Genomic DNA, 144,179 nt, shown 5'->3' on the forward strand with positions numbered 1-144,179 from the left:
GGAACACTTCCAGCCCTTTGTGATGAAACACCCCATATATATAACCCTGTAGACTAGAAGCAAGAGTCAACCTCCTGAGGAAATATGACTTCAGGGCTGGGACCATTCCCTGGTATAGCAGGCATGCACTTGCCCAACATACATGATGAGGCCTTGCTCCATTTCCCAGGACTATAACATAAGAAAAAAAGGGGAAAGGGCTTGGTGGTCCTGAAGAAATGGCTCAGTGGGTAAAGCCTCTGCTGTGCAAACATGAACTCCTGAGTTCAGTATGCCAGCATCCATGTTAAGAGAGGCTGACTACGGGGTTGGGAATTTAGCACAGTGGTAGAGCGTTTGCCTAGCAGGCACAAGGCCCTGGGTTTGGTCCCCAGCTCCAAAAAAAAAAAAAAAAAAAAAAAAGAGAGGCTAACTATGTCTGCACCTCTCTGTGTCTTGACTGAACGGAAGACAGTGAAAGATCCCTGTGGCTTTGCAGGCTAGTCCAGTCCAAACAAGGAGAGCCAGTCTCAGTGGGAGACCTTGTTTCAAAAACTGAGGAGGGATTGCTGCCCCCGAGGAGAGCTCATAAGCAACACCCCACGAGCAAACTTGAGCCTCGGGACCACAGGTAAGACCAAGTTTTCTGCTGCAAGCGACCTGACTGGTGGCCTTGGGACACACAGAGGCAAAATTCCTCTAGGACCGGACACTTTCTGTTTTTAGCGGGAGTCCCAATCTCATGCTCCCTGCCTCCAGCTCACTGCTCCAAACCCCGTGGGAGAGAGAGCTCACCACCCAGACAGGTGGGCACTCCTGAGACTACAGAGCGGAAGAGACCACCAACACTGCCCACCCCTGCTCACATCCCTGGCCCAAGAGGAAACTGTATATGGCCTCTGGGTTCCCTTGGATAAGGGCACAGGAGCAGCAAGTCCGCTGCGTCTGTGACACCGCCGGAACCTGAAGGGACTTACCGGATAAACAGTTCTCTGCACCCAAATCCTGTGGGAGGGAGAGCTAAACCTTCAGAGAGGCAGACACAACTGGGAAACCAGAAGAGTCTACACTCTGCCCACATCTCTGACTCCAGAGGAAAACACCAAACGCCATCTGGAACCCTGGTGAATGGAAGCTCCCGGAAAGGGCAGCGCAGATCGTCCTGGTTGCTGCCCCCTCGGAGGGCTCATAAACAACACCCCACGAGCAAACTTGAGCCTTGGGACCACAGGTAAGACAAACCTTCCTGCTCCAAGCAACCTGCCCGGTGAACTCAAGACACAGGCCCACAGGAACAGCTGAAGACCTGTAGAGAGGAAAAACTACACGCCCGAAAGCAGAACACTCTGTTCCCATAACTGGCTGAAAGAAAACAGGAAAACAGGTCCACAGCACTCCTGACACACAGGCTTATAGGACAGTCTAGCCACTGTCAGAAATAGCAGAACAAAGTAACACTAGAGATAATCTGATGGCGAGAGGCAAGCGCAGAAACCAAGCAACAGAAACCAAGACTACATGGCATCATCAGAGCCCAATTCTCCCACCAAAGCAAACACGGAATATCCAAACACACCAGAAAAGCAAGATCTAGTTTCAAAATCATATTTGATCATGACGCTGGAGGACTTCAAGAAAGACGTGAAGAACTCCCTTAGAGAAACACAGGAAAACATAAATAAACAAGTAGAAGCCTACAGAGAGGAATCACAAAAATCCCTGAAAGAATTCCAGAAAAACATAAATAAACAAGTAGAAGCCTATAGAGAGGATTCACTAAAATCCCTGAAAGAATTCCAGGAAAACACGGTGAAACAATTGAAGGAATTAAAAATGGAAATAGAAGCAATCAAGAAAGAACACATGGAAACAACCCTGGATATAGAAAAACAAAGGAAGAGACAAGGAGCCGTAGATACAAGCTTCACCAACAGAATACAAGAGATAGAAGAGAGAATCTCAGGAGCAGAAGATTCCATAGAAATCATTGACTCAACTGTCAAAGATAATGTAAAGCAGAAAAAGCTACTGGTCCAAAACATACAGGAAATCCAGGACTCAATGAGAAGATCAAACCTAAGGATAATAGGTATAGAAGAGAGTGAAGACTCCCAGCTCAAAGGACCAGTAAATATCTTCAACAAAATCATAGAAGAAAACTTCCCTAACCTAAAAAAAGAGATACCCATAGGCATACAAGAAGCCTACAGAACTCCAAATAGATTGGACCAGAAAAGAAACACCTCCCGTCACATAATAGTCAAAACACCAAACGCACAAAATAAAGAAAGAATATTAAAAGCAGTAAGGGAAAAAGGTCAAGTAACATATAAAGGCAGACCTATCAGAATCACACCAGACTTTTCGCCAGAAACAATGAAAGCCAGAAGATCCTGGACAGATGTCATACAGACCCTAAGAGAACATAAATGCCAGCCCAGGTTACTGTATCCTGCAAAACTCTCAATTAACATAGATGGAGAAACCAAGATATTCCATGACAAAACCAAATTTACACAATATCTTTCTATAAATCCAGCACTACAAAGGATAATACATGGTAAAGCCCAACATAAGGAGGCAAGCTACACCCTAGAAAAAGCAAGAACCTAATCGTCTTGGCAACAAAACAAAGAGAAGAAAAGCACACAAACATAACCTCTCATCCAAATATGAATATAACGGGAAGCAATAATCACTATTCCTTAATATCTCTCAACGTCAATTGTCTCAACTCCCCAATAAAAAGACATAGATTAACAAACTCGATATGCAACGAGGACCCTGCATTCTGCTGCCTACAGGAAACACACCTCAGAGACAAAGACAGACACTACCTCAGAGTGAAAGGCTGGAAAACAACTTTCCAAGCAAATGGTCGGAAGAAGCAAGCTGGAGTAGCCATTCTAATATCAAATAAAATCAGTTTTCAACTAAAAGTCATCAAAAAAGATAAGGAAGGACACTTCATATTCATCAAAGGAAAAATCCACCAAGATGAACTCTCAATCCTAAATATCTATGCCCCAAATACAAGGGCACCTACATACATAAAAGAAACCTTACTAAAGCTCAAAACACACATTGCACCTCACACAATAATAGTAGGAGATTTCAACACCCCACTCTCATCAATGGACAGATCATGGAAACAGAAATTAAACAGAGACGTAGACAGACTAAGAGAAGTCATGAACCAAATGGACTTAACAGATATTTATAGAACATTCTACCCTAAAGCAAAAGGATATACATTCTTCTCAGCTCCTCATGGTACTTTCTCCAAAATCGACCATATAATTGGTCTAAAAACGGGACTCAACAGGTACAGAAAGATAGAAATAATCCCATGCGTGCTATCAGACCACCACGGCCTAAAGCTGGTCTTCAATAACAATAAGGGAAGGACGCCCACATATACGTGGAAGTTGGACAATGCTCTACTCAACGATAACCTGGTCAAGGAAGAAATAAAGAAAGAAATTAAAGACTTCTTAGAATTTAATGAAAATGAAGGTACAACATACCCAAACTTATGGGACACAACGAAAGCTGTGCTAAGAGGAAAACTCATAGCGCTGAGTGCCTGCAGAAAGAAACAGGAAAGAGCATATGCCAGCAGCTTGACAGCACACCTAAAAGCTCTAGAACAAAAAGAAGCAAATACACCCAGGAGGAGTAGAAGGCAGGAAATAATCAAACTCAGAGCTGAAATCAGCCAAGTAGAAACAAAAAGGACCATGGAAAGAATCAACAGAACCAAAAGTATATTCTTTGAGAAAATCAACAAGATAGATAAACCCTTAGCCAGACTAACGAGAGGACACAGAGAGTGCGTCCAAATTAACAAAATCAGAAATGAAAAGGGAGAGATAACTACAGATTCAGAGGAAATTCAAAAATCATCAGATCTTACTATAAAAGCCTATATTCAACAAAACTTGAAAATCTGCAGGAAATGGACAATTTCCTAGACAGATACCAGGTACCGAAGTTAAATCAGGAACAGATAAACCAGTTAAACAACCCCATAACTCCTAAGGAAATAGAAGCAGTCATTAAAGGTCTCCCAACCAAAAAGAGCCCAGGTCCAGACGGGTTTGGTGCAGAATTCTATCAGACCTTCATAGAAGACCTCATACCAATATTATCCAAACTATTCCACAAAATTGAAACAGATGGAGCCCTACCGAATTCCTTCTATGAAGCCACAATTACTCTTATACCTAAACCACACAAAGACACAACAAAGAAAGAGAACTTCAGACCAATTTCCCTGATGAATATCGACGCAAAAATACTCAACAAAATTCTGGCAAACCGAATCCAAGAGCACATCAAAACAATCATCCACCATGACCAAGTAGGCTTCATCCCAGGCATGCAGGGATGGTTTAATATACGGAAAACCATCAACGTGATCCATTATATAAACAAACTGAAAGAACAGAACCACATGATCATTTCATTAGACGCTGAGAAAGCATTTGACAAAATTCAACACCCCTTCATGATAAAAGTCCTGGAAAGAATAGGAATTAAAGGCCCATACCTAAACATAGTAAAAGCCATATACAGCAAACCAGTTGCTAACATTAAACTAAATGGAGAGAAACTTGAAGCAATCCCACTAAAATCAGGGACTAGACAAGGCTGCCCACTCTCTCCCTACTTATTCAATATAGTTCTTGAAGTTCTAGCCAGAGCAATCAGACAACAAAAGGAGATCAAGGGGATACAGATCAGAAAAGAAGAGGTCAAAATATCACTATTTGCAGATGATATGATAGTTTATTTAAGTGATCCCAAAAGTTCCACCAGAGAACTACTAAAGCTGATAAACAACTTCAGCAGAGTGGCTGGGTATAAAATTAACTGGATGACTGAGCACCCTTAACATCTCACTTCATGCTCAGGAGGGAGGAGCACACAGTCATGGTTAGACCCAAGACCTGCTTTGAAGGGATCCTCCTCAGTGTTTTCCAGGACCTCAAAACCCATCACTCGGGCATCACAAAGCTACTTTGAGTGTCTTGGATAATAAGGGCAACAAGGTCTCAGAAAAATCACAGGAAAGGGAGAAAGAGGGCCTTCAAGAAACCAGTAGCCATGTCCAGGATTGCCCACTAGGGGGCAGTGCGAGCTCACCTGGAAACCTCTATTCTCAGCTTCCGGCTCTCAGCACTATCCCTGTGGCCGACAAACAGAATGTTCTCAAAAACATTCAAGTGCATTGTAGAATGCCACCCAGAAGGCACCTGCAAACCTACGCAACACCCATATTGAGGGAGTGGGTAGTAATTCTCTGAGGCCAGAGTGTGGGAGGCGTTTTCTCTGAAAGGGCAGAGTTTTCTGAGCACCATGGGAAGCCCACACAAAGCTGAGGTGTTCAGCTAGGACCTACCTCTGCGCTTCTTTCTTCTACAGCCTAGAGTCCCCTGAAGTTGGTAAGATTGCTCTAACATTTATATGAAAACATAAAGGATCCAAATTTGACAGGACAGTTTGACGGTGAATCAGAGCTATAGAACTTCTGGTACAGTTTGAAATATTTACTGTATAATCCAATGTGCTGGTGGATGTCTTTACTCTCAGCCGTTCCAAGTCTGAGGCAGAGGTATTTGCGTGCTATCAGGCTAACTTATGCTGCACAGTGAAATCATTTTTTTTTAAATTAGTTCATGGGGGCTGGAGCAATGGCTCAGTGGTTAAGTGCATTGATCTATCGGAGGACCCAAGTTCTGTTCCCCATACTCACAACTGCCTGTAACTCCAGCACCTGGAGATACTTTGCCTCTAGCCTATCCCAGAATCCAGAACACACACACACACACACACACACACACACACACACACACACACACACACACACACACTTTAAAATAATAAAATTGACTTTATAACAGTTTATCATAAATCAACTCTAATCAGGACACGTTTTTGTTGATACCTGGTTGGCAAAGACTTATATATGGATTATGGATTCAGGCTCAGAAGGAGAATTTATCAACAAAATATCTAAGGGCCAAACTATATTGCCCCCCCAATTTTATTCCTGCACCCCAAGTCCTATTAAGACACAGAGGACAACGGGACTCATGTAAAAGGGCCTTGCATTAGGCAGTTTTCTCTGGAGAACAGAACTGACTTCCCACTAGAGTTGTATTTCCAGTCTCAGGCATTTTGCTGCTGCTGCTGCTGCTGCTGTTGCTGCTGCTGCCATTTTGACACAGGGTCTCATGACTGGTCTTGAACTCACTATAAAATTGAGGATGACCTTGAACTTAGGATCCTCCTGCTTCCACTTCCCAAGTACTGTGATAACAGATGTGCATCGCCATGTCCAGCTTAGATTTTTTACTTATGCTTTTATAAATATAGTACTAACAACTATTTCTACTGAGTTTGTATTACATTAGGCAATATAAGTAATCTTGAGGCGATTTAAGGTCTTCAGGAAAATGTGTGATTTTATATATGAATGCAACATCATGTCATACAGCAGAGATACATTACCTGCTTTTTCTCATCTTAACTCATACATAACTATTTAAAATTATGAATATGAATGGAATTCCAGTAGAAGTTTTTATACCTGTATACTGTGCGATGTTTAAATCAAAGTTATATTTATATCAGACTGGCACATATTCTCCTCAATGTAATTTTTTCATGGAGAAAACACTGAAAATTTATTCTATGATTTTACAATAACCTACCAGGATTTCCTACTCCTGTCCATAACTGATCAATATTTGATCAATATTTCCCCATCTTTCTCTTCCCTGTCATTAGTGATCTTGCTTTTACTCTCAACTTCTTGGAGATGAACTCTTCAGTTGTATATTTGTGTGTGCTGCATGGACATACTCATGTAAGTGTGTGCATATATGTCGGCACGTGCACAGGCCAGTGAGTACGTGTACACGTGGAAACCAGCAGTCAATGTCAGATGTCTTCAGTGACGTTTTTGAGACAATGCCTCTCGTTGAACTTGGGGCTCATCAATTTGGCCAGAATGGCTGCTCAGTGAGGTCCAGCATGCCTGTCTGTGGGGTACAGGCAGGCATCACTGTGCCAAACATTTACATGAGTGCTAAGGATCCAAACTAAGGCCTGTGTGCTTATTGAGCCGCTTCTCCAGTCCCCACAATGAACTTAACAAAATCCCATGTAATGAACCAGACAACGTAATATTTGTCTTTTCTGTGTATAATTCATCCATCTAACATAATGGTACAATGAATTCCTGCTCCATCCATGTTGTGTGGTATACCATTTCGTACATACATACATACATACATACATACACATACATGTGTGTGTTCCAACTGTTCTTATCTATTATTCAGTTGATAGACATACAGAAACTGCTATTATTTCCATTTCTCAACTACTATAAATACTGCTACAATGAACATTAATGTGAATATTTCTCTTCAAAATACTATTCTTTTGGATACATACCTCCAAGTGTGATTGCTGGATCATAGATAATTTGTTACTGAAGAACTTCCATACTGATGCACGTAATGAACACAGTAATTTACACTCCTACAAACAGTGTTTAAGGATTTCCTGCTTTGAGGTCAGTGAGATGGCTCACTGGGTGAAGTCCCTTGCTGTCATCTTCGATGACCTGGGTTTGATCCTTGTAACTCATGTGGTAGAAGATGAGAACAAATTAATTTCCTCTGACCTACACATACACCGGGGCACATGTACACACACACATACACACACACACACACACACACACACTCACTCACACACACAGACTCACACACAGAAAGGCAGACACACAAATAAATGAATCAATAAATATAAAGGTTTTTAAAGAATTGTCTTCCTTCCATGTGTTTAACATTTACTATCTTTTGTCTTTACTGTTTTTAAATCTCATTATTACCTGAATTGGATTTTAAACACTTTGTATACCCTCATAGATCTTTTGTATGCTCTTATTTGAAAATATGCCTATTTCAATCGAGTGCCCATTTTTTTTTCGTTTTTTTTTTTTTCGGGGCTGGGGACCGAACCCAGGACCTTGCGCTTCCTAGGTAAGCGCTCTACCACTGAGCCAAATCCCCAACCCCTCGAGTGCCCATTTTAATCAGGTAACTGATTTTCCTTTTTTTGAGGCTTCTGATTTCTTGGTATATCATGGATGAATTCTTTGTCGAAGCATGGTTTAGCAGGGTTTGCTCACAGCCCGTGTCCTTTCCTTACTCTTGTGTCTTTGGCTGTTGAAAAGCATTTTAATTTGAAGTTATCCCATTTGTCTACATATACTTTCATTTCCTGGACTTCTACAGTTATATTTAAAAAGAGGAAGAGGGGGGCTGGGGATTTAGCTCAGTGGTAGAGCGCTTACCTAGGAAGCGCAAGGCCCTGGGTTCGGTCCCCAGCTCCGGGGGGGGGGGGGGGGAGGAAGAGGAAGGGGGAAGGGGAAGGAGAAGGGGAAAGGAAAGAAGGAGGGGGAGGTGGAGGAGGAGGAGGAGAGGAGGAAGAGGAGGGGGAGGAGAAGGAGGGGAAGCAGAAGAGGGGGAGGAGGAGAAGGCTGGAGAGATGGCTCAGCAGTTAAGAGCACTGACTGCTCTTCCAGAGGTCCTGAGTTCAATTCCCAGCAGCCACGTGGTGGCTCACAATCATCTGTAATGGGATCTGATGCTCTCTTCTGGTGTGTCTGAAGACAGGTCAGTGTACTAATAAAATAAATAAGTAAGTAGATTTTTTTAAAAAAATTGCCCATTCCCACGTCCTGAAGTATTTCTCATATATTTTCTAAAGGTTTTATATCTTACACTTAAATCTCTGATCCATATGTTATCTTTGTAAGTTATAGACATTGTTATTAATCTCAGATATTATTATCAGATATCAGTTGTTAATAATATCAGAATATCAGCTGCACCCGTGGGGAAAAAGCACACCAAACCAACACCAACGTGGTTCCACATGATGAGATTTTAATGGGGAAACGAGACAAAGGGAAGGGGCTAGAGAAAGAAAAGGGAAAGAAGACGAAGGGAATCTGCCTTTTATTTGGAATGTGATGTAAAGGTTCCCAGGTGGAGGTGCGAATTGAGCCAAAAGGTCTTCTGGGAATGTATGGCTGTTGCCATGGCAACAGTGGCCAAACGATGTCACTCTAAAGCAATTCCTGACACCAACAATAGAGAGACGAGTCTAGCTACAGTCTTCTTGTGGACATCCTGTTTGATAAGAATAGCACCATTTGAAGAAAAAGTACTTGTTTTCCACTGTGTTATTAGCATCTTTGCTGGCTGTGGTTGCCTGGGATTATTTCTGGATACTCTATGTGCTTTTATGTGACTACTATGCTGTTTTGAATCCTATGGTTTAGTGCTGTACATGGAAATCGGGCAGTATACTGCTTCCTACTGTTTTCTTCCCTTCTTTTTGCTGAGGACTGTTTCATCCACTGACTTTTACATCCTTGGAAGTTCTTGGAATCGAGACCCATAAATATTAAGGGACAAGTAAAGTGGTTCAATAACTATGCCCACAACTTCACTAATAACACCTCCCTTGAAGAGATGTGGCTTATTTTTGTTGGGGACAAAAAAGTATTAGCAATTTATTTCCATTGACTAGAATATAGAAGGACTGATGATGTATTACTTCCAAGATTAAATCTTAAAGTATATCAGAGCTTCCCTAGAATAATGTCTCTTGGCTTGCTCTCCCTCTAAGAGAACCCACCATAGCAGGAAGGCACCCAAGTAACTCCATGGATTGTTCCATAACACAGGGAACTAGTTTTCTTTAGTTGTGTAGATATGCTCGAGAACCACATTAAATCAAATCTTCTATTCTTAGGTCATCACTTGTGAGGTCATGTCAATAACTGCACAAAAGACCATGAGTCAGAACCACTTGCACTGCTGAGCTCCTCCTGGATTACCAGTCTCTAGAAGCTGTGAGACAATAAAGGACTCATGAAAAATATTCCACTAGAATTATTTTGGGCAACAAATAGAAAAGCAGTTCATATTTATTTATTTTATGTATATATGTTTTCTCTGCATGTATATCACATGCATGTAGTACCTATAGGAGCCAGAAGAGGGCGAGCAATCCCATGCAAATCAGGATTAGATACTTGTAAACCACCATGTGGGGGTTGGGGATTTAGCTCAGTGGTAGAGCGCTTGACTAGAAAGCGCAAGGCCCTGGGTTCGGTCCCCAGCTCCGAAAAAAAGAAAAGAAAAAGAAAACCCACCACGTGGATGCTGAGAACTAAGTTGGTCCTCTGCAAGAGCAGATGGTGCTTTTAGACATTCAGCCATCTCTCCAGTCCTAAGATTAATTTTTAAATTATTTTATTTTATATTATGTGTATGAATGTTTTACTTGCAGGTATGTCTGTGTATCACATGTATTCTTGATCTCTAGGCGGGCAAGAAGAGGGTGTTGAATCCCCTGGAATTGTATTTATAGTTGGTTATGAGCCACCATGTGGGTGCTGGGAATCGAATCTGGGTCCTCTAGAAGAGAAGCTAGTGCTCTTAACCACTGAGCCATCTCTCCAGCTCTCCAAAATTAAACTTTTAAAGATGGAAATCAACACATAGAAGGATAAATAATAAATGTATGGGAATTTGAAGGGTGAAATGGCTAAAGAAAAGAAGGAAGAAAAGTGAAAGGAAGCTTCAGCTCAGCATGCTAAAGAATGGGTCACACTGAGAGCTAACTAACAGGAGACTATCCAAATGCCTAGTAACAGAAAGCTGGGTAAACAAATTGCGGCAGACACATACAATAGAGTGCTCTTCAGTAATAGAAAGGCACACGTTCCTGATGATACACAGCGTTGGACAGATCTCAGCAACGTTATAAGGAATGAAAAAGCTAGACATGAAGAATCCAAACAGCATGATCCTGCTATCAATGGGGATAGAGTTTAGTAGTAGACTTTTTGACATTAACACACAAGGCCCTGGGTTTGAGCCACAGGACTGGCACTTCATATGCATGTGTGTGTGTGTGTGTGTGTGTGTGTGTGTTTGTGTGTGTGTGAGTGTGTGTGTCTGTGTGTGTATGTGTGAGTGTGTGTGTGGTGTGGTGTGTGTCTGTGTGAGTGTGGTATGGTGTAGTGTCTGTGTGTGTGAGTGTGTGTGCCTGTGTGTGTGTATGTGTGTGAGGTGTGTGTGTGAGTGTGTGTGTATGTGTGAGTGTGTGTGGTGTGTGTGTGAATGTGTGTGGTATGGTGTGGTGTAGTGTCTGTATGTGTGAGTGTGTGTGTCTGTGTGTGTGTATGTGTGTGAGGTGTGTGTGTGTGAGTGTGTGTGTGTCTGTGTGTGTATGTGTGTATGTGTGTGGTGTGTGTGTGGTGTGTTGTGTGTTGAGTGTGTGTGTCTGTGTGTGTTTTGTAAGTTTAATAGCAGACCAAAAATAACTGAGTGATGGAATTAGAAATGCAGAAGAGATGTGAAGGAATGGGACCTCCTGGAGTTATTTGGTTAATGATATCATGGGTCTGTACATTTTTTTGAAGGTTATAAAGCTGTCCATTTAGGATCTGTGCCTTGGGCTTTGGGTGTGGTTCAGTGGCAGCAAAGTGCTATCCTAATATGTGTGGAGCCCTGTGTTCCATCCCTTAGAGCGGAGATTTTTTACACTTGATCTTAGCCAAAAGGCCAAGAAGCGATAGAGCGGGGGTTTTTTAAAAAAGAGTCTAGTTGTCATCATTTTAACCCCACATACTTAATTTCTACCCAAAAATGTCCACAATGAGACTATCACCATTTTGAAGTGAAAACAGACATCTTTCTTCAGCAAGTCATCCAGAACTCATCCACTTTTCCCACCTCCAGTGATCCATCAGGATGTTCCCACAGAGAATCCCTGCCTCCAATCCTGCCTGCCACAGTCCTTTCTCTGCAAATCAGCTATGTCAGTCAGGTCAGAGCATTCTCCTGCTTAAGCCTCTCAATGCTTTCCTAGCACATTTAGAAAGAAATGCATGTTCTTTCTTTTGTACTACAAAGCTCTCCATGAACAGGTCCTGCCCTCCTCACTATCCACTTTGTCCCCTTATCCTGTGATCTAGCCACTCTGGCCCTCTTTCAGCTCAAAACCACCAAGCACTTCCTGACTCTGGGCATTGATTGTCCAGAAAGCTCTTCCTTGTTCTTTTGACTGATTAACTTTTTCTTTTGGCTTTTGACACAGCATTTCTCTATGTAGTCCCGGTTGTCCTGGAACTTGCTCTATAGATCAGAGTGGCTTCGAACTCAAATTGCCTGTCTCTGCCTCCCAGATGCTGGGATTAAAGGCGTGTGCCACCACTGCCTGCTGTTACATTCTTTTTTAAATTAAATTTCTCACCTTTTGAGAACTTCATGTATAAGTACTGTATTCACATCACTTCACTCCTCCATCTCCCGTCATCTTGCAACTCCCTCTCAAATTTATGATCTCTTGTTTTTTAATCATTGTTACACACACACACACACACACACACACACACACACACACACACACACACACTCTCCTGAGTCCAGTATCAGTCCTATGTCATGTGTTTAGGGCTTTGGAGAAAACTGATTCTCCCTCAGCAGCTTCTTCATCTAGGGGTAAGACATGTTGGCATGTCAACTAGTGTTGTTTTAGACAACTGTGATGGCTAATCTTGATTGTCAATCTGACTACATCCGGAATTAAGTGGAATCCTCGTTGCCCAGCATTCCTTGGAAGGGATTTTCTTAAGTAAAGTATTTGAAGGAGGAAGATCTACCCTAAATCTGGGCCATACCTCCTGATGTAAGCCCAGGATACGGACATGGAAGGCCAAAGCTTGGTTTTTGGCCTGCCTACCTAACTCTTCACTGGCAAGGTTTGTTCTGCTGCTTCACCTAGTACTTAATCAAGCTTCTTCAGGATTCTGATGTAGACGGAAGAGAAGCAACTCTCCAGGAATGGTCTAGCACTCTAGCACCAGAGTGAGATTGCAGACAGACACTCTGGACTGATCTATTGGATAGTAGGCTTTTCTATCATGATATAGCCATTGTTGAACTACCCAGACCACATCCTATAAGTCAACCTAAAAAACCCATATACATATACACATATACATACACATATATACATATACACATGTGTGTAGAAATGTATATATAATGAATATTTGTAAATATACACATATATTTATTTATTTGTTCTATAGGTTCTATCCCTTTAGAGAACCCTGACTAATGTCACATTGTTGAGAACTCATGGGTGCAGTTTCCTTGACGTGTCTAGAAGATGTAGGATGATGTCATTATGCCTCAAGGATAATGAGTCCAGGATAAGGTGAAGCCTATCATTGGATAAGAAGGAAGGGTAGGGGAAAAAAGTCTAGGAAGGAGAGAGGAGGAGTGAGAGAGATCAAGATGGAGTTTACAGAGGAGGATGGAGATTTAGGTAAACTAGATCAAATTTTTCTTGTCTAGGTTTATATCTTTATCAATTGGCAGTGAATTTATTGTGTGGATGAATTCAGAATTGAGAATTTAACATATAAATCTAATTGCTAAATTACAAGTTTCTGGAACTTTGATTCTACCGGGCTAAAGAGGACACTGTGTGAAAGAAATGGCTGAGAGGCAGTTGGAGTGTGCGGATCTGGTTCTGTTGTCCCCTCAAAGTGAGAACGAGCAGGGCCATGTGCTTCTCGTGTGTGTGTGTGTGTGTGTGTGTGTGTGTGTGTGTGTGTGTGTGTGTGTGGCGTGGTAACTACGGCCTAGGGGACATGGAGAGGCGGCTAAAAGGGGAACAGCTGGGAGAGGGAGGTTTGGAAATCGTATGGCAGAGTAGCAGCTGGTGCGAGCAGATCTGGCTCTCGGGCACTGATAGCAAATGATCCTTTTTAATTTTTACTGGAACAAGAAGACAAGATCTAGCAGCTGCTCTCTTGGTTCTCTGGCTTAACAATCTTTGTTTTAGAAACCTGCTCTTCCTTTTTAGCCCTGATTGACTTAGAACTCACTATGTAGATCAGGTTGGCCTTAAATACACAGAGATGCGCCTGCTTCTACCTTCTAAGGGCTGGAATTAAAGGCCTACACCACCACACCCAACTTTTTAAAATCTGTATATGCACTTTATTGAAATGCCTTTTGCCCATGTGTTTTACTGAATATTTTTTTGCTTTAAGTTTTAGAATTTTGAAAGATACTCTGTATACTACTGGTCTTTTGTTAATATAGGACTTCCAAATATTTTGTTCTAGTTTATACTTGGTCTCTGTATGCATGTGTGCATGTGTGTGTGTACATGTGTTTGTGTGTCCTTGCATGTGTGTGTGTGTGAGTATGCATGCATGTATACATATGTGGAGGAGAGAGATCTATTACTCCCCACTGCATCTTTTTTACTTCAAAATCGTGGAGGTTATTGTTCCATAGTTTGGTTTTTACGTCATCTTTGTCTGGTTTTGGTGTTGTGGTACAATTGAAATGATAAAAAGAATTCTAAAAGCATCCCTTTCTTCTTATTGTCTAAATATATATCAGACAATTAGTATGAGTTGTTTGTTAAAACACTTGGCAACATTCTGCACTGGGATTATCTGAGCCAGAAAATGTCTTTTTAGAGAATTTTAAAATTACAAGTGCAATTTCCTTCATAGGTGCAGTGCTGGTTAAGCTAGCTGAATTTTACTAACTGATGCTCTTTCCAGGAGTCGATTGATTTTACTGTGTTCCCATGTGTGTGTATAGAGTTGTTTGTAGTGTCTCTGTATAGTCTTTAATGGCTACTGGCTCTTGTGGTACACCCATTTCATCCTTGATATTAGCAATTTGTTCTGTAGTGTCTAGCTGACCTTGAGTTCAAATTCCAACAGCACCACTTTAAAAAAAAATTCATCTTTATTTTGAAGAATGTGTGTATGTGTGTGTATGTATATGCATGTGTGTATGTGTATGTGTGTATGTGTATTTGTGAGTATGTGTATGTGTGTGTATGTGTATATGTGTTTTGTGAGTATGTGTATGTGTGTATATGTGTATCTGTGAGTATGTATATGTGTGTATGTGTATGCATGTGTATGTGTGTGTATATGTGTATTTGTGAGTATGTGTATATGTGTGTATGTGTATATGTGTTTTTGTCAGTATGTGTATGTGTGTGTATATGTGTATTTGTGAGTATCTGTATGTGTATGTGTGTATGTGTGTATATGTGTATTTGCATGTGTATTGTGTGTATACGTGTATTTGTGAGTATGTGTATGTGTGTATGTGTGTATGTGTATATATGTATTTGTGATTATGTGTGTATATGTATTTGTGAGTATGTGTATGTGTGTGTATGTGTATATGTGTTTTTGTGAGTATGTGTATGTGTACGTGTATGCGTGTGTGTGTATGTGTATTTGTGAGTATGTGTATGTGTGTGTATGTGTATGCGTGTGTATGTGTATGTGTATTTATGTGTATTTGTGAGTATGTGTATGTGTATGTGTGTATGTGTATTTGTGAGTGTGTGTATGTGTGTGTATGTGTATATGTGTTTTTGTCAGTATGTGTATGTGTGTATGTGTATGTGTGTGTATATATGTATTTGTGATTATGTGTGTGTATATGTGTATTTGTGAGTATGTGTATGTGTGTGTATGTGTATATGTGTTTTTGTCAGTATGTGTATGTGTGTGTATGTGTGTGTATATGTGTATTTGTGAGTATGTGTATGCGTATGTGTGTATGTGTATTTGTGAGTATGTATGTGTGTATTTGTGAGTATGTGTATGTGTATGTATGTGTGTGCGTATGTGTATGTGTGTATTTGTGTGTGTGTGTGTGTGTGTGTGTGTGTGTGTGTGTGTGTGTGTGTAGGCGCAAGTGCCTCGGTGCACACATAGAGGTCAGAAGACAAGTTGAGGTTGCCAATTCTCTCCTTCCTGCAGGTGGGTCTGGAGGATCAAACTCGGCTCACCAGGCGGCTGAAACATCTCACTGGCTCTCAATTTGTTCCCTTACTCTTGCATCTCCTTGTCTCATTTTGTGAACTTCACATACCTTTTCAAAAAACAAAGTTTTGTTTCACTGAGTTTTGATTTTTGTTTGCTTATGCACTTTTAATTTGGGTTGTTTCTTTTACTGAAACAAGTCCTCAAACTGTAGCCAAGGTTAGCTTGGAACTCATGATCATCCTTCTGCCTCAATCCCCCGACTCCAACACCAAGATTATAGATATGAGCCTCTAGTTATATTCCGGAACTCTACTTTTTTGATGTGTTTTCAAACATATGACTTATTGATTTCAATCTTTTATATTTCTCTCCTTGCTTTAGAGTTTTTTAGAACATTTAAGATTATGACTCAGATTGTTGATTTGATTTTTTTTCTAACATAAATATTTAGTAAATACATTTTCTCTTTAATTTAGAAAACTGCATTCTACAGGCCCTGAGAGGTTAGGAACTAACTGTACAAGAAGACCAACAGAGTCAACTACCCTGAACCCTTGGGATTCTTAGAAACTGAACCACCAACCAAAGAACATACAGAGGTTGGACATAGCCCCGCCACCATACATATGTAACAGATGTACAGCTTGTTTTCATGTGGGTCCCCCAGCAACTGGAGCAGGGGCTGTCCCTAAAGCTGTTGCCTATATGTGAGATATGTCGTTTTTCTACCTGGGCTGCCTTGCCTGGCCTTAGTGGGAGAGGAAGTGCCTAGTCTCAGAGACTTGAAGTGCCAGGGTGGAGGGATACCCATGCCCAGAGAAGGGGAGAGGGGATGGGGGAAGGATTGTGGAAAGGGGTGAGCAGGAGGGGGTGACTGGGAGGGGGCAGTGAGTGGGATGTAAATTGAATACATGAATTAATGAAAAAAGTGGGTCCTACAAAGAGTGATTTGCTCGACTTCATTAGAAATTACTTCAGGATAAAAAAATGTTTTCTTAAGGATTTTTTTTGATGTGTGTGTTATTTAGAAGAATGTTTTGTGTTTTTCAAATTCTTAGAAATTTTCTCGTTCAGTTTAATTCATAAACTAGATCTTGGCCTTTGGTTACAATCAAGTGGAGATTTCATTATGGTTGACAGTAAAACACCATCTCTTTCAATTCTTCTACAAATTTGAGATCTGCTTTATGATACAGAGTAGGATCTATCTTAGTATCATGTACCAAGGTTATGTGAAAGGAATATGCACCCTGATGTTGTTGCATAGAATGTTCTAGAAATGCTAAGATCCTTGGGTTGATGGTGCTGTTGATTGAGTTCGTCTCCATCTGCTGATTTTCTGTTTGGTTGCTCTGTCCATTGTTAAGGGAGACATGTTGAAGCTTTAGCCACCGTTATGGGCTTGTCTTTCTTCTTCCCACTATGCTAGTTTTTGCTTCGTAGACAATTCTGCTCTGCAGTTTTGCATGCATTCATGTAGGATGTAGTAGAATAGCTTTTTTCTCATTCTCATTTACTTTTTATTCTCTTTTATCTTTTGTCATTGTAGCCTCTGTCTCTGATATTTGCTTTTCCTGGTCATAACTTCCTACTGGTAATTTGCACATTGTGAGAATCCGCTCTTGGATGTCTGCAGTATTTGCTGTTTATTTCTCTGCAGCTCTGCTCTGTGCTTGCTCTAGGCATCATAGCATCCATATAACTTATTGCTGCTGTCATCACGGCAACAATTCAGGTGAAGTGTTGAGACTCTCCCTTCCAGTACACTCTCTGGTTTAGAATTCAATTATCTTTGTGTGTGCAGTTAATTCTAAACCGAGAGTCTCATGCTTGCTAGGCAAGTGCTTTGCCAAAAGCTAAAAACGTTAGCCCCTATAGTTGACTTAAATAGTTCCATCCACATTTATTGATGAGCAGCTCAAAGTAATGCTAGAATTATTGCTTCAAACATAATGTGATTTAGAAAATTGAAGAGAGGACAAAAAATACTTATCCTATTTTTGTGCGTTCTATTCTTTCTTTCTGACAATGATACTTATTTCCGTGTTTCCTGTCTATTTATAGAAGTTCCTGTGAACATTCTTTCCTGCTGGCCTCACAGCCCTTTAGTTTATCTTCAGCTGAGAATGTCTTGATTTCACCTTCATTCCTGGAGGGAAATTTTGAGTTGGCGGATATTTGTTTCAGCCCTTAAAGCACCACTTCCTGGTGAGCATAATGACATGTAGTTGTAATCTCGAGGCACTTGGGAAGCTGGAGCAGGAGGATCAAGTGTTCGAGCTCAAGACCATCCTCTACTGCGTAGCAAGACCCTGTCTCAACCCATCCAAGAGAAAAAGAAGGCACTTCCTTTTTTTTTCTTTCAGGTTTCTGATGAAAAAATAGCCTTTATGCAAATAATTTCTCCATCCACAGGGATGTCAGTTCTCCATAAATTTATCATTTTTCTTTTCATATTTATCTCTCAGATATTTTAAAAGCAATTTACTGTTTATTATCATTATCATTATTATTTGGGGGAGGGGGACATTGAGACAGGGTTTCTCTGTGTAGTCTTGGCTTTCCTGGAACTCTGTAGACCAGTTTAAGGCTGGCCTTAAATTCAAACATCCACCTAACTCTGCTTCCAGAGTGCTGGGATTAAAGGTGTGTATCACAACCAGCAGCTGGCTCTTTAGTTATTTTTAAGTTTATGTATTTATGCAGGGCATGCTCACCATAGCACACACGTCAGAGGACAACTTTCCATTCTCTCCTTACATTGTGTGGAATCAACATAGAAATCTACCAGCTGATGAATGGACATTAAAAGTGGGGTAAATATGCACAATGGAAAATTAGTCAGCTATAAAGGAAATGAAGTCATGAAATTTGAAAGTAAAAATGGATGGAACTGAGAAAAAAAATGATACTGAATGCAATCACCCAGGCTCTAAAGCACAAACAACAGATGTTCCCTGTTATATGAGGATCCCAGCTTCCAATCTTTTGTGGATTTAGCATGGAGTACATGTGCTCTAGGAAACTAGAATCGGGCCGTTGATGTTAAGGTGGAGGCGTGCCTTCAGGGATAAGAGATTAGAATAAAAGTAACCCAAGTAAAAAGTGCAGTAAGAGGGGATAGCAGAATATATGTAATATGAGAGAACAACAGAAGAATGCTGGGAGCTGAAGGAGTAAGCAGCAGTGAGAACAATGGGTAAGGGACACAGAGACGGGCATGGATGAACCAAACTGCGAAGACATAAAGAAGCCTGATTAAACTTCATTAGTTTGTAAGGTGCTATAACTATCTTTTTCTAAAGAAGTTTAGCAGTTTTAAAATACCAACATTAGTGAACAATGTTGCTTCCAGAAGACATGGGTTCTTTTCATGAAAATCTCAGTTCCTTCCTACAAGTTATTGATCAGTGAAGCCATTGTTCTTGTTTGCCCACATTAACTAGATGGTAAGCTCCTATTGCTGGAGATACCATGTACTTTTGTTGCAGGATACAGAAAAATCAATCTTGAACTAACAAGGCAACTCTTCTTGCTGGCTAATGCTGGAAGGTACTTCGAGGTATCTTAGCAAGAGTAAAAGAAAGTATAGTTTTAGTTTATTCTAAGATGGCTAGTTTTTATAGTGCTAGAAGGTGCTATTCAGTTTGTTGCAGAAGAAAACACATCAAAGGGATCATCCAGAACTGGACTTCGTATGCTACCAATAGTAACCGTCTGGTCAACACTGATGTTATAGTGACCAGGCTGTTTATGGATACAACCAACTACTCTCTTAATTGGATTTAAAGCCTGCTCCATAGGAGGGAATGCATGTCTGGTATTGTAAATATGCTCAAAAAACATGGCCAGGGAACTCCTAGGCCCTAAGGGGAAAGTGTTAATATTGTTTTGTTAATTGGTCACATGGTCAAACTACCTTCTAAGTATTTATATTTATAGCCATAGATGTGCCCTGCTCCCAGTCTTGATTGGAGGAGTTTATTGCAGTGGACAATGGTTAGCATAGAGACACGTTGCTGGTCAAAACACGAAGAATAAGTCACTCTGAGTGTTCAGCCATAGATGAAACATCCCTATCAACATACCCTGTCCAACCTCACCTGTGGCCACCAAGGCTTGGGAACACCATAGAAGAGGAAGCAGACAGAGTATAAAAAAGCCAAAGGAGGAGGAAAAGTGCTGTGAAATGTCATCCTCTGCATAGGACACACTGCTGTATACATGAACTGACAACAGGAAGGGTTACCTCCAGAAGACCTATGCAAGGTCAAGCCAATGAACTATTCCAGCATGGATTTGGGGCGGGCTCTTGAAGTCTCACTTTTTGCTGAGGAGCTATTGACCACTGGTGGCATCTCAGGGAGAAAGAGTGACTTTTCCTTAGGTGTGTGACCACTGGAAAGATCCATACTCCTTGGAGGCTCTCCCACTCATGCACATATGGGAATACTAATTGTGCTCAGTGGGTTGAAAGAATAACAAACAGCAACATGGATTTGGGGGCTGTGATGAGGGGGTTATGGAAAAGCTGGAGAAGGAGACAGAGAGGGCCTATCATTGTATACATGGACGACAGTTTCAAAGAATAAATTAAAATGAAATGACAGCCTGCAAGATGGCTCAGCTAGTACAAGTGGCCGAGTGCAAGCCTGCTCATCTGATTTGGTCAGGGGATTCCAAAAAATGACAGGAGAGACCTGACTCCCTTTGACCCCCCACATGTGCGATTGCCTTCTGACTTTGACACCTGGAATCTTGTGTGTGTGTGTGTGTGTGTGTGTGTGTGTGTGTGTGTGCGTGTGTGTGTGTGTGTCACACACACACACACGCACACACACATCAAAGTAAACAGAAGTGTTGTGATATATTAGTTCTCAAACATAAATTGGCTGGAGGACTAACATGACTTTCTGGGTTCATCTTTAAGATGTTTTAATTGGTTGGACATAGGAAGAGTTTGGGAAATTCTCCATTTCTAACTGTATCTTGGCCAAAGCTTCTGGTTCTTCGGTCTTACAGTTTTCTTGAACTGCTTTGAAATAGTTCTCCAATTGTTCTGAACTTACTGCTCATTAGAATTACCAGCTGAGTTCAAGTGACTAAGAGAATGAGTACCCATGTGCTACCCAGCCCCTACTACCAAGCTGTTTTAGTAGGGAAAGGGACTAGGATATTCAGCACTTTCAAAAGTTTCCCTGGGGTCGGGGATTTAGCTCAGTGGTAGAGCGCTTGCCTAGGAAGCGCAAGGCCCTGGGTTCGGTCCCCAGCTCCGAAAAAAAGAACTAAAAAAAAAGTTTCCCTGGAGGTTATTTCAAAAATATTCTGTTGGACTGTAGACAGAAGACCTAAAACTGAAGGTTTCTCCAGGATGCTATAGATACTCAATAGTCACCTATTTTCCTGTTGGAGGGGGTAGGTGGAGAGACCCAAGAGGTCCCTAGAGACCTGACATCTTTTCCTGTTCCCTGAAGGTACCAGACACACATGTGGTATACCGAAGTATGTGTAGGCCAAACACTCAGGTACGAGAAATAAAAATTAATTCAAAAATATTTAATTGTTGATTGCAGAGGGTAGTGGTAAATGTATGTTTCAAAGTCTAAAATAGTTTCCTAGACAAAAATATTCACAGTAGCATCATTCAAAATATCCCTAAAATGCAAACTTAAATATACATACAAATTTGTGAATGGATGCAGTTTGTTATATGCATGTATAAAAAGGAGTTGAATGTTCATAGATTGTACAGAATGTTGGGCCTTAAAAATAGTTGATAAAGTGAATAGAACCAATCACAGAAGGCTACATATTATGTGACCCTAATCAGAAGTAGTGGTTTAGGGCTGTTGACGTTTGGAGGAAATGGGGAGAAAATAGCTATAGATCTTCTTTTTCTTTGTGGGGGAGATGAAATGTTCTGACTGTGAGGATTATATAATACCTTATAAATAGACTATATACAACAGGATTGGGTCCTTTAAAATGGATGAATTTCAGGGCTGGGTTTTAAATTAGTGGTGTTGTTTGCCTTGTGTGCCCTGGATATAATCCACAGAACTGCAAAGCAATTTAAAAAAATTAAAAGGATGAATTTTATGGTCTGTGTATTCTATGTCAATAAAACCCCTCACCAAGTCATAGCCAATCCAGTCAAGTAACTGGCACTTTAATTGTGTCTGCTGGGTATTGTTTTGCATTACCTGAAGTAACTATGATATTCACGAAATTTAGTAAACAGCCTTGGGTGACAGGGAACAACTAAAGGGTTTCTCGTATTAAAACTAGGTTTTTTCTCCACCATGGAGGTTCCTCAACAAATTAAAAATGCAACTGTTATATGATTCAGCTCTATCACTCCTGGGCATATACTCCAAGGATTCTGTTCTGCCACAGAAATCCTTACATATCCATGTTTATTCCTGCCTTAGTCACAATAGCAAGGGAATAGAAATGGCCGAGTTGCCCATCAACAGAAGAAAGGCTAATGAAAATGTGGTATATGTACACAATGAGATTTTATTCAGCCATAAAGAAAAATAATATTATGAAATTTGCAGGGAAATGGATGGATCTGGAAAGTATTATATTGAGATGAACCAGGTTCAGAAGGACAAAAATCCCATATTCTTTCTCACAGGCAGATTTTAATTTAATTTTATTTCTTCGCTGTGGCACTCTTACGTACAGTGTATTGTGAATGCATTCACCATGTTCCCTCTTGTGTGCCCCTTCCTTTCCCTTCTTCTCACCTAGTCCCTCTTGGTGGCTGCATTAAAGGAAGTGCCGTCCTCTCCTCCAGTAGCCATTAACAATCATTATCTCTCTTTACCACAGGGTGGAGCTTCTTAGGAACCTTTTGTACCTTGGTGAAAAACCGGCAGACCTGACCTTTCAGTGCTTCTATCTATGTAATAAGAGCATTGTGAGAGGGTATATAGACTTTGCAGCTAGATGGAGGCCATGGAAAGGGAACAAGAAGGATGAGGGGAGCAAAGACACATGTGACACAGAAAAGTCCTGGGAAGGAGAGCACAAGGAGAGCCGAGAGTTGGGAGGAAAACAAAAACAAAACAACTAAAATAAGTTTCATTTGAAAAGTGCCATAACGAAACCTAATTGTTTGTATGCTAATAAAATAAATGCTATTTCCTGAAACGTTTTGGTAGCTTATTAGAATACATTTAATTTAATCATTCTCTTGATTTAGCATGTTTGTCCAGCAGCAATTAACTGTGCACATATTTGATCTGCTTTACTCGATAGAAAATGGTCTGTCTACTTGGCTTTTATGTTTTGTTTTGTGAAGGTTTTATTTGTCTGTCATGAGACAGGGTCTCACACTATAGGCCTGGCTGGCCTTCGACTTACAATACACACCAGGATGATGGCCTGAAACTTTGTGCTGGTCCTCTGGCTTCTGACTCCTCAGTGCTAGAATTAAACATCTGCACAGCTGCATTCAGTTGATAGCTGCAAACTGCATTTGATGTTACATCTACACACGTCTCCATGGTTGGTTCCTTGAGGTTAGCAGAAGGGAATTTATATGAACTGCACACGTCTAAATCCTGTCTCATTGTTTGTTCCATTTCATTCTTTATTCCTGATATTGAAATCATTTACTCCAGCATACCCAATATTAATACCCAGTGACACTATGGTTTATACATTTTCACACATTTTATTATATAAATTGAACCAAATTACCTTTTCTGTCTTTTTTCACATACTATTGTGAATGCTTTTTAATGTACATAATGACTGAATGATAGTTTCTTGTAATGTATGAAGTATAATTTATATCATGTCTTGTTTTGAAAGACTTAAGTTGCAATCCATTTTCTGTCCATGGTTTTTGCCTTTGGAAGAGAGATATGAACATTAAAAAACAAAACTATGAATGTACTGAGAGAAAACATTTAATTCGTTTATGACACCAGATTAGGGAGAGCTTTTAACTCCTGACAAGAAATTCAGAAGCCATAATGAATATGAAAGTTAAATTTAATGGTAGAAAAGTTACAGTGTTTTGCTGGCATTATAAACAAAGTTAAAATATGTATTAATAAATTGGATTAAATAGTTACAACACACAATAGGGACAATAGTGTTAGTGTTTAATAAGCTCATGGAAAATATTTTTAAAATTCAAACTTCAATGGGAAAGTGGATAAAGGATATGAATTAATTGATAGGAAATTAAATACAACTGGCCCATAAACTTATGTAAGCTGTTTGGCTACACTAATTAAATAAATACAAACTAAAACAAGGATGTAACAACTTTGCCTATTAGCTTTGCAAAACTTAAAAAAAATTAAAGGAAACTTGTTTGAACTTAAATATGGGAAGAGAAATGCAAATACTGGGGCCATGATGAACGTTGATACAAAAACATCAAAAGGAGAGTTTTGGGTAAGGTGTAAATCTTGTAAGTTTCAGAAACCCCCCTGAGATTTATGTATTTAATTTCTGAGCCTTTATGAGCCTCCTTCTGGAAGGGTTTCTTTCAATTTTCAGGAAGTTCTGTACAACACTGCCAAGGATTTAACCGAAATGGGTGTCTTACTCAGGGTTCTCTAGAGTCACAGAACTTGATATTCTACATAGTAAGGGAGTTTGTTACGATGACTTACTAGTCTGTAGTCCAACTCCCCAACAATGGGCAGCTGTAAATGTAAGTCCAAGGATCCAGTAGTTGTTCAGTCCCACAAGACTGGTAGATTCCAACAGATGTGTTGGCAAGTAAATGTACGCAGACAAAGAAGAGCAAATCTTCCTTCTTCCAATGTCCTTATGTAGGTCTCCAGCAGAAGACGTGGCCCAGATTTAAGGTGTGTACCACTAGGCCTGGGTCTGAGACTTGTTTTGTCCCAGTCTGACCTTGAACTTAGAGATCTCCTTGCCTTAGTCTCCAAGGAGTCATAGCCACTGTGCCTCAAGATCTCCATGCCAAGATCCAGGTCAGAAACATTTATCTCCCAGCCTCAAGGTCTGGATCACAGGTGAGCCTTCCAATTCTGGATTGTAGTTCATTCCAGGTACAGTCAAGTTGACAACCAGGAATGGCCACCACAGTGGGTGAGTCAGTTGAAGTAGTAGAGGCTCCAGAGTCAAGGATGGCTAGTTTCGCATTAACTTCTCTCAGAGAAAATGTACACAAACGCCTATCTACTCACCTCTTGGAGAGGCCAAATTAACGCTTCCTTCAAGACTTATTTTGATAAAGCACCATGTTTTCTGAATTTACTTATAGAGCATTGATGACCTCCTGAACAGCCACACTGAGTCTCATCCAATCACAGGTGGCAATTTTTCCATAGCCATGTAGATGGTGCTTTCCTTTCAGTTAAATGTTTGCACTCCACCTCCTGACTAGGAACAGCCTGTGCAGAGTTAGGTATGGCTTGGAGGGAAGGGTAGGAACATGAGGCTGGAGTCTCAGCCAAGGGTCTAATGACTCTTCCCATCCTGTTCTTCTATAAGGGGATGTCAGCAGGTCTGATCGAGAGGATCATTTGTGAGCAACCACAGCTGCTCTGATTAAGAGGGTAATGACTCTTATAGTCCTAGGATAATGACACAGAACAGGAGGCTACATCAGGAAGAATGTGGGGTGTGGTTTCAAAATGGATGCTCTAGCCTTTAAAATGGATGCTGTAGACTTTTGAGGAGCCAGATTGTTTTTAAATAGGAAACTTTTCTTCCTTCCTTCCTTCCTTCCTTCCTTTCTTTCTTTCTTTCTTTCTTTCTTTAGTTAGTTTCAAGACAGGATCTCTTTTATGTAGCCCTGGCTGTTCTGGAACTCACTATGTAGACCAGGCTGGCCCCGAACTCACAGACTTTCATCTGCCTCTGCCTCTGCCTCTGCCTCTGGAGTATTGGGATTAAAGGCGTGCACCACCACCACCTAGCTAGGCTTATCTTCATGTGTGGGGTGAGTTGAGACAGGGTCTCTCACATAACTCAGGCCGGCCTCAAACTCACTATGTGGCCAAGACAGATCTTTCTGTCTCCATGTCCTGAAAGCTGGGGTTACAGGCATACGTATTCATGCACAGATGGGATGTTGTGGATCAGACCAACAATTTAGTGCACAGAAAGCATGACCAACAGAGCCAGGGTTCTTCCTTTTGTCCTCCATTTCATCATTTCTCTCTCTCTCTTGCTCTCCCCCCCCCTCTCTCACACACAATATATATATTAAGAATATATATATAGAGAGAAAATATATATATTGAGAATATATATATATTGAGAATATATATAGAGAATATATATATTGAGTATATATATTGAGAATATATATATCAACAATATATATTGAGAATATATATCGAGAATATATATCGAGAATATATATATCGAGAATATATATATTGAGAATATATATATATAATAGATTTTTCTCTCATACAAAACATCTCCACCACCGTTTCTCCTACCTCTACTCCTCCCAGTTCCCTCCCTCCTACCTCCTCTCTACCCCAGATCCACTCCCCTTCTGTTTCCCTTCAAAAAAAAAAAAAAGCAGGCCTTCAAGAGACTACAAGCAAACATGACAAAACAAAAGACAAGGCAAAGCTCTCCTAGGTTGGACAAGGTGACCCAATAGGAAGAAAAGAGTCCCCAAGTGCAGTCAGAAGAGTCAGAGACACACGTCCTACTCCCACTGTTAGGAGTACCACAAAACCACCAAGCTAACAACTGTAACATTACACAGAGGACCTGATGCAGACCCATGCAAGCACAGGGCTTGCTGCTTTAGTCTATGTGAACCCTGCTTAATTGATTAAGGGAGCCCTCCTGGAGTCCTTCATTCCTTTGAGTCTTACAATTTTTTCTTCTCTTCCACAGGGCTCTCCCAGCTCTGAGGGGAGAGACCTAATAGAGACTTCTGATTTCTGATTTAGTCTCTCTCTCTCTCTCTCTCTCTCTCTCTCTCTCTCTCTCTCTCTCTCTGAATAATCTGGTTGTGTGTCTCAGCACTCACCTCCATCTGCTGACAGGGGAGGCCTCTTTGATGATGACTAGACAAGGCACCAATCTGTGAATGAAGCCGAATATCGTTAGGAATAATTTCCATTTTTCCCCAGTTGCATTTGCTTATACCCACCCTAGGTCTCTGGGCTATCCTGACTCCAATTGCAGGCCATCCAGGCAATGTACAGCATGGGTGCTCTCTCATCGCAGGAGTCTCAAGTTAAACCAAACACTGTTGGCCACTCTCACAAGTTCTCCCACCACCATTGATTGCCCCAGTCCAATGAGCTGTGTGAGTGTTATCCTGGGCAATGGGGCCCCACTGTCAAGTTTTAGAGAATGACCCCCTGCCATAGAATCAGACTGGGTAGTTTAAAGATCTCCACGCAACCCCTTTGGCCAATAACTCAACTGAAAGCAACCTAGTCCCTCCCCTGAAAGCCTTGTGTGCTTACCCAGTTCTGACTTGGTATCCTCCATTACTAGGAGGCTTCACTAAGGTCACCTTCATAGGTTCTAGGAAGTTTCCACTGTACTAGGTTTCTACAGCACCCCCTCCAAATGCCCTCCATTTACAGCCATTTCTCCCTGAATTATCTCCCCTCACCTCTTCTACCAGATCCGTCCCACCCCCATTCCCATCCACCCCTAGTCCACCCAAAATCTATTCAATTTCCCCTTCTAGGAAGCTCCTTGCACACACCCCTAGTGCATGCCTCTTTACCCAAGCTCTCTGGGTCCATGGACTGTAGCTTGATTATCATTTACCTAATGGCTACTATCTTCTTCTTCTTCTTTTTTTTTTTTTGGTTCTTTTTTTTTTTTCCGGAGCTGGGGACCGAACCCAGGGCCTTGCGCTTCCTAGGCAAGCGCTCTACCACTGAGCTAAATCCCCAACCCCGGCTACTATCTTCTTATAAGTGAGTACACACCATTTGTCTTTGTGGGTCTGGGTTACCTCACTCAGGATGATTTATTTTTTCTAGTTGCATCCATTTACCTCAAATTTCATGTGGTCATTTTTTAAACATCTTAATAATACTCCATTGTGTAAAAGTTTATCCACATGGTTTATCCATTGATTAAGGAACATCTAGGGCCAGGGTTTCTTTCTTTCTCTTTTCCTTTTCTTTTCTTTCTTGGTTTTTGTTTGTTTGTTTCTTTTGCTTTGTTTTTCTAGACAGAGTTTCTCTGTGTAGCCCTGGCTGTCCTGGAACTCACTCTGTAGACGTGGCTGGCCTCAGACTCAGAGATCTACCTGCCTCTGCCTTCCTGAGTGCTAGGATTAAAGTCATGCAGTACCAGTGTTTCTATAGTCTGACTTTCCCCCATTCCTGGATTTAATCTTCTATCTAGTCTTTGACTCACCTTCATTTCGTCGTATGTTAAGTGTGCAGAAATTTATTAAACATGCTCTCCAAGTCAGCTACTCTACAAGAAGTATCCAAGTTAGGGATCGGGGTTTTATGATTTTACTACAGAAAAGCCTTCTGGAAGAAGGAAGTAAAGGGAGCAGAGCAGGGCAGGACCAGAGCTGAGTAAGAACGTGGGTTTCAGCCTGCATCTCCAAGTGAGGCAGAGTAACACCAGGAAGCGAGGGACTGTGGTAAGCTGCTGATGTAGCAATGCTGAGTGATCTCCAACCAAGCTGTTCTTCAGAGAAGAGGACTCCGGTCACATTTGTAGTAGCTGTGGGGTGATGCTAAGAAAGGAAGGGCCACAGTTTTGAGGCCTCAGGCCCTGACTCTTACTCCTGTTTCCATGTCCTGGAAGATGTTCATCTATTTTTGTCCATTTTTTTTATTTACTTACTTCATTTTATTTTTTTTCCTTAAGAACTTGGTACATACACATAATGTGTTTGAGCAAATCCATCCCCATCCCCTCCCTTCAAATCCCTCCCCTTTCCTCCCTGCGAATTCCATCTGCATTTTTTTAATTTAGAGAATACTTTATTAGTTTTTGTAATCAAACCCACGTATATAAGACCTTACATATTTAATACAGTGTGTTACCCCTGTACAAATGGAAAAAACTTAAGTTCAACATTTCTAGACCAATATGGCTGTTAATTTCTGTACAGTGCCAACTCAACACAGTAAACTTTTTTCGAAAGTTGACAGCACAGGTAAAGTTTCAAAAAATTCAAACTATATATCTGTATATATATATATATATTTATATTTATATAAAAAGACCAATAATAGCAGTGTGTTATGCATCAACAGCAGCAACAGCTTTTCCAGGTTCTGCAGTCATCTGAACAAAACTGTAGAGACATCCAGCACACTCCATTAAAAAAAAAAAGTAAAAAAACAAAACCCGAGAAAACAGCACAGTTCTGTTACTCTTGTGGTACCTGGCACCATTTTTTTTAAATTAGCTTCTCAATCATCATCTGGAAAGAAAACATTCTGAGCAACATCATTAAAAACAGCTCTGATAAAGCACGGTCACTACTACGTATCATAAAGCAGGTACAAGCTATTTTACATCCACAGAGGTATGATACAGTACTGTCCTACATCTATAATACTAGAGGATACAATTTAAAAGACATTATTTGAGACTTGATTCTACTTTTCCAGCAGAGGGCCCAAAGGATGGTGTGACACAGCTTTGTAAAGAAACATACTCTAGACAGGATTTCCTTTCACTAGTGGCACACTTCTAAGGATTCATTCTCTCCATGAATGTCAGCTAAAACCGTTATTAAAAAAATGAAATATCCCTAGAACAAAACCGTATAACCACCGGATTCACATGAAGATGACCTAGTGGAGACAAGCTGGACCTCACCTTACCAACAAGCTATCAAATCTGTTATGTTTAAACAGTGAGACCTCCAAGGAAGGAGATGCCAAGTAGTGCTTCAAAGCTTCGGACCACAATCAAACACAGCATCCTTTTCAACAGAAGCAGAAGCTCATCTGAATATGCTCATGGATGCTGACATCAACATTTAATCATCTCCTCACTCATCCAGGAAGAGGGGGAGATCAGTTACTACTGTACTTTATTGTGTTCAACCAAATCACCATGTTACAAAAATAGCAAGCTGCCATAATAAAAAATAAGGCTCCTCTATCCAGCACCAGATAGCATCATTTTACTTTCAAGCCTAGAAATTGCACACTTGTATATAAACCAATCAAAGATGAGGATTGAGAGTTCATCTTGGTGGATTTTTCCTTTGATGAATATGAAGTGTCCTTCCTTATCTTTTTTGATGACTTTTAATTGAAAATTGATTTTATTTGATATTAGAATGGCTACTCCAGCTTGCTTCTTCTGACCATTTGCTTGGAAAGTTGTTTTCCAGCCTTTCACTCTGAGGTAGTGTCTCTGTAGGTGTGTTTCCTGTAGGCAGCAGAATGCAGGGTCCTCATTGCGTATCCAGTTTGTTAATCTATGTCTTTTTATTGGGGAGTTGAGGCCATTGATGTTGAGAGATATTAAGGAATAGTGATTATTGCTTCCTGTTATATTCATATTTGGATGTGAGGTTATGTTTGTGTGCTTTCATTCTCTTTGTTTTGTAGCCAAGACGATTAGTTTCTTGCTTCTTCTAGGGTATAGCTTGCCTCCTTATGTTGGGCTTTACCCTTTATTATCTTTTGTAGTGCTGGATTTGTAGAAAGATATTGTGTAAATTTGGTTTTGTCATGGAATATCTTGGTTTCTCCATCTATGTTAATTGAGAGTTTTGCAGGATACAGTAACCTGGGCTGGCATTTGTGTTCTCTTAGGGTCTGTATGACATCTGTCCAGGATCTTCTGGCCTTCATAGTTTCTGGCGAAAAGTCTGGTGTGATTCTGATAGGTCTGCCTTTATATGTTACTTGACCTTTTTCCCTTACTGCTTTTAATATTCTTTCTTTATTTTGTGCGTTTGGTGTTTTGACAATTATGTGACGGGAGGTGTTTCTTTTCTGGTCCAATCTATTTGGAGTTCTGTAGGCTTCTTGTATGCCTATGGGTATCTCTTTTTTTAGGTTAGGGAAGTTTTCTTCTATGATTTTGTTGAAGATATTTACTGGTCCTTTGAGCTGGGAGTCTTCACTCTCTTCTATACCTATTATCCTTAGGTTTGATCTTCTCATTGAGTCCTGGATTTCCTGCATGTTTTGGACCAGTAGCCCTTTCCGCTTTACATTATCTTTGACAGTTGAGTCAATGATTTCTATGGAATCTTCTGCTCCCGAGATTCTCTCTTCCATCTCCTGTATTCTGTTGGTGAAGCTTGTATCTACAGCTCCTTATCTTTTCTTTTGATTTTCTATGTCCAGGGTTGTTTCCATGTGTTCTTTCTTGATTGCTTCTATTTCCATTTTTAATTCCTTCAACTGTTTGATTGTGTTTTCCTGGAATTCTTTCAGGGATTTTTGCGATTCCTCTCTGTAGGCTTCTACTTGTTCTCTAAGGGAGTTCTTTATGTCTTTCTTGAAGTCCTCCAGCATCATGATCAAATATGATTTTGAAACTAGATCTTGCTTTTCTGGTGTGTTTGGATATTCCGTGTTTGCTTTGGTGGGAGAATTGGGCTCCGATGATGCCATGTAGTCTTGGTTTCTGTTGCTTGGGTTCCTGCGCTTGCCTCTCGCCATCAGATTATCTCTAGTGTTACTTTGTTCTTCTATTTCTGACAGTGGCTAGACTGTCCTATAAGCCTGTGTGTCAGGAGTGCTATAGACCTGTTTTCCTGTTTTCTTTCAGCCAGTTATGGGGACAGAGTGTTCTGCTTTCGGGCGTGTAGTTTTTCCTCTCTACAGGTCTTCAGCTGTTCCTGTGGGCCTGTGTCTTGAGTTCACCAGGCAGGTTTCTTGCAGGGGAAAAGTTGGTCCTACCTGTGGTTCCAAGGCTCAAGTTTGCTCGTGGGGTACTGCCTAAGTCCTCTCCGCGGCGGCAGCAACTGGGAAGATCTGCGCTGCTCTTTCCGGGAGCCTCCGTGCACCAGGGTTCCAGATGACGTTTGGTGTTTTCCTCTGGCGTCTGGATGTGCACAGAGTGCAGTCTCTTCTGGTTTCCCAGGCGTGTCCGCCTCTCTGAAGGTTTAGCTCTCCCTCCCACGGGATTTGGGTGCAGAGAACTGTTTATCCGGTCTGTTTCCTTCAGGTTCCGGCGGTGTCTCAGGCGCAGGGATCCTGCCGCTCCTGGGCCCTCCCCTACGGGAACCCAGAGGCCTTATACAGTTGCCTCTTGGGCCAGGGATGTGGGCAGGGGTGGGCAGTGTTGGTGGTCTCCTCCGCTCTGCAGCCTCAGGAGTGCCCACCTGATCAGGCGGTGAGGTCTCTCTCCCACGGGGTTTGGGAGCAGAGAGCTGCTGCGGGCCGGGATCCGCGGGTGTCTATTTTTGTCCATTTTTAACTCTTCTTTGACTCAGGCCAAGTTCCCATGCTGCTTCTTTCAGAGGCTTTAACTGAAACTAGTCAGGCAAGTCCTGCCTTTATATGCACCCCCCCACCAGTATGTGTGTCAGCATCCCTCCCAACATCCCTCCCATCCTCCCTGAGCATATGGGAAGTAATCTGCTGAGCCTTCTGCAGTGCAGTAGTAGCTCAGCAAGACAGGAAACATGTCCTGTCTGTCTTTTTACCCCAAGCATGTAGCAAACGCCAAAAAGAGCAGGCCTAAACAAATAGCTGACAAACCAAACACCAAGAAAGTGACTTCCTGTGTCCCTGTGTGGCCATATTAAGACCCAAACCCTGCTGCCAAGAGCACTTCCATCTCCAAGTGACAAGGGAGAAAATTGAAAGAATTCATTTAATACATTTAAAGTTCTTGTTATGACATGGGCTAATAGCAGTGTTTGGAAGTGAGGTCTTTAGAAGTTGGTCACATCATGAATGAATTAATTCATATATGAATTCATAGCTTATCTAGCCTTAGGGGAAGGATTTAGTTATAAGAATTCTTTCCTTGGGGTTGGGGATTTAGCTCAGTGGTAGAGCACTTGCCTAGCAAGTGCAAGGCCCTGGGTTCGGTCCTCAGATCAAAAAAAAAAAAAGAATTCTTTCCTCTCCCCCACCCCCGCCCCTTCCTTCCCAACAGGAGTTGAGCCTCTCCTTTGCCATGCCCTCCACCATCATGTACTGCCTCCACAGGCTTCAAACCAAGTGGACTAAGTCACTGTACATTGACATTTCTGTAACCATTAAGCAAATTAATGTTTCCTCTTGCAATTGAATTTTTTCTCTATCTTCTCCCAACAATGCAAAGCTATTGTGTACGTCTTTTTCGGGGAGAAGTGGACACATGTGCATTCACCCCTGACAGGGGACCAAAGGAAACACTCCACCTACATCTGGCATAGTGAACCAATAAATTCATTAGGGCTCCTTCCAGGAGTATGGTGACACAAAGGCAGCTGCATCACCAAAAAAGCCCACCCCAGTGTGAGCGATATTCTTAGCCTTCCCTGCATGACTTGCAGGCAGTTCAGCTGGCACGGATCAGCTGCTCAGAAAGCAGAGGATTGCAAAGGTTCCTCTCCCAGCAATCCTTGCTACTTGTAAAACTTGCTGTGGTGGTGGTGGTGGTGGTGGGGGTTGTGGATCTGAAAAATTTGTGGTTTCTGAGCTTCACCAGTCTCTTTTCTGTCTCTCTGCTCTCCCTAGAAGGGAGTGTTTTATGCCAGAGGATGTTGCTAGCCAACACTGGACACTGTAGGGATGCAGCTTTCGTGGGTGGTTACCCATGCTGGAGTGACTTTTTCGGTGTCTCAGGGTCCTTTAAGTAACTCTTCACTCATACATCTGTAAGTGCCCAGATAAACACACCGGTTCTCTGAGACTTGGGTGGGATCATGTCTCTGGTCTGTTGTCAGAATCTTATCTGGGGCGAGAAGTCTTTTTCTTCATATCTCCCCAGGAAATGTCCTACAACAGAAGCTGACTAAAGCACAAGAGCTGGAGAACAGAAAGGGGATGGATTTGAAAAAGATCTAAAAGGCAAACATCTGGCAGGATTTGATAGCCTTGTGCACGTGGGGAAAGAAAGAGCAGAAAGGAAGTTCTGGGTTTCTGGAAGCAGAAAAAGATGTCTGTTACAGGCCTCCCCACTGTGGTGCATAGACTGTGTGTCAGGTGCACTCCAGTGGCACCACCACAGAGTGTGGATTCTTTTGCCTCCCACAGAAGACATGTTAGCTCCTCAGGGCAGTAGCTAGAAGGAGATTATCATAGAAAGAAGGAAGAGGAAAGATGGAGATTTCAAGGATTTTGCCCAGAGGCTCACACCCTACTTGTGACAGGAAGTAACCCAAATGACAGAACCCGCTGGGAAGCCTGTGTCGGGTCTGCACTGGGCCAAGTTTCATCACCAGCGATTTTATTTTTAGCCTATGCCACATCTCAGAGCAATCAGGTCTATAAATGTCCATACAGCTTACCATGCCTGGGCCCCAGGCAGAAGGGAACAGCTAAAAAAGGATTGTGCTAGGCCTTGTCGTGGGCTATCTTAAATGCCCTTGATCAGCAGATGCTTGGATTTTACTCTAAATTTCTGGGTTCCCCATCCTCATCCCCAACCCTCTTGTTTCAGAAGAGGGTCCTAAGAGCACAATTAGATCTATAGGTAAATTACAAAAACCCTGGCCCCCACACTGTCCTATTGTACGGTGCCACCTGGAGCCAGGTAGCATGTGCCCTCCTCTTTCGAATCCCAATCCTGCTACAGCTTTGGCTGTCCTGGGCTTCCCTGTTGAGCTTTGTGTGAACTTCTCTCAGCTATTTGTCCTATTGCTGTTATTAAGAAGCAGGGAAGCTTGGGTTCTGAGGGAGGCAGCTAATCAGCTTAGGGGCCTCAAGTCTCCTCACCTTTACCTCAGAGGAAGAACAGGCCTTATCTCACAGGACTATGACACTGAGATAAAAATGCACAGAGCAAGTGCTTTGTTTTTCTTATGCTCAGGGAATGAAGCACTTGCCATCAATTTGATCTCTCTGGGCAGCTTAGTCGTTGTCTGAAGCTAGTTTTAGACTTGTTCCCAGATTATTTCTACTTAAACGGCCAACACATGATTCAAATTCACCTTGTCCCCTCACAGACTGGCCCTCTCTACCTTACTCATTTTTTTCTATACTTTTGTTGCCATCCAATATACTAGATATTTTCTTGTTTTAGACCCAAAGACAGGGATTTTGACCCGTCTTATCTGCTGACGGGTATCTCCCTTGTAAAACAATGCAGAGGAGGGAACCCTGGAGAGATGACTCAGTGGTTGAGACTGTTCCCTGCTCTTTCAGAAGACCTGGTGACGGTTCTCAGCATCCATATGACCCAATGCCCTCTCCTTGTCACCTTGGCACCAGGCACTCACACTCACACGGTGCAGACAGAAGACGTGCATGCAAAATACTCATTCACATAAAACAAGTGGATAAATAAATAATAAATAAATAAATAAATAAATAAATACCCCAATGCTGGGCACAAAGATGCTGCTAAATAAATATTTGTTCAGTGAATCTTCCTCTTATGCCTCTTATGCAATTATTGCCTTATCCCCCCATGTTAGATCCTTTTCTTTTTCCTATTATCTGGCTATCCTCCATTACAAGTTTTTGCTCACATCCATATTCTGTCCAAAATTAAAACGTCATAATCTCCTGTTCCAGTGTGCCTAGCACCCCCACATTTCTTCTCAATCCTTAGTCACAAATTCATTGTGCCAACATTACAGAAGTAGCTTGTCCAAATCTATATTCCACTTGTGCTCTCACAGAGATCATTCCTCAAACTGCAAATCGAAGGATATTATCAAAGTACGACCCACAGATCATTCTTCAGTAGTTCTTTCTCTCATGCCTCCAGGACAGCAGTCAGCTCCTAACAGGGCCAGCGAGGCCTCACTTTACCTGGGTCCTCCTCCTTTCTTCCAAGTTCATTTCGAGCTCATCTCTGCCCTTCCTGCTCCCTTACACTGAGGTGGTACAGAATGGTCGTGTTTTCAGAGGGCTCTACTGCAATCTCTCTCCCCATCCTTTTCCTCTTTCTGTATTCTCCCTGGAATATTACCCTTTCCTCCTCTGCCCTGCTCCCTGCTCCTCTGTCTCCAACTGTCTTTGTTCACATTCTGCGTTCATGCCATTGAAAGCTTCAAAGTCAGATCCTTCAGGAAATCCCTGTTCCCCACTTCCACTATCACAGCATAGGCTCCTCCTCAGTGCTTCCAGAACATTCTGTACTTCTTCTCTCACGGTACTTATGATAACACTGCTTCTCCTCTTTAACTCATTTCTCCACTGGAATATAAGCTTTGTAAGTTCACGGTTACAAACCTGTTATTACAAGTCCTGTTATTATTGAATCTGTACATAGCACAATCTTTTTATTATTTTCCAGTACTGATGACTGATCCCAGTGCCTTGTGCATGATAGTTCTTGATCACTGAACTATATTCCCGGCCCATTTTGTGTTTACTTACTTTTGGAAAAACCTCCCATTAAGTTACCCAGGAAGGCTTTAAACTCTTTTTATAGACCTAAAAGGTCTTGTACTTGTGGTCATCTGCTTCAGACTCCCAAGTATCTGGGATTACAGACCTGAGCCATTATACCCATCTATAAAACCTTTATAAATATTAATTCATATAATCTTAATCATATGAGGTGCTATGGTTATTAGCATTATGCAGATGATGAATTTGGAACAGAGAGAAGTCAGATAACATGCCCAAAGTCACATGTTGGCTTCTTGAAAGGTTGGAATAATAACTCAAATAAACATGCTCTTATAGTTATAATTCCTCCATTGCCTTTTATACAAAAGGCCCATCAGTGAATCAAAAGTAGATAATGGATGGCAATATGAGCACAGAGGAGACGATTCTCAAGAGCTCACAAGTTCAAAGACCAGAAGACAGGAAAGACTGGACGGGCAATTCAGGTCATAGAGACACAGTGAAAAAGATCCCCTTACTTGCCAGAAGTCCAGCAATGAAAACGAAATTAAGATTGAGGGATAGTAGGAAAGATTTGAGTGATGGAGACAAGCAGTGTGCTACAGACCCTTCAAAGTAACAACTTTGTAAGCAACATAAAGCAGACTGCCAAGGTGACTTTTCAAGGGTTTGGTCTGGAGAGGCCTACTGGGGCCCAGATCCAAAAGGTCTTGGATCTACAAGGACAGGGAGCAGGACCTACTAACCTTAGTGGGGAGGGGACAATGATACAGGGCTGGATAGCCCTAGGAAAAGATAGGTGACATAATACCCAAGCACTTGAGAAGACAAGGAAAGAATGAAAACCACGATGAATTTGGTAATTTCTTTCAACAAACATTTATTGAGCAAGTACTCTGAACCAGGCATCGGTCATAGGCTTTGAGTGCTTTCACAAAGTTGTTTACACTCCAGTAGGAAGGATGTCAATCTAAGGCACTTAAACTGCAGCACAGGGATGATGGTCTGTAGCAGAGAAACATGCAGAAAGACCTTTGCGGTTTAGTGTTGATATATAACAGTTTACCATAATAGAGCTCATATGGAGGAGGACAGTTGGGGTTTTGGCTTAATCTGAGTAAGTATAGAAGTCTACTAAGTTGCTACTTTTTTATATTGTCACTTTTGCATTTTATAATGAGATGTGGACATTTTTCAGATTTTAAGTTTATATCACCACGGTTACACTCGAGCTTATGCCAAAAAGAATAAATAACATGGCTTGTTTGAAGGAAAACGAATTCGTTATAAGGCGTTTGCCTGCCGGGGGGAGGGGGGGGAGTCTTACCCGGTGGGACCTGCATGTCCTCAACTGTTAGAGAATTGTGCAACTGAAGCCGTTTGTGCTTTGTTAATGCTGGCAAGTCACTCTTGAAAACTCCCAGCAGCATTCACCTTTGGGGGCTTTTTGTAAGACTCAGCATGTATTGTTTGAAAGAGAGATTCTTTCCTGATTATAAAAGTAAGGCATAAGCAAAGTTGGAAGAAAAGTATCAGAGCTCTTTTAAGACTCCCCCTCCCGGCCCCCGGATTGTGTGTGTGTGTGCATTTCTGCCTGTGGGTGCATGAGTGCGGGCATCAGATCCCCTGGAGCTGGACTTCCAGGTGGTTAGAAGCCTGAACTCAGGTCCTCTGTAAGAGCAGTGGAAGCTCTTAGCACCAAGTCATCTCTCCAGCCTCCAAAGAAGATTTTTAAAAGTCATCTTAAAATGCCTAGCGAACATTACGGCTGAACAGCCTTATATACAAACAAATAAAGAACGTGTTAATAAAACAAAATCCTCCTGAGCAGTACTGTTCAAACAAAAGATAATAAATCAGCCCAATGCAGTTATTTGGCTAGATAACATCATCATCATCATCATCATCATCATCATCATCATCATCATCATCATCATCATCATCATCATCGTAGACTTTAATGAAAATTATAAATTAGGCAAAACTGGTTTCTTCCCTCCCAAAAGTTGTACAGACTTCTCATTTGGGCTCCAGGATCTGTACCTGTGCTGTATAATCTCTTTCCTTTAAGTATGGCTGGGACCTGTGACTTGCTTCTAGTCAACAGAATATTACAAAGGTAATGGGTGTCACTGTCATGATTATGTTACATTATATAAGGCTCTGTGTCAGCAGATTGGAGAGAGAGCTTTCTCTGCCGGCCCTAAAGAAACAGCTGCATCGCGAACAGGTGATGGAGGGGCCTGTGTGGCAGGGAACATTAGCAGCAAGCAGATCTGTGGGTGGCCCTCAGCCCTTACACACACTAGTCATAATGAGATGAATTTTGCCAGCAGCCTTCCTGAGCTTTACAGAGCTGATTCATTTTCAGTTGAGCTCCCAGATGAAAAATGTGGCCGGGCCAATACCCTGACCACAGCTTTGTGAGACAGAGCAGGGAATCCAGTTAATCAGACCATGAGATAACATTTAAGTATGTGCTAAGCTGCTGAATTTGTGATAATTTACCTCAAAGCAATACAAAAAAAATACCACACAGGCATCCACTGGTCATAAACTTTTATTTAGCCCCTTAGCCCATGTAGATATGACCTTTCTTCAGTAATATTTAATGATTTATTTTTATTTTTATTTATATGCATGCTTTTGTGCATAGTGCCCACAGAAGCCAGAGGAAGGTGTTGAATCTCCTGGACCTGGACTTCCAGGAAGTTCTGCTCCTTCTAAGTGAGTTCTAGAAACCAAACTCAATGTGTTCTGCAAGAGAGTAAGTACTCTTGTCCAATGAGCAACGTCTCCAGCCCCTTTGTCACAACTATTTAAAACAGATGGAAACAGGGGCTTTAGGAGTCTTTCCATTCTTAACTCCCGAGTCATTCTCTGTATTTCCATATGCTGGCCTGCAGCACGCATAGAGAGGTCTTCGGTTCACTCTTGTTCACACCATTCCCCCTAACCCAGAGTCCCTCTTTTTACACCTTGTTCCTTGCCCATGAAACCTGAATTTCTAGACCACGAGTAAGTGCTGCCATGCTGTTTTGACTAGCATCACCTTTTTTGTTTGTGGTTCATTAACTGTCATGGATTCACTTCTGAAATCTTATTTCTCAGAAAACATTATATATATTACATATATATAATATTATATATCACATATATATAATATTATATATCACATAGAACATATACATAGAATATCTCAAACAATATAAAAACATTTGCAGATATGTATGCGATCTTCATGTTGTATTAAAATTGTAGTCATCAAAGCTCAAGATTCCAACTTGTGTACAGCGCATTGCTAGAAATACTGTCTCATCATCATCGTCGTCATCATCATCAGGATTGCTGGAGAATCAAATTCAGCGCCTCACATGAACTGAGCAAACATTGTACTCCTATGCTGCAACCTTACCTCATAGTCTATATTAAAACTAATGTCACAGCAATTGGAGTAGCACATGCTTGTAGGATATGTTGAAGAGTTCAGGACCAGCCTGAGGTACAAATTTTAAAATCGAGTCATAAGAAGTGGAAAGCCAAGTGTGGTTGACCAGTTACTGAGTACTTCTTACATGGAGCCAGAGTTGACAACTTCCCTCTACTGAAAATTGTTTCAGTACCATCGACACTACATGTCTCAGATTAAACGAGTCTACTAGGGTGCCTGGCACTTTTGTGGATGTTCAATAAACTTGAGTTGAAGCAGAATAAATACCACCCATGGATAAATGCTGCACAGACCCAACAGTGGTGGTTCAAGTATCACAGGCTGGCCAGTGTTTCAAAGCCCAAAAAAGCCTGTCCTTACAAAAGGACAGCTTAGGTTAACTGTTTCCGCGATAGCTTCCTTTTTAAGTAGCTATACGCTGAATACAACACATAAACGACACGTAAACAGTGATCAGGAAGAGGGACTAATCTAAAGGAATTTGAGCAACTCTGGCCAGGAAAGAAGTTTGCTGCTACTGAAATGTTTTGGTCTTAGCCACTGGCAGGATTGATTGATTGTAGTTCGCACAGCGTTTTGTGTGTAGCCTGCCTAAACATCTGTTTTTCTATAACTGTTGCTCAATTCTCTTTTCCTTTCGAATGACCATCTTTGAAGCACGAAAGAAAATCCATCCAAACGACCAAACAAATTATCCTAACGGCTTCTAAATCCTTTAAAGGAGAATCTGAGCTTAAAGAGGGTCTTTTACTCCCCCGCCCCTTACCTCCAGCATGGGTTCAAACTACAATTCCTAGGCTTTGTCCAAGTCCCTCCCTTTACCCAGTCATCTAATGAATATGTAAATTAAACATAATTGGCAGCCAATGGCGTGGGTTCTGGTCACATGGTGCTGATGGTAGGTGAGCAGACAGAAGTTGTGTCAGTGAACAGAGAGGGCTCTCAGTCTGGGGCAAGCGCTCTAGTGAGCGTGGACGGATGCTTAGGCAGTAGTCCTGGCAGCGGCAGCAGCGGCGGGCAGTAGTGGTGGCAGAAGAGGGGAAGAGAGACGGCCCGGAGACCTACACACACTCACACTTTCAAGTTCCCTTGGAGGGAGAGGAGTTGGGGCTGCAGAAAGAGGCCGGGAGCGGTCCCATCTATCCCATCCCGTTTCCCCCCTTTTCCTCTTGCTCCCTGGCTCTGTGAGAGTTCAGGATTTGGGTAGCCATACGTGGCATTGAGGGCAAAGGGGCCGGGAAAGTGGGGACCAGAACCAGAGGTGTAGTGGAAGATGCCCATCCTGCTGTTCCTCATAGATACGTCCGCCTCCATGAACCAGCGCACTGACCTGGGCACCTCCTATTTGGACATTGCCAAAGGCGCTGTGGAGTTATTCTTGAAGGTAAAAGGAGGGGAAAGGAGATGAGGGGGTCGCTCCTGCGGGATGGGGTGGTGGTGGACTGAGGTGCTTCTGTAACGTTTGTATCGCTTCCTCTCCTTTCCTACGCTTTCCTACGCGACCCCTCCGTCATCCCTCGCCCCGCAGCTGCGCGCCCGGGACCCGGCCAGCCGCGGAGACAGGTACATGCTGGTCACCTACGACGAGCCTCCCTACTGCATCAAGGTAAACAGGCCAGCGGGGGAGCGGTGGGCGGGAAGAGCGTGCGCGTCCACTAGCCTGGGGCTGCTGATCCCTTTTGCCTCCACCCGTGGCGATCCTGCGTCGCCCTGCAGGACGGGCTGGAGTGCGGGACGCCGAAGGGCGGGAGGAGCGGGGCGGGTGGCGGCGGCCGGGGGTCGCAGAGAGAGGCCCGGAGATGAGCAGTCCGTGCAGAGAAGGCACGGGAGGGCCGAGCTCCTAGCACGGCGGCAGCAATCGACTCCGAAGATGGCGGACATTTTGCTTTTGTATGAGGCAGCCAGAGGCAGGGTGAGGGCGCTGCTGAGATGGAAAGGAGGGAGGGGAGGAGGCCGAGGAAGGAGGGCTCAAGGCCCTTGGTGAGGCTGCGGTCCCTTCGCCCGGGACTCCGCCCCGATGTGCTCCTAGCCCGGCGCGGGCTTTGCTGCCGCCTGGGCTCCTCCTCTGGTCCCTCCTTCCATCCCTCGGCCCGCCCCGCCTGGGCTTCCTCTCCCTCCTCCCTCTCCGGTCCGCTTCTCCTTCACCGCATCTTCCCCTCCTCTTCCTGCCAAACGCGGGGCTGCACTAGCGCTGGCCTCCCAGAGCCGCTCCTTTGCATTCGAGGCCCTGGCCCCCGCCCCTCTCGTGCCACCACCCGCTCGGAATTGCTTAGCCTACGCTGCTCCCAGCTCCCAGACCCTGCGCGCTCTGTCAGGTTGAGCCCTGCTCTGCTCGCAGTTACCTTAGCGACAGTTGCTGTTTCATTGGAAATTCCTGCGAAGCAACCACAGAGTGTTTGGGGGAGGGGAGGGGCGCGCGCGGGAGGGGGGGGGTGCCCGAGCAAAACCTTCTTAGGGAACTGGTTTAACAGGGGCCAGAGTATTTTAGGGAGCAGGCCTACCTATTTGCATCCGAAATTAGGTTTGCTCTTAGCCGCATAGGGATTTGCCAAGGGGACGATTGGACTCTGAGCAGATGCACTAGACCAAGTCAATGATTTGATTCTCAGGGTCTGACCCTTAGCCTCCGTGGGGTAGTTATTTGTGTTCCCATGGTAAAGAGATAAAGAACTGGTTCGCCTGCAGTGGGTAGATAAGAGGAACTCAAACTGTTAAATCATCCCGCCTAAGAATCGTGCTTGCCTGTTGAAATATTAGAAGGTCGTTACCATTACCCTTGATGTCTTTCACTACTGCGTCATCCATCTGGCCCCCCTCATCCCCTCGCGGGATAACTTATCTATCTCAGTAAATTAACTGGAGGTTCAGCCTGGACGTGTTGTAAGCCCTGGTTTAATGAGTTGTTCCCTCTCAAAGTAAGTTGCCTAGTGTTCTTTCAGACAATGAAAGCGAAGATACTGATTTGGTAACTCTCTGCTTTGATTAAAAGTTGAAGTTGTAGGATTTTCCTAATACTATTTTGGTTTCAACTCGTTTATTTTCATTTTTTTTATTTATCTGCTAAAAAAAATTCGAGCCACTACATATCTTGCAAATATCGAATATTTTTAGAAATGCCAGTTTTCCAGGCCAGCCTGGACTAACATATTGAGAATCTAGAGCTGGAGACATAAATTTCAGTAATGGAGCATTTACAAATATGAAGCTTTGCAAAAATTCTATTCTCATCGTAGAAAAATAAAATACGACCCAGAGCCTGAATGTTTGCACACTTCGACTATTACTAACAGTAAGAGCCTACCTTTTGTGGTGTGCTCATTTGAAGATGCATCAGTTAATTTGAAGCAGTCGAGGGGATAAACTACAAAAACAGTTCTTATCTATCGTTTTATTTAAAGGCACAGCATTTTTGCAAGGAATGCTGGTAGTTCCTAAAATAGTTTGTTTTTTTTTTTTTTTGAGTTATAGGAATTACCGGACAGCCTGCTGTGGAGGTCTTTAATCAGCGTGCCTTTAATCCCCAGCACACGGAAGGCAGAGTGAGATGGACCTTTATGAGTTTGAGGCCAGCCTGGTCTACATAGCAAGTTCTAGGACAGCCAGGGTTCTATAGTGAGACACTTTCTCAGAAAAAAGAAAAGAAGAGAAAAGAAAAAAAAAAGAAAAATAAAGAGAAAGAATCACATGACAATATTTACAGACTCCTCTCCCTTGGCAGGAAGAAGATGTTTTGCCCCACTTTAACAGCCATTATTACATCTTTAAGCGTAGCACTGGAATTCCACAGCTCATACCATTTCTTTTCAGTGATAGGGATAAAACCTCGGCCCTCTGTCCTGCTAGGCAACTGTTCTGCCTCTGAGCTGCAGTTCAGCCAGTGCGCGTATTTAGACTGCAGTGTGCGTATTTAGACTGGGCTTTCCCACTTCTTTTATTCAGCGAATTACCCTGAGTTGCAAGCACTTTTGAATGGCTGGGTATTTTAACCACGTGTTTATGAAGCTTTCACTATTTGTTTGGAAGAGAAGAAAATGTTCAATATTTAGTGGAAAGTTCATTGTAGTTCCTTTTCGTCTGCCATGTTATTTTCTACAAGAAGTATTCCACCTTTGATTTCTTTCTCCTGGAGATCAGGTGTGAGACTATACTTTGTATACTATGTTTAATTATTTTTCTAAATTTTATGTGCATTGGTGTTTTGCCTGCCTTCACATGTGTCTGTGTGAGGTTGCTAGATTCCCTGGAACTGGAGTTACAGACAGGTGTGAGCTGCCATGTGGGTGCCAAGAATTGAACCCGGGTCTCGGGAAGAACAGCCGCTTGTTGTTCTTAACCACTGAGCCATCTCCCAGCCCCTCTGCGTTTTATTAATTGCTTTATCTTAGTCTTTATGCCTTCCCAAGCCTTTTCATGGTCTTCCTTTTACCTATGTGAAAGGGAAGATTAAGCATCCAATAATATTCTTGTTCTTTACCAACATTACTATTGGTAGACCATATTCAGGTGAGAGTCTTCTGAATTTCCACTTTGGACGTTACCTTTCTGCCTTGCCCAGCTCTCCTCTGCCTGTGATAACCTCCTTCTTTTGCTTTTTAGGTTGTAGCTTGCTTAGAACTTTGGAAACTTTAGAGCATCTGGTGATACTTTTCTTAAAATTCTGTTTAGATTTTTCACTTTCAAGTAGCTGGGAGTCCTGCAGGACTCTTTTCTGTCACACATGCTATCAAAATAGGTCTTTCTTGGGGTTGGGGATTTAGCTCAGTGGTAGAGCGCTTGCCTAGCAAGTGCAAGGCCCTGGGTTCGGTCCCCAGCTCTGAAAAAAATAAAAAAGGAAGAAGAAGAAAAATAGGTCTTTCTTTCTCAGCCTGCATCTTACTTTCTACTTAAAACTTCATTCTCTCTTAAGGGCCCAAGATCCTTCTAGCAAAGTGACGTTTGGTAATATTTTATTGGTAGCAAATTGTTCTGCAGAATAAATAAAGTGTCATTTTCTCTTTCTCTGAGGCCACAGAGACATTGCGACATTTTACTTCTCAGATCTGGATTATATCCAATTCCAAACGCTTCCAAATGAATTTTATTTTGCTAGTAGGTCCTCTTCTGCTGCAGCTGTAATAAGCATGAGTTGTGCATTTGCTTAGGAGATTTCCTTTTAACAGGCATGCACTCTTCCCAGTATATCCACTTACAAGCTTTGACAGTAAATCTTGGGCAAAGTTACTGCAGCAGGAATTTTTCACTAATGTATGTGGTTGAGTGTGTACATATAGTATTTCACCAAAGACTTAGTAACTCTCTACTGCATATTTCTTTGCATATAGCTGTCTACTCCTTTAATATTAGTCATACCTGCTCCATGCTATGTACTGGGTGTTGATGCAATTTAGTCTCATTTGGGAACCACGTATAAAATGCAAACATTTTATGCTAAATCTCTGTTAGTGTTGCTTCATAAACATGCTTCATCCATTGTGTTCCAAGTGTTAATGCTCTCTGTACATGCAGTATACTTTCAGTGTACACAGCTAGATACTCCTGTTTAGTATTTTATAATATACTATATATACTGTACAGTGTATCCTTAGAAGACAAGTCCAGTACAGGGCTTTTAAAATGTTGTGTGAGAGCTTTGTGGCAATAATTATAGTTCTTAATAGTCTTGGCTGAGATTCTGCTGTCTTGTATGTTTTGTTTTGTTATGAATCATAATTTCCCTTTATTCTGTGACTGGGAGAGGCAGGCCTGTCAGAAGAAAGTAAGCCATTAGCCTGGGTCCTCTCCTAGTATAAGTATTCAAAATGATTTTACATTCGAAGCCACTTTATTAAAATTATTTTTAAGAGATTATTTTTTAACATAACAGAATCACCTTTCTAGAAAGAGTTGAAACATATGCATAAATAGTGTCAGAAGTTTGTTATAAAAAAGAGATATTGTTTCAAAAAACACCCCAAGCTAGTAATTTGAAACCATATACCATTTGAAAAAGTGAGCAGCTTTCTTGGATGTTGCTTTCCAACATTGTGCAGCTAACTTTTGATTACTGGTATCTGCATGCCGTTACCAATATGAGCCAGAAAGAGCAAGGATTCTGGCCTACCAACCGAGGAAGTAAATTCAAGATTTTTTTAAACTGATATATGTAATAAACATTTATTAGAATTTGGACTAAAGTTATTAAAAGAGCATATTTTTTGTTGTTTTGGTTTTTTTTTCCTGGACAGGGTTTTTCTGTGCAGCCCTGGCTGTCCTGAAACTCATGGAGACCCACCTGTCTCTACCTCCTTCCTGAGTGCTGGGATTAAAGGCATGGGCCACCACCACCAGGCTAAAGGAGAAACTTTTAATGGAGTGCTCCACTGTGGTTAAGAATCTATAGAAATGCTTTGGGGTGAAATAGTAGCAACAGGAACCCTGAGAACCATCTTAGGCAATGCAAGGTTCTTTTAAAACTCTAAATCCCCAAATGCTCAACTCACTTTGATGATGAATTGTTTCCCCCATGATTTTGCCCCCTCCCCTGCCCAACAAGGTCTCTATGTATGTTGCCCTGGTTATCCTGAAACTTTCTGTAGATCAGGGTGGTTTCTAACTCAGAGCTTACCTTGCTTTTGCCTCTCAAGTGCCTAGCTTGATTTTTGCTTTCTTTCTCACTTCCCCTCCTCCTTAGTCATTTGAAGCATCTGACAATAGTCATTGTCAATTATCAAAGGGTGTGGGGAGCTTAGCTCTAGAAGGCTGTATCTCTGGCCTAGGTATGAGTATCTGAGAACAGTGTTGAGATTAGGGATCAGTGGGAAGATCCAAGGAGAACACTGACGAAATTTTAGAAATCTACTTTCTGTCCTAGACCTCTCTTACTTATATTCAGTCATTCTTTAAGTGTCAACGTTTGCCACTTCTCACCAGAGCCACTGATGTAGCTAACATTCAGTTGATAACTAGCCTTGTCCTATAGTCATTCTTCCCTGTCATTGCTAACTGTTAGTCTTTAAATAAAGTGAAATAGTCATTTCTCTGTGAAAATCCTTCAGGCACAGGGCATGGTGGCTCATTTTCGTAATCCCAGTCTGGTTTTGCCTATTGATACTTTGTCTCCAAAACAAAACCTAAACCAGGAATGATGGCTCACTCCTGGGATTCCAGCATTTGAAAACTTGAGACAGGAGGATTGCCATGAGTTCTTAGCTATCCTGGGCTATAAGATATTGTCTCCATAAAAAGTGAATAAAGAAAAAAAATGGAAAAGTCCTTCAGGGTTTTCCCTCAGGTATCACAATAAATTCTGAACACCATGGCCTAAACACTAGTGATACCTTTATCTGAATGTGTGTTACCTTTCCAACAATGTCTGTCCATTTTCTTTTCACATAAACCTAGGCTCCAAACACCAAGAGAAATTAAGCTCTCCTCTCCAAACTGGTTATACCTCCAACTTCTGTGTCATTGTATAAGGTGTTCTCTGTAGCTTGGACATATTTCAACTCATTCTATTTTGTTGGATCCAGTGTTATTACTTTGTAGCCCAGAATGACTTTGAATGCACAGCAGTCCTCCAGCCTCAGCCTCCAGAGTGTTGAGATCACGGACTTGTACCACCATGCTGGGATTTGTTTTTCTCTCTAGCCTCCTGCCTCAGGCTTCTGAGTGCTAGAATTAAAGGCCTATGTGCTGCCACACCCATTCAACTTCAATCCTTTATTGTACATTCTCTGAAGTGATTGGGCTCCGCTTCCCCACTCCCACTCCAAGCAATGTAGCAAGTCCCCTTATGATTTGCTAAAATTGTCCCTTAACACTTTTTCCACAGTGCCCCCACCCCCACCGCCTCTGCGTTTAACACTTTATTATGACTGGGTGTTGATATTCTTTGGGGGGTAAAAGTGCTAGGCAATTTTATTCCTGAGATACATCCCCAGCTCTTAGCCATGTTAATATATTAGTGTTCATCTTGACCTCCCTAATAAGCGCATCTGAACGTAAGGATATGTGTTCCTTTAGTACTAGAGAGTGCCTAGATCTTAGTAGGTATTCAACAGGAAAAAAATATTTCTGGCAATGTGTACATGCAAACGCTACCTCCCATCCCCACCAACACCCCCATTTTCAAGATTTTTTTCTCCAGATAGTAGCCACCATTAACAATTATAATTTTCCTTTATCTGCTTGCCATCCCCCTTTCTTGAAGGGAAATGCAATTTTTATTACTGCTGTGATAGGATCAAAATGGTGCTTTCCAAGGGTGCTCTGACGGTTCCTCCTTCCCTCCCTCTGCAGTCTAGGCAGGCATTTCTATTCATTGAACAACGTCCGTGCACTAAGCTTTGTTATAGAGACCTAGGGTAATACCAGGAAACACCCAGCTCAGGGGGAAAACGGGAAGGAGTGCAGGTCTCTAAGACTCCGAGAACTCAGGTTTGTATGTTTCTCTTGAGCTGAAGGTGTCTGAAATGGATCTGAAGGGAAATGGGGGTAGGGATTGTAGTCCGTGCCTGTCTGGTTATGATTTCACAGCATTCGTCGAAGTGGGCCAGGGTGGAGAGGAAGTGTGGAGGTGGGGCAATGCAGAGGGTTTAGTCGAAGTTGTCTTCTCTTTAATTAGTGCTAGCTACTTGAAAGTGTTTCGTCCTGGCACTGGGATTGGGGATGTAGAAGGCCAGGTGCAGGTAAGGAGAAGGCAAATATTTTCCTTTTTCGTTTGCCTTTGCTTCTGGAAGAGAAAATGAACTGCTGAGAACACAGGGTTCTTAGTTTCATAGTGAACAAACAAGGCAGCTGTTCTACGTCTTGGGGAGAAATGCGCTTTCTAGGGAAGGGCCAGATTGAAGGGCCCTCTGTATGGGTGGGGGTGGGGTCTGAATAAAGAAAACCTTAAGTCCTTTAATTTAGATCCCTGAGAGTCTCCTGTTACCTTCGATCTAGTCCAACTGCATGGATACATGCTAGAAGCCTGGGATACTTATCTCTTGAATACAGGGTTGCAAGTGGTGATTGACTTTCCAGGGCTCCCTTCCCAGGCAAGCCTTTTTAACCCATAGAGGTCACTCAGCTGCAGAACTACCTTGTTTATTTTCATTTCTGTTGGTAAATGGGTTGGGGTTTCCAGTCTGATTTGTTTAAAACACATCCTCTCAGCCGTCATATTTTTCCCCAGAACTCCCTGTCTGTGCTGGGTAAAATGGAAAAGGCTCCTGCAGAGACGGCAAAGGGCTGAGAGGGTAGAGGCCTTTGGCATGTCTTTCAAATATGCCAGAAGCAATTCAGGAAGTTTACACTCATTTACGTGCTCATCTGCATGGGTCCTTTTGGTGCATGTGTGGAAGTTGGAGGACTTCACTTTTCTCCTTCCGCTATGTAGAACCAGGGATAAAACTTAGGTCACCTAGCTGGGGTCAAGCACCTTTTCCCACTGGCTTATGTCAGAGGTTCTAGATTCAATATTTTTCTACTGTTGGCACAGCAGCCACAGCCACCGAGCACTTCGAAAGCAGATGGTTTATAAGTGTGCTGAACAGTGAGAAATATATTTGGTTAAGTAAATGGTATACAATTCCAATTGTTTTTTTTTTCCTTTGTGTGTCTCTGTGTGTATATGTATGTGTGTGGTCTTAACCATATTGTGAGGCTGGCCTAGAACTCCTGGGATCAAGTGACTTTCCTACTGCTAGCTGCCTCTCTAGGGGCTGGGACTACAGGCACCTGCTACCATTCCTAGCGTTTACAGTTTTTGTTTTGTTTTGTTTTAACATGGTTGCTTGGAAATATAAAGTTACATGCATGTCTCACGCTGAAGTACTGCAGTTCCAGTGAGCAGTGTCTCGCTGTCCTCTTTCTGAAGGTAGTTTCTGAGGTTCAGATCCTGGAAATTTCTGAAGGAGGATCTTTTCTCTCAGCGTCCTGTTTAAAATGAACACCATCATAAAGGCCTCATTTATACATGAAAGCTTATCTTCCAGTTCAGAGTTGATGGCTCGATAACCCTCAGCTCTGGGGCAGAATATGAAAGCATCCTACTCTTGGCTGTACTGAAAGCTAGCTGGGTTGCTTAGGTTTTTGGATGCAGTTGCCGACCCAACTGGTTGGGTTAGAATTTTTTTTTCCCTGAGCTAAGTATAACATAGTATACGTGTGAACGAATCTAACTGCGGTCGTTCAGGATTCCATTCACAACATGTGTTCATTGGTAGCACTAAGTGTTTCAGGCTTTCAGTGTTATTAAAGTATTTCCTATGTCCTTTCTTCGAGTTCTCTAGCTACTTGGTTCCAGATTCTCCAGGAACAACAGTTTTATGCAGGAAAAGTAAGATAAAGGATATATTTTTCCAGCTCAGCATAGTGCAAACCCAAGAAACAAAAGGGAGTTTGAATTATTGCTCTCACGGAAGTTTATTTTAATGCTCCTTGCACGGCCCTGTCTTATCATGGGAAGTCATCAGAGCCTTAAAGAGGAATGCTTAGAGGTGGGGGTGGGGGTGCTACACCTGACAGGAAAGCGCCTAGGACTCTTATTTCTGGGGGATTCGACTTCCTAGTGGGGTTTCCAGGGCCATCTGATTGCATTATTACTATAAAGGCTCCAATTTACAGAATGAATGTGTAATTATAAGGATGCAAGCACAGATAAGCCTTTTAATAACATGCAAAATATGTGGGAGGGGCTAGAGTGTGGCTCTGTAGTAATTATTTAGAGCATGTGAAGTTCCGGCACCAATAAAAAAAAGAAACCTTTGTTTTAAAGACATAGATCATTTAATAGCCACGTTTTGGGTTCTCTTAAGTCTTACTTTATGGCCAAATGTATTGTCTAGACCTTATCATATGCCATATGCTCCAGATATGATATGACTTGGATCTGCTTCCTTGAAAACAATGCGCGTTTGCTTTCTAATAGTAGCAGCTGACAATTATTGAGCAATGCTTATATACAGGGCAGTTTGCCAGTGGATATAAAGTGTTTATTTAGTTTATCTCCCCAGTCAGTCTATGTCATAGGTATTATTATCACCACTTAATAGATAAGTCAGAGCCATTTATCTGGGGCCCAGAGAGGTTAAGAAACACCGCCGATAGCAAGGTGCCTCTATTCCAGAGTCTTCTAATGTGATAGCGAATAGTAAAGCAATTGGCCAGTGAGGGGAAAGGAGTACTGTAAAGGTTATTTTGATTATTTAGCTGGTTGTTTCTAAGTGAATATCACTGCATTCCCACCTTGGATAGATCTCACAGTTGCAGCTGCGTTTAGCACAGGTGTGGAGTTATTTCAGTGCTGAGTGGATGGAGCTTGAGACACTGTATATATCATGCATATTCTGTCAAGTGCGGAGCTGAGTAGGCCCTGTAAGAACAGTAGCAGGTTTGGCAAAAGCAGCAGGGTAGTTCTTGGTTACTCAGTGATGACTAGAAATTACTATTTCTTTGCTTTACCAATCTCAGGATAACTGTTTCTTTTGTGAAAAAGAAAAGGATTTTTCCACAGGAGCCATTTGGTGTCTTATAATCTGCAACCTGCAGTTGAAGCAGGATTTTTCAAGCTCTTCGTGTGCATGCACCAAACTGTGTGTGGTTCTCTGTCTCTCCTGCTGCTGGTTAGCTCCACAGGTCATCCAGCGCCCCCTTTCTCTTCAAACCTCTTACCTATTTAGATGGCCTGGAATAGATGAATTTCAAAGGACTGGAGATGCTGGCAGAATGACCCCTGTGGTCTTGACAGGAGAAACATTGAACGAAGACTTCTGTGGCAATGTATGTGCTACATGCCCACAGAAAAAGCTGAGCTTTGCCTCTTAAACCCTATTCTCCTGATTTTACCATTCATCAGTACTCCCTGTGCTCTAGTTCAGCAGTTTGCAACCCGCGGGGCACGACATCCTTGGCAAACTTCTTTCTCCAGAAATATTTACATGACGGTTCATAACAGTAGCAAAATTGCAGTTATGAAGCAGCAACGAAAATTTTATGGTTGCGGTCACCACAACATGGGGAACCCTATTAAAGGGTCACAGCACTAGGAAGGTTGAGAAGAAGTGGTTTCATTGCTAATGTCCACCCCTTGGCTTGAACAATCCAGTCAACTTAGTACTGAAAGCCAAACTTCAGGGCTTGAATGCTGCTGAACAAAAGACTCGACAGTTTTATTTGTACAGCTGAGGAATACTATTGAGAAAATAGGGTTTGTTACAGTCTTAGGGGTTCTTTACTTTAGGACTCCGTGGCAGGGCTGAAGGGATGGATGGCTCAGTGGGTATGAGCAGTGGCTGCAAAAGCCTGGGAACCTGAGAATGTTCCTCAGAAGTCACGCAAAGGTGGGGGGAACAACAATAATAATAATATTAATAAATCAATTCCTTGAGCTTTTACATTTCTTTGCAAGGCGTTTATTAATGTTTCTTCCCCTTAGCTAAATTTGACATGAGCTTCTTCTTCCTTCCAAAGGTGTGTTACTTCCTTTACTCTGCAACTCTGCTTTTCTCTTCCCCTCTTGTCCTATCTTTTTTTTTAAGATTTATTTTATTTATTTAATGTATATGAGTACACTGTAGTTGTCTTCAGACACAACAGAAAGAGGCATCAGATCCTATTACAGATGGTTGTGAGCTACCATGTGGTTGCTGGAATTTGAACTCAGGACCTCTGTAAGAACAGCCAGTGCTCTTAACCGCTGAGCCATCTCTCCAGCCCTTTTTTAATTTTTTTTTTTGCTTTGATGAATGCATCCTGCTCTTTTCATATTTTGACATCTTCTGTCTCCATGGATGCTTCTCCACTTTCTGTTTTTCACCCAGCTATCTCAGGGGACTATAAGTTGTCCTCACTGGCGGGCTGTTGGAACCATCATGCCACAGTTACAGCACCCATGGATCTAAAACCTTCTGTTGTCCTGTTGCATCGAATCATGTAGGATTGAAAGCAAACCACGATGCAGCTTTGATTCTTTCTTCCCATCTTTTTTCTAAGGCCTAGCTGGCGTCCCTTTGGCAAACCTCCTACACCCTTATCTTCAACCCACTTTTACTGCTGTTGCTTCAGTTCAAGCCCGCAATGTTTTAATGCTTTGAGCATTATACCAACCTTGTAATTGGTCTTCCAAGGACCTCCCATGTTCCTACCATCCACTCAAACCAACTGTTCATTTTCTTGAAAATTTCATTTCCTCACAACATGTTCCTCATGAACCTTCAAAGACTCTCCATGCCTATGGGAGCCAAGTCTAACTTTCTCGGGTTTTTAGAGACCTCGGGTTTCTCTGGGACCTGCTCCATATGTCTCTCTATAAATTTATACTTCATCATTTGTGGCCTAACACTTCAGCCAGACCTGTCTCATATACCTGCTGGGTGGGACTCTGCAGTCTGTCCTCAACCCTTAGAACCGCAGTTAACAAAGGACCTAAGAGATCCACAGCCGGGTAGCTGGAGGACTGGGGTGGGGGCAGGGATCAGGAAGGAAGTGAACTGAAAGGTTCCTATTAAGGGTGTGACTTGAGGGGGATGATGTGACAGAAGGTGCTTTTAAACTGTTGTTATAATGCTGAGAGGCTCCAAGGGAATGGGGGAGGGAACTGGAGTATGACCTTTAGTGGTTTATTGGCCTGAACCAGACCAAAGCGGTTTGGTTTAAATTGGCCTGAAGTTGCCTAGAAGCACATTTGTTTAGTGAAAAGGCCCAGTCTCTGATGGAAGAGAGCCCACATAAACAGGCGACAGACTGTGGGGTTCCTGGGTTAGTATCAAACATTTAATTCAGCCATGGCATTGGAAAGTAAGGACTCCCTTCTGCTTCACTTCTTCAAAAGATTGCCAGTGTGTATAAAGCAGATCTCTCATTTGCATGAAAATTTCCACAGTATCTAAACATTGTGAATTTCATATCTCTCTTCCCCCCCTTTTTTCCTCCCTTCCCTTCCCCTCCCTTCTCTTCCCTTCCCCTCCCTTCTCTTCCCTTCCCCTCCCTTCTCTTCCCTTCCCCTCCCCTCCCCTCTTTCTTTCTTTCTTTCTTTCTTTCTTTCTTTCTTTCTCCTTCCTTCTTTCCTTCCTTCCTTCCTTCCTTCCTTCCTTCCTTCCTTCCTTCCTTCCTTTCTTTCTGACAGGGTTTCTCTATGTAGCTCCTAGCTGTTGTGGATCTTGCTCTGTAGACCAGGCTAGCTTGGAACTCACACATATCCACTGGCCTCTGCTTCCCAACTGCTGGGATTAAAGGCAGGCACCATTCTGTCCTGTGTGAACTTCTTAAAGTGATGCTTTGAGCTATATGTTAAAAGTAGATTTAAAGGGGTTGGGGTTTTAGCTCAGTGGCCTAGCAAGCGCAAGGCCCTGGGTTCGATCCTTGGTTCCAAAAATAAAAGTAGATTTAAAAATTGGGTATTGTAAATCCTGTCTGCAAAATGAGCTTCCCACTACCATGGTTCCTGCATGTTGTGCCTGGGCTAGAAGGCAAGAGACCTAGGTTTTTAACATGAGTCTGCTACTAATTACACCTATGACCTCTGAGCAAGCCACTGAACCTTTTATGGTGTGAGTTTCCTCATCTGGTAAACGACAGGATCAGACTGGATTATTTCCTCGGTTCCTTCCTGAAAAGGGAGTGGGAGAGAGGGCTATAAGGCTAAAAGGCAGGAAGCAGAATAATTGAGGGATGGAATTCAGTGTGATTTAAACATTACTTGAAGTTTCAGAAAATAGCTTGCTCGAGTTGATAACTGCTACCCCACTTTATAGTGCTTCTGTTTGCTGCTACAATGCTTGCTTTTCCCAAGTCGCCTGTCAATGATTACTTCAGAGTTCAGGTGCTGAAGGTTGAATGAACAGACTAGCTTTCTTTTTATGTGTGGATTTTAACAGTGAATGAATGCTACTTTTATTTTGTGCAAATTGACTCAAAAGTTCTTTTCAGATAATTTTTTTAAAAAAGGAATTAGTCTCCTGAGAAGAGATGCTGTGTGATATTAGAAGGTCATAAATGACAATCCTGTTCCGGGTGGCTGTTTGGTCAAGTGTGTTTTTCCCTAGGCCGTTACTGCGAATTTTTATCTTGTATATGTGTCCATAAAAATGTCTCGATGTTACATACTTGGATTCCTAGCAGCCAGAGGCTGAGGCACAAACAAGGCTAGTGAGTTTGAAGCTACCCTGGCCTCTATAGTGAGACTCCTCAAAACAACAACAAAAGAAAAACAAGTCTCATCTTGGAAGCCAATATTGAAAACAAAAATCTGCACAGGAGCTTTTAAAAATATTTTTTATTTATTTATATGTATGTGTGTATGTATATGCCCGTGCCCACAGAGGCCAAAGGAGGCTGAAGTTGCAGTTACAAGTAGTTGTGAGTCACGTGATGTGGCTGGGTGCTGACAACCAAATTCAGGACCTTTTGAAGAGCTATGAGTGCTCTTAGCCACCAAATACCATTTTCCAGCCCCCAAAGAGCTTAAATTAATACATTACTGTTGGGAGACCTGGTTCAGGCCTTGAACTTGCTACCATCGAACTACTTCTTCAAATCCAGAGAAAGTTTTTTGTAAACATGTATATATTTAAGTTTTGCTCCATTACATGTGACAGTACAATAGACTCAGACAGAGGATGAAAGTTTCTAAACTATTAGTTTCTACACGTGCCTATCCACTCATTACTGAAGGTCAGATTTCTTCTGCCCTTACCTTACTTTCCACCAACTTGTTTGTTTTTTGCTCAGTTCACTTAACACATGTAATCCTGGGAGTCTTTGTCAGTCCCTTGGAAAATGATTCAACATGCCATAGAGTGATATGTCTTTGTAGTAATATATGGGAAACTCTTTTGAATAAATAAAGTGGTTTTTATTTTGTTTGTTTCTTTGTTTTGTTTTAGTATAGGAGACAGTCTTGTTCTGTAGCACCACGGGATGGATCGGTAGCATTATATTCCCTGTTTTCAGGCAGAGAAATTCTTTAGTAAATGAGAATGGACTTTGCATATTTTATCAAGTTCAAGACCCAAGGGTCCTCAAAGTGTAACTCAAACAAAAAAGAATCGGAGAAAGCATGCATTCCTTAAACAAGTGTGTTGTAAGAAAGAGCTATACGAATCTAAAGACTAACTGAATGTGTTGAGCCGCCTAAGGAGGTAGCAGTGCCTTTAGTCAAATGCAAAAGCCAAGCGGCGCTACTCTGTAACGTATTATTAGCCTTTTCTACCCAGCAGTTTCTGGGCCAGCCAGGGCTGTGTCTCAATAAAATAAAATAAAGGCTGGGGAGTGAATATCCTCACAAAGGAAACCAATGTTCCATGTTGGGGGAAACAGGGGAGGGTACACAAAGCAACTGGTTCATTCCTGTAAGGCTACAGAATCTTCTCAATATGTGCTTCCTAATGTTAATACCTCCCTTCATACGGAGATTAGATATAAACAATTGAATGGATATTTTAGTGATTTCATCTGTCACAGTGTTGTATTACTGATACATCTCTCAGTAGATGGAGTAGAGCTGGGCGTGGTGGCTCATGTCCATAAACTCAGCACTATGAAAGCTGAGGCAGGAGGAGGACGGTCATGAGTTTAGGACCAGGTCAGTCTATATATTGAGTTCCAGGGCAGTTTGGGCTACAGAAGGGAAGTCTACCTGAAATAAAAGCTAAAGGTGGGGCTGGGGAGATGGCTTAGCAATTTAAGAGCACTTGTTGCTCTTGCAGCGGACTAGAGTTAGCGCCCAGCACCCACATGGCAGCTCACAGCCATCTGTAAGTACAGTTCTGGGGAATTAGGAGCCTTCCTCTGGCCTCCCTGGGCACCAGGTGTGCATGCAGTATTCACATACACAAGCCGGCAAACACACGCATAAGATAAAAAACAAGCCAGTTTAAAAAAAAATAACTGAAACCACCAAACAAACAAAATAAACAAGCCCCCCAAAGTTAGGGGTGGGGATGGGTGGAGAATTGAATTGGAATCCATTTTAAGGGCAAGGAGGAAATTCTCGACATCGAAAGCTTTAAGTCGCATAAATATTTTGGCATAAGGCTAAGGGGCAAGGACCAAGAGAAAAGTCGTTTGTCTTCTGGGGAGACAGAGTTGATTGGAAAAGCTGGGCATATTTTGTTACACCATTCCACCTTGCTCACCTGTTCACTGACACAGAACCTGTTCTTGGTGACAACGATGAACAGTATCAAATTGAAGAAGAAAGTAAACTGGCTAAAACACACTCCTCTTGAAATTGCTTCATTCCAATGGTCTGGGGTGCTGCAGAGAAAGCTTTCCCTAAACTTATGGAAAGCAGATGGAAAAAGGAAAACTGTTTATCTTTCAATGAGAGAATTGATGGCCCTACTATATTTAGACTTTAACTTGGGACATCTGGGAAAATGCTCAAATCCGTTAATCATCTAGTTTGTAACTATCTACAAAGAAGCTCAAGGTCGAGATTAGCCCTTTAGCATAGGCTTCTGAAGAACAAATACTATCAGGCTGATTTCATTTCCTTTCATGCAAAACAAAATGAGCGTTGAGGAGGAAAAGCAACATGTATTGTCTCCCCGATGTCAACAGCAGCCCTTGTTATTCAGTCGCTATGAAGGGCTCTCCTCAGCTGGGATGATTTGGACTGTACGGCTATCAAGATAAGCTGAGTAGCAACTGTGCTCCCAAAGGAGGCAGTGCAGTGGCTCAGCACTAAGTTGGGGACATTGGAAGCTCTGCTATCAGAGAGAAGGTCACTGACGCTGAGTACGAGGCTGGGTTGTCACAAACTGTAACATGTAATGATTTTTTTAAAAATTTTTTGCTCTTTGAAAAGATCCACTGCGGGTACCTTTCAACAGCTAACCATGCTAGAGAATTTCAATCATCTAGTTTTTTCTGCTTATAAATACTCAATTTACATAAAGTTTGTAAGGGACACTTCCTATGTAGACATTTAGGTGCAGCTGTCCTAAATACCTTTATACATGACTTTGGATAGGGATGGTACTACTGTGTTTATTAAATGTTAGAATCACTTTAAGTCAAGCAAGGTCACTAATATTTTGGCAAAGGATTACAAATGACCTTTACAGCTAGAGCAGTCTCCCTCCCACATCCCTCCCCTTTGAGCACAGCGGATCTTCTATCTCCTTTACTTGTTTAGAATCCCTGCCAAGGTTTCATAAAGGGCAGAGTTCTTCTATCAAAAAAGTAAAGAAAAACCCCAAGTCAGAGAAGTGGTCTCTGGGAAATGGGATAACATTCAAGATGCTGAGATTTGGGGGGTAGGGAGCTGCTAAATACTTTCCCCCCATTTGAAGTGGAGAAATAGACACAAGAACCAGCTAGAGTCCCTTTTGTTGTTTGTTTTTGAGACAAGGCCTGGCTTGCCCCCAATTCACTGTCCTCCTGCCTCAGCTTCCCCAAGTGCAGAGATTATAGGCATGAACCGTGACAGTCAACTCAGAGTTCTAAGTAACGCCTTTATTCCTGGTGAAGGCTTGGCTAAGAATCCAATCGAGATGCATGTTGGTCTGTTTAGGAATAGTAGTACCTCATAAGCACTGCAGCGCTGAGAACAAAGCAGGCAATTCAAAGGGGCTTTAGCAACAGTCTGGGAAAAGACAGTGCTGGCTGCTTGATTCTAAGTTTGGCAGATGGGTTAGAAGGTACAGATGGTGGTAGTAAGAAACCTTCATTGTAGGCTTCCCACCTCTGAGGAGAGTCTCTCTACTGTGTACTGGTATAACTGGGGAATAAGTAGCTAGTGGCCAGTTAGGCAGAGTCGAGAACAGAAATGGATCACTGATGTACGGAAAGCCCTATGTTTCTCTGTTGATATGAAATGATATTTTGAGTTGGCTATGCAAATTTAAACTAGACCTAAATTAACATACTTTATAAGGTAGTAGGCGTTTTCCTTCTGTAGGTCGGTTTTACTTGAATGACTATTATAAGACATAGAATTATAGGGTAAGTAAATGTTTTTATAAGGATTGTTATGGGGTATAGAATTATGGAATATGAAAATTAGAAGGGATGTTAAAATGTTAAGAATTGGTTTGGTTTTTTTGGGGGGGTTGTCTTTCTTTTGTTTTGACATGGTCTCACTTGGTATCTCTGGCTGGCCTGGAACTCTCTATGTAGACCTGGCTGGCAATAAACTCACATTGATCTGTCTGCCTCTTCCTTTTGAGTGCCTGAGTTAAAGGCGTGTACCGTCGTGCCTGGCTTAGGGTTGGTTTTATAGCTCTTTCATTTCTTGGATGAGGAAATAGTTCCCCAGACACTTATTCTGGACTGTGCCAGGTTAGTTGGTGACAGCCAGGACTAGACCAGGGTCATATAATTTTGAATTTACTGCCCAAACCCTAAGTGTCCTAAACTTAGCCATCAGGGAAAATAGGCGAGTAACTTGAACTTTGAAAACTCTACTGATCTTGGCCTTAGACATTAATCTAACAGCATGTGTATGAGGCCACTCAGAGAGCATGTGTGAGAGTGTGTAGTGAATGGTTTTAGTGGGAAGGTCATGCCCTAAGATTAGGCTCCCTTCCTTTAAGATCCTGGCTTGGCCTTGATAAACCTCTCAGTGTCTTCATCTAGAAAATGGATATAACAACAGTAGCCCCGTTCTGTGAGCTCCTGAGGCTGAGCTGAGAATGATATATCTTACATTCTGCTCTGCCTAGCTGAGTTCCCTGTGAATGAGCACTGGTAAATACTGTCTGCCATTATTCACCACCCTCCTCACTGAGAACCTTTGCAGTCCAACCCTTGAAGACAACAAATGCTTCCTTTCGCACTTGGCTCATCCCGGGTGTTACTTCTTTGCTGTAAACCTCGCTTCTCCAGATCGTTTATCTTACCTTCCCCTTTTAGGCCTGTCCGCCATTACCGAGTCCTAGCTTGTGCATAGCAAATGTTTTTTTCAGTTTATTCTGCCTTCATCCTGTCCCTATTCTGGTCCCGACTGCCTCAATCCTGGATTACTATATAGTTTCTTTTTCTGACTACCGTTTTCCTTCCTCTGGTCTGTTTTGGTTGTTACTACCAGACTGATCTTTCAGAGGCATTGTTTTATCTTGTTTCCCCTGGCCTTGAAATCTCTAATGACTCCATTGTCTGCTCCCTCAAAGGCCAACCCTTATGCCTGACCTCCATGTCCTTAGCAGATTCGGTGACTAAAAGAAATAATACAATGTCTGCCATAAGCAATTTAAAATATTCAAGTAGCAACATTTAAAAAAAACACTCGTGTGGATGCACACACATTTAGTTCTAGCACTTTGAGGCTGAGACAGAAGGAACAGTTTACCTGGATTGTATATCACACTCTGTCCGATCACTTCCACTAGTATATTTTTAAAAGATTTATTTTATTCTTTAATTATATATATATATTGGTATGTGCATGTGCATGCATAAGCCCTCAGAGGCAGAGGACTAGGATTTGCTGGGACTGGAGTTAAAGATGGTTGTGAGCCATCCTGCACTGGTGTTGGATCCAACTTGTATCCTCTACAAACCAGTATGAGATCCTAACTGCTCGGTCACTTCTCCAGCCCTTATTAGTTTATTTTAAGGGAATATGTCTCAAAGAGTATCACTTAAGTATAATCAGTATAAAACAAATAGTGAGTTTTTATATGCTACTTGGGGGAGGTGTCTATGTACTCAGAGTCTCATGCATACAGCTAGGGAAGTAATTCTGTGGTAGAATCCTTGCCCTAGATTCTGTCCTTAGCACCATGAAAAAAAATGTCTATATGTATTCTGTTCTTCATTTTGGCTACCCATATGCCATGTGTTTAATAGTTACATGTTGCTCTACTTGTTATCACTGTCACTGCCACACACACACACACACACACACACACACACACACACACACACACCTAAGCGAACCAAATCTCATCTCTCCTTGCTTGTTCAAACAAAGTAGAATGACAGGGGACCTATTTGGTTGGGTTATTCTAAGCCACTGTGGATGTGAACATACTTTGTAAGTGTAATTCTGCAAGAACGTATGGAAGATATTGTCTCATAGGAGAGTAGAATGTCTTGGACATAGAGTAACTGGAAAGAAATGCCTGGCTGGAGGTACAGCTCAGCAATAGAGTGACTGGCATAAGCCCAGAGGGCAGTCTCTAGTCCAGATAAAAGAAACTTCTGCAATAGTGGCTGGGCCTGGAGCTCAATGTTAGAGTGTATGCTTAGGATTCAAAAGACTAGAGTTAGAATATCTGTACTTCAGAAAAGGGAAAGCATATCCGCTGTCCTGAATTAAACTGTGAAAACTATAACCTCACACAGTGAATGGAAAATAGTAATGTGTCGTTTTGCCTACTGTTTTGTCATGATGGATTTTAGGAAGAAATTAGTTACATTAATAAGGTTTTGTACTCCTTTTTTTTTGTATTTTTGAGACAGGGTTTTCTCTGTGGTCCTGGCTGTCACGGAACTCATGGGGATACACGTGCCTCTGCCTCCCAAGTGCTGAGATTAAAGGCCCGCACCACCATTGCCTGGCTGCTTCTCTCTATATTTTTTTAAATTCTATCTCCCAGTACTTCTTCCCTGTGGAAAATGGAAATAGGGTCATTTATTTTCTTTCTTGAAATAGGATCCAGGCTGCTATCAAGAAACCCATTGCTTTCCACACTTGGTGGTACTCAAGTATAGAATGACATTAAAACCTTTTCATGTTGTCCAATTCAATAGAAAGGCTAAGACTTTACCTAAAAGCACATGTTAGATATTTAGATGTTGAAACCATTTGTAAAATGCTTTCTAGCTCTGCTATTAAAGGATATTTCAAGGAGTAAGTGTCCTGACAAATTGATTAAGACTGGTCAAAACCAGGATGCACTTAGTCTTTTAAACGCCAATGAGTTAACCCTCTGTGACCCAGTGCCTTGTGAATGCAAGTCAAACAGTACCATTGTGTTATACCTCCATAGGCCTGTTTTCCTATTTTGGTTTTGTCCAGCTGCTTTTGAGACAAGATCTCAGTGTGTAGATTAAGCTAGTCCTGATGTTGCTCAGGCTGGCCTCAAGCTTGCAGTGCTTTTGCCTCAGTTTCCTAAGTGCTGGATTACCACTGTGCACCACCATGCCCACTTGCCCATTAAACATTAGGAAAAGTTATTGGTTTATTTATGCATTTACTGTGTGCATGTGGTGGGTGTGAGCATGCCCCAGAGCACGCGTGGAGGTCAGAGGACAACTTTCAGGAGGAGTCTTTCTCTTTTCCAAATGTGGATCTTAGGGATCCAACTCAAGTCAATTCCTTTATCCATTTGTGTGCATGTCAATTGTGTGTACACACATGGTCATATGTGCCATGGCACACTTATTCATGTCAGAGGGCAAATTATGGCAGTCACTTCTCTCTGCTATTGTGGGTCCTAGGGATTGAACTCAAGTTGTCACGCTTGATGGCACACACTTTTCCTCTCTGAGCCATCTTGCTCCCTCCTTTGGAGATAGATGTCAGGCTGGCCTTCAGTTTCATTTGGAGCCAGACTGGGCTGTCTCTACCATATGAGTGCTGGCTTTACAAAGCATTTTTAAAAATAACTAAATTGTTCTTTAATTTTTTAAACCCCTTTCCTTTCTTTGTGACTGTCACAGCATGCACCTGAATCCCACTCATCTCCCCGTCCCTTCATAGCCACCTCTTACCCTTGCAACCTCCCCCAAAGAAAACAAAAATAAAACTTAAAAATAAATACAATAAAAAGAAAAAAGAAAAAGAAAACCTTTTGCCATGTTAGCTACAGTGTGCCACACAGTACACCCTTTTGCCCAAACAACTTCACTGGCAAATGTTCATTGCAATAAGTGATTGGTCTGGTTCCTGGCCTCTGACTTCTGCTACACTATCAATATTGGATCTCACTAGGACTCCTCTCAAATAATCCTGCTGTTGCCCTGAAGTCTCACCATGTTTAACAATGTTGGTGAGTTTTTAAAGTGATTTCCAAATAGTACAGTCATTTCTCTTTAGTCATACCCTGACCTGTCCTGTGGCCCTTTAGGAGTTCTACACTTTATATAAATGTGAACGTAAGTTTATAGTATGAAATAACATTGCTGAATGATGTAAGGATCCCATCATTCATAAGTTTTTCCAAGCCAGAAACCCAGACCTAATGCATGACCCCTTCTCCTTCACTCATTCTGCTAAATTAGGTGCTAAATCCATACAACTCCGCCTTTTGAAGTACTTCACTAGTCTGCATAGGCTCTCATCCTTGCCACCCTCGTTCGGGCTTTCATCACTTTCCTCTTAGCTATTGCAACAGTCTCCAAACCAGTTTTCCTGCCTTGAGCTTCAGTCTGCCCTCCACCCCTCAATTTAGTCTCCAACTTCTAGCAGAACCATCGTGCTAAAATGCAGATCTGATCACACCGCTCCCCTAATTAAAAAGAACACCGAGTCCTTCCCAGGGCTGCAGATACAATCCAAGCTTCTGAGTGTGCTGTACAAAGCATTTAATAGTCAGAGCCCAAATTATCCCATTAGCCTTGACTTCTGCCATATATCCAGAGCAATAATAATATTATTAGTGGTTCTCCAGTAAGACTCATCCTTTTAGGAACTGTTCTTGTCTTTCTACTCCTTGCATCAATGAGATGTGTCATCTTCAGGCTTGTTCTAACGTCCCTTCATCTCCACACTGGTCATTTGTTCTTTTATCCTTGTGTCTTATTGTTCATTGAGAGACCATGAGGCTAGAATACTATGTGTTGTAGTTGTATTCATAGTGAGCATTATGACTTTTGCTAAACATGAACTACAAACGACCGAGCTCATTTCTGTATTCCAGCTGTACTGCCCTGGTTGATGTACCTTCAATGTTCAATCTATTATCTCTGTCCTCCGGGCCCTCCAGGCTTGAGAGGCTGAAGCATCAGTCTTTCATGTTGCCAAGCTGTGCTTTCTGCGTTCACCTTTGCTGGCCCACTCACTCCTCTGTGACTTCCTGAAAGCTCCTCTCATCTTCTTTTGATTTCTCTTATTGTGGCTTTGGTTTTAGAGTCACCACTGCCCAGGCAGTACAATCCTTTCCTTCCTTCAATTCTACAGACTTACTAATCACAGCAGCAGTTGCCTGTAGACCTTGAGTTCTTAGTTCTTTGCTGCTATTTATAGCCTCCGGGGGTGCCCAGAAGCAGTTACCTCACTGCAAAACCTTTTCTTTTTCTTCTTATTCTAGATTTGGGACCTTCTGTAACTTTAATAGTGCCAATAAGATTGTCTTCAAATAAATAGGGCTCTCATCTATTATCTATCTATCTATCTATCTATCTATCTATCTATCTATCTATCATCTATCCATACATCTATTTACATTAGCTATGTATATGTATGTATACTTGCTTGTCTGTATATGTACCACATATGTTCAGGTGTCCCAGAGACCAGAGGAAGGTTTCTAAGAACTGGAGCTACAGGGCCATTGTGAGCCACTCAGTATCTATGTACACAAACCAGAGTCCTCTGCAAGATCAGCAGGTGCTTTTCTCCACTGTGCCATCTCCCTAATCCCTCTATGTATGCAATTCTTTATTGTCGTTTAAAAATGAAACTATTGCACAAGAAGAATCTTGGGTATTAAAATTCATGTAGCTCAGACACTCAGTAGCCTTTTTTCTTTATCCAGGACAGTGCATTTTCAAAATAATTGTTCTTTTCTCTCACATCGTTCCATGCTTGCCTGCTCATTGCCACTGTAAGCTGAGGGAGCCGGCATGTATGAGTAGGTTTGGTTGAGCCTGAATATAGATACCTACTTGAAACAAAGCCCTCCTGCCTGCTGTCATGAATGAATGTGTTGTTTGCTTGACTTCTTTGCTTTTAATCATTAAAGCTAGCAGAATGTTTTTTAAAGTGACTGCTTGCTTTGGTTCCACTTGAATGGTCAAGATATAGAGTGGAACTAGTTTAAAGAGGGATTAATTTGTCAAATGTTTGATATTGTGTTATTTAGTGCTTATTTGCCCTCTATATTATTCATTGTATAATTGAGGATTTTTTTGTCAATGTTTGCTTTTCAGGCTGGTTGGAAGGAAAATCATGCCACATTCATGAGCGAACTGAAAAATCTCCAGGCTTCTGGACTGACTACTCTTGGTCAGGCTCTAAGATCCTCCTTTGATTTGTTAAATCTCAATAGATTAATATCTGGAATAGACAATTATGGACAGGTAACAATTTTTGAGTGAATACAGTTAATTTATTTTGATGACTTGGGGTAAGAGTGCAAAATTGGGTAAGATTTGCGGTACCTGTAATATCAAGCAAAAAGAAGTTCATGCACCTTTTAGATCCATACTTCATAAGAAAAGAACCATTAAACAGACCCAACATTTTTGGTTGTTTCATATCAATTCATCAATGGTTTCTACAGTAAATGAAATTCCTATCATTTATCATCAGAAATTTGAGAATATAATGAAAAAGTTGCTGCAAAATGTTGGAAGAAGACAGTTGGAGGGAAATCTTCTATGGCCTTTCTTTTCTTCCCTTTCCCCGATCTGATAACTTTTTCAGCTCTAGAAAAAGAGGGAGGGCAGAGGAGCAGCTGCTCCTCCTCCCATTGTCCTTCTACCCTGGATATTCCGCTCAGTATCCCCAGTGACACTGCCCAAGCTGCAGAGCATGCGCGGCAAGGTCCCCCAGTCTGTGCCCAGGATGTTAACTCAGGTGAATGGGTTCATGACCATGAGTGTGGCTTTTATTTCTTATATACCAAGGAAAACTTGATGTGTCCGAGGGATCATTGGTAAGGAAAATGCAGAAGTGTAAGAACAGTTCTTTTACTTTACACAACTCTAATTTTTTTTAAATCATATTTTAGGGGAGAAATCCATTTTTTTTAGAGCCGTCTATTTTAATTACCATCACAGATGGAAACAAGTTAACAAGTACTGCTAGCGTTCAAGAAGAGGTGAGATATAATTTTTAAAATTTCATTTAAATAGCAGAGAACATAAAGCTATTTCTGTGGGAGGCATGTATTTCTAGTTAAAAATAATGTTTGCATCAATCTATCTTGGTAATCCTTGAGAGATGGCTTAGTTCTGTTCAGTTCCATGAAAGCAAGGCAAGCCCGTTAACTCTTTCTCATTTCGATGTGGGTTGTTATGATAAACCTTTTCACATTTTGCTTTGTCAGCTTCATCTCCCTTTGAATTCTCCTCTGCCCGGAAGTGAACTAACCAAAGAACCTTTTCGTTGGGATCAAAGGTTATTTGCCCTGGTGTTGCGTTTGCCTGGAGTGGCTTCTCCTGAACCAGAGCAGCTAGGGAGTGTGCCAAGTGATGAATCGGCCATCACGCAGATGTGCGAGGTCACAGGAGGTACTGGTGTTGTGTCACATCTCTGAAGGAAGAACCGTGTGTAGGAAAGTAGAGTGCTTACTAACCGCCATAGCTAGCCTTTGCTTGCTTGGCTTTGAACTCTGTGAACTCTGCTGCTTAAGGTCATACCATATCCCTGCTACTGCAGTTGTGATGATTCTAAATTAGGTTGTAGGGTTTCCAATGCTAGTGTTGGGAACCAGTATTTGGTTTGATCAAATGGTGATTTTTTTTTTATTTTTCTCTCTGGCATAGGTCGCTCCTACTGTGTGAGAACACAAAGAATGTTAAATCAGTGCTTAGAATCACTAGTTCAAAAAGTACAGAGTGGCGTAGTTATTAATTTTGAAAAAACAGGACCGGATCCACTTCCTGTTGGAGAAGGTACAGTAATCTTTTTTAAGCAACAACATTTTTAAACCATAAATATTGTGTGGAGGAATGATCTGAGATTGAACAGACAATCATGCAGTGGAATCTTCAGTAGCCATATGTAGTCCAGTCATCGCGAACATCCACCCAAACAACCAATGGGTGACCATCTCCCATGCATTTGCCAGGTGGCCAAATTCCAGCAACCTTCATTTCATGTCAAACATTTTCCTAAGAAAATTTCTACTTTCTCTGACCCCAGTTTTGGGATGATGTTCATTCATTCCTTCTCTCTGCTCCCAAAATATTTGGATATCCATTATGGTGTATCACTTGAGTAAGTGGATCTCATTTGGGGCTTGTGATCACCAACTCTACTAAACTATCTTTGTGAAATCTGTGTTAATAATCTTCCCATAGAAAAAGAGTGAATGTTTATTCAGGAACTGAACGGTATTCTGTAAGGTCATTTATTGATGTTTTTTCTTCATCATCCTTTAACTACAAGATGTTTTGACATCTAAAAATACAGAAACCATAGCTAATTTTGCATAAGGAGCTTAAACCATAGTGAATCTCCAGATGGCCCGCCAAGTGGATGTTTCTCAATGGGTTTCAAAGGGATCGGGGGAACTAAGTTACAGCACAGTAACACAGTGCAGGACTTCCTTAAAGCTCTGTTCTTTGTTATTGCTTCTCCTTTCTCTCAGCACGCATGTGCACACACACAGATGTTGGGAAGCAAAGGCGGGGAGCAGGGACGGGGAGACAGACTGAGATTTCACCACGGTGTTTTGTCTGATCTGACTCCCTTAGGTAAGGCCAAAAGGACCCACCATACATGGCAGAAAGCAGTACATTTTTGTCAAAAGCAATGGATCTTGGTTTTTTTTTTGTTTGTTTGTTTGTTTGTTTGTTTTTTGCTTATTTTACTCTTTAGCTCTTGTATCCTTGTGAGAAATTATCACAAAATATAGGTTCCTTTGCCTAGAGAAAAGGACTTAAGTCACACACATATAGTTTTATGCCTAATTTCAGAATTTCTTGGATTCCTGAGTTAAGAGTATCTGCCAAAGAAGCCTGGAGCCTCACAGCATATTTTAAATCATCTGTATATGAAGGCCGTGTTAGCAGCTGACAGCCCAGGCCATCATTTTGCCTTTACTACCTTAGCATGAATGGGAAACTTCCAAATGGAAATATTAGTTGGATTTGCTGTGATATAAATAGCTCAGATATTTTTTCCAGTTTCAATTTTTCTCTTTATCCAGAGGGTTTTTTAAATATATAATTTTGAAGATTCTGATAAAAGTAAATAATACTCAGCTCAGAAAGATGGGCATCTCCAGTAGTGTGAGCCTAACTTTAGAGGGATCCTCAAATGCATTTACATGTTTCTTCTGGAGCCTGAATCACTGAGAAATTTCCTGGCCTGAAGTAGTAACTTGTTGAAAATAATACCAAAATATGTAAATCGTCATGGACTTTAAGAAAAATGACACTAAAATGTAATTCCAGCTTATAATTTAGACTATAAATCATGTTTTTTGTTTTTGTTTGGGGCAGGGAAAAAAGTAAGCTTACTTTAAATAATGAAAATGCACTAATGATATATTACTATGCATTATATACAGTGGCCAGATTACAAAGAATTTTAATGATGTATGGAAAAAATGGGATGAATTCTTCCATGATGACCTTGAGATATTTACTTTATATTCCCTACCCCTGTATATACACAGATTATGTCACAGAGATGTCCTCTTTCTTCAAGTGAATTTGGAATGTATGTGTTTTGATTTTGAGGTCATTGGGTGTAGAGCAAAAAATGTAACTGGAATTTATAATCTATTTTGCCAGATCCCCAAAATGTAAAGGCTATCCAGGGAACAAATGATTTCATCTGCTTAATTTGGTAACTGAATTCTTGGAAAATGACCATTGTGTTGTGATGTGTTTATTTTATTTGTCTAATTCACACAAAATATAGAACTAGTTTTATATATTTTCCACACAACTTCATACTCTCATAGTAGACTAAGAAGAATGTGGGAGGCATTGAGTTAAAGGACAAATTAGATTAAAATTGTCTCAAGAGAGAAAGCAGAAATCCTTGGGCAGTCACTGTTCTTCCGCCCTTGATTTTACATAAACCATATTTTTGGTTTTAATTTGTTCTTTGCCTGAAACTGAAAATTGTGTACAAGAAGATAAATAGCTGACTTCTGACATGTGTTTCTCCTGTAGACACACTGATGGATTCCTGTAGGCCAAACAACTTCTTTGCTGCTCAACCGTGGCACAGTTGTCATAAACTCATCTACGTACGACCTAATTCTAAAACTGGTGTTCCTGTTGGACATTGGCCAATTCCAGAATCTTTTTGGCCAGAACAGAATTTACCTTCACTAGTAAGTGTTATAAATTAAAAGGATAAACACTGGACTGGGTTTTTATTATATGATAGTGAAGATTTTAAAATAACTTTAAGGCTTTTATTGAAAGGCGAGTTCTGTGCCTTTAACCAGGGGAAGAAAATGTTCTTTATTTTTTCATACCATTTTGTCTTTTGTACTGTTGCCTTTGCCGTGTAGATATTAAAGCACTGCTTTCATTTCATTTTATTTTATTTTTATTTTTCCATTTATTTAGAGTGAGTGTAACCAAAGCTTGCGTGTGTGTGTGTGTGTGTGTGTGTGTGTGTGTGTGTGTGTGTGTGTGTGTGTTACGTTTTTTTAAGACAGGGTTTCTGTGTGTAGCCCTGGCTGTCCAGGAACTCTCTCGTTGAACATTTTGGCCTTGAAATCATGAAAATCCTCCTGATCTGCCTCCTGATACCCAGTGATAAAATCACTTCTCTGTTGATCTGTGTGGTGCCCCAAACACTCAGGCCTTGAAGTCTCACCAAAAGTTCCCTCAGCTTTAGCTACTCAAAGCAAACCTGTGGCTATGAGCAATGCTGTAAAATCCCTTTGGGGCCCCGGAAGTTGTGACCAGATCGTCATTCTCACTGTGTATCTTGCCCTTCTATACTTTTGCTCTTTTTTTTCTTTTTCTTTTTCTTTTTTCTTTTTTCTTTTTCTTTTTTTACTTCTTAGTGACTTGAACGCTGCCATTTACTTCATTAGAAAATGATAAAAATTCTCCTTGCCCAGTGGTATCTCAATTATCTACCCTATAATACAGAAGACTGGAGCTCAGAGTATGAGCATAGGGAATGCTTAAAGGTCACAAAATGGATTTTAAAGTGAGCGTTCGTTCTATGGATCATAAGGGTTACTTTAACCTAAGTAACACAGGTCGAGTTTCACTGAAATTACAGCTCTGGATTACCTTATTCTCCCTCTTCCCAATGCTCAGTAGAGGTTAGAGGTGAAGAACTTGAGTCACCACCCCCACGGAAGACACGGGGGATTCTTAAAACTCTTAAATAGTAAACTTATCTTAGTGATGCTTTGACAAAAATATAACAGGACTTTCTGAATGGTTAAAATTGTCAGCTAGCTTGATATTCAATCATATTTCCTCTCTCTCTTTAGCCTCCACGAACATCACATCCTGTTGTGAGGTTTTCCTGTGTCGATTGTGAGCCAATGGTTATAGATAAACTTCCCTTTGACAAATATGAACTTGAACCCTCTCCCTTGACTCAGTACATCTTGGAAAGAAAATCTCCTCATACTTGCTGGCAGGTACTTATCATTACCTAGTAGCCAAATGTCTGGAATCATTCTGGAATCTGGGAAATGTTCATAAAAGTTTCAAAATTGGGGGTGTGTGTCTAGACAAATAGCTCAATGGTTAAGAATGCACACTGACCAGGCCTAGTGGCACATTTAATCCTAGCAACTGGGAGATAGAGGCAGGCTGATCTTTGTGTTCTGAGGCCAGCCTGGTTTACAGAGCTGGTTTACACAGAAAAACAAACATAAAATGCATACTATGGCTGGAGAGATGGCTCAGTGATTAAGAGCACTGGCTGCTGATCCAGAGGTCCTGAGTTCAATTCCCAGCAACCACATGGTGGCTCACAACCATCTGTAATGGGGTCTGGTGCCCTCCCTCTTCTGTCATACAGGCATACATGGAGATATAAATAAACCATAAAAAAGCACACTAATTTTACAAAGACCCCAAGTTCACAGCTCTGTTCACACGAGGTGGCTCCCAGCCTCTGGTGACTATAGCCCAGACGATCAGATGGCATCTTTCTGACCTCTGGACTTTCCACATATGTACATACTCCTCCACACACATACACAGAATTTAAAACAAAAATAGGGCCTAAAGAGATGGCTCAGCAGTTAAGAACACTTAATGCTCTTGCACAGGATACAGATTCAGTTTTAGTGTTCATGTAACATGGGGCAGCTCACAGCTGTCTATAATTCCAGTTCCAGAGATCAGACGTCCTCTACTGGCCTTTGTGGGTACCAGGGATATATGTGGTATACATACATACATACATACATACATACATACATACATACAGGCAGGCAGGCAAAACACTTTAAAATCTTTTTTAAATTATTTAAAATGTTTCAAATTTGGCGATACTTATAGTGTTTTTTAAACATGCTATGAAATAAACAACACAGGCAAGCAAATAATTTTAGAAAGGAGGAAACATTAATGTACTGTACATTGCCATTTGTGGATGTAGAGTCTGAAGAAGTCATGTATTGGAGGATTAGTGGTTAGGTAGACCAGTTCATATCTGTTCTCCAGATTAAGAGTCATTAACCTACAGGGTGTGATTCGATTCAGGTATGAGCAAGACTCCCAGCTCTTATTTTGAACTTGACAAATAAGGAGTCCTGAATATTTGGGGCCAAGAACCAGAAACTCTGAAATTACCTTCTCTATGAATATAATGTGATTAAAATATAGTTTTGTTAGTACAAACTCTACTGATGTGTAGACTGGGAATTTGCTTAGACGAGGAATGTGCAGAGATCCTGTTCCCTGGTTTTTCTAAGTACTGCACCGCAAGAAGAAACACTTGCTCAGTGCTTAGCACAGTTGCCTGTGGAATTTGACTTGTAAAATTCTAGTCATGGCCTTTTTATTTGGATACAGCAAAAAGTCTTACATTATATTATAAGAATGTTTGTGCCATTACTGAACTATAAGACCACATACCGGGCAGTAGGTTTGGGGTTCTATTGACACAGGGAACTCTTTCAGACTTCCATCTGTTTGGGTCTAAAATGTGAAACCACTGATACACAGTACACATATACTACATGAGTTCTTTCAAGGTGCTCAGGCTGGTTCAAAGAAGAGCAACAGGCTTAAATCAGGTGGAAAGAGTGAAGAAACAACATTTCAAGTACAGAACTGAACAGAAGTCAAACAAGAAAGAGTACATATTGTACACTTGTACTTTTCTATATAGATAACTCAAGTTACCTTCCTCTGTCAGAAGCCAGAATAATGTTTCCTCCTCCTGTGTAAGAAACCAGAAAGGGACACGATTGGGTTTCTTGTAATGTAGACAACACCTAGGTCAAGGAGCAGAGGAGGACCAGCAACTCCCTCCTGTTCTTTTCTGGAATATTCACCAAGCTGTATACTTGTTTACCCCTAAAATTATAGAAATGTGGACAATAGACGACTAACTTAATGATAGAAGGTTTGAATTTCTACCACAAAATTCTATAAAATTACAAATCACACCTTTTTTCTTAAATACATTTTCTTTTTACTCCTTCACAGCATCTCAAATACCATCATCCTTGTCCTGACCATATACTAACCCTATTTGATTGATTTGTGTGACTGAAAAAGAATAAACAAAGACCCAGGAAACTCCTCAGAACTGTTGTAGAGAAAGTTTTGAATCAAGCTGGAGGAAAGGCTCAGTCAGTAAAGTGTTTGCTCCCCCATCCATGAGGACTTCAGTTCGATCCCAGTACACAATGTTAAAAAAAGGTCCGTTGACTACATGTACCTTTAATTCTAGCATGGACAGGTAGAGACAGGAGGGAGCTCACTGGCCAGCCAGGCTGGCTCGAGGTTCAGTGAGAGAGTATGTCTCAAAAAATAAGGTGGAGAGCACTCGAAGACAACACTCAACATTAATCTCGAGGTCTATACACGTGCGCATATATATATACACACATATATATATATACACACACATATATATGCCTGCACACCTGTATATACACATGTACCTGCACACGCACACACACATAATATTTCATTTTTCTTGATGTATCATTTCTTCTTGTTCTTATGAAATAAATATGCCCTTTTTATTATAGTTACCTCTTTATATTAAAGTTTGAATTGCAACAAAAATCTAAAAGAATAATTTTCAGTACTGCTTGTGTTTTATGGAGTCATCAATTACATAACAGAAATTTCTTTTTTGATGGGGGGGGGGTTGTTCGTTTTGTTGTTTATCAAGACAGGGTCTCTCTGCATAGCCCTGGCTGTCCTGGAACTCACCATATAGACTACTTTGGCCTGAAGCTCACAGAGATCCACCTGCCTCTGCCTCGTGAGTGTTGTGATTAAAGTTGTGTACCACCACATTGTATATTTTTGTAATAACTAAATTTAAGAAGAATTTCCCGAACTCAGGTGCTATTGAAGAACTAATGTGGTAAATGGCTGTTGTTAAGGGAATCCTATGAAAGGTCTTTGAGAAGGGAGAGAACTAGGTCTCTAAAAGTTAATACTGGCTTCCCCATTTGGACCAAAGAGTCTAAACAAGGATCACAGATAAAGCATGATGGCTAGAGGATTCTGGCACAGTGTGTCAAGCGTACGGAAGCTGACAATATAATACATACTAGCTCAGAGCCCAAAGACTATAACTAACATTCTAGCCTTTAAGTTCGGTGTAGCCAAGAGAATGCATTCCAGATTGAAAGAAAGCATCTCCTAGCTGCCTTGGAATTTTACACTAGTTCCTGTTTGCTAATAGGTTACTCTACTAATGAGAATTCAGGACAATGGTAGTGTGTGTGAGGACGGCTTACATAGTCATATGAACGGCCCTGCTTTTTGGAATACTATTTAGCATCATTCTACTAAGCAAACATATTTCCAGTCTTACTGATGTGTCCTGGGGGGTCTCTGAGTGGCTACCTGGTTACTGTACCATCTACTTTCCCTTGTAATATAATGGTGGAGTGTCTATACTTTGAATATTCATATTGAAGCACTTTATTTTTACATAGCCCTATGCAAAAATACCTGGTCTATTTTTTGAGGTGTTGTGCCACAGATGTTGTTGTGGGGTGTTGCTATGCTCTTGGCTGTATGCAAAAGTGATTATTGCCATAACTGTACATTGCGTCATGTTCTTCTTAGGTGTTTGTCACCAGCAGCTCAAAATACAATGAGCTTGGATATCCATTTGGTTATTTAAAAGCTAGTACGACTTTAACTTGTGTAAACCTCTTTGTGATGCCTTACAACTACCCAGTTTTACTTCCTCTTTTAGGTGAGTAAACTATCTGTTACTTAATCATCTTAAAAATATGGCAGAAATGCTAGGCAGATAAAAGATGAATAGGCATTTCAAATACCATCGGAGAACGACAAATACCAGCATAAGTAAGGGTATAAAAACTGATTTGGGAAGATAAAGCATCATTCTTTTTCATTTTTGTTTGTACAGCAAATAGAAGAGATAGATACCTGATCTTTGCTGCTCTTCAAAGTGCAAGCTCTATTAATCACCTTCCCTTCTCCATATTTAGTTTATCTGTAGATGAGACTGACTACCCTAGAAAACTAGTGTGTGTGTGTGTGTGTGTGTGTGTGTGTGTGTGTGTGTGTGTTACATGCCCGTGTGTATACATACTGTGAAGGCCGTAAGTTGATGTCATATCTTTCTGAATCACTTGATTGGCTGTATTGGTTTACAGTGATACTATGCTACATTACCATACTACACAACATCCTGCTAGGTGTAAAGTTTTGAGTTTTTTTGTTTGTTTGTTTTGTTTTTCTGGTGAGAGTTTCTAAATTTTTTGCATAAGAGATGAAACGTTTACAGAATTTGATCATGGTGCTACTGTTACTATGCAATGCACTGAAAAGGCAGTACTTTGTTGCTATTTAAGGAATTTAAAAGTAGGTCATCATGAATAAATCAGCATGGTGGCTCTGTGTATTTTAGAGACTTTATATTTTAGTGCAGTCTGAACATATCTTCTTTGTAACAGTTGCTACTAGTAGAATGTATCTGATCTACCATAGAGGATAGGAAGATTACAAATAAAGGGGCTGGGGCTTGCTGCACTTCCAGAAGAGGCCAGTTCGCCAGCTTTTAACTATCTAGAACGCCAGTTCCAAGGACAGGGCACCCTCTACTGGCCTCTGAGAGCACTGCATGAACATGATGCACAGACATGTTGGCAAAACAGTCGTGCACATTAATAGAGATAAATACATCTTTCTTGGATTACTAACAAAATATATTTCTATTTTGTGTAATATCTCCCCTATCTTAAATATGATCTCAGTTTCCACAGATATATAGTAAAGAAAATGGTGTAACTTCTATTTAGACTGTAAACAATGTTAGAAGAGTATACTTTTGGCCCATCTTATCTGAGGATTGACATACAAAAAGCTATATATAATAAAACATCACTACAATTTATGTCCTAAGCATGCTCTATTAACGTCTTTCAAAGATTTCTATTATTATTATTATTATTATTATTATTATTATTATTATTATTATTGTAACAAAAGCATTTACTATCGGATCTATGCCCTGAATAAAATTTCTGTATACAAAACACTGTTGCTAGTGGATGGAACTTGGGGATTCTTATGGAAGAATAGGAGGAAGGATTGTGGTCCCAAAGAGGATAGGAACTGCACAGGAAAACCAACAGAGTCAACTAGTATGGACCCTTGGGGCTGTCAAAGTCTGAACCACCAGCCAAAGAACATGCACAGGCTGGACCTGGGCCTCCTCACGCATATGTAGCAGATGTGCGGCTTGGCCTTAATGTGGCTCCCGAACAACTGGAACAGGGCTATCCTAAAAGCTGTTGCCTGTATGTGGAATATGTTCTTTTAGCTAGGCTGCCTTGTCTGGCCTCAGTGGGAGAGGATGTGCCTAGTCTGGCAGAGTCTTAAAGTGCCAGAATGGAGGGAGAGGGGAGCACTCATTCAGAGGAGAAGCGGGGGAGGGGGGGGAGTGGGTGTGAAGGATTGTGGGAGGGGACAACTGGGAGGTGGGCAGTGAATGGGATGTAAAGTGAATAAGTAAAAACAATTAAATAAATAAAGACATTGTTACTAAGTATAGGCACTGAGCTTAAAGATGTTTCTTTGTAGGAAAGGAAGGAGACAGGTAAGGACAAATAAGGACACTCAACCATCCTTACTATTTCTGACAAAGCCAAATGCTCTGTCTAGAAGCTGATTTAGTCTATTGTCAGGTTTTTTTCAGTGTCAGGGATCAAACACAAGCTCTTCAGCAGCTAGGCAAGTTCTCTCCTACTGAGCTACAGCCCAGCTCTTGTAGACTCCCACATAATTGTCAAATGACTTCAAGAAACAGCACAGTATAGCAGGGTTTCGCTGATTCCTGTTAAGATAGGAATGGGCTGTAAAGGGCCTGAGAACTTCGGTCAGGGATCTTCTTTTCCCTTCTGCTTTCTGCTACTCTACTGGAGAAGCACAAAAGACCTGCTTTTATGGCTTTGTAAATTTATTGAAATTCATTTCATCGGGGGGAGTAAATAATTTATTAGGGCAATAAAGAGAAAAAAAGTATACAGTTGCTTTTCTTAAGCAAAGTGCCTCTTAAAGAATGGACCTATTTGTGGAGAATATACATCTGTGTTTTCCTCTAAGTAAAATATTTACCTTATGAAGCTTAAAGGAACAGTAGAAGATGGGTTGATACTGTGCTGCCTTTATAGTCTGTGTGGCAGGTAGCTGGTGATGGCTGGGGAGACCATTTGGAATTATTAAGTTAGAAATCTTTTCTCACAATGGAAGGAAATAAAGAGGGTGTTTGGAAGTTTCATGCAGTATGCATAATGTGCATATTTAGGTTTCTAAAACAATTGTATTTGAATATTAAAAGACAGGGAACCTCTACATAGTAGAGGTAAATACCTCGAGTTATATGGGTGCACATGGTGTTCAAGAGGCATGGTAAAGCACGCATAGCGCTGCATGCCTGTAATCCCAGCCGTCGGATGGCTGAGGCAGAAGGATCATGAATGAAGAGGGCCTGGCTGGGTACATTTAAATCTTATCTAGGCTACACAGTGAGACCTTAGCTCAAAAAAAAAAAAATCGAAACAGGACTGGGAGTGTGCACACACCATGGCATCTGTGTGGAAGTTAGAAGAATGTTTTCTTCCTTCTACCATGTGGCTCTGAGGGATTGGCTTGACTGCAAGCACCGTACCTGTTGGGCCATCTCACTGGGCCCCACCCCGTGTGGTTTTTCTTTGTTGGTTTGGTTCCCCCAACTCCCAGACAGGGTTTCTCTGTGTAGCCCTGGCTATCCTGGAACTTGCTCTGTAGATCAGGCTGGCCTTGATCTCAGAGATCCACTTGGCTCTGCTGGGATTGAAGGCCTGAGCCACCATGTCTAGCCCATCCTCTGGTTTTAAACCAAAGAGACATTTGTTTGTCAGCCAGTGACTATGCATCCCCCAGGTGAAAATTATTATATTAGAATCGCAAATGCATAACACAGCAGGAAATTATCTCAAGTGGATCCAAATCAGTACTATATTTTAATGTTGTACCTTATGAATTTAGCAAATGGAAGATGGGTGTATAATTGATCATTTATTTCATTATTTAGATAAGTACAGTAGATACGCTTCTTGACTTATAATGAGGTTAAGCCTAATAAACCATATCTAAGTCCAAAAATGCCTCGATTACCCCTAAGGTCCAGATCATCATTGCACAGCATTGGGACAAAGTTCTGTACCATATATCATTAAGCTGAGAAATGACTGCAACTTAAAGCTTGAAATGCAGTTGCTGCTGAATAGAATGTATTCCTTTCCTACCATATCTAAGTTTTTTTTAAGTGTTAAATTGACCTGTTATAAGTTGGAGACCATTTTATATAACTTTGGTAGGTGTAACAGTCAGGAAAGATGAGGAGATAAATGCCAATGAGATAAATGTTCACCTAATGAGAATAAGATCTGATTTCTAGATGTTGGCTGTTTGATTTCAGATCTTGCAAGCTGTTTCTGGGCTAACATAATTACTTGATTTTGTGTTACAGATGACTTGTTTAAAGTTCACAAGCTTAAGCCAAATCTGAAGTGGCGACAGGCTTTTGACAGCTACTTAAAAACTCTGCCTCCATACTACTTAATAGTATGTATTGTTGTGTGTGTATATATATGTCTATGTATTTGTAAACTGTCACTGATGATTCTTATTGTAAGGAATAAGGAATCAAAAGCTTTACCCCTGTAAGAAGATAACTATCTTTTTACTTTACAAACATTTGTGTCGTCATTGTCTTCTCAAATTTTGTATGTAAGAGTTTAGAGGTGACATGGCGGCACAAAAGAGCATTGTCTTTCTCTGTTTCCTTTATTTTAACTGCCATGGTCATTGTTGTAAACACATCTATGTTTCTCTTATTACAACTAACCTTACTCAAGTGTAATTCTGAAATGTAAGAACCAATAATGTCTCAATTCATGTACACCAACTTCCCTTTTGAACTCTAGAAGCTCAGTGTGGCATTTCAATCCTTAAATAAAATTTGAAAGAAATTATGATTCATTGTTGACAGTTAAATGCATCCTTGACACGACACGATGTGGAAGCATTCACATTAAAGGGCATCCAAGGAGGAGAAATCATGGTTTGGCTTCATTCTGGTTGTTATACTTTGAGAAAACTAAGCATAAAGATTCTGAACTGGTCATGTAATCAAGGTGATCAAGGCCATTTCAAAGGTCGTTGTCATAACTTAATGCCACCTTTCTAGAGGTTAAAAGGCAGAGTTTTCAGTGGGTCCATTGCTGGGAGGGGGAAGTGGGGCGTGTTGCTATTTACCATGGCAAGTGTGGGCTCCGCAATGTGACGCAGTGGGAAGTGATTTGGTGATGGGGATTAAGACTGAAAGCAATGTACTTGTTTGCATTGGCTGCTCTTGGCTCTTCTTACCCACTCTCTTCTGATGTTTGTTCTGCTCCTTACTTCTCTGCTATTTTCATTGCCACTTTTTAATGTTCCATGTTTGGTTTTATGTGCAGCACCTTGACTTCTAAGAAATGAATCATGTCCCCTTGCCCCTTATAACTGAACTTTTGAGTATTTAAGATTTATTCTATTCTTACTGTTGTGTATTTTGTTTCCTTATAGCCATTAAAGAAAGCACTAAGGATGATGGGAGCTCCAAATCTGATATCAGATAATTTAGATTGTGGACTTAGTTACAGTGTTATCTCTTACCTTAAAAAACTCAGCCAACAGGTAGTATTGGTAAAAACGAACAAACCAAAATCCTTTGCCCTCAGAAGTGCATTTCCTTATTCTTTAGTGTAATTGTAACTTTTCAAATTAAATGTGTATATATCTCTACACTTTATGGATTAGTAATAATGTGATTCTCTATGGCTTCTAGCTTTACCATTAAACGCAGTTAAGGGTCTGTCAGTATCATCTGATGCTGGGCCATTTCTCCTTCTGCCTGCCAGTTTGTCTTGCCCAGATGCTGGCTTATAGTTTGTGGCCTAAGAGGGGCAGAGGCTTAACAGGATTCTCTTGTGGGTCACATTTTGTCTGTCCTCCAATAGTTTCTCCTCGATTCACTTGGCTTGAGCATCCCCCTTTTGTAAGTCAGCACATCAAGGTCTGGTGTGATTCAATACTTTGCCCACTTTTCAGGCAGCATGTAAAGTAAGCTCTTATCCTCACATGCTAGCCCTTGGATAAATAGCTGCCTGCTTTTCCCTGGAGAAGGGGGCACACGAGACCAGTATTCTTCAACCTGGAGGGGGATAGACCCCGAGGGGACCTGGAGAGTGGAGCTCTTCTTCCTCTCTTCTTGCCCTTATCCCTCCCTTTAGACCCCGCCTCATTCACCATTATTCAACTTGTCCCTTGCCTGCCCCTCTCTATTAGCACCTCATCTTCCACTCACCCCTCCTTATCATATTTCTCATTCTTACCTAGACCATTCTTGTAGGATGGAGATATTTGGAAACTACTATGCTAGAGTGCTATGGCCATACATTGTGTTGTGTAATAAATGAATGCAGCTGCTTTGTGTTCTTATTCACAAATGCATTTGGAGGTAGGGAGTAGCATTTGCAGCAACTACAGCATTTCAAGCTGGGCATGTTTGCAAATTTGGCCTCTAGAAAACTGAGTTGTAACCAAAGTGTCCGATTTCACTAAAGGACCTAGAGGGCTCCATAATTGGGAGCTGACACGCCTTGCTAGGAATGAGCAAAAACTTAAACCCACATTCTAAAGCTCATGAGAGCATACTAGTTTAGCATGCTCATAAGTGCAAGAGAAAACAAAGGCAAATCCTGACTTTCTACCTAACAAGTCTCCTAACTCCTAGGCCTCCCTGCTAATAGATGGTTGCTGTTGTAAATACCTTGGTTATTTATCTATTGATACGTTTTAAATTTGACATTTATGTTGGGCCTTTAAGGCTCTGTCAAGGTATGGCCACAAAGAAAGAAAAGTGAACAGAGTTGAAACTAAAGTGTGAGGACCTTCTGGGACACAGTGTATTCTTTTATTGAATGAGCTTTCAAGGTCATTCAAGAAAAAAGACCCTTTATCTACTTCTGTCTCATGTCATGACTTAAGAATTTGCTTGAGTTCATATTTATATGAGCTCAAACATATATATATATATAATATTATATATATATATATATAACAAAGTTAGTTAGGGAAAATAAATATTTCTGGCCAATCCTTAAAAAATAAAAAAATATTATTGGGGGCTTATTGAACATTAATGGAATTTTATCTATTAGAAAAAGAAAAGATTGCTACTAATTTCTTATTCTCTAATTACTAATTTAATATCTATGTCACCATTGTTCCTTGCATCTTATCTTAGATGTATCTAAAACAAAAAATATGACAAAAACCCTGTTTTCATTCATTCAAGCAAAATCATTTGATAAGATGTCTTTTAAGGAGATTTCCCAATGTTAGTGATAAACTTTCTGAGTAGACATTAAAAGTCATTTGCTTAATATTTGTTCAATTAAGCTTTAGTTTTATAAGACTTACTGAATAATCTGATTTTTAAAAAAAACATCATTTTTAATGTTTTCAGCTGTAATACCAATCTATATATGACCTGAATGTAAACAATACTTTACATGTATAAGTACAGACTTTTAAATCTTTGTGTCTGGATCCAAACTGAATGGGTTGATTTCGATTAGATTTTGCAGTAACGAGATGTCCTTTTTCATGCCTATGAATGAAATTCTTGCCCATGGTTTCTATTTTCTCCGTGAGTCGCTCATGGTTTTGACACTACGAAAGACACTTTGCATGAAGTCCTTTGTCTTTCCGGTCCCCTGTGTTTGCTGTGGGAGAACAGAGAAGTGTAGGGAGGTCACTTACTGTTTTTCTATGATTTGCACATGAAAACTGTTTGGTGGGGTTCTTAAGAGTATTTTTCTTAAAGAATAAAATGATGATGTGGTAGATATTTTCATAACATATTCTGTACTTCCATTTTAGACCAAACTAGAGTCAGAACGAGTTCTAGCATCAGTGGGGAAGAAGCCTCCCCAGGAAATTGGTATCAAAGTGAAAAATCACTCTGGAAGTGGCCTACCCTTGGCTCACAATAAGAGTTTTAGGAAACTGTTGAAAGAAATCATAGGGGAAAGCGCACCAAGACTCACAGAACTGAATACCAAAGAGTTTGCTGGCTTCCAAGTAGGACTCTTAAACAAGGTAAATTGTGATACTGAAAGATCAGGCTTGGGGGCTGGGGATTTAGCTCAGTGGTAGAGCGCTTGCCTAGCGAGCGCAAGGCCCTGGGTTCGGTCCCCAGCTCTGAAAAAAAAAGACAAAAAAAAGAAAGAAAGAAAGAAAGAAAGAAAGAAAGAAAGAAAGAAAGAAAGAAAGAAAGAAAGAAAGAAAGAGAGAGAGAAAGAAAGAAAAAGAGAAAGAAAGAAAAAGAGAAAGAAAGAAAGAAAGAAAGATCAGGCTTGTCCCACTGTATATTTGTTGTTTGTGCTGCTTTAGTTTGAAACTATGGCCTATTTTGGGGTCGTTTTTATTAATGTTGTTGTTGTTGGTGGTGGTAGTAGTAGTAGTAGTAATAGCAGTAGTAATAGTAGTAGTATTTTGGGTTTTTGAGACAGGGTTTCTTTGTGTAGCTCTGGCTGTCCTGAAATTAGCTCTGTTTACTAGGCTGGCTGGCTTTGAACTCACAGAGATCCATCTGCCTCTGCCTCTGCCTCTGCCTCTGCCTCTGCCTCTGCCTCTGCCTCTGCCTCTGCCTCTGCCTCTGCCTCTGCCTCTGCCTCTGCCTCTGCCTCTGCCTCTGCCTCTGCCTCTGCCTCTGCCTCTGCCTCTGCCTCTGCCTCTGCCTCTGCCTCTGCCTCTGCCTCTGCCTCTGCCTCTGCCTCTGCCTCTGCCTCTGCCTCTGCCTCTGCCTCTGCCTCTGCCTCTGCCTCCGCCTTTGCTGGGATAAAATATATGCACCACCAGGCACGGCTTGGAGTTAGTAAATATTAACAAAGCCACTTCAAGATTCTTCTGCCAGCACATACAGGCATGAAATTCTTTCTTTTTTCTTTTTTTTTTTCTTTTTCTTTTTCTTTTTTTTTTTTTTTTTTTTTTGGAGCTGGGGACCGAACAGGCATGAAATTAAATGTATAAGATACATTGGTTGGTAGGTATGGACAGTAAACAACTATCAAAAGGAAACTAGAAAGGAGACTGCAGGACGAAGGCAGATCCTCCAGCCTTGTGCAGATCTAGTGTCTATGACAGGAGTGGCAGCAGCAAGTAGTATGGGGATGGAGAGGCTCAGCTTGGGGAAAGCCTGAGGCAGATCACATGACACTTCTGGCCCAGGCTTTGTATTGGAGGAAGTGAAGGTGCTCAGAGCAGCTGGGCCCTCCTCTCCGCTCTTCTCAGTCCCTGGCTGAGGGCAGCCTGGCTCATGGGGCTGAAGCAGGCTCCAGGGGCACTGCAACTGGGCCCAAAGCCAGTTTCACACACTGTGCAGTCAGCAGTTGCAATCTTGTGGGGAGATGGCTGCATTCTGCCTCACTGCCTGCTCGGGGAAGAGATACAGGTTACAAGCAGTAGGAGTGCAAGGCAGCTGCAGGTACACGTAAATCCTGGCATTTGGAATTCTAAATAATACACTGGAAAAACTGATATTCCTAGTGGCTTTAATGACTTATGGCTGTGTTAGCATTCAGAACAATAAACAAGTTTTCTACTGGACCAAATGGTTCCACACAGTTGTATTAAACGTTGTACTCTTCAGTAAGACTTTAAGAGGGTTAGGTATCACATATCTTTATTTAAAAGCCTTAGGAGCAACTGAGATTGTTTTATTTGAAATAGGATTTGAAACCGCAGACATATAGAAATGCTTATGACATTCCACGAAGAGGACTTTTAGACCAATTGACCAGAATGAGATCCAATCTGCTGCAGACCCGGAAGTTTATTGTTGGACAGGATGAAGGTAAGTGAACAGTGGCTCACTTTTCATGAGGAGAACAGCAGATATGACTCCCATGAAAGTCTTCATTGCAGAATGATTTTGTGATGTGTTAATGTGGACAAAGTTCACACTCAAACTCTACATGTCCTCAGTTTTCATTCCCCTCAAGTTTCCTACCCCTCAAGGCAGGTACTACATAGTAATCAGCATCCCAGACCACCGGGGCTATTCTTCTGTCTGGTCATTCAAGCAAACCTCAGAAGCTCAGGAGATAGAGATTGATTTATGCCCATTTGAAGAGCAGGCATTTTAATAGCTTGCTCGAGCAGGTTTAGCCCACTGGAAAGTTCCAGAACTTGGGTCTGTTAGATTTCCAAACCTTTATACTCAGATATTGATTGTGCCCAGCCTGCTAGGAAAAAGTCAGTAAAAGTCTGCTCTCCGTGAGAGTAATGAACTCTAGTAATGTACAGGAATATTGTGACTGTTTACAATTTTTATTTATTCTATTTTGTTAATTTTGAATGGGAGTCAGGGGCTGGAGAGATGGCTCAGTGGTTAAGAGCCCTGACTGCTGCTCTGCCAGAGGTCCTGATTTCAATTCCCAGCAACCACATGGTGGCTCACAACCATCTGTAACGGGATCTGATGCTGTTTTCTGGTGTGTCTGAAGACAGCTAAAAATTTTTTTTGAATGGGGGTCAGTGATCCACAGAGATGAACAAACCCCTAGCCAATTCTCTGGCATTACAAAGGTGTGTGTGTGTGTGTGTGAGAGAGAGAGAGAGAGAGAGAGAGAGAGAGAGAGAGAGAGAGAGAGAGAGAGAGCTGGACATGGGCGTGGTTGCTCAGCACGCAAGAGCCTGAGGCTGGAGAAGTCTACAGATTTGAGGGCAGCCTGTGCTACAAAGTGAGAATCTTCCAGAAAATAGAGAGAGGAGCTGTAGAGGTGGCACAGCAGTTAAGAGCATTGGCTACTCTGAGAAGAGACCCAGGTTCGGTTCCCAGTACCTACAACAGGGGCCATACATGGACAGTTGCACTGTCCATGACTTCAACTCCAGGGGACCTGGAACCTTCTTCTGGATTTTTCAGGCACCAGGCATGTATGTAGTATACATACATACATGCAGGCCAACATATACATGAAATGAAAAGAAATCTTTTTTTTAAGAGAACAAAGAATTCCAGAGAGTCTAAGTGCTTCAAAATAGAGAAAGTACACAGAGTTTTGAACTCAAGTATTGGTATGCAGGAAGCCAGACCATTCTTAAATGGTCTGGGAAGTAAAGAAGTTGCTTTGGTCCTTGTGAAGTGAGCCTGCAGGCACTATCGTAACTGTAGACCACTGATCGGTATAAACAACGATGATGTGAGATGTTCGAATATGAGATTTATGATTTCAGACTATAATGCCAAGCTATACGCTGCTGAGACAGCTATGATAATATCCTTTCAAAAGGCCCATATACTTCAGCTGTAATTATCAGTTTCTCTGCTGGTGATTTTACAGATTCACTTCATAGTGTCCCAGTTGCACAAATGGGTAACTATCAGGAATATCTAAAGATGCTGGCTTCTCCGCTTCGAGAGATCGACCCAGATCAACCGAAACGACTGCATACTTTTGGCAATCCATTTAAGCAAGATAAGAAGGTAGTGTACCTATTTCTGTGTCTGTGTTATTTTTTTGCTATAACTTTTTTGGTTTTAGCCAGATGTATACAAATCAGAACTAAATATGACACCAAAACTTCTGTGTGGATTGAAAGTGGAGTCTCCTAATGCAAGCTGTATTGGTTGAATAAAATAATAGTTGTCATTTGTAGAATACGTACTAGGACTTGGTGTTTTAAATGATTATGTTTGCAGCCAGAGCTGTTTTGAAAGTTCGCATTTACTCTATAATAAGAAATCTAGGCCTAAATTAGCTGTCAGAACACTGTGATGTGGCTGATAAAGCCAGGATTGGAGCCTACATCTTTCTGGATTCACATTTGATATTCATTCATTCTACCACACACTCGTTCTTTTGATATGGAGAATACCAAGTCTTTCCTCCTTTTCCATGATCAGCTCTATACTGCTCTACTGAAATAGTGATAGGTATGTTCCAGCAGCTATGACTGTACTATTTGGTGTCACTCTGAGTTATTATAGAGTTTTAAATGTGAGGGGTGTGTGTGTGTGTGTGTGTGTGTGTGTGTGTGTGTGTGTGTGTGTGTGTTGTGCACTACTGACTTGTTCATTTAATGATGAAAAGAAGTGGGATTATATTACACAATTCTTTCTATAGGTGAGCATGAATAGAAACCATGATATATTCTCTATCGCTCTTTCTCATAAAACTGAACTAAAAAGTATTCCAACTTATGCCAGTCTTTAATTAAATGAGGTTTTTCATCTTTTTGTTGTGCCTTGATTTTTTTCATGTAATACTGGGGCTAATAATCGCACCAGACTGACAGAGCTTTGTGGGGTATTGAGTTATACACCTATACTGTTCAGAATATTAGTGAGCATGTACTAAACGATTGGTAAAAACGCTTTGCCTTGTTTTGCACGGCTAATGGGGGGAGAACATTCTTTAGAAAGATAGTTTTGCCATGATTTTTTCCAAGTTCTAAGGCATGTTAATGGGCTGTCTGTGATACCTTTTACCTAAGATACGGTATCGCTCATTCTCATTTTCACCTGTTCTCAAGAGGAAACGGCCCCTCACTTTCTGATGAGTGCCAAGGCAGACAGGCATATTTGAATCTGTATTTGAGGTTGTGTCTGAGGGAATTCTGTTCCCACATCTGCCTACTATTCACCACCCACCTGCACGGCTCTGTACAGGAACAATCAGTGTTTCTTAAAGTCTTAAAAAGGGTTAGAACCAGATGGTTTTTATACTACTAAAAAGCTTGACCGCGGTGCCAGAAAGATGACTCAGCAGTTAAGAGCACTTGCAGAAGACCTAAGCTTGATTCCTGACACCCATATTAGGTGGCTCACTACCTCACTACCTCAGTTCCAGGGGCATCTGATGCCGTCTTTTGTTTCTCTGGGCACCTACACACGCTGTGCACACAAGCATGCATGTGTGTACACACATGCCTTTCTTTTAAATGTACAGGATGACTATGGTTTCTCTCATTTCGGTCATTTTTGAGGCTATTAACCTTGGACAAAAACCTGCATGTTAGTTGTCTCCTTGTTCCACTTAGAAAGGATTAAAATTGGGTTGCGTTTTCTGATAACAGCGTTCTTACAGGGATTGTACTTAAGGTTAATCTAAATGGCGCAGTGCGTGGCTAAGAAGTGTGTGTATCAAAAGTGCTTGAATGAATATTTTGTTTGTCTTATGGAAGTTGAACTTCTGTTTTAAACGAAATTTGTCCATTTATTTATTTATTTATTTATTTATTTATTTATTTATTTATTTTTAGGGAATGATGATTGATGAAGCAGATGAGTTTGTAGTAGGGCCACAAAACAAAGTGAAACGTCCTGGTGAACCCAACAGTCCTATGTCATCTAAGCGAAGGCGGAGTATGTCCCCGCTGTTGAAGAAACCACAAATACCACCTACTGCAACTAACCATGTGGGCGGAAAGGGACCACTCTCCACCTCGTGGTTCCCATCTTGTCCAAACCTCATAAAACACACCTTTGTACATCCAGGTATAGCACAGTGGTTGTCATTTCCTTATGGCTCCTAGAGGACTAACATGTTAAAAATGTCATTTTCCTTTGTACTTCTATATTTATTTTTTGTTAATAAGCAAACCATTATTAAAGCTTCTGTGGTACTAGCACAATAGATCTTATGGGGAACAGAGACCCTGATTCAATGATCTTGGCCATATGAGTGGAGAAAAAGTTCTACAATTGCATAGAAATTAATGTAATATTAGTCACATAATTAGTGAGTAATACATGCTTAGTAAGTATCCTCATGGTGACTAGTACAGAAATGAGGAGCTCTGAGCAAGTCTGCTTGTAACCATTTGGATCAACCTCAAAGGTTGAGGAGATGAGCCAAGTTTTTAAGTGGGTAGAGCAAGGGTGCTCAGTATTAAGAGTTTGGATCAGCAGTTGTTGTCAGCTATTCATGACTGAACTAGTATAATCTGGGGTCTGCCTCCTGACCCCACTGGAACAACCCTCAAGGTCACCAGTGTTTTCTATCCACTGCCATTCCTTCTCAATAGTGTTTGGCTGCATTATTCATGCCCTCCTGTATGGAAACCGATTTCTCTTCTGACCAGGACTGACTCCATCTTTTACTGTTTGTTCCCTTTCATAGTTTAGTCCTGGGACCTCACCTTGCTGTCATCTCTTTTTAAGGTGCTCCTATGTGGCCTTGGGGCTTTAAATTTGGTTTCTATATGAACAGGTCTCAACATTTCTATCTCTAGAATACAATTTATTCCTCTGGTCTCAACCCTCTATTTAACCATGGACATGGTGTCTCCATCTTGGAGCCTAGTAGATAGCCATGTTTTATGTGTTACAACTAAATGCCTAGCTTTGCCTCTCTCTGGAACAGCTCTTCTGGCATCCTTCTGTGTGGCAGTTAATGAGATTATCCCTCACTCCACTGGAAGAGCCATATAGCACCTTTAAAGCTTGGTAAAGTCAAAGACCCTTAGTGTAACCAATGCTATGTTCTAGCGTCAAGTAATCGCCTTAAGGTCACTGAATCAGAGTCGGGAAGAATTGGGTATCATTTACTCTCAAAGCCAGTCATTTTCTGGCTTGTGGACACATAGTTATTTATCCAATGGTTCAGGTGACAAACTCCAAAAACTACCATGAATTTTAAAATTGTCTTTCTTCCACTAACAAGATGGGGTACTCTGACCCTCAGTTTGATCCCTGCATTTTACTGTTTGTCTTTTATTCCCTCATTCCATGCTTGCGTGACTTTTCGCCAAGCCATGATTCTTAGATGGTCCCCCTGCTTCCCATTCTTGTTTAATTCTTACCTATCTTCTCTCTCAACTTGAAGCCAGAGTGAAGGTGTCAGCAGATAAATAAAGCATGCTGTATCCATACAGAGAATATGTCCTCCACCTTCCTGAGCACTCCCAGTACAGCCTGAGTACTAACCCTGGCCCACATAGCTCACATGGCTGACACCACAAGTTCCAGTGATACCCTCCGCACCCTTCACATCGCTGCGCCTGGCTCACCCCCCTGTATCTCCTGCCTTTGATACAACCTGGCATCCTCCCAAAAGGTCCTGCCACCACCTGGCAGCCCTGGAGGCTCCCTCCGATGTTCCTGCTTTCATCCTCTGCTTACATCTTTCCTCAAATGAGAGCAGTTAGGAGTGTTGGTTGCTGACTGTGTGGTTCCTCTCTGATGTCCCCATGACACTGCAGGTTCTGTAACAGCAGCCTTAGCTCTGCTGCTTTCTGTTGGCTGCTGATTCCCAGCTCCTGCCCTGGAGCCTGGCGCAGCAGAAGTTAAGTAATTACAGATAGGCATTTGCTTAGCAGGTCGGGGCACAGTGTTTATTTAGTCCCAATAGGCATCTGAATTTGCTCAGGTTATTTGGTGTATACCGGAGTCAGAAGGTGGCATTCAGAAGTTGGGTGGATTTAGACTCACTAGTGGGTAGCTGTTTACATATGTATGACTTTGAAGCATGCAGGTTGACATTAAGCCGTGAGCACCAGGGACCTATGGGTACTTATTAGTATATTGGTTTCTGCATTCATAGTGGGGCGAGGGAAGAAGGCCATGTGTTACATTCCTGTGCTCGATTTGAATAGTCTCAAACCTCAGTCCACTCTATTGGGTTCTTCAATGAAATCAGTCATTTCCTTGAAACTGGGGAGCATGGAGATGTACTCGTGGGATCGACATGATGTACGCACTTGACAGCTCAACTTCTTAACTTGTTTTCCAGACACTGCTGTCATTCATGATACCCATGAAGAGAAGATGGAAAATGGGCAAAGCCCAGCTGACGGCTTCTTATTAAAATCTGCTCCAGCAGAGTTTATGAATGTGTCAGGAGAAGGCCTTATACCCAACCAGTTGGATTCTCTATCTGATGACTTTACTGGTCTCAGGAAAGATGGATTCATTCACAAACCTGGTAATAATATCCTTCTAGGAGGAGCCAAAACCTGCAATCTTTCTGTAGATGACCAAAAAATCACAATGGCATCAGCTTTGGAAACGGTGCCAAATTCAATGCAAATCACTCCTGCGATGGCCCAAGGCATCAATGCTGACATAAAGCATCAATTAATGAAGGAAGTTCGAAAGTTTGGAAGAAGTAAGTAGAGATGAAATATCCGTAAATAATGCAATGAACAGTCCTGCTTGTTGTATGATTCAGAGATTTTTGTAGTTGATTTTTGAAACAGTCTCTCATACAGCTTGGGTTGGCCTCGAACTCACGATGTGGTTCAGACTGGTGATAATAACTGATCTTCCTGCCTCCACCATAGTGCTAGGATTACAGGTATGTGCTACCACAGCTGATTAGCATGAGCTAAGGATTGGACCCAGGGCCTCATGCTTGTTAGGCAGGCCCTCTATCAACTGAGCTATATCCTCAGGCCCAGAATAGAGTCTTAACATGCTTTTCTTGGTTAATTTGGGGCTTTCACGTAACTTCAAAGTGATTCTTCTAGCCTTCACTTACAGCAACCTCATTTTGCTGCTGTAACAAGTGAATCAGACTATCCATAGCTTCAGACAGCACCAACTGATCACTGTACATCTCTGGAATTCACAATGTGGGATACATTTTCACTGGACTAAAGTAAAGGCGAGCTAACAAGCCAGTGATCCTTATAGGAATAAAGCCAGGATCCACATCCTGGCCTTCTCTGGCTTCTGAAGGCTGCATTTCGCTGTGCCTATGGTCCTGCCCTGCGTCCTGTCAGCAGCACAACCCTTCTCTGTCCCCTTTGCTGCCCACTTCTGTTACTGACTTTTCTTCCTGATCTTTAAATATTCATTTTAATCTCTACAATATATTTCCATCCTGTTCATCCCCAACTCTCCCTCTTAGATTCACTGCACTTCTCCCCCCCTCCCCGACTTCCTGTCCTTTTCTTTTCTTTTTTTTTTTTTTTTTTTTTTTGGTTCTTTTTTTCGGAGCTGGGGACCGAACCCAGGGCCTTGCGCTTCCTAGGCAAGCGCTCTGCCACTGAGCTAAATCCCCAACCCCTTCCTGTCCTTTTCTTTTAGTAAATAGTTGAATCCACCATGTACTCCTGGGTGTCAGGCCATCCAGTGGAGCACAGTCAACCTACCAGGAGCCATACTCAAAGAAAACTTCCAGAAAACAACAGCCCATACTGCATCTTAAAGGGATACTTGTGGTCACATTGAAACCCTGTGTGTAATCCTGGAAAACTCAGTATGCAGAGCCTAATTCTATCAGCGTATAATGCATATGTGATAATATGTTCACAGGCTTCAGAGATTAGGGCAGTCTGGGGCAACCAGTGTTCAACTTACCCCATTTGAATACTGTTTATAGGGATTTCCTTCATAAGTATTTGCAGACATTTTGACTTTTCATGTTTAACCTACCAGGCATACTTAGGACTTCCTCCCCATAAAGAATGATTTCTGAGGATGCATGATGGTTGTTATTTTTCATGCATATTTTTATAACACTGGATTTTTGTAATATCACCAGAGTATGAAAGGATTTTCATTTTGCTTGAAGAAGTGCAGGGACCTCTGGAGATGAAGAAACAGTTTGTTGAATTTACCATCAAGGAAGCTGCAAGGTGGGCATAAACAAAACTTCTAAAGGTTTTCTAATTGCTTTGGGTTCTATTTTTCTTTATTTTAATTTAATAGTAGGATCCAATGAAGGACAAAGAGGGGGATACATTCTATTTTGACCTGTGAAAGCATTTGTTCTACTCATAGGTAAGGCTGCTTCCTGCAGTGTTCAGATGGATGCTACCAGAGTCCTGACTCATGGGTCCTGGCTAATGTATGTGTGCTCCTTGGATTGGCAGGCCCAGTGGCTAAGCCCTACTCTTGCCATGAGGATGATTTATACTCCCTTTGGCCTATAGGCTGCATAACACCCCACACACTGTTCAGTTGTCTATGGCACTTATGGTTACAATATGTCTTTTTATCTTCAGGTTTAAAAGAAGAGTCTTAATTCAGTACCTTGAGAAGGTACTAGAAAAAATAGATTCCCACCACCTTCTTAACAATGTGAATCACATCAACAGCAGATCATCATGTTAATGGCAAGCCAAGTGAGGAAAAAGAACAGCTTTTTTGTGTTTTCAGATGCAATGGGGTGTAACCAAAGCCCTCTACAATGTTTGAGTGACAGAGTGACATAAGTCAGGCTATGAGAAAGCTCTTGACTAGAGCTTTTAGCAATTATCTGGAAGGAAGATCTGGGCTTTTGCCTTAAGAGTTATGGTTGGAAATATTTTTTTTCATTTTGTTGTTCATTTTTCCAATTAGGAAAAGTGATGCTAGGCCACAGAGCACTGCTGCTCCCTACTACAGCTAGTAGCGTTCACTCATTTGGGCTTTGCCATCCCAGGCGCTTTCAGAGTGAGTAGGGGCTGGCCACCTGCGAGGCGAGCACTACCCACTGTCCTCACTGTGTCCTATAGAACTCATAAGCATAGAGAGTCCACGTGGTGATCATGTGCTCAATGAACTTTTCAACAATCCCTAGCTGTGCCTTTTAAACCATGCAATATTCAGGATAGTTGGAATGAAAGAGTGAAAAGCTGCTATTTCGGTAACTTACTTCTCTCTGGGAAAGGGCAGGGGAGTCAGCAAACCGTCTACCTCGAGTGCTCTTCCACTCTGTCTGAGGCTGCACTAACCTCTGACATCTGTTCCTGCATGTGACAACAGAAAGCCTTCAGGTGGACTTGTACATGTTTGTGCTTTGGAAGCACTAAAAGGAAAAAATAATATGTATATTTTCTTCGCTGTTTATACAGAAGTTTATATGGAGCAGTATTGTTGTTTTTATTTGTAAAAATGTAAGTGATCAAAGAGATTTTCACTTTGCATATATGAAATAAAACCATTTTATTAATTTTCAAAGCTACATTTCGAGGTGTGTGTCTCTTGTGTATGTCCTTTCAGAAAACGAACACGCAAACTGCACACCACCAAACCAATGAACCTACTAACAAGAGGACCTATAAGATGGTTTAGCAAGGACAGGCCATTGCCACCCAAGTCTGATTCCTAGGAAGCACGTGGTGGAAGGAGAGGACCAACTCCCAAAAGTTGTCCTCTGACTTCTGACACACACTGCAGTAAATCACATGTGTGCACATACATAAGCAAGCAAATAAATGTTTTTTTTAAAAATTGTTGACAAAGAAGTTGAACGTAGAAACATAACTCACAGGATTGACTGGTGTTATTAGAAGGGTGTGGGGAGGCCAGACCCTCCCAAATACAAGTAATTGGGGAGAGAAAAACGCCAAAATCAAGTTTGTTGGGAATCTGGAATATAGCCTAAGGGTTTTTCTCTGCCTTTGTCCGTTGAGAATTTCATACATGTATTTTGAACATATTCACCCCTGCCATGACCTCCCATTATTCCCTCTCGGCCATGCACCATCTGTTGCCAAACAATTTTGAAGTTTCATTTTTTTCTTCTTTACCCATCAAGCCCAGTATGTGTTGCCCAGCTGGTCATGGGAGTGGGGCCTGCCGTGGTATGTGGTCAGCCTATCAGGAGTCACATCAGTAAAGAAAACTGCCTCTTCCTCTGCCAGCAATGAACAAATGCTAGCAGCTCCTCACTAGTGGAATTCCATGTCTACCTTTGCCGCTCTGTGCTGGAATTTTTGTCTGTTTAGAGCTTATACAGGTCTTCTAGATGCTGTCATGGTTGCTATTAGCTCGTATATGTGTCTGCCCTGTTATGTCTGAAAACTGTTTCTTCAGTATGATGAGCTACATCTAGCTCTCACAGTATCTACCAGAAGCCCCTTTCATCAAAGATGCCTGAACATTTTGGGCAGGTGTATTAGGACTAAGCATTCCAGTCTCTTATTCTTTGCATGTTAACCACTCCAGTATCATTCTGTGAAGTGCCATCTACTGCAGTAAACTTCTCTGATGAGAGACATACAATCTATATTACATATTAGCAATGTCATTAGGAGTCCTTTCTATACTGTGTCCATCTAGCAGAATAATAGTAATTGATTCTTTCCTAGAGCCTCTGATGTATCTAGCCACAGGTTCTTGACTACTTGGACAATGCCAGGTATGGGTCCTTTCTCATGAAATAGCCTTGGATCTGATCAGAAAGTGATGGATGGCTCCCATACATGCCCTTATTGCACCAGTAGGCATTTCTTGTCAAAACAGTTCTTGTAGTTTGCAGGGTTCACACTTAAGTGTGACTGATGATGGCTTCTCTCCTGTAGCAACATGCATAGCATCTTCTAGCACCGTGAACACTAGCCAACAGGGATAAAGCTTCCATTTGAGTACCAGCTTGATTGTTCCATGTTCTGTGACTTTAGCAATAGGATCTTACTATCAAGTTCTGGAGGACAGCATTAGAGACCACAGTCTATACTACTTGGAAGTCTATGTCATCCCATTGAGCAACAACTCAAAAAGAGGTAGCTGTTGTTTCGAATTTTCCTTCCAGATTGAGAAATTCCATCATGAAGGGAAGCTCTTTAACAGAAGTTAAACAATTCAAAATAGCTTCAGGGAACGCCCCAAACTGGCCAGATTCACTAGGCTCCTCCTTCAAGAGTAAACAAGACGTTTGAGAGTCACTCTCACAGAAGACAAGCTGCAAAGAAAACCCTGAGACCAGACCAGATGCCTGGAAGACTGAGGCAATTTGGAAAGGACTCTGCCCAACCTGTTGAGCTGCCTGCAGGCTGTGCAGTGAGCTCCAGGTTCCCAGCTTTGTGAGCTGTCAGTCATGCTGGGGTGGGCTTTGGTGATGCAGCTGTTGTTGAGTTAGTTCTGCTCCTATTAGTAACCTTTCACTCATATTTCCGTAAATAACCACAATAAAACTCATGGTCCACCAGGTTGAACTTCAGTGGTATCTGTACTTTGGTCTGTCATGGAATACCCATCTGGAGTGAATAGATGTGTGTGTAACATCCCCCCAGGAAAAGTCTTGTCACACAACAGCAACCTATTTTTGGTACTGGAGTTTTGATTTGCTAGTGTGAGGTGTTTGGTTGGAGAATTGTCCCTGGTTTATAGTAACCAAAGTGAAAGTGGAATAATGTGAAAAGCCGTGAAAACAGTAGGAGAGCTCTGTACTGTCTCAACCTACACTTGACCAAGCCCTTTCAAGATTACAGCCATGGTTTTGAAGATGGCATACATAGTAACTGGATTTATTACATCAGATGTCTTAGATATCAAAAGAGCTGAAGAAAAACAGTCCAATAAAAGCAGGAAGGTAAGGTGTAAACAGAGATCATGGAAATATGTAAACCTAATGAGAGGAAACGAATAGAGTATGAACCTGAAAATATAGAAACTAACAAGGAAAATCCCTAAACGAGTTCAATAGCAGATTTTAGCAGACAGGAACTTGTGAACTTGAAGATAGGTTGATTAAACTTATCCAATCTGAGGAGCCAAAAGAAACTGGCAATATGGAAGTAAAAAGAGCAGAGGACATAGCTATCAAGAGACCTGGATTCTGAGCCTTAGCACCAAAACATAACCAAAACCAAGAAGTAGAGCTTGAGAGACTCACCTTAGCCTATGGGCCACCACCAAGCACGACAATGTATATGTCTTAGTTACTTTTCTTTTTTCTTTTTTTTTTTTTCGGAGCTGGGGACCAAACCCAGGGCCTTGCCCTTACTAGGCAAGTGCTCTACCACTGAGCTAAATCCCCAACCCCTTTAGTTACTTTTCTATTGCTGTGACAAAACCCCATGAACAAGGCAACTTTATAGAAGAAAATGTTTATAGGTGTTTACAGTCTGAGGATGAGTCCATGACCATTATGGTGCAGAGCATGGTGGCAGGCAGCCAGAGAGCTTACAGCTCTTATCTGCCTTAGGAGGCAGAGGGAGAGCTAACTGAGAATGGTATAAGCCTTTGAAACCTAAAATCCCACCCACAGGGACACACCTCCTAATCCTTTCCAAACAGTTCCACCCATTGGAGACCAAGTATTCAACTATATCAGTCTCTGAGGCCATTCTCATTCAAACCACCAAGGTATACATAATAGGATCCGTGGAGCAAGAGGTGAGGAAGCACTGTGACAGCTATATAAAGAATCTATTTACTCAGTGGTCTCAAGCTCTTAAACTTTATAATAAATATGTATCTGAATAGCCATCCAACTCAAGGAAGTGCAAAGCAGATAAACAGAGATCCACTGACATAATCAAGCCATTAAGAGACAATGAAGATTCTGAAGGCAGCTAGAGTATCTTGTTACATACAAGAGACCCAACTGTACGTTAAAATTTGGTTTCTTATCAGAAACATGAAAAGACAAAAGGTAATCTAATAACATTGAAAATACTAGGAAGGAGTTGTGGATGTAGCTTTGGTAGAGTACTATCTAGTTTGCACAATACTCTGGGTTCCCAGGGCTACACAAGAAAGGAAAAGGATGGATTCAAACAACAGAAGGGAAGTGCTGTCAATCAGGAATAGTATCTCTGGTCACTAACAAGGGAGGATTTAAGACTTTCTCTGAGAAACAAAACCATAAGGGAGGTCATCTCTATTTGAGTTCCACTGCTTCAAATATGCATCCTCCAGGATGAAAGCACACACTCACAAAGCAGTAACTGAACTGCATAGGTTACCCTTAGGTTTTAGTGGGCAGATGAGGATAACATAGTTATTAATGATTACAAAGTTTCTGGCAGGTGAAGGGGCTCGAGACCCCATAAGAACAATGCCAACCAACCAGAGCTCCCAGGGACTAAACCACTATCCAAAGACTATACATGGACTGACCCAGGGCTCCAACTGCATATGTAGCAGAGGATGGCCTTGTTGGGCACCAACAGGAGAAGCCCTTGGTCCTGCCAAGGCTGGACCCCCTCCCCCCGCAGTGTAGGAGAGTAGGAGGGCAGGAAGGGGGTTGGATGGTGAGGGGAACACCCTTATAGAAGAAGGGGGAGGGGGATGGGATTGGGAGCTTATGTCTGGGAAATCGGGAAAGGGAATAACATTTGAAATGTAAATTTAAAAATATCCAGTAAAAGAAAGAAAAAAAAAAGAGAAGAAACTGGCAGGACTTGAACAATGCTAAAAACCAACTATATCCCACATATCTATCGAAGACCACATAGGACGACAACTGATTTTGCTCACCACCTCCAAAATCACTCTTCTGTCCTGCTCCATGAATATTCTGATTCCTTTAAAGGTCTTTCTTGCGGCAATTGTCATTGATGTCTGCCTACAGAGGACTCCTGGACAGTATAAAGCCCAGCTTCCTGTTTTTCTGGGCTGGTGGCAGCCAGTTTTCCTGATCTCCAGGCGTGTGTATAGCAGATTCTGGTTGGTCCCCCACAGATCATCTGTGAGTTATCTGTGGCAAGGTACAGGCCCTGCAGCAATAGCTGGCCATTTACTTCTTTTCTAGTCCTCTCAGTCACTAATAAATCAGAGTCCTTCTGCCAAGACTAGTGCCCCTTTATTTCATTTCGTTCCAGACACTAGGGAAGCATTTCCCAGTGGCTCAGACTCAGAGAAAGGCTTTCTACAATGTTCCCAAGTAACTACCCTGCACACAACTGCACAATCACTAGGCTTCCATGACATCAAGAGTGCAGCGCTGAGATGCATATGCTGTTCCCTAGGTGAATGCTCTTATTTAGCGTGGAAGGCAACTCCGAGTTGAGCATTCTCAGTTTATCATGGAGTCCTATTCCATAGGATATTTATGATGGCTCTTTAGGATACCTCTGATGGGTAGCCGTTTGTTCAGAGGTACAGAATGGATTTCCTGCAAGTCCCCAACTGTTCTCTGGACTAGAGCAGGCTTTCCTTCGGTAGGGTTCTACCTCGGTTTTCTGGGACCTTCTGCCCAGCCAGTAACTAATCTGCTCAGAGCACGCAACTTCTCTGCGCATGCACAAAGAATCCCGAGGAGGATAGAATTCTGTGATGTTGGGAGGAGAGCGGGTGAGGCTCAACGGGTTCTGTTCAACCTCTCTTTAGCAGGATTCTTGACCTTTGTCTCTGTGACTCTTCTGCTACTTTTGAAGCTGAAAAGGGTTCCATCAAGTGTAAGTCTCTGCTTGGAATTTGGTTTCGAATTTGACTGTGTCTTCTCAGCCTCGCATGAGGAAAATCCTGAAGAGCTGGCCTCATCTATTGAGAGGGGATGGTTTTGTTTGTTTCTCTGAGTCAGCCATGTTGGGAAGGTTCTCATTAACTCGGGTGGGAATTTTCCTTGTATTCTCAAACTCAGCCAGGCTAGGGCCTGGTCCCAGCTACAGAGGGATGACCAATTTCCTTGTGTTTTGGAACTGAGCCTTCTTGGGCACTTTTTCCTGGGTCGTTGGAGTCAGCTATGTTGGACCTTAACTCTACCCAGGGGTAGCAAATTTCTTAGAAACAGTCAGGCTGGAACCTGACTTCAGCCACCCAGGGGTGGTGATTTTTCTTGACTTTTTGATGTTGGGAGATGCCTCAATTACCCATAAGGGGTGGCTTTGCTTGGATTCTTGACCTCAGTCATGTGGGATAGTCAGCTGCAGAGCTTCGTTCATGCCCTAGGGGGATGGTTTAGGAGAATACTTTTCCTGAACATTGGTGGTAAGTAGAGACACCAGGATGATTGGCTTGAGCCATAGGGTGGGACATTCTGCCTGGCTCTTTTCGTCTTGGGCACCTGAATCCAGTAATTTGGAGAACTTCCAACTGAACTACCTACTTCCCCCAATGTGAATTTTTGCCACTCAAGTGAGCAGGGCATAGATCACTCATTGTGTCTGAACCTGCATTTCTTTAATGACTAGCAACATTGAGAACCATAGTGTTTCTGACTTCCTGTACAAACTTGCAGTTCTGCATATATCCGGAATTCTGCTCAGTTCTTGTTGTCACTGTTGCTGCTGCTACAGCGACTGCTGGTGCTGCTGCTGCTGCCGCTATTATTGTTGTCATTTGGACACAGGGTCTCAGACCCTAGGCTGGCCTCAAATTTGCTTTCCAACTATAGCTAACTATGAACGCCACTCCTGCCTCAGCGTCCCAAGTGCTGGAGTTATGAGTATGTAGTACCATACCTGGACAATTCCACTTATTTTTTACACATATATGCACACATGTAAGTTGAGAATTTTAAATTTTCCTCTTTGTTTCCTTTCTATTTTTAAACTTCTTTTTTTTTTTAATTTCCGTTGGGTTTTTGCTGTGTAGACCAAACCAGCCTCAAACTGCATCCTTCTGCCATAGCCTCCCCAATGCTAGGGTTGCAAGAATGTCCCAGTAATAACACTTGGAAATGATGTCTTTTAGTCGAATGGATATTAAACTTCAATTAATCTTTGTGGCCAGTACATTTATTCTTCCAACAAATCTTTAGTTAAGATTGCCTGGTGGCACAAGACTATAATCCTATCTACTTGCAAGCTGAAAGTCTATGTTTGGGCTACCTAGCAGTGAGATTTGTATCAATCAATCAATCAATCAATCAATCAATCAATCAATCAGTAAATAAATAAATAATAAACAAATAAATAAAAGACCGAGTCTGGTTTGAATATGTGCAGGTCTTGTGGGTGCTGCTATAGTCTCTGTGAAGTCATATGTGTATCGGTCCTTTTGTTTCTGGAAGAAACTGTTTCCTGCCTCTTACAATTGTTCTGCCTCCTCTTCTACATAGACTACTGAGCCTTGAGGGGAGGGGTTGGCAAAGACATCCCATTTAGGGCTGAGTTCTCTAAAGTCTCTCACTCTCCGCATTGTCCAGCCGTGGGCCTCTGGGTTAATTCCCACTTAAGCAAGAAACAGCTTCTCCAACTTTTAAACTTCCGTTTCTTGTGCCACAACCTGAATAATCCCCGAGGTTCGGCACCTAGTAAGGGAACTGTGGGGAGGAGAGGAACTCAAGGAAGGGCAAGTAGAATGCAGTGTTACAAAGACTTAAAAGAAACTTTATTCTGCTGAGGGAGTATAGCAATAAATATCTCCTAATGTCATGCTGCTGTGCCCACAGAGCAGCCCTGAGCAGAAAAGGTTCTTGGTGTGGCTTATTCAGTGTACTTTCCAGAATGGTTTGCTGGTCTAGGTGCTGTACATGTCTTTCCATACTTGTTTCTAGATGCCTAGATCCTCTCCCAATGCTGAATTTGCCAATCTTTGCTGTGTGACCATGTGATTTCACTTATATTGGTTTTTAAATGTGTGAGCTATATGTGGAAGTATGTGCATGTGTATACACATGCATGTGGAGATCAGAGGATAACCTCAAGTGCCATCTTCAGGGCTGCTGTCCACCTCCTTTGAGATGGTCTCTCAATGGTCTGAAACTGACCAGTTAGGCTGGTTGGCCAACGAGCCCCATGTATACGTTCTGCATACCTCTGCCTCCCTATTGCTGCTGGGCTTACAGGTGAACAGCACTGCACACGGCATCTTTATGCAGGTTCTGAGATTCAAACGTAAATCCTAATGGTTTCAAGGTAAGCCCTTGACAGACAGCTATCTCCCCAGCCCTGCTTTGCTTTTAAAACTCCTGTGTGGAAATGTTTCTTCTAATGGGGTTGTTTGACTTAAAGTCTGGATAGAATAGTCTAGCATTTTACATTCGTATCATTATCAACTTGGCATCTTTCAGAATCAGTTAGAGTGGGATTTTGCATGAAAGTGTTATTATCTTTCTAGAAGGCATTAATGTTAATGAGCTTTGAAAACATGACTTCTGCTTCATAGAAAGAATATTCAATTTACTGAAGTCTCCATTTTCTCTAAATGATGGTCTGTACTTTCTATGTAATGCATTAGCACATCTGCCTGTATATCCTTAGGTATTCAAGGTTTGCACTCATGCTTTAATTGATATTTTGACGTTTATTTACTAATTATTTGTGCTTACTATACAGAAATATAGTGGCTTGTGACTCTTTGCCCTGGGTCCAGAAACGTGGCCATTGTCACTGAGTAACTACAATCGTTTTTGCACCATTTTAAATGCTCTCTCCATATAGAAATGTCACATGTGGTTAATGAATCTTGCACTTGTTCCTCTCCAGCTTTTGTGCTTTTGTGTTTCTCTGCCTCTGCTATAGCATTGGGAGACTTGGCATTTTGCTGGGTAGAGAGCGTGCATACCTGTCTTGTTTGTAAAATTGGGGAGGAAATGCGTGGTTTTGAAATGGAATTTGATGTTCCCATAGATTGGTTTGTTGTTAGTTTGAAGACACATTTTATTATTATTATTATTTGTTAAATGTTAAATTGGCCTCCATCATGACTGTGGGTGTCACCAAGGTCACTTCCCTCATGTATTTTTAAAAAATTGGGTGAGCTAACATTTGCTGTGTGTATTTTCAATTGTTATATCTTTTGGATGGATTGTTCTCTTTTATAAGATGCGGTGGCCTTCTTTATCTCTTTTTATAATTTTTATCTTGCGGTCAGCTTCTTTTTCAGGTATGAGTATACCTGCCCTTGCTTGCTCATAGATTCTGTTTGCATGGGAATGCAATATTTTACAGTTTCGTGTTTGCTGATTTTGTTTATCGTTGACCATGAAGTTCCTTGAGGCACGAAACAGTTGAATCTTACTTTGAATCCCTTCATCCAGTGTGCATATTGTAGTTGGAGAATTAAGACTGTTCATATTTAGGGGTTGGGGATTTAGCTCAGTGGTAGAGCGCTTGCCTAGGTAGCGCAAGGCCCTGGGTTCGGTCCCCAGCTCCGAAAAAAAAAATAAAGACTGTTCATATTTATGAGGTCTGTATAAATTTCTCCTCTGTTCAGCCGAAAGCTTTGTGGGTTTGCTGAGGTAAAAAGATTTGCCCCTTTCCAAATTCCTACTTAGCAATAGTTCTATTCTTCTATTTTTATTCATCAAGCTTTCATGCTGCTGTGTATCCTATCTCTGTGTTTAATATTCTATTAACTATCTTTTTTGTGATAGCTTAGTGGTGATGAAGGTTTAGGTCATCTTTATTATGAAAGGACTTTATTTCTCCTTTGACTTTTAAGGATAAAAAAGTGCTAGAATAGTAAACTTAGCTGTCACTTTCTGACTTCCCTCTCCCCATTTTCTTTCTTCTTTATTTGTTTCTTTCTTTTTTTCAGAAAGGGTCTCTATATATATCCTTGGGTGTTCTGAACCCACTATGTAGACTAGGCTGTCCTAGGATTCACTCTGCTTTTGCCTCCTAAGTAATGGGATTCAAGGCATGCCAGCTGGTTACTAACTTTCAAAAGTTGAAATATTGGCCAGAAATATATGTCAGGTCGTCCAAGCTTGATGACCTGAGTTCGATCCCTGAGACCCACCTGGTGGAGAGAAAAACAACTCCCATAAGGCCTTACAGTTATCAGTGCTTGAGCTCCTGGCTTTAAGCTTTCTTCACAGAAGTCTTCTGGTTCTCATGGGTGTGCCTTGTCATATGGCTGCCAGCATTTTTCTTTTGTTCTGGTCCCTCCACATTAGAACCTCAATGACATGATATGTGAAGGTGGTTTTCTGGTCTTGTCTAGTTGGGTTTCCAGATTCCTCTTCTACTTACATAACCACATCTTTTCCCCAAGATTTGGGAGATTTTCTGCTGTCTTTCACAAAATAGAGTTTATGTGCTTAGACCAACTTGGTTCCTTTTTTTTTAAGCCAAAAGTTCATAGAAGTGGTCTCTTTAAAAAAAAATCTACCTGTCATCTATCTGTCTGTCCGTCCATCTATCTATCATCTGTCTGTCTGTCTGTCTGTCTGTCTGTCTGTCTGTCTATGTGGATGTTTTACCTGTATGTACTGATGTGCATCAGGTGTGTGCCTTCACAGAGGTCAGGAGAGGGCGTTGGATTCCCTGACACTGAATTTATGGATAGCTGTGGACCACCACCTATATGCTGGCAATCAAATAAGGGTCCTCTGAAAGAGCAAGAAGTTTGCTAGATAGCTGAACCATCTCTCTAGCCAGGATTGGTTTCTTGATCATGTCCCAATGTTCCCTGAACGCTGATGTCATGATAACTATGGTTTTTATTTGATTTATTTTGTGTGAGTGCAATGATTCCTCAATTGTGTATTTAATTCCTGGTCCAGATGCTTTCTGTTAAATGGTTTCTTTCCTTTTTTTTTTTACCCTGCCCCCTTTTTTTGTTTTTGTTTTTGTTTTTGTATTGTTAAATGTTTCTTAACCTTTGCATTTCCAAGATATGTGACTAGTTCTTCCCTCTCTATAGGAATCTATCTCATTGGCAAATTTTTCACCTACTTTATGAATCCTTTTTTCTTTCATTCTTCCATTTCTTGTGACCCTCTTTGAATTTGGAGATTATTTAACACACTGAAGTTCTGATTTTTTTTGCACAGGAAACATTTAAATATTTTCAGTTTATTTATCAAGGAGACAAAAGCTTTTTTTGTTTTGTTTTATATGTACTGGTTTTTGCCTGCAGGTATGTCTGTGTGAGGGTGTCAGATCTTGGAGTTAAGACAGTTGTGAGCCACCATGTAGTTGCTGGGAATTGAACTCAGGATCTCTGGAAGGACAGTCAGTGTTCTTTACCACTGAGCCATCTCTCTAGCCCCAAATCATAAGCTTTTGGAGGGGTCACCATACCCTTGCTTTTTCACATTTTGGGGTTTATGTGTTTTGCTGACTTTTCTCAGTGCAGAACCACACAGATGAAACTTTTTTCTTTTAGTTTTTTTCTCCATCTTTATTAAATTGGGTATTTCTTATTTACATTTCAATTGTTATTTAGATGAAACTTGCAAACTGCAGTCTTACCTTAGAAACTCTGCTTTATTTCTTTTATATGGGGGAATATTTTGCTTGCATATAATTTTGTATACCATGTGTATGCCCGCCCGTTGCTGGCAGTTGCCAGATAAAGAATTAGCTCCTCAGTTGTGAGGCACTAGATGGATGCTGGGAACCAACCGTAAGTCCTATGGAGGAGCAGCCAATGCTCTTGACCATTTAACCATCTTTCCAGCCCAGATGCTTTGCTCTTTCTTTCCTTTTGCAATGTTGCATGTTTGGATTTTGTCATTAATGACATAAAGGTGTTAATGTTTTCTACACATAGATGATGGCTGAAGGAGGCGAAGAGCTTTCTATGTGCTCTCAGAAGGAAGAGGATCATGCTGGAGAAGAAACAGGTCTTCCTTTATCCAAAATGAGGCGCATTATGATGATGGAGCCAGTGAAGAAAGGAGAGGGAGAACCTCATCTTAAGGCCTCAGTCGTTGTTAAGGGAGAAGGTAATTTGGTCCCCTGTGGCTAGACAGATCCTGGTATGTTTGCAAATGGAAGGCAGCATATGTAGAATGATGAAAATGATGTCGTGCCCTACATGAAGCATGGCAGGTCTAAAGCAGCTTCCTGCACTTGGATGGGATAAGCTCTGACAGAGGGCAGAAGTGCTGTCTCCCCTGACCTATGCTCAGCATCTGGTTGTGTGTCTTCTTTCCTGTCCCAACCTCTCCTTCATGTTGTACTTCATAGGGTCTCTTGTGTCCCTCATACCTGAAACTGTCGGGGACAGCATCAACAATTTGAGATGGCATCATTCTTTCATTGCTGAGAATTTTTTTCATTTGTTTGTGTTGTTGTTGTTGCTGTTGTTGTTGTTGTTGTTGTTGTTGTTGCTGTTGTTGTTGTTGTTCCGTCTGTCAAGATAGTGTTGTCCTGGAACTCACTCTGTAGATCAGGCTGGCTTCAAATTCAGAGAGCCACCTGCCACTGTCTCCCAAGTGCTAGGATTAAAGGTGCATGCCACCACCAGCGGGCTAGCTGAGCGTGCTTTGTACGCTCTGTACGGGCTGGCTTCTTCATTTGTGGCCATTTACCGTGGTTTCCATGATCTGCTTTGTATTTCTGCTCCTTATGGTGAATCTTTGCCATTGTTTCTCTCCCTTTTCTTTTGCTCAGTTGCTTAACCATGCAATGCTTTCTGATTCAGACCATTTGCATGTGGCATTACAGTCTACTCGGGCCTGATCGATTACCACAAAGCACCCAAATATCTCCTCTGTTCTGTGTCTTTCCCATTGCTGTCTACTTCTCCTATTATTTTATTTATGTACTTGTCTTTGTGTGGGGGGGTGGATGTGGAGGCCAGAAGAGGAGATTACACCACCTGGAATTGAAGTTACCGGCAGTTGGGAACCAACCTGGATGCGGAGAACTGAACTCAGGTCCTCTGGAAGAGCGACAGGCATTTTTAAATTTTAAGCCATCTCTCCATTGCCAAAGATTAGCTTTGTTTGTGGTTTTATTGGGACAGGGTCTCATTGTGTCTCACTATGACACAACAGAACTTGTTATGTTGACCAAGATGGTCTTGAACTCATAGGGATAACCTCTGTCTGCCTCCTGAGTGCTGAGAAGAAAGGTATGGGTAGCAACAGGCCTGACCATCATGTCTATGTCTGCAGCTTGGATGAAGACAGTGACAGGAAAAGGAGCCCATGCCACACCCATGCTGAAAGCCCATCCTCTGTGTTGAGTGTGTGGCCTACACGAGCCTGTACATGTCATCCCACCACTTGTCCCTCTCCTAGGTTACAACAGTTTCCTTCTCACAACCTCTACCTCTCCTGGTGGCCTCAGACTCATATCCCTGAGTCCCTTCCTCTGCATCTGCACAGGTTGCCTTTGTTTTTTCCCCTAGGCTCTGCTCAGAGGACCGTTCTTAAAGGCCCCACGAGCATCCCAGTGGCCCTATGGGTTCCCTCTGTTTCTCCTTTATACATCCAAGCTAATTTCATTAACGCAAGAACAACTGTGAACTCCAGATAGCTGAGTGCAGGACCACCCTGATGTCCCCAAGGCACTGAGTTCTGTTAGGGCAAGGGAAGATCTTGTCTGTCTACTTTTCTACCTGTCACCACATCCCGGCTGGTGTCTGACGCAATGGAAGATGAGTCAGTGACATAGGAACTTCAGGGAAAATAATTCACATAGAAGAGAAAGAAGAGTGACATCATTCGCAGATTGGGATTTGGGATGAAGTAGCAATATTTTTTTAAAGATTTATTATTTTAGTTATGTGTATTTGTGGGTGTGTGTGTGTGTGTTTGTCCTGGGGGCCAAAGGACTCACGCCCTCTGAATGCTGGTATGTTGCATAATCACTCTTTGCCTTCTTTGTTGCCACAGTATCTCACTTGAACCCAGAACTTGCTAATTCAGCTAGTCTAGCCAGTGGGCTTGATACAGAGATCTGCATTTGCCTCCCTCCCATTGAGATTATAGGCAGGCCAATTGAGCTGCTCAGTGTGGGTGCTGGGGATTGAACTTGCAAAAGCAGTATGTACACTTAACTGCTGAGCCATTGCTCCAACCTGTAAAAATAACCTATGTGCCCACTCCATGTGACGTTTCCATTCTCTTAAGTACATCGAGGTGAGACAAAACCATGCACACCAGGGATCTGCCCATGTTTGCTTCTCCATTGTCCTGTCCAACTCGTCTGTGTGAACTTTCATGGATCCAGAAGGCACACTGTGTCCTGTGGTCAATTTGTCATGGGTGAGATTTCTCTCTGGTATGCTCTCTGCCTCAGAAATCATCTTAGACCCCAAGGAGAGTGGAATGCTCTTGCCAGGCAACAGAGCTCACTCATTTCACAGTTCACCGTTTTCTCTTTGCTCTCCAGGTTCTATTGTTGGCCAAAAGGCCCAGGAGGGGATGATGGAAGGTAGTCAGAACGACTAAAGGCTCCCCAAAATGGGCTCTGAGAAAGAGTGCTCCATCTGACAGACGTACTTATCTTATCAATGCAGGGTTACTTCCTGAAGGTGGGGATGCCACATTTACAGGAGGAATTGTTAGCACTGACACCCCTGCAGGTGCCCCCAATGTTGCAGCCCTGACTGCAGGTGAAGGCATGTCCAGTGGGTACACAGTAAGCCATGCAGCATTTAATGCTGATATAAAACGTCAGCTAATGAAGGAAATTCGAAGATTTGGACGAAGTAAGTACTGGGACAATGGCTACTAAACAAAGGGACGTATCTACATTTTCTATTAATTTTTTTATTTTGATCATATTCTTTCTCCTCCCAGATCCTTCCCACTTTCTTACCCATCCAACTAAATGCTCTGTATCTCTCCCCATCTCTCTCAAAAATAATAAACAAAAACACAAACAAAGGCAAGCATGCTCATATTCACAGACACACCAAAACACAGACACAGACAGACAGACAGGTGCGCACGCGCGCACACACACGCGCGCGCACACACACACACACACACACACACACACACACACACACACATACCATACCCAAACCAACCAACAACCAAACTAACAAAATATATGGTCTATTTTAGGTTGGCCAAATTCTCCTGGGCATGGGGCCTGCTCTGGAGTGTGATTGATATACTTTCTGACACTCAATTGGAGAAAACTGATTCTCCTTTTGCTAGAAGGCTCTAATTGCAAATAATTTCTTTGCTAAGGGTGGAACTTAGTGTCTCCTTATCCCTCTCCAGACTAGGATGTTGTCTGGTTTGAATATGTACAATATCTTATGCAGGAGTTTACATGTGTATTAGTTCTGCTGTGTCTGGAAGACCCTTATCTTGGAGTTATCCACCATTTTTGGCTGTTACAATCTTTCTGTCTCCTCTTCTGCATAGATCCCTGCCTGAACCTTAAGGGGAGGGCTTTGATGAAGACATCACAGACAGACTGAGAGCTGCTGAGTCTGTTACTCTGCACATTGTCCTCTTGTAGTCCTCTCGGTTAGTTCCTGTCTGCTGCAAGGAGAGATTTCTCTGAAGCTTCTCTAGTGGTATGATTAGAATAACCTGAAACCGCCTCCTGAGAGAAAGCCTTTGCCACAAGCAAGGTTTTCTATATAATTTAGCACAGTCACTTTTTACTCGGACTAAAACCTCTCAGCAGACCCCATCTTTCATCTGCAATGTTACCTGGTTATTGCTCATAAGAATCACATTAGTATCTGCATAGGCATTTAGAACACACGCCCACCCATTAACATCCTTGACCAGAAAAGCATATTCCCGGGGAATACACCGATCTGCCCACATCCACTTCTATTTCACCTCTAAGAAAGACTCAAGCATTCTTATACTCTCTTCAGAATACGGAAGGCTTTTCGAGATCCTGGAAGAAGTGCAAGGACCTCTGGAAGTCAGGATACAGTTTGTTGAGTTCTCCATCAAGGAGGCGGCAAGGTGGGTGCACAGGGGGACTGCATGCCTCCAAGCTGTGGGGTCACTGCAGTGAGGGGTGGGGCGGCACTTGCCTTGAGTCTCTCAATCCCTGGCCCTCACCTTATAGTGAAGGCTGGGGACATAGACACTTAGGTTGATGTCACCTGTGTTTGACACTTCCTTCCGGGCCCACTCAGTGCTCCTTTGTCACTGTAATATTGAGGTGGACACTGTCCCTTAGCAAACACACTTCATATTGGTGTACCAGGCACACACCTAGTGGCGTACCTGGGATGCAGTTACCGTGGTGACCCCTTGCTTTGCATCACGCAGAACATGGCATGTAGGTGGGAGACATGGTTCACAGGTTAAGAGCACTGGCTGCTCTTCCAGAGGACCATGGTTCAGTTCATAGCACCTGCATGGCAGCTCACAGTAGCCTGTAACTGGAGTTCCAGAGGATATGACACCTTAACACATACATACGAACAAAACACCAATACACATAAAAATAAAAAGGAGCCATTTTAAAAATTACATGTATTTTTTATTTTCAGATTTAAAAGACATCACCTAATTCAATGCCTTGAGAAGAAACGGAAAGAATTCTTGTCTGAAGGCTTTTGCTACCACAAATAGTACACTGTTTGATATGTAATCCTGCTGTGACTTGGGCCATCAAGATGCAACAAATAGTTTGTGTTTCAGAATGTAGTAGGAAGATGCTGAAACCCATCATTTGTTAGCTAAGATATACCTTTAAGAAAAATGTTTTTAAACCCCTCTAGTAAAAGACAGGCTTTCGCCTTTTATATTTTGTGTGGAAGCCCAACTTCTTGCTGGTTTGTTCTTTTTTTTTTTTTGATTTATATTTCAAATGTTATTCCCTTTCCTGTTTTCCTGTCCATAAGCCCCCTCCCCTTTTATAAGGGTGTTCCTCTCCCCATCTACTCCCCTTACTGCCACCTCCACCTCTGCAACAATCCTCTGCACTGGGGGTCCAACTTTGGCAGGACCCAGGGCTTCCCCTTCCACTGGTGCCCCAACAAGGCTATTCTCTGCTACATATGCAGTTGAAGCCCTGGGTCAGTCCATGTAGAGTCTTTGGGTAGTGGTTTAGTCCCTGGATGCTCTGGTTGGTTGGCATTGTTGTACATATGGGGTCTCGAGCCCCTTCAAGCTCTTCCAGTCCTTTCTCTGATTCCTCCAATGGGGGTCCCGTTCCCAGTTCAGTGGTTTGCTGCTAGCATTCACCTCTATATTTGATATGTTCTGGATGTGTGTCTCAGGAGAGATCTATATCTGGTCCCTTTCAGCATGCACTTCTTTGCTTCATCCATTTTATCTAGTTTGGTGGCTGTATATTTATGAACCACATGTGGGGCAGGCTCTGAATGGCCGTTCCTTCAGTCTCTGCTCCAAACTTTGCCTCCATATCCCCTCCTATGAATATTTGTTCATTTCTTTCTCTCCCATGTGCTGTTATTGTCTCATAAGGTAAACATCATGAGAACCTGTATTCTGCAGCAGGCCACCAGTGTCATCTCTCATATTTAGAGCCATCTTCTTTCTCAATTATTTCCTGTTCTTATTGCCCAGAGATATTCCCTCAATAGGTCATGGTGATGGCTTAATGGGATGTTTTTACCTTCTTTATTGAACATGTGGACTGAGCCATTGCATGTCTTGTGTGAATCCGGCTGCTTTAAATGTCATCATCTCTAATCACAAAGCTTCACAACTTTCACACAGTCCTCCTTAGCTCTTTCTGTAGTCACTTTGAAAAATTTTTTCATCACTCCTTAATTTATAGTAATACATTTGTGCCTATGATTAAGATAGATTAATTGGGTCATTTAAAATGTTCAGATGACATTTGCAATTTCTAGCTCAGTGCAGACTCTTTTTTTTTTTAAGATAAAAAAAAAATCACACTATGTTGCCCAGGCTAGACTTGAAATGTTTTTTATCACTGAGGCTGGTCTCAGGTGAATAATTCTCCTGTTTAAGTCCTCCAAAGTTCTGCAGTTCCAGTCATACTGTACCACAGATGACTTTATTGACGTCTTTTTCATTTCCTTGGTGAAAATACTTGTTGAAGTAATAACCTATTATAGCTCTGTAAAATTGACAACTGCTACATATGGAAGCCAGATGTGATGTCATCTGCTTGTAATTCTAGCATTTGGGAGAATGAGACAGGGGGATTGTCTCGAGTTTGAGGCCATTCTACATATAAGTAAGAAGCAGGCCACATAGTGAGAACCTGTCTCAAATAAACAAAACAGAACAAGAATAAAAAAGAGCTGCCCCACCCTGTTTGCTGAGGCACAAAGTGGATCATTTATTTAATAAACCATTACACAAACTGGATACTAGGAATAAACTTCCACCTTCCAGGTTCTTTCAACACTGCCCCGAAAGGGAAAACTGAAACTGAAGTGTCAGAAGGTAAGTCAATGTTTACACTGAGCTGCCCAGGTCAGGATTCTGACAAGATTTTGACAGCTGGCAGCAGGAGTTCACCACTGTGCTTCCATGTTTAGACCTCATGGGAAGTGGTGCGACCAGTAGCTTGATGGTTAATATTACATTTCTAAGACCACCAATGGTTTCCTCCTAATACAGTGGATGGGAATTAAAGTTCATCCGAAGCCGAAGATATGACTTAATGATTAAGAGCACTTGCCCCTCTTCCCAAGGACCCTATTCAGTTCCAGTACCCATGTCAGGCAGCTCACAACCACCTGAAAGTCCAATTCCATGGGATTTCCCTCCCTTCTTCTGGCCTTCATGAGTACCCACATGCATGTCACACACAACACACACACACACACACACACACACACACACACACACACACACTAAAAATATAAATGTTGGCAAAAAAGAAATTCATGGGCTGGAGAGATGGCTCAGAGGTTAAGAGCACTGGCTGCTCTTCCAGAGGTCCTGAGTTCAATTCCCAGCAACCACATGGTGGCTCACAACCATCTGTAATAGGATCTGATGCCCTCTTCTGGAGTGTCTGAAGACAGTGACAGTGTATTCATATATGTAAAATAAATCTTTAAAAAAAACAAAAAAGAAATTCATATTGAAAGGACAGCACAACCCCATTTGTCTCCGTCTAAGGACCCTGTTTGTCTCCATTGAAGGACCAGGCCTGATTTTGAAAAAAGGGCCCAAGACACCAGCTCCAGGAACAAACCATAAGTCCCAGGAGCTAGGCTATAAGACACCAGCTCTGGGAACAGACTATAAAATCCAGAACAAGATCATAAAACCCCCTCCCAATGAACAGCCTGGGGATAACCACAAAAATGGGGAAATATCGTATCCCAGAATGGGCCATCTGTGCTGGGCAGCCCTATCGCATCCTATGGTTCATTGTTCATGACATAGGAATGCAGACCACTGACCATGTGTGACCCCCCCCCCAGCACCCATACAATGAAATTTTGGATTACCTAATCCTTGTAGAGAGTTTCCCAATTCTCTATAAGAAGGCCTGAGCCCTTTTGTCTGGGGTTGCCATTTTGGAGAATGGTTGACCCCTGCATGCTGGATGTGGCTGAAGAATAAACACTCTTTGTTTTTACATACTATCTGGGTCTGGGGTCTTCCTTTAGCAATTTTTGGACTCTTATATCAAGAATTAATGTCGGGGTTGGGGATTTAGCTCAGTGGTAGAGCACTTGCCTAGCAAGCACAAGGCCCTGGGTTCGGTCCCCAGCTCTGAAAAAAAGAAAAAAGAAAAGAAAAAAATGGGGTTGGGGATTTAGCTCAGTGGTAGAGCGCTTGCCTAGCGAGCGCAAGGCCCTGGGTTCGGTCCCCAGCTCCGGAAAAAAAAGAAAAAAAAAAGAATTAATGTCAATTCAAGTGTAAAGTTTCATTGGCCCTGTTAGGCTTCCTATGTGTATAGATATTTGGTCATTTTAAGATTTCTGACAGGGTTGAAGACTGATTATTGTCTCATAGCCTATCAGGCTTTTTAACTTTGAAAATACATATTTCATTGGATAGTTATCAGATAGTATACAAGCCAGCCAGGATATAACATAGATTTTAAGCCTTTCTTAAGCTTGAATGGATAACTAAATGTTCTGTTTAATTGATAAAATGTTGGACTGGGTATAAGATATATTTTATGCTTTTAATTACAAAATGATAATAATTGCGCCCAGCTTATATTTGAGAGAAAAGATTTTTTAATTAGACAAAAAGGGTGAAATGTGGGATGATGTCACAGGTGAAGCAGGTACAGGATAGAAGGAGGCCTGTCATTGGATGAGAAGGAAGGATGGGCGGGAGAAAAGTTTGAAGGAAGAGGAGGAGACTGGAACGGAAAAAGGAGAGACAGGAGAGACAGAAAGGGTACCGTGGCAGAGAGAAAATGGAAGCTGACGTTAATATTCCACTCTGTGTATTTACAGGTTGTTATCAATGTTCTTAAGGGATGGATGTATACTGGGCTTTGTATGTTTAGGTGGGCAATTATATCTTATCAATTGGGTCAAAGGTTATTGTGTTGTGTGTTCTTTCATGTGCAGATTTAAGTGTAATGGAGTGTGGGGCAGCTGGTCTGGGCTGCCGCGGAATTGGGATGTGTGTTTCTGGCATGGAAACCTGCCTTGGGAACTAGATGGGTAGAGAGATTGCTGCCAGGCTCAGAGAGAGGCTTTCAGCAGTGTGATATGGGATGGAGCAAAGCGGGTGAGAGGCTTTGCTGACTGAGAATTAATATATCTAGCAGATATCTTGGGACACTGCAGTGTAGACCTAGCAGGGATAAAGGACAGCATTTTTATTTTTTATATTTTTACAACAACAGTAAAGAGCCACCTTTCCTTTGACAGAAGTAGGCCAAAATATGCAACCTTCTACTTAGAAGCTGACTAAGCACTCTGGGACATGGTACCATCTGTACAGTTCACAGTTTGCTTCTGCCTCTGACATATTGAAGATTTGGCAGTGACTGCCAGCATTAATCTTAGTGAATAAAAGACATTCTCTGTGTGCCTATACGTCAGTTACCTCCCTCTGTTGTTATGTGTACATGCACGAGGAGGTGTGAGGTTGGTCCTAAGGACACGGCAGGGTCTGATGTGAAAAGGCAAAGAGACTAGCAGCACAAGATTTAAGCAATGAGACCTGTCTGATGACAGAGGAAGGCAAAAGCAGCTTCTCCACATGTTATAGTCATTTTCTTCAGAAATACAACAAAAATGGTATAAAGAGTGATGTGTGAATCGAGATTAAGGGCAACCAGTGGGCCAAGGCCCCTTTGGCAAACCTCTCTATCTCCAAAATATTTTCATTAAGATTCATAACCATATCAAAATTATAGTTATGAAGAAGCAATGAAAATAATGTTATGGTTTGGGGGTCACCACAGCACGAGGAATTGTACTACAGGGCTGCAGTATGGGGAAGGTTGAGAACCGCTGATTAAATGGCATTGACTCACTTATTCATGGATATTGAAAAGTCTCAGAACAGGCTATCTGTAAAATGGAGATCATAGGGGTTGGGGATTTAGCTCAGTGGTAGAGCACTTGCCTAGTAAGCACAAGGCCCTGGGTTCGGTCCCCAGCTCTGAAAAAAAAAATGGAGATCATAGAATCCAGGGAGCGTGACTCATCCTAAGTCTGAGGGTTTGAGAATCATGGAAGCTGACTTGTTACCTCTTAGGCCAGTATCAAGAGAAATAGAGTCTGACTAGAACAAGCCTGGACTGTAGTGCTCAGAAAACCTGAAGTTCTGACTGCAGGGGGCAGGTGAAGAAGGTTGTCCTCGCTCCAGAAGACAAGGAGTTCACCTTTCTGCTTCTGCTTCTCCTCCTCCTCCTCCTCCTCTTCTCCTTCTTTTCTTTCTCCTCCTCCTTCCCTCCCCCTTCCCTTCCTCTCCCTCCCCTGTCTCTGTCTCTGTCTTTGTCTGTCTCTCTGTCTCTCTCTCTGTCTGTCTCTCTCTCTCTCTCTGTGTGTGTGTGTGTGTGTGTGTCAAAACACTTGACCATTAAAATGTTCACTTTCATATAATGTAGGATTCATTTTATGTAGGATTGATCTCGCGCATTTTATCTTGCACATATCTTGCCAGTACATCAGATTACTTTCTACATCTTCCTCAGTTAGAACCATGTCATTAGCATGACAGAATGGTGTCCTGTGTGGTGTAGGATCAAGGCCTATTAAGACTCATTTAGGATACAATCATGGAGAATTTATATGACTATTAAGTAGCAAGTGATAGTCCTTTCTAGGTGACACCAAATCATTCTTCATGGTAATTGCTGAGGAGAAACGAGCATTCTCCCCATCAGTGCACTGTGTTAGATACAGGGTCATCTCGGTCACCAAAACAACAAAAGTCCAAGTAGGAAAAACCATGAGTTTCTGGACAAATAGCCAAGGTAAAGAAATATCTATGTCCTCCACATCCTTGCTAGTGCCAAACCAGAAGAGATTGGGGTGAAAACTGAACCATTTATTTTTGAAGAGCACAAAGGACATGGCTTACTGTATAAGAGTTAGAAAATTTAATCAAAGACCGAAGAAGAAGGAAAAGTAAATGAGCCTAAAAGCAGAAGAATGTAACTTGGTGACCGACATTTTTAAGAGCTCAACCAAAGGGAAGTAAACTTTACAGCATCATGTTTATTTCTGGTACAGTTCCACAGTGTATTCTACGATCCCGCCACCTTTGTGTTACTCCAGATCTACGGTGTTAGGGAGATGATTTTTTTAATCCTTCATAAATCTAAAACTGCTGGTTTGGTGGGGGGGGCTAAAGTGAGAGCTCAGTAATAGAGTTAGGAGAACATTTGCGACTCCAATTTATTACAAATTACATTTGAGAATATAATGTATAGTGTTCAAAATTTCCCCAAAAGTAACATTTATACTCAAATGTACTGTATACTTGATTGTTCCTGGGAGATATTGTTACATATGAAAACAAAGTCACTCAAAATACATAAGAAGGCTATATCTATTCAAAGTTTTGGCTATAAATACCCTCCTTCTATTGTGTTACACCAGCAATTCTCATCACACGTATTTGTCCCAGAGCCCTCTTTTACATGATTGACTAAGAATAAAATCCATGCAAGCTTTGTGTCTATTTTGTACTGCAAAATGACAACTCCATACGACCCATGAAAAGTCTATTTATAGATTTATTTGCTTTAAATTTATCTTGTACATATGTGAGTGTTGGCCTACATGTTGTTTCCGTGTACCATGTGCATGCAGTGCCTTCAGAGGCCAGAAGAGGGCATCAGATACACTGGGCTCTACAGAAGGTTATGAGCAACTGTGTGGATCAGAGAGTGAACCCGTGCTGTCTGCAAAAGCAGCCAGCTCTTCATTGCTGAAACACTGCTCCAGCCCCCAAGACTGTATTTAAAAATAACCCAAAATAACTGAAAATAATTGTAACCACGCTGGCAGGAGTGGGGATAACTGTGCCCCTCCTTTTTAGCTATCATATTATTGAAGCCATGAGCTCCAAAGACTTAGCGAAAGCTGAGGAAGTAAAAACAATGCCTAGTCAGTGTCACACATTGGAGAATTCTGAGCTGCAGGGTGGGCGATATTCCCGCTTCTCTGATCCTTAGGTGTCAGTTGCCTACAAATACATGGTGATGGTAACTGAAAGGGGCTATAGGGATTCTGACGTGTTTCAGAAGAGCGCTCCCATTGTTGAGCTTTATAATTTGGACAGCTGAATTTCCACGGTTCAACATTAGTTTGCTTGGTGCTCTGGGCCCCGATTTGTAAAGGTACAAGTAAAATGCCTGCCATTTTAGAACCTCGGCTGATCTGTTGGTTGAATTAGTGTAGTTGCGTGACAAGAAAGTTCAGATTTTGTTTGACAAAGGGTTTGCTTTGCTTTTCCTTTTACAACTGTGTGGAGCTTTACACATTTTTACAGCTTTATTTCTTTTGTATTGTGTGTGTGGGTGTTTTGCCAGTGTCTGTGTACCACATATGCGTGCAGTGCTTGTGGAAGACAAGAGAGTGTGGAATCCACGGCCACAGCCGTCAGTGTCCTTAGATGCAGAGCCATCCCTCCAGCTCCTGAGTTTTCATTTCTGAGGCACAGTTCATTTGGCATAAAGTATTTCAGTTATGCCTTTTGTGAGGCTAGCACAGACTTTCCTCTGCTGTATGTCTAAGAGATATAATTTACTTTTGTTTCTTCGGACCATATGCTGTTTGTGTACAGTGCACTGTGGCCATGCGTCTAAGCCTCAGTCATCCCTTTCTACTCTTCCTCACTCCCTTCTTCACCATGTCTGTCTTTTCCCTTTCTTTTTAATGTCAGGCCCTACTCAGCCATCATGACTGCCAAAAAAACTTCTCTCACCAAGACTGACGCTTGCAATTTCATACAATATCCGTTTAACAAAGCATCAGTCGTGGATTTCCTCATAGGGCCTATGACCTCCCTAGCCATAGGACTTTGATCAGTTCGATGAGGCCAGCCATGCATTCATTCCCATGGAGCAGGCTCAGACCCAGTCAGAAGCAGCTGGTCACTTGCAGAGCAATGCCAGCCACAGTTGTATCATTAGGCGTGTCTTCCCAGGAAATTCAGTCCTTAAGCGTGGAGAGTCCACAGCTGGGCGTGACCACTGATGACATTTAGCGTCCCAAAGCCTGCACAGAGTTGAGTTTAATCTTTATTTCCATGTTTGGGAAGTAAAAGCCATTTGTACTTTCTTTTAAAAAAATAGCTGAGGGCTGTTGAGATGGCTTAGAGGGAAAGACATTTGCCATCCAGCCTGGGACCTCCCTAGTGGAAAGAGGGAGCCAAATGCCCTCTGATCTCCATCTGGATGCAAACATGTATTTAGGGGAAGGGGAATGGCCCACAATGAAGGCCGAGAGTCAATGTGAATGAGTCAGTTTTCTCCTTCCATCGTGTGGGCTCTATGAGTCAAACTCAGGTTGCATCAGCCTTCATGACAAGCATACTAACTTCCCTACCCATTGAGCCATCTCTCTGGTCCCAGAGTCACGTTGTAGGAGCAGCTGATAGGAGATAAATGATATATATTGTCTGAGGCCCAAATTGTCTTAGCTCTTACTAAAGGGACAATATCTTGCATTTAAAGGTTGGTTAAGTAGGCTCAGAAAATTTACAATCTGCTTATAATAGGGAAACAAAATGTAAATTTTAACCATAAAAAATTAAGGTACTGGCTTGTATGCAGATACTTTTGAGTGATGTCTAGGTTTTGCACCCTATGAAATGGACCTACATTTTTATGTGCTACACAAGCACAAGGACCACGCTTGGGATCCCCAGAACCCACTGAAAAAAATGGGCAGGCATGACAAGTACCCAGGAGGCAGAGAAAGGACAAGTTGGCTACCTGGCCTAGCTGGAATTGGTGAGCTTCAGAGTCAGCAAGAGAGCCTGCCTCAGGAAATACAGTGAGAAATTATTAAGACAGATGATATCAGCTTTGAACCTATACACACATACATGCATAAATGTACACATAGTCATACACACAAGAAGGTCAAAACCACAATACCAATAGGATGATGTTCCTACAGGGAAGTTCCTAAAGATGTGTTTGTGTGTGTGTGTGTGTGTGTGTGTGTGTGTGTGTGTGTGTGTGTTGTGCGTGTGAGCTCATTAAAGGTCACAAAAATGTACTTTAGCTTTTAGAGGCCAGCAAAGCATTTCCTTCCAACCTCAGTGGCATGTAAACACTTAGGCTCAGTCATAATGTCTCTCCTCGGCAAGCATGCAGCTGCTCTCTTGGATCAAGGATGGTTATGCTGATTAAGCAGGAAGTAGCAAATCATCTAGATGCACTGGCAACACATTAATAGGATAGAATTTGGGTATTAATACATACACACACACACACACAGACACACACATACATGCACACATACACACACATACACACACATACACACACATACATGCACACATACACACACATACACACACATACATGCACACATACACACACATACACATACACACACATACACACATACACACATACACACACATACACACACAGACACACACACATACACACACAGACACACACACATACACACACATACACACACATACACACACATACACATACACACACATGCACACACACGCACACATACAAACACACATACACACAGATACACACACATACACACATAGACACACACATACACATACACATACACACAGACACACAGACACACATACACACACGTACACACACGAACAGACACACACACACACACACACGTACACAAGTAAATCAAGAGTCTTTCAATCTGGGTCAAACATTCTGGGAAACTAACACTATTGAAAAGGGAATGGTGAGTAAGTGTTCTTTCTGCTACTGAAAAGGACAGAAGAGTAGGCGTTCTATGCCTGGGGGTCAATTGTTTTCACTGCTGTGGGCTTTTATGACTTATTTGCCAAGTATCAAAAAGCCATTCCTTTGCCTAGAAGAGAACACCATTGTGCCAATATGTACCTGTGCGCTCATGAGGTGCTCCTTATAACCAGGTGCTGAGGATATATGAGTTGGGCCTGAGCTGCAGGGGGACTATGAAACAGCTAGTCGCTAGTTGCATTCCTTTTATACTGTTGTGTAACAGTGACCACATATTCATGGATTTAAACAAGTCAAAGACCAGGTGTAAGATAGCTCGTTAGGGGTGTGTCACCACCAGAAAAGCTCTAGATGGCTTGGTGTCTCTCAGAAGCACATCCCACCTTCAGCTCCAGTTTCTTTTTTTTTTTTTTTTTTTTTTTTTTTTTTTTTTTTTAATTAACTTGAGTATTTCTTATATACATTTCGAGTGTTATTCCCTTTCCCGGTTTCCGGGCAAACATCCCGCTCCCCCCTCCCCTTCCTTATGGGTGTTCCCCTCCCAACCCTCCCCCCATTGCCGCCCTCCCCCCATAGACTAGTTCACTGTGGGTTCAGTCTTAGCAGGACCCAGGGCTTCCCCTTCCACTGGTGCTCTTACTAGGATATTCATTGCTACCTATGGGGTCAGAGTCCAGGGTCAGTCCATGTATAGTCTTTAGGTAGTGGCTTAGTCCCTGGAAGCTCTGGTTGCTTGGCATTGTTGTACTTTTGGGGTCTCGAGCCCCTTCAAGCTCTTCCAGTTCTTTCTCTGATTCCTTCAATAGGGGACCTATTCTCAGTTCAGTGGTTTGCTGCTGGCATTCGCCTCTATATTTGCTGTATTCTGGCTGTGTCTCTCAGGAGCGATCTACATCCGGCTCCTGTCGGTCTGCACTTCTTTGCTTCATCCATCTTGTCTAATTGGGTGGCTGTATATGTATGGGCCACATGTGGGGCAGGCTCTGAATGGGTGTTCCTTCAGTCTCTGTTTTAATCTTTGCCTCTCCCTTCCCTGCCAAGGGTATTCTTTTTCCTCATTTAAAGAAGGAGTGAAGCATTCACATTTTGATCATCCGTCTTGAGTTTCATTTGTTCTAGGGATCTAGGGTAATTCAAGCATTTGGGCTAATAGCCACTTATCAATGAGTGCATACCATGTATGTCTTTCTGTGATTGGGTTAGCTCACTCAGGATGATATTTTCCAGTTCCAACCATTTGCCTACGAATTTCATAAACTCGTTGTTTTTGATTCAGCTCCAGTTTCTTAAGGTAATAGCTCTTGCTGGCTGCCAGCTAGGGGGTTGAGCTAAACTCCACAGCCGCTCCACTTTATCCTTGGAGAAAACGCGATGCTTCCTTCTGGAGCCTTGACACTGTATGTGACCTCTTCTGTTTCTAGGTAGGGAAAGGCACACCTGCGAAAGGCAGGTCCACCCACCCCATATCGTAGCCTTTGAGCTAAGTGGTTTGGTACCTTAATTACCCAGGTAAAAATCCCACTGCAATATTATTCAATAATCAGAATGTTTTAGCTTGAATCACCACAACAGTATAGCATAGATTGGGTGGGTTGAGCAAAATAAATTATAATAAGTGTATCTGTCCCCATTCTGGATGCCAGAACATCGGCATGATCAAGTTCTGGTGAGGGCCTGTTCCTGGCTTGCAGTCAGCTGTGTCCTTACATGATAGAGAGGGGACACCGGATGAAAAAACAAATCCTCATCTCAACCTAATCACCTCCTTATATCCAATCACATTGGGGTTCAGTGCTTCCATCAAGAAAAGCCACTGTCTGGATAGAACACCAGTACCCTGGGGACATGTCCATCAGAGACAATGTGAATAAACTGTGATCCTGGTGTCAAAAGACTTAGACTAGAGTAGTATAAAAGAAGCAAGCCAGACTCTACGGCCAGAAAATCTGTTTCTTAGAAACTGTGTCACCACGAGGAGTCATTGACAGAGCTTTAATTTCTTTTCTTATCAGAATTTGGGACCAGTGAGAATGCTCCATGGGTAAAGATGCCTGCTTGCTGTCGTGTCTGATGCCCTGATCTGATTCCCAGGATCCACATGGTAGAAGGAGACAGCCAGCTTCCACAGTGTTCTCTCCGCATGCATGCAGCCGCATGAGGACCCAATCTGATATTTGTTAAAAAATCGGCTTTATCTTAAAGAATGATTCTGAGAATTTAATCCGATGGCTCAGAACAACACTTCCTAATGGGCACTCCTGTAAGTGGTAGCTAGACTACCACACTCCTGAATCAAGAGCCCCACTTTCCAGCAGCATCGGTTCTTGTGCTCTATTTTCTCTACTAAACAGAATGGAAGAAGCTAGGTTATATCATTAGGAATATGGAATGGAAACAGGGTGTGGTGGTGCATGCCTGTAACCCTAGCACTTGGGAGGTAAAGGCAGAAAGATCATTGAATTCAAGGCTATCCTTGGCTACATATTGTGTATGAGGGCAGTCTGAGCTACATTAGACCTTGTCTCAAAAACCAAAAGAGCAAAAATGGAAGAAGAAAAAAGGGGGAGGATCCTAGGGAGTTGCCAAATTAAGAGCAATAGAAGGAACAATTATTCTGAAATGTATAGAAACCAGTTAGGTTCCCGCACCCCAAGCGAACGTAAAACAACTATAATTAAGATTAGTAGGAGACCTGCCTTCCAGTACCTTCCCCACCCCAAGGGAACAATACAGTACAATTGGGAGAAGGCCAATCCCCATTTGGGAGATGACACAATATAATCTAGATTTTAATCTTTATCCTTAAGGAGGGCTGCCCAAGGGACTAGTTTCTCCCCTGACTGAATCTTAGCATGGATGAAAAAAATGTCCTCGGCATGGAACAAAATACAGGTAGCAGAATGCCCAGGAACACTAGGTGGCAGTCCAGGACCGTGGATCAGTGCAGTATCCTCACAGCCGCAGCATCACAGGCAGACCTGGGGCGGGGGGGGGGGGGGGGGCGTGGTAGAATGCTGCAAAAGTGTTGTCCCTCACAAACTCAGAAAGGCTGCAGAAAAGGCTTGAGAGATGTCCAGAAACTCTCTCCAGAATGAACAGGTAAACTGCTCCCCATACAACACCAGACTACAAAGTCCTGGAGAGGTGGCAATTATCCAGATGCTGACATTCTAACAAACCCAAGATGACAGGTAAACAGGTAAACATGATGCACTTAATGTCTTCTTCAGCCTCTCTCTCTTCTCCCTCCCTCCTTCCTTCCCTCCCTTCCTCTGTCTGTCTGTAAGTCTCTATGTCTGTCTCTCTGTGTCTGTCTAGCTCACTATTAACCCCACCTTCACTGCTCTTCTTCTCTCTCCTCCCTCTCCCTCTCCCCATGAGACAGACCCAAGGCCCACCATGTAGCAGTCAAACACACTGAGTTACACTCCATCTCCAAAGCAGTAAATGCAACCTCTAAAAACACAACGTAAAGGGGAATAAATGAGGCAGGTCTGAGGTGTTCGTGGGTTAATACAAATAACCATCATGGTGGTGCTCAATGATTAGAGAGCAAAGAGACACAAAAATAAAGTCAGTGAATGGTATGTGGACAAGAGATGATTCACAAAGAAATACAGACTATGAGGACAACCACGGCGGGGGGGGGGGGGGGATATGGCTACCACTCTAAACTTCATCATAGTAGCGTGGTATCATAGGCCATGTGTGTGTATGTGTGGCTACTGTAGTTTTGCTACCTGGTGATACTGTCAACGGTTTTCTAAACATTTCTATTTCTACCCATAGATCTGGGCTGCTTTCAACCTTGGCCAGAGAAGCCTCTTTCTTCCTTTTTATTGGATATTTTTATTTACATTTCAACTGTTATCCTCTTTCCCGGTTTCCTGTCCATAAACCCCCTATCCCATCCCTCCTCCCCCTTCTTCTATGAGTGTGTTCCCCCTCCCCAACCACTTCCCCTTCTTACCTCCCTGCCCTGACATTCTCCTTTTGGGCAGGGTCCACAGAAGCGTAAGTAGGTCAAAGTGGTCAGGATGGGAGCTTTCAGAAAAACAAAAGAAACGAACAAAGAAAAACACACCGCCTGAACTATCTTAGGATCCTGCAGTCCCACTACTATGTCTGTCTCAGCAAGAATTGAAATTCATATCTGTGTGACATTATTTACAATAACCAAGATGCACGATCAGTTCAGCTGCCAATCAGTAGGTGAGTGGATAAAGCGAAGGCGTACACATGCGCAATGGCATTTGACTGTGATTTTTAAAACCAGGAAAATCTGCAGGGTCCTGTAGTCTCAGCAGTCAAGAACCTGGAATGAAAGGACCATTGCAAGTCCAAGGCCAGCCTGGGCTACAGAGTGAGAGGCTGCTTTAAAAAAATAAGAAATTCTGAAACAACAAAAAGAAAAGGAAAATCCGTCATTTGCCACAATATGGACGAACATAAAGGCTGTTGTGCTAAACGATAACAAGTATTGGACAATCTGTCTTCCAATAGATTCTAACCACAAACTAGAAATGAACTCACAGCAGCAGAGAGAAGGGAATGGCGGTTGCTAAGGACCAAGGGGCAGAAATAAGCAGATGGATGCTAGTCATGCCATACAAAGGGGTCAGCTAGGAGGGATATATGCAAGAGTTCTAATATGTAACCTAGTGATAAAACAACAATGCTCTGTATACCTGGAAACTGCTGAGAGCATAGTTTTTGTTTTCTGTTTGGAGACAGAATGTGAGTCTACAGCACAGACTTCTCAAACAGGGGATCCTCCTGCTTTCGTTTCCTGAGCACCGCGGTTACAGTCATGGGTAACTATGCCCATCTTTGAGAGTAGATTTTAAATGTCCTTACCATACTCCTTACCATACCATAGATAGCTTCACTTAATATTTTCCAATTGCATTGTATATAATAAATGAATATAATTGTACAGGACAATCGAGAATGATACATTTAAGGCACATGCCTTTAATCCCAGAATTCAGGAGATAGATGTAGGCAGATCTCTGTGAGTTCAATGCTAGCCTGATCTACATAGTAAATTCCAGGACAGCCAAGGGATACACTGTGAGACCTTGTCTTTTTTTTTTAATTATTTATTTTATGTATGTGAGTGCACTGTAGCTGTCCTCAGATGCACCAGAAGAGGGCATCAGATCCCATTACAGATGGTTGTGAGCCACCATGTGGTTGCTGGGAATTGAACTCAGGACCTCTGGAAGAGCAGTCAGTGCTCTTAACCGCTGAGCCATCTCTCTAGCCTGACCTTGTCTTTTAAAGGGGGGAAATACAGGGAGCATGTCTCAATGGTTAAGAACACTGACTGCGGGGTTGGGGATTTAGCTCAGTGGTAGAGCACTTGCCTAGCAAGCACAAGGCCCTGGGTTCGGTCCCCAGCTCCGAAAAAAAGAAAAAAGAAAAAAAGAACACTGACTGCTCTTCCAAAGGTCCTGAGTTCAATTCCCAGCAACCACACGGTGGCTCACAACCATCAGTAATGGGATCTGATTCCCTCTTCTGGTGTGTCTGAAGACAGCTACAGTGTACTAGAATATATAAAATAAATAAGTCTTTTAAAAAAAGAATTACAAAATTAATTCAAAATAAATAAAAATAAAGCTGGTCTATAAAAGAAAAATCCTACAAACCAGTAGTTCTCAACCTGTAGGTCATGACCTCTTTGACAACCTCTATCTCTAAAAATATTTACATTATGATTCATAAGAGCAGCAAAATTCCAGTTATGAAGGAGCAATGAAAACAGTTTTACTGGTTAGGGGCCACCACAATCTGAAGAACTGAATTAAAGGGTCACACATTAGGAAGATTGAGAAGCAATGTTTCAAATATTGGCATGGAACACGCATACCCAAACTCTGCTGAAGCTCAATCTCTTGACTCTCAAGTATTCTAGTATCTCGGTGGCACAAATGCAGCTTTGACTCCTGTCCAAGGGGTCCCCTCATTATCTGAAGAATCTGTATCTGTCTCACAGGAACTAGAGATCTTGCAGAGGTCTGGTGATCCTTGTTAGAAATGGCAGCATACCCCTCCTGCCCCACCCCCACCCCGTTCCCTCACTAGCCCCCAAAAGGGCTCATGAGGAGTTTCAGCATTTTACCATATAAGGCCTAGGACTTCCCTCTTTATGTTTAGTGGGACTACAGAAGGTCTGTGCAGGTATAGATCTTTAAGGGTGGAATATGAAGGAAGAAGGAACATGATGTTGAACCAGACTAAACATAATAAGGTGGGCTTATACCCCAAGTTGTATAATATCAGTGGTTTTGTTTCAGAGCTTAAGGGAGCTTCTTGTAGCCTGTTCAGATAGTGACCTGAAACACTGCCCAAAGGTGATTCTAAATTAAGGACAAATCTCAGGTCTTGGCCTACTCACAGAAAGGCATCTGAAGCCCAAATGAGACTGCAATGTTAGAGTGTATTAATTGACTGCAAAGATCTGTTTGGCCACCTCAGTAGGCCCTGAGGACATGACTTTGTAAATGATTTCCTAAGGAGAGCCCAGGCGCCTCTCTAGTGACTGTTCTGTTTGCCAGGAGCTGCCGTGGCTTTACTCCAGAGGAAGAATCATGCATGGTAGACTGTAAAATGATTGCCCTGTTCATTGTTGTCCTAAGCTTTGCCAAGTGGACCAGTGATCAGTTTCTGGTGTAATGATACACTGAATAGGTAAGTGACTATTCTGGTTTCTCTAGAGAAATAGAATCAAGACATGAATATTGTGGATGTCGAGGAATCAGGGATAGCCTGTCTGTGGGTTCATACTGAGGACCCTTCCCGTCTCCTTTGAGACCTCTAAAAAGGGGACCTCCCCACTCTGCCTTGTAGGCCTATGCTCTCATTAGAGCTCCCACCATGCTGTCTGCCTACCTACGATGTTGGGGCTGATCATTGCTCAGACCCTGGCTCAGCTACTAGTTGTCTGTATGTCCACGGCATTAATAATTTTCTTAATAAACACAATACTCAAAAAGATGGTCTGCCGTGGTATCCCCTGGTCATGAACGCCCAAAGCCAAGTCCTTTTACTTAGCAGACCGGATGACTCCAATACATGGCAAGAAGATGCTAGAGTTTGAATGTGTCCCTTGAGTTTCACTTCCTAATGCAACAGAGGTGAGAGGTAGGACTGACAACTATTTTTTGGGGTGCTGAAGATATTGCTGAGGGCCTTATACAACTGAACAATGTCTCCAGACCAGAGATGTAGCACTTGTAAGACGTGATTGTATCACAAGGGATCTCCCTTCATGGATCTGCCTTCGTCGTTAGAGTGAGTTAGAAATCACCAGAACAGGTTTTCTTTAAAAGTGAGGTTGGCTGGGTGGGATGGCACACACTTTAGTCCTAGCACTTAGGAGGGAGATCTTCGTGAGTTCAAGGCTTAGTCTGCTTCACATAATGAATACCAGTCCAGCCAGGGCCACATCATGGGAGTCTGTCTCAAAACAGTGAAGTAAAATAAAATAGATGGGATTTGGTCATTGTTCAATCCTATTAGCCAGATGTTGCCTTCTGGCATGGTATGACACCGATGTGAGCTACTGACCTTGGACTGGTTAAGTCTCTAAAACTGTGAGAAGACAGGGACAACCCACTTGCTAATCTAGTGCAGAACTGTGACAGATATATTCAGAAATAATATTGAATCTGGACAGTCCCATGGCACAGTAAGATGAAAGCAAATTGATTATCAGAATTCTGAGATTATTTCATACCATCCCTGAAGTAATCCTCATTTATAGAGAAGCAAAATGTCATTGTCACTCATGGGTCGGAGGAGAGTTCATGATCAATGCAGCTTTACCTATTTCTCTGCTTGGCTCCTGAACTCACCCTTCAGTTATTAGAAGCCTGAAATTCAGAAAGTTGTCATTAGAATAGACTTCTTTAGCAAATGGCAAATATCATATATTGGTTCTCCAGCCTATGGGGAAAGGTCTGTTGTGGTATGAAAGGATAAATGAAGCCACTAGTAATACATATCTACAGTAATAGCAAAGTAAACATGGCACTCTACTGAGAGAGGGACTGTGAGGTTTGTGGCCTCACTGACAATCGACCATGCAGGTTGTTGATCCTCACACCATGCATCTCAGAGAATGACAACCATGGTGAAAATTGTAGTCAGACCATTATTCTAAGAACTAATGTGACTGTATATGAGCTTTCCTTGTTTTTACAATCCATGTGTTCCTGGGCACGTGACCATCAAAAAGACGAGCTAGACTTCACTTGAAAAGCCAAGGTAACATCACTTATGTGTGTGAAGTATGTATGGACATGTGCATATATGTGTACATGTGTGTCTTCCTCAATTTCTCTCCACCTTAATTTTTGAGACAGCATCTCTCAGTGAACCCAGAGCTGGCCAATTCAGCAGGACTACCTAGGCAGAAAGCCCCAGGGGTAGTCCTGCTTCTGCCATTGTAGCACCGGCATTATTGGTGTGAGCCACCATGCCTGGCTTTTTGTGTTGGTTCTGGGGATCTGAACGTTCATGTTTATACAGCAAGCACTTTACTCATAGAGCCATCTCTCCATCTCCTAGTGTCATTTCTTACCTCAAGCTTACATCCTAAAGTAGTCCTTAGGGATCTTGATCAGCGACATTTTGCATCATTCCTTTGCATGGTGGCATTCTTGTCACTGAATAGGAAATGGAGACCAATCCAGATATCCTGATAGCACGCTTGATAGACAGAACATGAGAAATCACTTCTGAACAAAACCAGGGCCCTTGTAATGAATGGCACTTCGGTGATCTCATGATCTAAGGCGTGTCAAGATAGTGCTTGTGAGATGAGCAAATACCCTCATCTTGGCTAAAAAAGTTAGAGAGGGGACACAGCAACAAGTTATGCATGCCATAGTAGAGAGAATTTACCTCAGGGTTGGATGCTACAGTGTTGAGCAAGAATCTGCTAGTTTGGAGTAAGGCCCAGAAAAATAAGGAAGTTTTTCTTGTCTAGCATCTGTGGCTTCAGGAATAGTTCCCTGTGTCCAGTTGATAAAGAAAACAAGAAAACAAATAAGCTAAAACAATCATGTGTGACTTTAATCACTGAAAACATGTAGGCAGCACCTATATTGGTTTCCTCACTGCTGCCTAACAAAGCACTCTCACCAACAGCTTAAAGCAACAAACTATGGAGTGTTGCCTGTGTTTCTAGCTTGGAGTACTGTCTGATTCAGATCAGTACGATCCAACTCCGCCTGCCACTCATGATATAACATTGAACTCATGTTTCATACCATGACAGGTTTGGACACTACTAGATCACCTTTGCAAGGAGATCCTACAATTAATTTGTTGGCATGGAAGTAGAAGTAAAAAGCTCATCAGGATGGAGACTACATCTTTCTCAACCAATCACCATAAGCAGGAGGATTCGTTAATTTCCGGAGTACAATCCTTGCTTACCAAATGATACTGGGATGCACTTCCAAGGCTAAGGAGGACAGTGTGAAGGGTGTGGAGTCCTTCTTTGTACTCTTGTACTTTGTCATGAGAGGTGATGGACATTTGCAGCAGCCCAATTCACTCAGGACATGGACTGGCTCAGGCCAGATGGTTAAGTAAAAACCCTTGAGACAGCTCACTACGTCAAACACCTGACCTGTTGAGGAGCTAACTCTGGACAAGGGGAATAAGAGAGGGTGGTCATACCGGGTGTGGCAGAAGCACACATTTTTAATCCCAACACTCAGGGGAGGCAGAGGCATGCAGATCTCTGTGAGTTCCAGGGCAGCCAGAGTTACACAGTGAGACCGACCTCAATGAGGCAAAATAAAAACAAACAAGGCAATGTTTTGGAAAGACAACAGTTCTAAATATCAGAGATGACACTTATGATCTGCTGCAAAATACATACTTGCCATGTTTTTTTAAGATTTATTTATTTATTTTATGTGAGCAGACCGTTGCTCTCTTCAGTCATGATTTTTACCCAAGGAGACAATAACAGCAGCCAGCACAGGGTGGGAAAATCAAAAAAGCAAGTAAGAAGTTGGGTGTAACCCTGACATTTATTGAGTAGTTTAAGACACTTGTCTCAGGGGTAATTATCTTAGCTAACACATGGTAGGAGGTCTCAGCATCCTTCTTCTACATTGTAATCACTCTGAGCTCTTTGCTGAATCTTGCTGACCACTGTAATGGCAGGATCACACTCTCAGGTGTACATCACTCAGCGCTGTTGAGAGACCTTTCTGACTTTAATTTTTCTAGCATCTTCTCGAGATACTGTATTAAATGACGTCTTTTAAACCTGAAAATAAATATACATATCATGTTAAAAATAAAAAAAAGATCCCCAAAGAACCTGTGCTATAGGAAGGGCAATGTGATGGAAAGAATGGGTTCACTCCATCTGGGGAAACAGCAAGTGTATCCCAGGTACGGCCGGTACTCAAGCCAATATGAAGGGTCAGTGTCAGCTCAATATTACAGTGACAAAGGAGCACTGAGTGGGCCCGGAAGGAAGTGTCAAACACAGGTGACATCAACCTAAGTGTCTATGTCCCCAGCCTTCACTATAAGGTGAGGGCCAGGGATTGAGAGACTCAAGGCAGGTGCCGCCCCACCCCTCACTGCAGTGACCCCACAGCTTGGAGGCATGCAGTCCCCCTGTGCACCCACCTTGCCGCCTCCTTGATGGAGAACTCAACAAACTGTATCCTGACTTCCAGAGGTCCTTGCACTTCTTCCAGGATCTCGAAAAGCCTTCCGTATTCTGAAGAGAGTATAAGAATGCTTGAGTCTTTCTTAGAGGTGAAATAGAAGTGGATGTGGGCAGATCGGTGTATTCCCCGGGAATATGCTTTTCTGGTCAAGGATGTTAATGGGTGGGCGTGTGTTCTAAATGCCTATGCAGATACTAATGTGATTCTTATGAGCAATAACCAGGTAACATTGCAGATGAAAGATGGGGTCTGCTGAGAGGTTTTAGTCCGAGTAAAAAGTGACTGTGCTAAATTATATAGAAAACCTTGCTTGTGGCAAAGGCTTTCTCTCAGGAGGTGGTTTCAGGTTATTCTAATCATACCACTAGAGACGCCTGCCTTGCTTCTGTTACTAACCATCCTTTGAGCACTTACGTCGTCCAAAGCGTCGGATTTCTGTCATCAGGGCACACTTTATTTCGTAATTGGTTACAGTTGGTTTCAGTGAGGACACATAGCGCCGAGCTTCTGATGAAGACAGTGCTGGAACACCGGCAGTGCCTGCGGAGCAGTCATTGCTAACTCTTGCCCCTGTAACAGTGCTGTCACCATCCTTGCAATGAAGAGAGTCTTCAGGCAAAGAATCTCGTGGACTGGGGAGAATGGCATCTCCTGCCATAGGCTTACACTGTTTTGGAGCACAATTTTGGGCACAGACTTTAGGATCACCCTCCATCATCTCCGCCTGGGTCTTCTGGCTGACAATAGCACCTGGAAAGCAAAGTAGTGAGGTGAGCTGTGACAGGGTGAGCTATAACAGGGGTGAGCTGGGACAGGGGTGAGCTCCATGGCTCCACTTGGGTACCCTTGTGCTCCTTGAGGTCTAAACTGATTTCAGAGGAGGAGTGTACACCAGAGAGAAATCTCAACCATGACAAACTGACCCCAGGACACAGCATATAAAACAAACATCTCCTACCTCATGGCTTCATGACCATATACACAAATTAATTGAACAGGATAAAGAAGAAATAACACAGAGAGCGTAATGTCATCTTGGTACACTTTACAAGTCTGAAAGATGAAGGTGTCACGAGAAATCCAAATGTAAGGAGCACACCTTCACTAAAAATGTGCATCTATAGGAGACTCATCTTCCGCTTATGTTCCAAGGCCAAGTCTTCTCCCTCTCCCTTTGTCATTTACTTACCACATTCTGTTGCACCCAGCACCTGTCAGGTGCTAGGGATCAACAGAAAATGTGGAAGACAGGAACTGCCCCTGCCCCTGTGGAAGTATGATGTCGTGGAGACATCAGAGAGGAATCATACACTAGGGTTCTCATATTGGTGAAGAAGTCAGTCAACAGACATGTGAGAGAAAACAGAAGACGGTGCTCACAGGGCTACCAGCTTGGCATTCCCTTCTGGGAGATGTCTTCTGAGCAAAACAGAAGAGGCAGAGGCAGCCTGTACAGATGTGAAGAAAAGAGCAGGGGAAGGGAACATAGGATCTGGGTAGTAAGCAACAAAGTATGAAGGTGACCACTGGGTCCCAGATAATTGTTGGTTGATAGGAGCGGGTGATGCAGAGCCTGAAAAACCATGTACAGAAGCCCAGTTGCATCTTGTGTGCTTGGGAATACAGGATGTGTTTGTGTGTTTGGTGGTTGTTTTCAGCATGAATGTGGCCACCTACACCTACTGATATCCTTACTGTGGCTGCGGGATGAGCAAGGTTATTAGGAAGTGGGTATAGGTGGAAAGGAGACTGAGCAGGACAACACTTACTTTTCTGCTCTGTGTGAATTAAATCACGGCAAGAATGAACAAGCATGAGAGATTGCAATGGCCCCATTTAGAAACTATTACCTGATTAGGTAAGACAAGAAAATAAAGACGGGGGAAAAAAATAACAAAGCTTCACCTATGAGAAGAAAACTAAAGCAGATTATGGAGAAGAGATATTCCAAGCAGTTGAGGCCTAGGGAATGGCTCTGTTATTAAGAATACTGGCTACCCTCCCAGGGGACACAGGTTCAAGTCCCAGCATTCACAAGGCAGCTCACAACAGCAGCAGCTCCAGGCCCAAGGAATCCCATGCCTTCTTCTGGCTTCTACATATGTAGGTAAAACACAACACACACACACACACAAATACACATACACAAACACACACATATACACACATACACATATGCACATATATACACATACACACAAACACACACACAAGCACTCATACACACACACATACACAAACACACACACATACACAAACACACACATACACACACATACATGCACATACACACATACATATACACACATACATACACATACATACAAACACACACACATACACATACACACACAACACAAACACACACATACATGCACATACACACATACATATACACACATACATACAAACACACACACATACACATACACACACAACACAAACACATACACATACACACGTACACACGTACACAAACATACACACAGATATACACACACAAACACACACATGCACACATATACACACACATACAAACACACACATACACATACACGCATACACACAAACACCCACACACATACACACAAACACACACATACACACACGTACACAAACATACACACACACAAATACAAACATATACACACACATACACACACATGCACACACACAGACATACAAACACAAACATACACATACACAATACAACACATACACAGACACAAACACACAAACACACATACACACATACACCCATACATATACACACATACACACAGATACATACACAGACACACATACACGCATACATACAGACAGACACAAACACACACACAACACAAACACACACATACATACACATACACACATACACCTACACCCACACATACACAGAGATACATATACACACATACACACACACATACACAGAGAAACATATACACACATACACACACACATACACAGAGATACATATACACACATACACATATACATACACACAGACACAAACACACACAGATGGACACAAACACACACACATACACACAGATACATACATATACACACATACGCACACAGACACAAATACACATATATACACATACACAAACACACACATACACAAACACACACACATACAGAAACACACACAAACACACAAACACACATACACAAACACACATACACAAACACACACAAATACACAAACACACACACATACACAAACACACACACAAACACACACATACACAAACACACAAACACACATACACACATACATACACATACACACACACATACACACACACACACACACACACACACACACAAATAAATCTCAGAAAGCTGTAGTGAATAAAGGTAGATGTCTACAGCAGCAGCTGCTGAGAAGGGAATTCCCGTGTCAGTGCAGACCTGGTCTGCACAGTTTTTGCAGGGTTGATGACACAGAAGACAGGAATCCACAGGACATTCTAATGAAGAGGAAAGGAGAGAAGAGGTGAAGGAGAAGCATAGCCCAGTGGAAGAGGTGTGACTCCTCTTAGAGTCTGTCTTACACTAGCTGCAAGGATCTGGTTTGAACCTGTTGTTCTCCCTGCAGCAACTCCTAATGCTTTCATCATTTCGCCTGTGTTTTCTTCAACTTGTAAACATGTCAGTATCTGTCCACCCAACAATGACATATTTACCTTCTCCCTTTGCCTCAGCAGAAGCTTCAGGAGATTTATTTGATACCATGTCCAGAGTGTAACTTTTCTTAGGTGGACTCATGGCTTCTCCTTCTCCAACAGGGCTAATTTTCCGTTTCAGCATGATATGATGTTTCTCTTTGTCAGCTTCTTATCCTAGAAAATAGTTATGAAAATAGAATACTATTTCCAGGCATGGTGGCACATGCCTTTGATTCCAGAGCTGGCAGGCAGAGGCAGGCAGATCTCTGTGAGTTTGAGGCCAGCCTGGTAGTAGACATAGTAGGCCCGGGTCCAGTATATGCAGGGCTACGTAGAACAAAAGAAAATGAACACAAAAGCTGCTCACATAAGATGGGGTGAGAAGTTTCCTTCAGTTGACTCCACCATGAGAAGAGTCAGGGAAACATAGAAATCCAAGAATTGTGAAAAAGCAGATGTGGCCGAACCTAAAAATACAAAAATATTTGAAATGACAAAGAATGCAATGATACAGTTTTAAAAATTATGGCCGAGCTTAAAATAAGAAACTGAAGAAAGAAGTGAAAGAATTCACGAAGTAGATGGGGGCAAAAGCAATTGAAATAGAGATCCTGGGGCGACAGAGCCAGACAGGAACCTTAGAAGGGCAAAGGTCAATGCATCAAACCAAACAACTAACAGAAAGCATCTGGGCCTCGCATAACAAAAAAACAAAAAAAAAAAAACCCTCCAGGAATTAAAGATTGAGGAATTATTACTTTCACATAGCAAAAAACAAAAACAAAAACAAAAAACAAAAAAACCAGGAAACAAAAACAACAAACAACAACAACAACAATCCCACAGCCATCATGACCCACAACTTTCAGGAATGCTGAGACATGATGAAGAGACCAATCCTGTGAACTTTTAGCTTAAAAGAAGGAACCAAGGTACAGCCTAAGCACATAAACTCTAGTACCTCTCCACGTCACCACACAGCTCTAATGAGGAAGGAGCAGAACAAAAGAAAAATACTGGAAGCCGTGTGACAATAGCTCCAGGTTAGGTACAAGGGCAGACTCATCAGAATCAAGAGACTTCTTCACAGAAGGGATGAGAACTGAAGATTGATCTATTTTAAACCCTCAAAGTCAGCGGATCAAGATGACTGTACCCAGTAGATTCACCCTTTAAAATCAGGAGAAAGAAAATATTTTCATGATAAGCTTGAACTAAAACAATTCATCATGAGTGAAGACCCTAAGGAAGGAATATTACACACAGAAGATGAAGATCCACAGCATCGTTGAGAGCTTGGGGAGGAAAGAAAGTCACTATAAAAATAGAAAGACAAACAGAAATCCGAAAAGTGGACAAACGTTTTTATCTCAGCGACCCCACAAAGCTTTAAAATGAACAGGGAAGTAATCAGTACGTACCTTGCGACCTGGTACGTATAAATGTTAACTCTTCAGAAATATGCGGTCTGGGGACTGAGGCGATGGCTCGTTGTGCAAACGGTCTGCTCAACAAGCACAAACGCCTTTGTTTCGATCTCTAAGACCTAGAAAATGTCCGGCGCAGTTGCAGTCGGCTGTAACTTGAGCGTCAGAAGTTGAAGTGGCAGAGGCAGGACTATCCCTGGGGCAATCTGACCAGCAGGTCTAGCCTGAACAGTGAGGTCCACGTCTGCTCAGAGACTCTGCCTTAAAACTAGTGGAGAAGGCACTAGGGGAAAACGCCTGACGTCATTCTCTGGCCGCCACAAGCACAGGAATGCATAGATGAATAGGCCCGCAGAAAAAACGCGTAATCATCAGAACTACGCAGACTTGAGAAATCTTAAAACATCAAAACAAAAACAAAAACAAAATTCAACTGTGTCTGGTCTCCAAGAAACTTATCTCATTGTCAAAGATCAAAAGATGAAAAGGCAAAGTAAGGACTATTTTGCATTCCCAGACAAACGGAATCTAAGAGGAAGCAAGGACACCAGTGCTCCTATCTGAATAAAAGCTGACTTCGAGGGCTGGAGAGATGGCTCAGTGGTTAAGAGCACCAACTGCTCTTCCAGAGGTCCTGAGTTCAAATCCCAGCAATCACATGGTGGCTCACAGCCATCTGTAATGGGATCCGATGCCCTCTTCTGGTGTGTCTGAAGATAGCCACAGTGTAATCATATACATAAAATAAATAAATCTTTAAAAAAAAAGCTGACTTCAAGATAAAAATTGTAAAAAGAGATAAAGAAGGGGACTGCACCTTAATAAATAGAACTGTTTTTCAAAATGATGAAACAATTGTAAACACCCACAGCAAATGTTGAGGTGTATCAACATTGCACTAAGGAATTAAACAAGAGACTTGCTCTTGGAGTAGTTTAGACCAATAGGGAGCCCAAACTTGAGCTCACCACTTCTCTCCTTGGGTCTTTCATCTGTCTGCAGTTTCTGTTCTACGGCCTGCCTGTTGCCTGACTACTGTGGGGAGGATGTTTGACTCTTCCTAACAAAGAGCTTTGATCTGTAATTAATAGCACAGAAAATATGGGATGGGAAAGGAATGGGTAATTGCTTTCTACAGAAATCTTTAACTGAGTTTCGCAATGGAAGAAGTTACTTTAGTGACCCATAATAGCACTCAAAACTACACAGAGATGTTATCAACCTATAGCCACATGGCACTTCTAACATTTACGGCATAGTTCTCCTATAAGGTTGCTTTTAACCTGTTAGCTGCTTTCAGGATATGATTCCCACAACATACACACACATATTATCCTTTTTCAGGGGCATGGGATCATACATAGTTTAATATTAAAGCTATGCATTTAGCTTAGGTAGTAAAAGCTGATTACATTGGAAATCCAGGGCATATAATGTTGGTCTCATTGCTTTCTTTTTTTTTTTTTTTTTTGGTTCTTTTTTTCGGAGCTGGGGACCGAACCCAGGGCCTTGCGCTTCCTAGGTAAGCGCTCTACCACTGAGCTAAATCCCCAGCCCCGTCTCATTGCTTTCTTAAAGTCAAATTAAACAGACTAAGTTCACACTAGAACAGCAGATTATATATGTAGTATATTATATTCTATTTTAATAAGATTATTATTAACTTGGTTGTAAGCGCTGGGAAAATATCACTTTCTCAAGGCAAGAAGTGTTTTCTGTAAAAACTATTCCCATTTTGGTGCAATTAATTTCATAGATAAAGAAGTACTGGGCAGGTACAAGAACAGTGTGTGTCCTCAGTACCATATTTTCAGTAGTTTACAGACCATCCAGACAAGGAAATCAACACAATTCAAAGGAAAACGGAACCAAATATTCTATCCACTAGCCATGAATATACACTTTTATCATCAGTCCATGGAAACTTTTCTAAAACATATCATATTTTATGTTGCAAAATAAGTCTTACTATATTAAAAAAAAAACAACTTGCAGGGCTGGAGAACTGACTGCTCTTCCAGAGGTCCTGAGTTCAATTTCCAGCAACCATATGGTGACTCGCAACCATATGGTGACTCACAACCATCTGTAATGGGATCTGATGCCCTCTTCCAGTGTATCTGAAGACAGCTACAGTGTATTCCTATACATAAAATAAATAAACAAATCTTTTTTATAAAAATATGTTTATTTCTATTTTCAGGAGAGATTGTGTCTCAAAGTATAATTCAACCAATGGGTCATATATATATATATATATATATATATATATATACATATACATATATTAGACTTTGAGGCATAATCTCTCCTGAAAATAGAAGTAAATATATATATGCATATATATATACACCAATAAATTTGAAAATCTAAAATTAATGGACACATTGGTAGACAAATAATGGTCCCTTTTTAAAAAAACTTATTTATCTATTATATATAAGTACACTGCCTTCATGCACACCAGAAGAGGGCATTAGATCCCATTTCTGATGGTTGCAAGCTACTATGTGGTTGCTGGGATTTGAACTCAGGACCTCTGGAAGAGCAGTCAGTGCTCTTAACCACTGAGCCATGTCTCTAGCCCTAAATAATGGTCCCTTAAGCCAACCTAAAGAGATGAATAACAAGCAATGAAAGTGAAGCAGTAAGGAAAGGTCTCCACCAAAGTAAAGCCAACACTCGCTGGATCCACAGTTGAATTCTACCAGATCTTGGAAGAGCTAACATCAGTGCCCTTTAAACTTTGACGTATAACCGAAAGGGAGGTAAGGATACCAGAACATTCCATGGACCTGCATCACCTAGATCACACAGAGTAAGAGAACAACAAAGGAAACCAAATTCCTCAACAAAATCTTTGCACACCTAACTTGACAACACATGAAAGTGATTATAAGCCATGAGTGTGCTGGGTTCTTTTAGGGACAGCAGCATGGCTCAGCTAATACAGAGTAAGTACTCATGGTGGTAGGAGAGAACAGACTCCCACAAGTTGTTCTCAGACTTTCACACATTCAATGTGGCTTCCAGTAAAGTAGCACTGTACAAATCTGAATTTAGAAATCAGTAGCTTTGCTAAACATCACTAACAAACAGAGTGAAAGCGAAGTCAAGGGTATGATTCCATTTTCAATGGCCTCCACAGATAGATACCTGAGAATAACCCTCCCCAAGCTTAACAGAGCTCTACTATGAAAACTAAAAAAGACTGCAAAAAGAAATGTAAGAAAACGCCAGAAGATGGAAAGATTTCTCACGTCCATGGATCAGTTGGAAGAGATCATATTGGTAATGTTACCACACTATGTTGTACAGGCTCCATCCAATCCCCATCAGACATTCAGTAATAATCTTCATAAAACTAAAAGACCTATAGAAATTGAGATAGTAGCCCAAAGAACACCAAATAGTAATCATAGCAATTCTGACGAAACAGGAGCAATCCAGGAGGCATCCCAACCCTTAAATTCCAATTTTACTACAGAACCATAGTGACGACAACAGGCTGTGTTGGCACCCGGGGGGTGAGAGAGAGACAGGGAGGGGAAGCAAGATGGGGGAGAAGAGGAAAAGATACAAAATCAGAGGGAAAAGGAGGAGAGAAAGGCATAATGAAATAGTAGAGAGGACCGAATACTCAGACCAATAAATTCAACTATTTCTCAATAAGGTGCCAAGATACATAATTTGGAGAAATGGAAGCTTCTTCATCAAGTGGATGTTTGACAAGCTGAGTATACTCATGGAGAAGACTCAAACTAGAAGGGAAGGCTGAAACTCAGAATGGCTTAAACTCTGACCTGCAATACCAAGATTGCTCCAGGCAAAGAGGAATAACACCTCTGGATACAGAGAGACAGTGACTTTTCAAAAGTGATCTCACTAAGACAGGAAAAAGAAAAAGAAATGGCAGATGGTGTTGGGTCCAGGTGCAAGGCTGTATAAGGCAAAGAACACAATTACCAGAGTGAAGAGACAGGTCACAAGCTGGCGTGGTGGATGACGACTGTAACTCAGAGACCGAGAGAAGGACTGCTACGAGTTTGAAGCCTGTCTGAGCCACAGAATGACATCCAGACTCAAAAGCAAAGCAAATAAAAGGAAAGACTATATAACCACGGGACCAGAGGAGGTAAAGTGGGAGGAGCAAAATATGAAAAACTTCACTTAGGTTTGAAAACCGAGATAAAATAAAATGTAATAAAATTTCCATGGAACAGAAAATCTGAATGTTTTACTATTTGGTAAGATTCATCGGGACAAAAATTGAAACCTTTGTATCCATAAGGCTTCTGGTAAGTGTTCATCATAACATTTGGGTGAAAAAAAATAAATTATTTCATAAAACATAAAAGAAAGACAGACAAGTTTCTAAGTCAGTTTGTGAAGTCAACAGAAACTGACTCAAGTTCATTAGAAGAAAACAAAATGTGAAACAATCTCTCCTAAAACAGAAACAAATACCTTCTTAAACAACTCTGTGTGTGTGTGTGTGTGTGTGTGTGTGTGTGTGTGTGTGTGTGTGTGTTTGCAGCTCACCAAGCTGCAAGCACAAAGGTCGGAGGACAGTTTGTAGATCCCACCAGGTGGGTTTCAGAGATACGAATCACCTTTACCCTCTAGCCATCTCACTAGCCCTGAGACAAACAAACAAATGATGATCAAGCAAGGGCGGGTGGAAAGCACGAGTATGTCATGGTAAAGACAAGACTATTTTTACAAGTCATTTTAAAGATGCCTTAAAGTTCAGATCCTCCTGGTAATCTCAAAGGATCAGCAACTGAGAACACAAGACAACTGCAGGAACCCATGGGAGTGTTTCTAGAAAAGACAAAGTAGCCCATGTTTTCTCTCCTAGGACAGTCTAGATTTAGGTTTCTGTCTACACAGCAGGAAGTGGCAGCAGGCCCATTAGGTGGAGGAAGTGCAGTAGCAGAGGGGGAAAGAGGGATAGTGGAGAACACATCGAGGAGAACCAGAGTTAAAAATACATGAGGGAAGTGACCTTGGTGACACCCACAGTCATGATGCAGGCCAACTTAACATTTAACAAATAATAAAATGTAGACAATGTATGGTGGTGCCTGCCTTTAATCTCAGCACTCAGGAGGCTCTCTGTGAGTTTGAAGTCAGCCTCATCTATAGAGAGAACCCCAAGACAGTCAGGATTACATAGAGAAATCATCTCACCCTCCCCAAATACCAAATAAATAAATAAATAAATAAATAAATAAATAAATAAATAAATATCACAGCCTGTCTGCAAAACAAACAAAAACCCTACTCTATGACAATGTCAAAATTCACTTAAAAATAGCAAGCATTTTTTGCCCCAAATCTTCAAACAAGGCAAGGATGACAAAATGTTAAGCATCCTGACACTGTGGCCAACCAGGGAAATGGGAAAGCACAAAGACTAGAGAGGGACAAAAGCAAGAGTCATTACTTACAGGTGACATTTCTATATGGAGAGAGCATGTATAATGGTATAAAGCCAGGGGCTGAAGAGATCACTCTGCTGTAAAGAGCATACACTGCTCTTCCTGAGGACCCAAGTTCAATTCCCAGCACCTACATTAGGCTGTTCATAATCATGGGTAACTCCAGTTTCAGGGATTTCTCCAGCCTTACATCTTACATGCACACACACACACACACACACACACACACACACACACACACACACACACACACCAATACACATACAAAACCACATAATTAAAAATAATAAAAGATTTCAAAAGAAAATATATAAAACCAGGCCTAAAGGAATGGCTCAGTGGTTAAGAGTACTTGTCACTGTTGAAGAGGACCCATGTTAGGTCACTCACAACTGCATATAACTCCATCTCCAGGGCATCTGACTTCTTCTGGCTTCTATGGGTGTCTGCACACAGACACAGACACACACACTCACACACACAGACTCACACACGATATAAATCTTAAATAGGAATAATCATTGTAGTTATTAAGTAATAATGACTAAGTTTCTGGACTAAGGGACAAGAATCACCAGGCACCCGGATTTATGTACAGTAAGCACAAATAATTAGTAAATAAAATTTAAAGTAGCAATGAAGTATGCTCTAAGCCTTTACACTTAGACATATGATGACGATGTGCTAACACAGTCCGCAGAAACCAGCATTCAGAGAACTTAGAGACTGTGACAAACAGGTAAGAACAGTGTTTCTGTGGACTGGATGGCTTGTGCAACAACATAGCCAGGTGTGGCTGTGCATGCCTCAGAGGCAAGTGAATCTTTGTGAATTCAAGGCTGGCTGTGTGCACAAAGGAGCTCCAGGGTAGCCAAGGCTGCACAGTGAAATCCTGTCTTAAAAACAAGTAGCAAGAAGATGGAAACCATCTTCTTAGCAGCAACTGCTCCCAGAAGGATGATCATGTCCTTTGAAACCATGCTACGCTAATTTTTTGAAAAATGGTAACCTGATAATAAAATGAGTGTAGGCATGAAATTTAGACTATATAAGCAGTCTTTTAAGTAAAACAACAAAATCAAGAGACATCTACGACTGGATAGGGCTATTTCATACAAAGCAAAGTAACTGAAACAGTACAGGATGGCAGCAAGGATGGACAAACAAAGGAAAGAAACAAAGATTCCGAGAACAGGCGTGGGAAAGAAGTCCACTGGGGTCAGAAAATCCTTGCAGAAAAGATAATTCATTTCACAGAGACAAGAAGAATTTGACCTTGACTCCTACTAATGCTATTATAGACAGTTGTGGACTTAGGCAAGCACAGATTGTTTATGTTTAAAAATTGTGTGTGTGTGTGTGTGTGTGTGTGTGTGTGTGTGTGTGTGTGTGTGTACCATGACGTGCATGTGGAGGTTAGATGATGTGTGTATGTGTGTGTGTGAGAGAGACAGACTGACAGAGACAGAGAGACAGAGAGACAGACAGACAGACAGTCTCTGGGTGCTTTTGTGCCATGGCACACTTGTGGAGGTCAGAGGACATCTTCCTAGACTCAGTTCTCTCCTTCTACCTTAGATTTGGGGGACTCAGCTGACATTGTCAGGCTTCTGCAGCTACTCACTGGATCTTTCCCCTAACCTTCCGTTTTTAGGGTACTAAAGATAGGACCTTGATCTTTAAACTTGTTAGCAAACCCCATACCCCGAGCCACATGCCTAGCACTTCAGTGTTTTGCTTTTGTTTTGAGACAGGCCTCACCAGGCTGGCATGAATTTGCTATGTAACCCAGGCGGTCCTTGAACTTACAGCCCTTCTGCCTCAACTTCCCTTCCCAATAGTTTGGATTATGATCTCGCACATGCGTGTCCGTACACTTATTATGTATAAGCGAGGCACAGGAGGGGTTTGAGATGACCTTTACTATTTCCTTTCCACCTCTCCCTTCTTCTTTTCTCTTTCCCTTCCCACTTCCGCCTTCTCCCTTTCCTCTTCTGCTGTACTCCTTCCTGTCCTCCCCCTTCTCCTAGTCTCACATTTTCTTCCTTCCTCCTGCTCCCGGACCTTGTTTCTTTGTTACAAGTGTAAGCTTTTTATGTATGCACTGGAGATTTAAACTCAGGTCCTGTACCCCCCACCCTTATATTCCCATGTCCCCCCAACATCCTCCTCCTCTTTCCATCATACACATGGCTCAGACGCATAAGCAGAAGTCAGAAAAGCACTCAGAGTTCTGTGTTCTGCTCCCTCTTTTCAGTCCCTCCCCAATCCAAGCTGGGCCTGGCAGAGCTTGATGACCTAAGGAGAACCTTTGCACCTTTGCTCTGGGCAGCTGAGGGGAATCCCTAGCGATTCATGGTCACTTGGGCCTGGGAAGGATTAGTCAAGAACGAACTCTACTTTGTTGCAGATAGTTGCACTTGAAGACATACTCCCCATTTTTCAAATATGGCAGAGGAAACTGGACAAGATGACATCCAAGAAGAACCCTTGTGCACGTGTGAAAAGAGATTAAAGAAAGGGTGTTACCCCCTAGGAACAAGAAGTTCTGTTCCCATTCAGGTTGATGACCACACCCACAGGGGCCTCCACTGCACTGAAGCTGCTGGTTGTGAGGATTGACTTCCCATAAGGCACCATGCTTTTGAGATTTTTTTAAGATTGATTCATTTATGTATATGGATACACTGTAGCTGTCCTCAGACACGCCAGAAGAGGGCATTAGATCTCATTGCAGATGGTTGTGAGCCACCATGTGGTTGGTGGGAATTGAACTCAGGACCTCTGGAAGAGCAGTTAGTGCTCTTAACCCCTGAGAAGTCTCTCAGCCCCTTTTTTGAGATTTTTTAATAGTTACAAATAAAAGTTTTGATCAGTCCACCAACAAAAAAACCACTGGACAGTCACTTTGTGAGTACTAAGGGTGTATGGAATAGTTACAGAAAGTCCCAGTGAGTCATAGGTCCCTCTGCGGAAGGACTGGAAAAAAGCTAACAGTATAAAAAATCTTAGGGATGTTCTCAAGGTCCTTCCTGAGGGGAACCTGGCCATCCCTGCATTCAAGGGGTTTTGTCTCTGTAAACTGGCACAGGCTTAGAAACTGCTTCCTGGAATGAGATTCACGTTTTTTTTCATTTGATAATTTTTTCTGTTATACAGATCAAACACAAATTCAGTAGGCTCATGTATTTCATGTCTGGAGACAGTATGACTGATTATCCAGTACCAAAGGGCCACAGGAGTCATGCCACCATAGACTTCACTTTGCCTGTGCTGACCGTTACACTGTAGGCTACTGTGGACATCACAGTATGCTCTGCCTGTCACGATAACTGTGATTACCTTGCCTTTGGTGCGGCACTGCTATCATCTGGCCCTGCAACTCTGGGACCCAATTAAATCTATTGTATTTACTTCATCCAGCGGAAAAGCAGAATCTCCAACCCTAAGACCTGGTACATCCTCTAACCTCCATTAACAACAACAAGAACACAACAGCAACAACACAGTCTAACCCTGTGAGGGCTGAATTAACATGCAGATTAAATTCAGAGCCTTAAGGAGAGTCTTAAGGTTGGGTCACTGGAAGAAAGGGGACACTGAAATTTGAAACAGGACTGTAGAGTCCAGTGAATCTGAATACAGTGAAGTGTGTCTTAGCTAAGACTGCCAGCATAAAATAAAATTTAACATACATTGCCTAAAGTGGCTTAGGATGCTTTCACTGGAAATCCAAAATCGGGATGCCAGCATGGTTAGCTTTGTGTAGGGATCCTCTTCCAGGCTTCAGACTGCTAGTGTCCTGTGCTATCCTTACAAGGGGCTATTGATCCTGGGCTGGGGCTGCTATCATAACAGACCATTGCTTCTTAACCTGTACCTAGACTCAACATCCCACAGGCTAAATTTGAGTTAAAAAGTAAGGAAGTGGGGTTGGGGATTTAGCTCAGTGGTAGAGCGCTTGCCTAGGAAGCACAAGGCCCTGGGTTCGGTCCCCAGCTCTGAAAAAAAGAAAAAAGAAAAAAAAAAGTAAGGAAGTATGATAATCACTCCAAACTATGCTTTCATATATATGAAATATGCATGAAATATAATACAATATAATATAAGCACATACATGTGCATGGGAGGATCATATGAAAATGGCTCTTAAGGTATGAGAGGGCTAGCAAGATATTTTTTGGGGGGGGTGGTAAAGACACTTGCCTTGCAAAGCTGATGATGTGAGTTCAATACCAAAAACCCATAGTAGAAAGGGAGAACCTACTCCAGCTTACTCCAGACAGTTGTCCTCTGACCTCTACATGTATGTTGTGGCATATATATATATATATATATATATATATATATATATATATATATATATATGTGTGTGTGTGTGTGTGTGTGTGTGTGTGTCTGTGTGTCTGTGTGTGTGTGTATGTGTGTTATGTATGTTTGTATGTGGGCATGTGCACGCAGGAGTCTGCAGAGGCAAGCCATGGAGTTAGAGATAGTTATAGTTATAAGCCACCTGATGTGGAAGCTGGGAACTGAACTGGGGACTTCTGACAACTCATCAAGTACTTTTAATTGCTGAACCATCTCTCCAAATGCACATGTGCACACACACATGTACATAGACTAGTGTATGAAATTTGAAACAAATGTTGCCTCTGTCATGTTGCATTTTTTTACAAGTATGTATTTGTTAGGGACATGTCATAGCACACATGTAAAAGTCAGAGGACAACTTTTGAGAGTTGATTCTCTTCTTTTACCACTTGGGTTCTAAGGTCAAACTCAGGTCATTCGGCTTGGCTGCCACGCTCTGCCAATGTTTATGAGCAAGTCTCTATGTGGACACATTTCCCCTCTCTCTTGAATAAATGCCTAAAAGTAGAATTGCTGGGCCATTTGATAACTTTAGGTCTACTCTTTCTCAGAATGCCCTTTTCTAATGATGTATTGCTTCACATTCCGACCGGCCATGTCTGAGTGTTCTAATTTCCTCCCACCACATGCAACATGTGTTAGTTAACCCCAGTAACATGAAAGGTTATCTCATTGTGCTTTTGATTTCTAGCCCCTTTATGGTTATGGTGGCAAGTCCTATTCACGTGTTGAAGGTCATAAAAATGAGACACGTCCCCCACACT

At 41.9% G+C, this 144,179-nt stretch overlaps 2 protein-coding genes across 8 annotated transcripts; one reads left to right on the top strand and one right to left on the bottom strand.

Moving 5' to 3' along the window:
- The first annotated feature begins 40,634 nt into the window (after positions 1-40,634).
- Ints6l (integrator complex subunit 6 like) lies at positions 40,635-108,235 on the top strand. 7 transcript variants are annotated; one of them, XM_039100549.2, is made up of 18 exons: positions 40,636-41,132; positions 41,277-41,354; positions 64,751-64,900; positions 65,554-65,643; positions 65,872-66,055; positions 66,311-66,439; positions 68,675-68,838; positions 69,967-70,119; positions 73,754-73,886; positions 77,673-77,767; positions 78,770-78,880; positions 81,131-81,349; positions 82,982-83,105; positions 84,598-84,740; positions 86,519-86,753; positions 88,990-89,364; positions 90,745-90,838; positions 91,208-92,148. In XM_039100549.2, exons 1-18 carry the CDS (start codon positions 41,022-41,024, stop codon positions 91,314-91,316), a joined length of 2,697 nt encoding a protein of 898 aa, XP_038956477.1. In that variant the 5' UTR covers positions 40,636-41,021; the 3' UTR covers positions 91,317-92,148. The 7 variants fall into 7 exon arrangements, 5 of the variants coding, with proteins under 5 accessions (XP_038956479.1, XP_038956477.1, XP_038956480.1 ...); XR_005498518.2 differs by lacking the exons at positions 40,636-41,132; positions 41,277-41,354; positions 91,208-92,148 and adding exons at positions 103,302-106,968; positions 107,331-107,424; positions 107,961-108,235; XM_039100551.2 differs by lacking the exon at positions 78,770-78,880 and having other exon boundaries at positions 40,635-41,132.
- A 19,451-nt stretch (positions 108,236-127,686) lies between these two features.
- On the bottom strand, positions 127,687-137,701 carry Ct45a9 (cancer/testis antigen family 45 member A9). The gene is made up of 5 exons (XM_039100380.2): positions 137,564-137,701; positions 132,189-132,344; positions 128,908-129,243; positions 128,450-128,543; positions 127,687-128,078 (listed from the first exon to the last, which is right to left on the bottom strand). The coding sequence occupies exons 2-5, from the start codon at positions 132,310-132,312 to the stop codon at positions 127,994-127,996; spliced, it is 639 nt and encodes a 212-aa protein (XP_038956308.1). The 5' UTR covers positions 132,313-132,344; positions 137,564-137,701; the 3' UTR covers positions 127,687-127,993.
- Positions 137,702-144,179: the final 6,478 nt, after the last annotated feature.

The sequence above is a fragment of the Rattus norvegicus genome, chromosome X (genome assembly GCF_036323735.1).
Source record: "Rattus norvegicus strain BN/NHsdMcwi chromosome X, GRCr8, whole genome shotgun sequence".
In the NCBI taxonomy this organism is placed as follows: Eukaryota; Metazoa; Chordata; class Mammalia; order Rodentia; family Muridae; genus Rattus; species Rattus norvegicus.

Bases quoted from the DNA above. Each gene is read 5' to 3' on its own strand.
- Ints6l (XM_039100549.2), top strand. From the start codon at position 41,022: ATGCCCATCCTGCTGTTCCTCATAGATACGTCCGCCTCCATGAACCAG. The intron at 68,839-69,966 runs GTAAGTGTTATA...CTCTCTCTTTAG, and splicing joins AACAGAATTTACCTTCACTA to CCTCCACGAACATCACATCC. The intron at 70,120-73,753 runs GTACTTATCATT...TGTTCTTCTTAG, and splicing joins CTCCTCATACTTGCTGGCAG to GTGTTTGTCACCAGCAGCTC.
- Ct45a9 (XM_039100380.2), bottom strand. From the start codon at position 132,312: ATGCTGAAACGGAAAATTAGCCCTGTTGGAGAAGGAGAAGCCATGAGT. The intron at 128,544-128,907 runs GTAAGTGCTCAA...TACTCTCTTCAG, and splicing joins AATCCGACGCTTTGGACGAC to AATACGGAAGGCTTTTCGAG. The intron at 128,079-128,449 runs GTGGGTGCACAG...ATTTATTTTCAG, and splicing joins TCCATCAAGGAGGCGGCAAG to GTTTAAAAGACGTCATTTAA.